General features: G+C 44.1%; 6 protein-coding genes across 10 annotated transcripts; 4 read left to right on the top strand and 2 right to left on the bottom strand.

Annotated features, from left to right (window-relative positions):
- Window positions 1-819: 819 nt before the first annotated feature.
- Window positions 820-19500, top strand: LOC138603793 (rho GTPase-activating protein 20-like). Its single transcript, XM_069675703.1, has 16 exons — window positions 820-867; window positions 4423-4508; window positions 8366-8539; window positions 8697-8846; window positions 9235-9276; window positions 9361-9445; window positions 10410-10487; window positions 10595-10661; window positions 10781-10969; window positions 11049-11215; window positions 11471-11635; window positions 12396-12508; window positions 12608-12800; window positions 13255-13369; window positions 13482-14302; window positions 16210-19500. The coding sequence occupies exons 1-16, from the start codon at window positions 820-822 to the stop codon at window positions 16999-17001; spliced, it is 3285 nt and encodes a 1094-aa protein (XP_069531804.1). The 3' UTR covers window positions 17002-19500.
- Window positions 19501-19623: 123 nt separating this feature from the next.
- fdx1 (ferredoxin 1) lies at window positions 19624-24874 on the bottom strand. The gene is made up of 4 exons (XM_069675308.1): window positions 24370-24874; window positions 21335-21459; window positions 21058-21187; window positions 19624-20641 (listed from the first exon to the last, which is right to left on the bottom strand). The coding sequence occupies exons 1-4, from the start codon at window positions 24501-24503 to the stop codon at window positions 20533-20535; spliced, it is 498 nt and encodes a 165-aa protein (XP_069531409.1). The 5' UTR covers window positions 24504-24874; the 3' UTR covers window positions 19624-20532.
- An 81-nt stretch (window positions 24875-24955) lies between these two features.
- Window positions 24956-35981, top strand: stradb (STE20 related adaptor beta). Its single transcript, XM_069675307.1, has 12 exons — window positions 24956-25185; window positions 25811-26033; window positions 26656-26736; window positions 29741-29843; window positions 29955-30076; window positions 30194-30302; window positions 30450-30573; window positions 30659-30830; window positions 30955-31059; window positions 31131-31387; window positions 31487-31529; window positions 33199-35981. Exons 2-12 carry the CDS (start codon window positions 26022-26024, stop codon window positions 33358-33360), a joined length of 1290 nt encoding a protein of 429 aa, XP_069531408.1. The 5' UTR covers window positions 24956-25185; window positions 25811-26021; the 3' UTR covers window positions 33361-35981.
- A 970-nt stretch (window positions 35982-36951) lies between these two features.
- nbeal1 (neurobeachin-like 1) lies at window positions 36952-87728 on the top strand. 5 transcript variants are annotated; one of them, XM_069675030.1, is made up of 54 exons: window positions 36952-36988; window positions 37504-37847; window positions 48016-48107; window positions 50425-50586; window positions 50765-50846; window positions 50982-51109; window positions 52706-52788; window positions 53897-53982; window positions 55560-55926; window positions 57296-57402; window positions 57897-57983; window positions 61956-62039; window positions 62115-62213; window positions 62578-63149; window positions 63235-63367; window positions 63595-63714; window positions 63796-64105; window positions 64189-64274; window positions 64414-64503; window positions 64589-64766; window positions 64840-64973; window positions 66818-66977; window positions 67062-67164; window positions 67250-67409; window positions 70228-70386; window positions 70516-70675; window positions 71049-71137; window positions 71262-71867; window positions 73286-73461; window positions 73540-73828; window positions 73904-74212; window positions 74301-74450; window positions 74534-74691; window positions 74776-74900; window positions 76824-76950; window positions 77043-77191; window positions 77270-77505; window positions 77865-77960; window positions 78050-78174; window positions 78253-78393; window positions 78476-78606; window positions 78693-78802; window positions 78911-79028; window positions 79821-79918; window positions 80012-80128; window positions 80216-80305; window positions 80422-80531; window positions 80626-80798; window positions 82281-82375; window positions 82554-82670; window positions 83337-83498; window positions 83638-83786; window positions 83867-84002; window positions 84906-87728. In XM_069675030.1, the coding sequence occupies exons 2-54, from the start codon at window positions 37797-37799 to the stop codon at window positions 84978-84980; spliced, it is 8250 nt and encodes a 2749-aa protein (XP_069531131.1). In that variant the 5' UTR covers window positions 36952-36988; window positions 37504-37796; the 3' UTR covers window positions 84981-87728. The 5 variants fall into 5 exon arrangements, with proteins under 5 accessions (XP_069531131.1, XP_069531129.1, XP_069531132.1 ...); XM_069675028.1 differs by having other exon boundaries at window positions 77043-77505; XM_069675031.1 differs by lacking the exon at window positions 57897-57983.
- Window positions 87729-93192: 5464 nt separating this feature from the next.
- trak2 (trafficking protein, kinesin binding 2) lies at window positions 93193-111563 on the top strand. The gene is made up of 17 exons (XM_069675234.1): window positions 93193-93267; window positions 96619-96803; window positions 98468-98653; window positions 101481-101540; window positions 102874-102950; window positions 103047-103163; window positions 103375-103593; window positions 103806-103884; window positions 103967-104097; window positions 105548-105622; window positions 105907-106044; window positions 107206-107285; window positions 107419-107559; window positions 107647-107945; window positions 108036-108566; window positions 108654-108753; window positions 108877-111563. The coding sequence occupies exons 2-17, from the start codon at window positions 96749-96751 to the stop codon at window positions 109670-109672; spliced, it is 3084 nt and encodes a 1027-aa protein (XP_069531335.1). The 5' UTR covers window positions 93193-93267; window positions 96619-96748; the 3' UTR covers window positions 109673-111563.
- A 563-nt stretch (window positions 111564-112126) lies between these two features.
- Window positions 112127-118568, bottom strand: trim25l (tripartite motif containing 25, like). The gene is made up of 16 exons (XM_069675485.1): window positions 117826-118568; window positions 116796-116891; window positions 116428-116661; window positions 115651-115810; window positions 115538-115570; window positions 115407-115439; window positions 115253-115297; window positions 115120-115173; window positions 114997-115029; window positions 114799-114861; window positions 114127-114309; window positions 113896-114006; window positions 113755-113790; window positions 113580-113648; window positions 113412-113477; window positions 112127-113303 (listed from the first exon to the last, which is right to left on the bottom strand). The coding sequence occupies exons 1-16, from the start codon at window positions 118450-118452 to the stop codon at window positions 112729-112731; spliced, it is 2418 nt and encodes an 805-aa protein (XP_069531586.1). The 5' UTR covers window positions 118453-118568; the 3' UTR covers window positions 112127-112728.
- Window positions 118569-119325: the final 757 nt, after the last annotated feature.

Genomic DNA, 119325 nt, shown 5'->3' on the forward strand with positions numbered 1-119325 from the left:
TTTATTGAAGGGGAAAAATGAGGAATGACCAGTAGCTCCTGACTCACGGGAAAGAGGGAAAGAGGGAAAGAAACCTTTTTATTAATTAATTCTTAAACATTTTAAATATAATTTTGACGCTGAAATACAAAATTTGTAAGAGTGGCTTTCTTTTGAAGCCGCCTGTTGCCCTGGTTGAGGAATTAAGAGGAGGAGAACATATTAGCATAAATATTGAAGAGGTTAAGTCAATATTTTACACTTTCATTGAACTTTACATGACATAATAAAGTCTTTTGGTTGGCTTAAAAAACGTCTTATAAACTTGTATAAGTTTGAAAGTTTGAAACAAGCTGTTCCCAACAGCATTCAACTAATTCAACTCAGTAATCTCACCCTTTTTTCTGTTTGCTTTTAGGTTAAATCTGATTGCCTGCTGAATGAATGGAGCAATGTGGTTAAAAATAGGTAGACCTATTTTCTGCTGCGTATTGGCGCCGCCTCCAATCTGTGTGTAAAGACGCATTACCAAGTGGCACCGCAGCTGATAATCCAGACCTGAGTTGCTTTTGGTAACGGCACAGCGTTTCATTGATGGTGGGGGGAGACAGAGTCGGAGAGAGAGCCAAGTTGTAACTTTTTAAACGCAACCAAGTTTCCTCCTCGCAGATTCCTGTTAACCATCACTGGTCGAAGCGTGAAAGTTTTCTAACAAGCTCGTGTTGACATGGTTCATTCCTTCCGGAGGCGGAGGCTATTAATGGGATTCTTGTGTCCGGTGCATCACCTGAGGATTGTCGGGCAGTGAGCCGGAGGGCGTCTGGAGGCTGGATGGACAACATGTCTCCTCAACAGGACAGCTTCGGGGGACTGCAGGACAACAAACGGGTATGACTTTCCAATAGGCTTCTTATAAACGTGTGTTGTTGTGTTTTTTTTAATTGGAAAAATGTTTATTTATTATTTGAGTGAGCAAACAACGCAGTTTAAAAATTAAGAGGCTCTGTTAGCTTTAGCTTCTTTACACTTATTTAAACGGTTAATTGAGAAAAACGGTCGTATTTTCCTTGGAGCTAGCTGACAAATGTTTTGTATACACGCGGTCCAGCAGGTTGAGAGGTGAGTTCAGAGTTCACGGTGTTACCATAGTGACACCCAGGCTCCATAAAGACACACAAACAACCGAAAAAGGCCTTTTAAAATGTAACAACCATAAACAAGAGGAATATTATAGGTTCAGACTGTAATATAGTTAACTCTTAAAATTATTATAATTATTTATGATAAATAGCCAACACTTAAGTTTATTAAGATACATTTTCCCTATAATAACGCTATAATCTAGTTGTAAGCAAACATATTGAAATTTAAAGTCTTTATTAATGCATTTTTGCACAATTAAAATCCATTAAGAATCTCTTACTGGTATAGAGAAACCAATAGAGAATGTTTGGCAACTTAATATAACATAGTTGTACTATATAATGTAATACCTGTCTTTATTAATCAGTTAATACAATTATTTATAGTACACAGTAAGGATTTGTCTAAATTATAATATCTCTTATTAAAAAATATAATGTATTATAACCATTTCAAAGATGCTAAAATGGTTAATTGTTGCCAATTAAAATATTTAATTATATTATTAAGTTAAAGTCAGGTATGGGCGATATCTACAACATTAGAAAGCTACATTTCTTTACTTTCCATCACCATTAATTGATTGTATATCACTCTTTTAAAATAGTGATGTATAGGCGGCAGAATGCACCTCGTCCTTGTTTTCATTAATGATTGCTGCCACATACGCTCCAACTTCTATTCCGTATGCTCAAAAGGACACATTAATAAAGTGTGTCACTGTCATGCTATTGATCTCTGTGGCAACAGTGGTGACGTACAGACCCACCTGTAGTTAACCCAAATCCCTTTACAGGTAATGCTGCTGTTGCTCAGTACCCTACCTGAATTTCAAGCATGAAACCCAGATCTCCATGTTTAGCTTAGTGTATTTTTAGGAGTGAAAGGTAACCTTGTCATGTGTTGGTTCGGAGCGTAAGGAATGTTTCACCACTGTGTGACCCTGCTAAATCAATGATATTACATTGTGAAATGTCAAAAATGTGTGGACAAGGTTGTAGGATGGAGGGGGATTGATCTTTTCTCACTGTGGAGCTGTTGACTGAGTGTTAGCTTGGCGACAGATCCCGAAATTCCTATTTTACTGTCAAAAAAAAAGGATATACAACTACTTAAGGGTGATAAGAGGAATAAAGATGTTGGTTTTTCTGATCCAGCTGCACTTCTTTCCTTTTCCCTTTCTTTAACAGACAAGCTAGCAAGGCTACCAAAAACTAGCCTACTACTTCAAGTCTTCTTTTTATTTAGTGAGTGTGTCTAAGAACGTTTTAGCATGCTAACTAAATTAACCCTGATGGTTATTGTAAATATTTAACCTACCAAACATAAGCATGCTAGCAATGTCATTGTTAGCATCTTAGCTTGCTGTTTCTAGCTTAAATAATATACTTATCATTTAAAACTTTATATAACTTCTTTACTGAAAAAAGTCACAGTGAAAACTCAGCTAAAAGACCCCAGCAGTATTTTTAAAGGCCTTCACACTAAAGTGTTATCATACAAAAGATGCTAAAGAGCATTGCTGTGTAAGAATCCACAACATAGTTTTCAAAAACGTCTGTAAATAACTTTCTAGATAAAAGTGGAAACCTTCAGTCTGTTTTTATCATCATGGTTAAATTGCATCAGGTACTCTATAATTGACCGTATTCACCATTTTCCTATGATGTCATGCTCAGGCTGGGAAGCTAAATGTGGTTAAAATCTCACACTGATGTGTTCTAGATCGTAAGTTTTATGTACATTTAGGCTTTCTAACAATTCATTATCATTTCATGGCCTCACAATTGATCTGCTAGTTAAAACGGCGTATTTGATAACCCATTAGCTCAAGTCAAACAACAGCTAATGCAAGCATTCAGCCACTTGCTAGCTAATACAATCGTTAGCTAGGAAGTGGCTGAAAGCTAATAATACCGCCTCTTAGAGTTACTAATGCAATCGAAAAAGCTAACACAATTGATAGCTAGGAAGTGGCTGAAAGCTAATAGTACCCCTTCGTAGAGTACAATCGTAAAAAGCTAATACAATTGTTAGCTAGGAAGTGGCTGGACGCTAATTACTAACGTTTTGTAATGTTACTTAATACAATTGAAAAGTTGTAAATTCCTAGCTAACGTCATGTTCAAAATTTACTTTTAGCTAACGTGGTAGCGAGGACAACACTGAATGCTTATTTTAGTGTCTAAATGTAGACACTGGATTATCACATTTGTTGCTGTCTCTTTAAATATGTCCCGTTGTCGTCCAGATTTTACTAAATTAATTTTCTTTAAGGTTGCTCATCAACCGAGAAGCTCTAAAATGACCGTTTAGATGACTTACCCACCGGTAATACAGCAGTGCAACATGACAGCAGCATTTGAACTCCCAACCCTGAGCATGATGCAGTGTGAATATTGTAAATGGTTTATCCTGGAGTCACAGTGGTCATACTGTTACTTGCAAATTGTAAAATGTCAGGGTAGATGGCTTCAGTCAGATAGATAGTGTACTGTACACGGACTCCTTCATATTAGACCCTCGAATGGAAGTTAAATCATAACACTTTTAAATTGCTAAAAAATTAACCAGCCGGCCCATCTGGCCACGAATAACCACTTAACACAACTGTAAGGTAAATGAGTGTTTTAATAAGAAACACAGTGAAGAACTGTGGTTATACAATGTTCGTTAGTCACCTTGCTTCACACTCACAAATCCGTCTACAATTAGAATGAATAAAACTTTAATGATCCTCGTGGGGAAATTAGGATAATAGGATCTCAATATGGCTGCAAGCAGCAGCTGGAAGGGTGCAGTACAATGGGAACAGCGGATTATTTACGTAGTACAGTGCCATTGTCTTGTCCTATAATGCGTAAGAGACCGCTGAAATATAAAATAATATATGAAATAAACATCTTTAAAGCTTTAAATAAATTCAGTAATATATATTAATGCGTCTAGCTTTCACTGAGTAAGTGTGGGAGAGGTCAGGAGTGTCACAGACGGTAATACAGACTCCATGTTCACACATTCCTGTGTGTTTAAATCCTCCTGCTTCGATCTATGTTCCCGTCCTTTTGGAGGTCAGTTCCACTCATGTGATGGATGTGTTTTAGATGCTTGTGTAACCAATGAGGAAAGCGTAAACTTCACATACTGTACACTTGAAGTATGCACTGGTCCAACTCTTTTTGTTCAACCATTTAGTTGTGCTGTTACAAGCAAATCGTTTTGTTAAGAATATTGTTCAGGTATTTTTGTTGTATGATTTTTAATGGAGTCATAATAAATTTGTATTTCCCCTCTTTTTAGCGCATGAAGTCTCTGAACTATCGACGCCAGTCCGCCCCGTCCCTCGTCATCACCAAGGCTCTCAACAGGTCCAAGACTCTCTCCAGGTACTGTCAAACACAATTAAGGACTCAGGCGTAGACGTTCGAATTAAGTGACGCAGCACAAATGTGTGCAGTGATCTTGACTAAAACGTTATGTTGCGACTAAATAATGATGAAGTGCCTGAATGATAAGTCTTCTTGACTAAATAATAACTTAGTGATAACAACTTACTGTACTTATTATGAGCTTGACTCCAACATGAAGTGATCTCGACTGAATGATATGAGTGTTTTCTGGATTTAGGATAACTTGGTGATCTTGTCTAATGATAAAAAATGTATCTTGACTAATGATATTATGGTCTGTGTCATTTATATACAGTATGAAGATAGACATAAAACGACACAGCAAAAGAGAGCCTAACATAATAAGAAAAATACTGACAACAACAAACCAGACAGAAAACCACAGAGAGTGTCCAGTCCAAGATGGTGCTAAGGGAGTTGATCCCCTTGATTATGTGTGTCCTTCGGAGTCGGGAATGTTCCCCAGACCTTCCTAAAAATGTCCTCTTTCCCCGTCATTCTATACGTCAACCTTTCATCTGAAATAATTGTTCTACCTATTCATTAAAGGTAATGATGTTGGTCAATTTCCAGTGTCTAAGTGACACCATTCTGCAGCCTGTTATTGTGGCCGGTCCAAACCGAAGTCTCTGATGTTTCGTCACTTTATTAGCCTCTGGTATTAGACCAAGTATACACAGGGCTGGCGTATTAATCAATTGCACTTTTAAGATCATACTTAAAAAAACAACAATTTCATATCACATTCCTTTTGTTTTCTCACAGTTATAAAGATAATTATGATCTTGACTAAATCATAATGTTGTGATTTTGGCTATTTAGTAACATAATGATCTCGACTAAAATTATAACAGTGATTTAGTCGCATTGATAACTGAATGGTTTTCACTTAATAATAACTTAGTGATCTTGAGTAAATGATAAAGAAGAAGAAGAAGAAGACATACTTTATTAATTCCAAAGGAAATTCAATTTTCACTTTATTTTAACAACCACACACAAAGGCCAGAAATACACACATGCACAAGCAGGATCCTGTCGACATGCATTGATGGAGAGATGTCAGAGTGAGGCGGCTGCACGTGTACATGCACAAGGAGCAGTTGCCTTGCTCAAGGACACCTCGACGGAGCCCGGGAAAGGAGCTGGCACCTCTCCAGCTACCAGCCCCAATTCCACGCTTGCTGCTTGGTCCCTACCGAGTCCGTACTCACCCTCCGGTTCCCAAGCCAAGTCCCTACCGACCAGGGGTGGGCAACCCTGCTCCTGGAGGGCCACCTTCTCCGCACTCTAACACACCTGACTCTAATGTTTCGCTCGTTACCAATCCCCTGAGACGCTTCAGTTGGTTGATAACGAGCAGATCATTCAAATCAGGTGTGTTAGAGTGCGGAGAAACCTAAAACATGCAGGAAGGAGGGTTGCCCACCCCTGCTACAGACTGAGCTACCGTCTACCCCCATATACCCCAATAATTTGAAGATCTTAATGACTGACCATGTGACCGCTTTGACGACAATAAATGGCCTTATCAGCCATCCCACTTGTGTTCATGTTGACAGTCTACCTGCAGGTGTTAGTAAACAATCAGGGTCACTCCAGGTGCCAGCAGCGCTCATCACGTCGAGCAGGTTCCCAGAAACAATCATCCTTTACCCAGTTCTGTTACATAGCGGTCATTAAGGTCAGGCAGCTCGAGCAAAACACTGAAACCACACTCGCACACATTCACATGCCCCGGGGACAACCCCGACTGAGGTTGATAGATAATCCTCCTGTAACCAGGCTTTTCAGAGGATCAGGCGTCTACTAATAGCTCTGCCTTTGAACATATGGGCTGGGAAGTGGAGAAGAAATAACCTCATTAAATAGATCCTACAGAGGGGACCCACCTGGACTGCTGACAGTGTTTACGTCCCTGTTTTAAGACCTGACTAACACTCCCAAGTGTATCCAAGTCTAGTGAGTAAGATATATGACTGACACATCAAATCATATCTCAAAAAATCCTTCACAATACGACTTGTTCAATCAGAAATTTAACTTAAGTTCTCATTTCCTGTTTATGAACCCTTGGAAAGATCCTATTCAAAACTTGCCTTAGAGAATAGTTCGTTTAAGGAATGCGACTCATTCCTCAACCTTATTAGTCTCTTTGATCTTTAATCCGTCTATATTCAAACTATTGTTTTCTTTCTCTAACCAGAGAGGGAGAGACACAGATCTTAAGTGAATAATCTGATGAAAGAATCAACGCAGCAACTCCTGTTTACAGCTGGACGTCACCATCTAAATTATCTCCTTATAAGATTGAAAGGTTTCCACCTGATGAGTTAGTCGCTGCTGAGCATCACAGGTCTGTCACGCTTCGTTAAAAGCAACTTTACTGTATGTAATACAACCAGTCTACCCCCTGGGCTTAGAGGGCTGGTAGAAGTAGCAGTGAGAGAGCATGTGTATGTATCTCGGAGAGTCCTGAATATTTAAATTAGAGGGGATGTGCTTGGTCATACTTCAGACAAATTAACCATCCAAAGTTGGGACATTCACCTGGTCTGAGATGCAAAAATTTACCAGTTGAGTCACCAGATAGCATGTCGTTGGATTTTGGGAGGAAGCCAGAATATCCTGAGGGAACCCACGCATGCACCGGGAGAACATGCAAACTCCACACAGAAAGGCCCACTTTGTCTGAACTAGGATTTGAATTAGGACCCAGCTAGTGCTAACAACTGCACCACCATGCAACCTCTAATAATTTTTTTAATAATGGTAAATGAAAAACATTTTTTATTTACAAAAGTTAAGAATAGTGTCTCCTGCCTACCACAGGTATGTACACATCTGATGAGCATCTGCCTGTCCACCAATGGGTCGGGTTCTGCTCGATGTTTTGCCACTGTTTTCAAGCACTTGCTCTATGGTGGATTCATGTTGGGTCTCTAATAATTATAAATATTTCAGTCATACAATGGAGTATTAGGGCCACGTTAAAGGAAATAAATACAACAAAAAAGTCGTAATTTTACGAGAATAAAGTCGTATTTTTAGACTATGGTTCGCCTATATGTTATTTTGAAGGAGATTATCAGAAGAGCAGCCAGCCCCCTTCATAACAACATATAGGCGAACTATAGCGTAAAATTGCGACTTTACTTTCTTACAATTTTTTTCTCGTAAAATTACGACTTTCTTAACGACTTTTTTTCTCGTAAAATTACGACTTTTTTTCTCATAAAATTACGACTTTACTTTCTTACGACTTTTTTTCTCGTAAAATTACGACTTTATTCTATTACAATTTTTTTTTCTTTAATGTGGCCTTAATACCCCTTCTTACCATTATGCTATTTAAAAAAAAATTGTGAATGGTTGTAAAGACATACAAAGAATATGTGTAAAACTGTTTTGCAGGGATTTTGCTATTTTAATGTCAGGGCTTGGCCTCTTCACGTGCAAACAAATGTCCAACCACAACAAGTTCCCTGCCGGCCAAGTCACAGCAGGGCCGCTGGGCTCAGGGCCGCCCAGGATCATTGCAACTGCTTTAAAGATTTAAGAATAACAGACTTACTTTGGGTTTATTTGGACTCATCCATTTTTATCTGGGTGCAGTATCGTTGGAAGCGACTGAAAAATAAGACACTACTTGGGTGGTATGATCTTCAAATGTTAATGTGGCATTCTGGGATACTTACAAGGCTTGAAACTACTGCTAAATACCAGAGAAGTGCTTATGATCCGCTTGACTTTGCATCATGTGTATCAGGAAACACTAGCTTGCTCATTCTGCTTGATGTGGACACATTGGGCTCCTTGTGTTTGCATTCCAGAGACAACTTTGTGATTCCTGTGAGCCCCGAGTCCTGCCCGCTGGTCCAGTCCTTCCTCGCCGGCTCCGACAGGTCGTTTCTCCTCCACGGACACGCTCAGTTGAAAACCGGGATGCAAACTCAGGACAGACACCTCTTCCTGTTCACTGACATACTTGTGATTGCCAAAGCCAAGTAAGAACACGCGTGTATTTTTATCGTCATGTAGGGCAGTTACGGATGTTTTGGCAGCTCCTCCTGTCCTTCAGTGATCCGTCTGCATAATACCTTTGTCTAAGGGGTTAAATTAGCATGTGTGTGTGTTAACTTTGGGGGTGTGCGTCTCTGTCAGGTCAGCCAACCACTTCAAGCAGAAGGCCCAGGTGTGCGTGTGCGAGATGTGGACGGCGGGCTGCTTGGAGGAGGTGTGCGAGGGAAGCACGTTTCCAGAGAGGAGCTTCGTGATGGGCTGGCCCACGTGCAACTGTGTCGCTGTGTTTAGGTATTTAAATGTTATGACTATTGTTCCACTATATTCAGGAGGTCTTTGAGATATTGGTGATGCTGTAAACTTGACCTTAAACGCTACATGAACAGACAGGAAGCACCATAAGCTCTTGTATAGAGAGCCAATTCCAAGTTACACTGAGTGGTTTAATTGGTGAATTCCAATTATCTAACCTGCTAAGCCTGCAATTAAAGTCCTGCTGGGACCCAATGAAAGTTTTTAATTCTGATAAACCCTTTAAAAGATTAAAAATTACCCAAACTAAAAGGTTGCCTCCAAGGTTGAACAAAAAGTAGGTAATACACGCAACTCCCTCCGAGGCAAACTGTGATTTTAGCCGACCTGCGATGATGACGTGTGACCTTCTCCATGTTTCTGACAGCTCAGCAGATCAGAAGGAGAGGTGGCTCCCCCTCCTTAAAAGGTAAACGCTGCCTTTATTAATCAGCATAAATTGTGCTCAGGTGTGAAGAGAAGAAGCATCACACTGTTTCTTCTTTCTTTCCAGTCGGATAAAAGAAGAGAAGGAGAAGGAAGAACCTAAAACCATCCCGCTGAGAGTTTACGGGAAAGGGATCAATACTTTTGCCGTCGTAAGTTGACCTTTTACTTTTGTGCATCTTTAATCTGGTTTCCGTTTGTACTACGCTTGTAGCCCGAGTAGTATTGACCAATCACGAATCAGCAGGATTCAGCATGTGAAGGAAACACAGTCCGTGTGGAGAGCAAATCTGCTGTAATGACATCCCGGCTCCCATCAACGATTTAGCTTCTTATTAATCTCTACAAACAGACATGCTAACAGCTAACAATCTGCTCTAGATCATAGCGTTTAGATTTCCGTGACTTCCTTGAATGCATCATTAATGCGATTCGAACTCCGTTCAGCAAATTTTAAAAGTAGTTTCTTCTCCTCTCGAGGACAGACCTGACAAAGGCCGAGAAATGCCCGGATGTATACGGGAGCTCACTGGTTGTACTCAACTGCCCCAAAATGCATTGCGGCTATTCAGCTTCTACTATGGCAGAGATGGACCGGAGATCAAACCGGACATACGTAAACAATTAAGTCACATGATACAGAGAAGACGGCTCTGAGTATGATGCCAATGGCATCCTAATAGTCCGGTTAGTAGGCAGTATGCAGTACATACTGTTTGAGTATGTAGGCAGTACGTTTGTATGCGGTTTCCGACACAGCAAGAGACTCACCAGAAACAGATGAACGGGCGCTCAGCTGGGGGATTTAATGAACCATGAAATAGCTGCGTTTATTCTGCCGACATATGTGGGGGAGCGAATGTTGCTTTTGATCTGAACACACGGTCGCTTCTCAACTTGCTAACTGGACTGTGAACAATGCAGCACACGGAAAAAAGGAAGTCTTGACTGGTAGTCATTATCCCTGAACGCTGGCTGAACCGGAATGTCTGCGAATTCACCGTCACTTCAGAGATTGGTGCATCAGTAACCTGAACATTATGATTTAACGTACACACACCTTGTGATTGGTGTGTGATGATGTTTCTGTGTCTGCCGCCTCCTCCCCCTGATTAGACCAAGATGCTGCCCGTCAGCAACTGCGATTCCACCAATGAGGTGATCCGACTGGCCCTGCAGCAGTTTGGCATCATAGTGAGTAAAGGAAAAGACACTAGCTTGGTTTAAAGCACGTAGGAATTAGAAAGAGATCACATCTCAGCTCTTGTTTTTTTGACGATCTTTGTCTTTGTTTGTCTCAGGGAAACGTAAAAGACTTCCAGCTGTGGGTCATCTCCAAGAGGGACAACAACCTCTATCCTCTGATTGGTCAGTAATAGTAAAATGCTTCACACCATGTGAGCTATTGCGGCAGACGTGATTTATGTTGCTGTTTATTTTCTAAAGCACCTGTGCAGTGATTGGTGCCTCCCGCTCCTCTGTTTCAGGTCACGAGTTCCCCTTCAGCATCCAGATGAGCCACGTGAGACACACCATGTCTCTGGTGGGCAGCAGGGACGTGCCTTCATCGCCGGCGGACAGACAGCGGGCCATGCAGGTGGAGCAGATGCAGGTGTATAAGCAGTGTCAGTTCATCCTGAAGCCTCGACCCACTGAGACGCCGCACGCATCTGCAGGTCAGACCGCCCAGACAATTCAGCTTAAAGAAGACTGTTGAAAATAGACGATTGAATGTTTATTCTGTTGCACACTCAGATTGGAGTAAGAAGCCGTTTAAAAGGAGGCGTTCCCTCATCACCTGGGCCTTTTGGCGAGGCTCCTCCTACAACCTGAATGAACTGTCCGGGGCAGACACAGGCCGCCTGTTCAGCCGGCCGCTCAGCTCCATTTGCGTAGACAACGCCCTGCCAAAGCCTGTAATGGTGAGCGAGTACACCGACAGTGGTGACTTATGATGATAGCGACAATTTCCTGCTGCTAAATGCTAGCAACGGCATGCTAACATGCTCACAATGACAATAGCTGTCTTAGTTAAGCATATTAGCATGCTAACAGAGGCCTGTTTGACTAGATTAGGTTAGAACCCTCAGGTTACTACAGTTTATCCTAAAGGGGGCATGACAACCAGACATTTCCAGAAACATCCACCCTCACGTCTTCCTTTTTCCCCTCACCAGGACATGCTGGTGTTTTTGTACCACGAGGGTTCGTGCACGCGGGGGATCTTTCGTCGTCCCGCGGGAGCTCGGGCTGTCAGGGAGCTGCGGGACTCTCTGGACACCGGGGTTTTCCAACTTCCTCTTACGAGAGACAACGTCTTCATCATCGCAGGAGTCTTTAAGGTGCGTGTGTTTATGTGTGTGGGCAAATCTATCAGTGCGTTAGCTGACCCACATCTGTAAGCACCCAATTAATCTGCCTCCTTCCTACTCAGCCTTTGTGTGGCATGTTATGCAGCTTTGTAAGCAGGACATGCTCCTCAGACTGGTTTGTTAATGTAATCTGGATTATAATCCCTTATTATCTGGAAGGATAACGGGAGCTTCTGTCCTCAAACTGGGTCAAGTCTTTACACAGCAGCACCACAGATTTCTTATTTCTATTCAGTGATTTTTACAGCTGTTTTCAGGAACAAATTAAGTTGTTTCAGTTGAAAGATTTAGGCTCCATAGGTACCTATTTGCCCGCCCCCTAATTAACATATTTAAAGGGGCGGTATTATGCTAATTTCAAAGCTTCATATTTCACTCTGTGACACCTGTGGAGTAGCTTAGCATAATTTACAGTTAAAAAAACACCTTATTTTTCTCACACTGGTGCTCTGTGCAGGCCCGTCATACAGCCTCTGCCTGAAACGACTCAGTCAGCTCTGTCCCTTTAAGAAGCCCCGCCCCTACAAGCCCACTTTTTTCTGATTGGCCAGCTCTGAAGCCCGCTGAGGCTGCACTTTGTCACTTTGAAACTTCATGCATGGACATCCAACACTGTAAAATGATACATATGTCTTAAAGTGTGCAACAGCATAATACCCCCTCTTTAAATTGTGTGGTATCATCTTAGAGAAAGTGCTGGGGTGATTTACTCGTATGCATTTTTTTTCAGGATTTCCTGCGCAGCATCCCGGGCAGCTTGTTGTGCTGTGAGCTGCATGAGGAATGGATGGACGTGCTGGATGAAGACGATGATGAGGAAGAACAAGTGCAGGACGTACGAAGGTGAGAAGCTCAAACTGTTCCCCTACCTTCTTAGCACAGTAACAGACTCCTCTGTAGACGTACAAACCATCAGTTTAATCTTCCCCCGTCTTCCCGCAGGATGGTCTGTCGCCTGCCGAAAGAAAACGCTCTGCTGCTGCGCTACCTGTTAGCCGTGCTGCACGGTATCCAGAGCAACGCACAGGAGAACCAGATGACCAGCTTCAACCTAGCAGTGTGCATTGCTCCCAGCATGCTTTGGCCCCCTGGAGTGCCTTGTAGCCCTGAGGTGGAGGGAGAAGGAACTAGGAAGGTGAGAGAGGCGGGGAGGAAGTTGCGAAGTGTGCACATGGAGTACAAATATATTAGTGACTCAAGTGTTGAGCTGCCTAAACTGTATAAATGTTTCTTTTTCCTTTGTGCTTGTTAATTCCCGTGTTAATGGGTTTCTTGTTACGCTAAGCTTTTCCCATAGGAATGTCTCAAGCGGCTTTTTAAAAAGGGAGAACAGTGTAATTTTAGAATTTAACTTTTTGAAATGCCGACATTAGAACAGAACAAACGTACCATAAAAGAGCTGAAAGTGTTGAGCATTGTGACACAAGTAGAGCTCCTTAGAAAAGCCAAGTCTCTAGATGCTTCCATGCAGCCTTGAAAAGTTTGAACATTCCAGTAAGTTGGACAGAAAGCTGATAAACACTGAAACAACTGTTACACTGTTGTTGAAATGAATTACGAAAACTTTTTCTTCTTCGTCTCTGGTGCAGGTTTGTGAGATGGTGAAGTTTATGATCGAACACTGTCAGCAGATTCTGGGAGAAAATCCGTCCTCGCTGTTTGGAGGGCTGCCACAGAGAGCCAACGCCGAGGAGATGGGATCAGGTACGGAAACCGTCTCCTCAGTTTATACCTGAACTTCTGATCTTAAAAAGAATCAATTCCCACTTCCTATATTTGTTTAATTTACATCATAATTCCTTCCCTGCACCCTCAGACTCCTGGCTGTACCCTCTCACCGACTCCTCCTACGACAGTCTGGAGAACGATTTGGACAACAGCAGCGGCGGGTCGCCGGGCTTCTGCAGCAGAGGGTACCTTAAACCCAAACAGCTTCAAGGCAGCCTGGATTCTATCCTCACGTTCAGCGATTACGACCAAGAAACAGAGCCGGATACGCAACACAGGTCACACCCGCTGGAGAGAACCACAGGCAGAACACAAGAGCCAGGCGTCTACTGTGAAGGCCAGGCCGAGCCGACCGTCAACACCACCTCCAACCTGGAGTGGCTGTCCCTTGATCCTCGGCACAGACAGCGGCGCCGGCGGTGCTCGGAGCCAGCTATAGCTTACGTGGCTAAGTTTCAGCTGAGCGCAGGTGCTCTCGCTGGTGAGGATGAAGAGGAGGATGAATTTTTCAAGATGCCAACTAGCCACACACTCCCTCCCTGTAGAGGTGAGACCAGCAGGAGCTTAGGTGACTCCGTGTTGAACCTGCACGAGCTGAAGGAAAGCCTGCCCACCTCCCCTGCACCAACCTGCTCCTCCGAGGACTCCCTCAGCAGTGAGCACACCTGGGCGACCAGACGGGTGGAAACAAAGACATCTACAACCTTCACTGCAAGTTCTGCTCTGCCCTCTGGTGGACATCCAGACCGGGGGACTTGTCAAAAAGCCTCCCCACCCAAAGATCCACTCTACTGGGGGACCTTGAAAGGCTCTGGAGGCCTCCACCCAAACTCTTGGCTGAAGAAAAGCCGAAGGCTGTCGATTAGCCAACAAGACAACTTGGACAGGGAAGAAGAGGACGCAACTGGGGTGAGTAAAATAGCCTGGATTATAGCAGACAGAAAATCTAATCTCGTTTATAATTGGTTGCTAATGCAAAAGCTATACCTTCTCCATGTTGACCTGTTAATTACGACATGTATTTCCTCAGCACTAATCCCGTCAGTTATCTCATTCTCTTAGTACTTTCTTGGCTCTTGGTTGATGACCTGTGACCCCCTCCCATTTGACGCTGTCACAGTTTTTTGGACTGGCTCCAAAGACAATTGTTAAATAGAAAGGACCCATTTCGCAATTTATTAAAGTAGTGTTCCTAACAGCCGTCACAGGTTGATTGGTTTATGGTGACCATGTGCCAACTTCCTGACAGCCCAGCCAATGAAACACAACTCCTTCCCCTCGTCCTCCTCTGTGACTGTGGCAAATAATCTCCTCTGTGTTTGCCCTCATTGGTGATCTCATGTGTAATTGGTTATCAGTTGAATTTGGGGCACCTAATTGTGTTAGATTGGTTTACTGCACACCGCTCTTTATCTTGCTGTCACATTTAATACGAGACGGCAGCTTACTGGTCAAGATAATGTTAGTGCTTACAATGTCGGACTAGTAAACAGTGAACTGATATGTAAAGACAGCAGTCAAAGGGAGGGCGCACTTTCAACTCTTCAATCTTGGACCAAATTCTCATTATTTCTGTATTAGTGATTGGTGCACCAATCGACACTGGCAAGGACTTTGGACGAATGGAACTGATACGTCCAACGTCGGTTACCACAGATCTCAGGGGCGTCTTTGTTGCTAGTCCAAAAAAACTTTGGCATGTCCTCTTTTACCGAGAACAACATGTTCCACAGGGCAGGAGATAATGGACTCTTGGTATTGACTCAAGTTTAGTCTTGTATTTCTGTGTTAGAAAAACAGGAAGACCTGATTGAATTTGGCGAGGATGACTCCATTACTATCCCTCGCTGGCACCAAGAAGGGGTTAAAGCCCTTGTGAATAAAATGACGTATGAAACCAAAGGTCGAATGCGATGCCAAAACCTATATTACAATTGAGATTGGAACAAGTTACCGTGTCCAGCATTGGTGGCAGTCGTATGAATTTCTTGCAAATGTCATTGGGCCCTTAATGGCGCGTCCAGAAGCTTTAAAGCTTTGAAACACAACCCTGACCGAGACTTTTATCTCGATGTCAACGTGCAGGGAATCGTTCACTAGTACCCCAACCGAGAGCAGTTACAGCCAATAGACGGCAGCTGAAACAAGTCGTCTGACTGCGTATCAAATATACAAATTAAAGGTAAAGACATCTGCTCATCCATCTGCACTTGGAGGACATGAACAGCTTCCCCTTAAACATTACAAGTTAGAACTCACATAGGGGTTACTGGTTAGCATAACTGGGTGCTAATCGGCCAATCCTGGACATCAGCGTTGAGGTGACATTTAAAAGTAAAGTGAAGATCATTTTGACCAGGAAACTAACCCTGAATAAAAAGTGTGACCACCACTGACCAGACAAGATCAGCGGTAAACCCTTCCTACACAGAGAGGAAGTGCAGCATGTCAGAACTCCAAGCCAATGGGTTGAAAGATTGGATAAGTTTAATCCTGTCTTGCCTAAAGGCAATGACATTGCTGAGGCAACCTAGAGACCTCACTCACATTGCTGGACAGTTAGAACACGTCCTGGGTATCTTTAAGTCACAGGAAGCCAGCACTTAGCATAAACCATTCAACACCTTAAGAGCTCTGCTCTACCTTAAGAAAGTTTGGGAAATATGGGTGAAACTGCACGGGGAACTCAAGACGCAGATAATACCAGACCAAAACTGGTCAAGACAATGACTTAGAAGACGTTGAAGACTTCTAGCATTTTGCAAACTGTCCTTTAACTGCTGAAGTCAATGCAATGTGTATGTTTGTACCAACAGGGAGGACCCACTGAGTCGCTCACCCTTGGGAAACTCTCCCTGGAGAAACCAAAAGCAAGCGAGAGGGGAGGAGGAAAAGTTATCTCCAGCAGCTCAAGCAAGATTAAATCAACATGCGGCGTCTTAAAAGAAGGAGGAGGAGCAGGCCATTCACAAGGGAGACCTGTCCAGGAGTCTCACAAGCCCCCAAGGCAGTTTAAGCAGAACCCATCCAGCCCCCCGGCGCACCATCGCTCAACAGGTAGTCTCCATTTTCCCATATCTCCCTGGCTTCAGGCCTCGGACTCTCCGATAACAGTCCGGCAGTTCAATGACACCCAGGCCAATGAAGAAGGTAGTAGCACCAAACACGGGCACGCAGCGCCATCGCCATCTTTGTTTCACAAGCACAGTAGGCCATCCCTGTCCCTACTCAAAGAAAACAAGTCTCACTCTGTGGACGAGGAATGCAAAACCAGGCTCCACCAGCGCCGGGGGTCAGAACCCGGGCAGCAGGTCGTACGGAGAGCCGCCAGCCTCACAAGAGCGAGGCTGCCCAGCGACCCAGGACTGAGGGTTACAGACGTGGACTGGCAGGGCGAGACGTCAGAGGCCCAGTTCTGCCTCACCCCCTACGCCACCAGAGCAGTGAGGGACTACTTCTCCTCTCACCGGCACAGCAACCCCCAGAGCAGCCAGCAAGTGGCGCTCGCCCTGGTAGAGAGTCGAAGGGAATGGCTGAAGAGATGCAGCGACGCCACAGCAGAACCAGACTTGGATAAGCTTCTGTTTGCTGAAGAATCCTTTGTCTAGTTCTGACTGAACCAGAATACATCGCTAAAAATATTAGTTAGCATACTCGCCAAGTTAAGAATAACTGCTTTTTGGTGTTTTTCAGACCCTAAAATTGTGATACATTTTTGCCTGAGTCTGTCACAAGACTTTAACTTACGACTAGGTACATTTTTGTAACGCAGGAAATAAGTTAGTACTTTATAAACTTTGCCTAGAGCTTATTGCCATTAAGGGAATGTCCAAGTTTTTTGCTTGTATTTCCTCAAGGCTGGATTTACACAACATGTAAAAATGTTGGATCGTCATTTAAACTAGATTGGGCCAAACTTGAACCTGCCAATATAAAACTGCCTGACGTTGCCTTCTTTAATCACGGACGAGTAGAGTCTCAGTTATTATTGATGGTCATTGAACCGCTGATAGCTAACGTGAGCTGTAAAGAAAGTTGCATTATTTTTGGACATTTTAACCCGTTTTGTGCTCGGCGCTGTGAGGTTGGCATAAACAGGCTGTGGACAACATACAATAACTAATCATTATGTAGATTTGTTTTTGTGCTCGGGCTGTAGTTTAAACGCAGCCTGGGTACAAAATGGATTTGCCAAGAACTGCACTTTGCTTTTTACAGTGTGTGTAATTGGATTAGTCGTTTCATAACAAAACAGCTTACACAATCGTGATTATTATAATATTGGTGTCACTGTGAGCTTAGCTTATTCACTTAAACAAACGTGGTCCAAATGTAAACAACTTAAACTTTGTATATAACGGTGTTTTGGCTTTAAGGGAAAATCTGAGGAAGTTTCTCAATAATGCGTGTAGGGCTGTGACGGTACTGAACTTTTCTAACCCACGGCGAAACACTTACGTCCCCTTGGGGTTCCGCGGTTAACCGCTGCCGGAGTATGTTTTGTTTATTTCATTACAGCGTGTCCCCCAGATGGTAAAATATCATCGACATGAGTGAACACAGCATGAGTGGTGGAAACGCGTATCCTTAATTGCTGAAATGAAATCTGTTGTGACCGGCAAGTTGATGTTGTAGGGGCTAAACTAGCGAGACTGAACGTGAGCGTCTGCGCCGATTTAATGCGCAGAGGGTTGAAACAGCAGCGCTCTGACAGCCAGGTTTCTTTAGCTGTGATTTTTAAAACGAGTTACTTGTTCATAATGTATAGTTCTGTATGAGGTGCGTCACTGGGACGCATGGATCGTGAGTTTACTTTAGTTTAATCTAAAGTAGGGATGCACGTTATCGGTAACGGCCGATATTAGCTTAAAAATGAACTATCGGGGTCGCTGTTTAGCTCAGTCGGTAGAGCAGGCGCCCCATATACAGAGGCTACAGTCCTCGTCGCACTGATCGCAGGTTCGACTCCCGGTCTGCCGATCATTTGTGCATGTCATCCCCCACTCTCTACTCCCAACATTTCCTGTCTATCTTCAGCTGTCCTGTAAATAAAGCCAAAAAGGCCAAAAAAATAATCTTAAAAAAAAAAAAATGAACTATCGGATATCGGCCAACACGCCGATATAATTAACCGATATAATTAATTAATGTGATAAGAGTATCACCATTATACTGTACGCTAATTCCAATACAGAAGAGAGTTGATGATCTCTGCAATTAGGTGTGCGGGAAAAAAAATATCGGTATTCGGCTAAATGAGTTGTAAAATATCGGCATATCAGATATCGGCAAAAAATCCAATATCGTGCATCCCTAATCTAAAGTGTACCTTTAGATTTTAATGCGCCAGAGATGCTGCATCTTGCACCATCACTAGGTAAATGGTCTCTACTTATAAAGCGCTGTTCTAGTCTTCCGACCTCTGCAAGCTGCTTTTAACTAAATGTCACATTCACTCACACACACACACTGATAGCAAAGGCCTAAGTGCCCATCTCCAATCAGATCTATGCCCATTCACACACCGATGGCTGCCTTTGGGAGCAATTTGGGGTTCCGTGTCTTGCCCAAGGACACTTCAACATGTGACTGTAGCAGTCCGATTGAGAGATAACCGACACTACCACTGAGGTGGCGTCACGTAACCGTGGTATTGCTGTCATGCGGTTACCGTCACAGCCCTACATGTGAGCATATTTTGGCGTTCGTACTGCTTTTTTGCCAACTGTAGCGTCTATGGAGGTACAAGAATATCAATACACTTACACTTGTAGATGATTAGGCGTGCTGGCCGTAAAAAAAAAATTGCTTTTTAAACATTCTTTCATAAAAGTATAAACTGTTAAGTTACCTACACTTATTAATCATGTGTTATTCCAGCATAGACAGTAGGTGTGACATCTGTAGGTATAAACTGTAGGTGCCAACAATGGTTTTCACAAAAGCCTGTAATAATGTGATTTAATCACATGTTGTGTTTCTATGTAAATATGATCCCTCAGGGGCTGATGGGCACATTCATGTAATTAAAGCTTTATACTTTAGGCAGCTCAAACCTTTGTTTAATTAGGCGACAAAACCTGCTTTGTATTGTCTGCGCCTCGTTTCTATATAAGTTAATGCGCCTAAAATCTATTTGCAAATAAAGTGATTTACAAGTGTGTGAATTGTTGGTTCATATTTTAGGTAAACAACAAACAACATGTAAAAACTGACAGTTCAACACGCCGTTAGAAAGGTGATTTTTATTACATTGTTTCTCACTCTTTACATAGATATATGTGTGTTCTAGCTATGTACAATCACATGATGAAATTATATGGTTACATGAAAGCTTCGATCAAACAATAGTAGGGGTATACATGTTGAGAATAAAATAATATAGGTCGGGGGGGATGTCAGCATCAGCACAATCTTTAAGGCGTCGAGAACTGTTAGTCGGTTCAAACGTTTCAGTCGCTGCGATCGGCTGCGTACCGCTTCGTTGCATTGTTCAGTGGATATGACCGAGTTCACGCGGGAAGGAGGACGGGCTAGTGTTGCATCTCGACCACATCTCAATCGTTTTCAGTGCCGGTTTTTAAATCAGAGCGACAAAAAAAAGATAAAAATGCTTTCTTGATAATCGAAGGCAGCGCCGAAGGAGAGGAGTAAAACAGCGACAGGCTGGCGTCGGCTTTATAAACTGTCACTTGAGGTTCGTTATGAGCTTATTTTCATGTTTCATCCGAGGCGACAAAGGTTTTCTGAGATTGATTCAAATGGAAAAACCTTTAATCAGAGCGGATTGACACAGTTAATATGATGTCATAGGTGTGTGTGTGTAGATCTCATTATGCTTTGATTCCACACCAGGACAGCAAAGTTCTCTACAGGTAACAAAGGCCGCCCTGTGCACCTAAAGTTACAGTTTCATTCTAAAAATCTTGCCTCGTCAATTTTTTTTACCGTCTATAAAAGTACGTTTGAGTCAATGTTCCTGTTTACCCAGAGCTGGAAATGTGTGTCTTTAAAAAAAAGGAGGGACAACATTGTTGCAGACGACATGTGCTGACAGATTCGCACCTACCATCGCGCCCGTGTACCCTCAGTTCTGACGGGGCGCAACCACACTGTCTGCACGCACGGGTTCCCCCCCGTTAAGAGGAGCCGTCTTTGCTCTGTCTGATGTCCGCTACGCTCTCGGGAACCCTGGCCACGACGCCCTCCATGGACTTCGTCAGACAGATCTGGCAACCCAGGCGAGACCTGTAAGCAGATTTCATCAACAGTCTTTAAACGCAGCATGAAAAAGGGATCTCTGCCACTTTAAATACAAACTACTATGAAGAGGTAATAACAATACAGTGCTTACAGAAGGGTGCAGCCGTTTGTAGGTTAATTGTAATGCTGTGAAAGGGGGCGTCGCCCTCCTTTGTTTACCTCTTTGTCCTTCAATGATTAACTGATCAGCTCTGACAAATCTCATTACATCAACAGAACTAGCTCATCAGCATCGTGTAAGGGTGTGAGATCACTTTCTAAAAGGATGAGGATGACATCATCTGTTGTATTTTTATCGGCTTGTTTTATATAGAAAAACTTTACACAACAACAAATAATCAGATTAAAAAGTACCAGTAAATATCACATTTTTTCATCATAGATGTGTTTGTGTCACTTACGTGTCAGTCAGTCCGTAGGCTAAGTCGAGCATGTCCATCTCCTCGTCTGTGACCGGCCCCAGCTGCTTGTAGATGTCCTCATCGAAGATCAGATGGCACGTGGAGCACGCCAGGGTTCCCTCGCACGCTCCTGAAGGCAGCAACACACACACATTTTTATACAACTTCTGATGGCTGAGATTAAGCTCAGTCGCAGCTCAGTGGTTCTATGGTATGATACTCGCAGGATGGTTTGTAACACGGGTGTCATGCAGAGAGAGTGTGAGTGTGTTCGTACCAAAGCCGTCAAAGTCGAGGTCTTCATTAATGACGATATCTAGCAGTGAGTCTCCAGGCGCGCCCTTCACTGTGATCTTCTCCCCGTCTCTGTTGATGAAGTGGACCGTCACCTTATTGTCCGCCCTGAGACACACACACGCAAAGAACACACTTTATGTTAATCATTTGTTTCTGTTTTACATACCTGAAATATTTCTTAAGTCGAGATATTCTTACAGGAGAGGTCAGAACTAATAACTCACCTCACAGGCTTGAAACAGACCTGACTGTCACTTCACTGCCCTCTAGTGGGCAGATATGGTCACATGTCAAAGTGCTTCAAAATGTGGGAAACTAAGAAATGTGTTAACTATATACAGAACATTCATCGTACAGATCATTACTGTCTATATCAGGGGAGGGCAACCCTGCTCCTGGAGGACCACCTTCCCTATACACCTGATTTGAATGATCTGCTCGTTATCAACCAACTGAAGCGTCTCAGGGGATTGGTAACTAGCGACACATTAGAATCAGGTGTGTTAGAGTGCAGAGATATTGGTATACTGGTCTATTTTATATATATAGTGCTGTATAAATGCTACATTTCCACTCGATGGTTTAACTCCAGTAAAGTTGCACCTACGCAAATCGCAGGCATCTGCTAAGGCATATTAATCCTCCCTTAATGTTGGGTGCAAAACATAAATTCTTACAACTTAATATATAGTCAGGTTAGTAAATAAAAAGTATAATTTTGCAACAATTAGACCATATTTAAGTCATTCTTTAATCTAAAATTAAATTCTACTAATATTTGATGAATCCAGCTTCTTAAATATCACAAGTTCCTGAGTTTTCTTGTCTTACATTATAGTATAAGTCAATTTCATATTTTAATTTTGCAATTTTTTTTGACATTTTATGGAACCAAAAAAGTCTGCTTACACGACCATGAAAAATAGTTGGTTGCAACCCTTAAAATCCACGTTGAAAAAGGGCGTTAGAAAAGTCACAACTAAACCCAAATTGTGCTGGAAACCTAACTTGACCTTCTATGGTTAATGCTTGTAAAAAGAAAAGCGTCTCTGCCTATGATGCCTTCAAACGCCTTGGGAAATCCAGAGACTCACTGAAAGTTATTTCTCAGTTTCAGTTAAGAATGGTTCACAATGAAAAAACAAAATGTTGCTCTGGCACCGGAGAATAAATTAATTAATGAGGTCGGTTATAAAACGACATCACACACAAATAAGGGGAGGATTTCGTAGGTGACATGTAGGACATTCAGGATAAACATTCCTCATCTGATTAGTATGGCTGTTAAAGTAACTATTTTGCTGGAGTGAGCTTTTAGATAGGAATCAAGTAAGATGGCAACATTGTCAGTGTATAGGAGGCTGCACACGTCCTCTGGTGCAACTTGTTTTTTTAACTGCACATAAGCATCAACACCAAACGTCCAAGGTCTAAACCTCTCTCACTTCCTCCACCATACATGTTCAATGACCTTTTGGTAATCTCAGGACCGGCAGAGCCCATATGTAATCCGCTTTACGAAATATGTCAATTATAAAACTTTCATCCATACTCGCTCGTGCACTGCGTGACCCTGTAAGACAAAAACAGGCTGAACCCTCGGAAATGTTGATCGCCAGTCAGTGTGGACTTTTGAAAACTGCAGTTACGTGAGGGTCAGGGCCGGTGTTTACACGTTTAAGGCCAAACCTGCTTTGTGCAACAAGGGGGGGGGTTTGACAAGCTGTTTGGCCCTGGGACGCCTAACCTTGATCAAAGCCTTGTAGCTGAACAGAAGGATGGATCACTTCAGCCTCATCCAAGGTTCAACAATCACTGTCCAAGAATGTAACGCTACTTTTGCTACATTGTGGCACACAGGGTTTTTAATTTACCTGGTTGCTAAACAGTTTTATCATACAAAATGGGAGTTGCTAATGCTCGTCATCTTCTCTTTTGTGTTCTTTAAATGTCCCATTTGTGTGTTTGTCTGCAACTATGTGTATATTATGCTGCTGCCTCTCTTTGCCAGGTCCCCCTTGAAAAAGAGATTGTTAATCTCAGTGGGACTATTCCTGGTTAAAGCTGTTGTGAGGAGTTTTTTCACAGGTTATGAAACAGACTGAAGTTAATTCTGTTTACTCTATATGACCTACAAAAGCAAACCAGACCATCAGCGAGAAGACTGATTATTTCTATGTAGTTATTTTTAATGACTGAAACTGCTGGTGGGGGCTAGGTGTCAGATTAAATGATTAACGGCACGCTGCTTTTGTTTACATTTTATGACTTATTATTTCTGCACTGATTTTTCTTTACTCTTCCTTGGGAAACATCTCAGGCCAAACTCTGTTAAAAAATCTGACACTTTAAAAATGCAAAATGCATATGCATCACTCACTTTAAATGTTTGCCCTGGAAACAGTAAACAACCGCAGTGTTCAGTTAACCGCTTCATCTGACAGCTACCCCCCACCAGTGGTTTGAGGCATTAAAAATAACTGTATAGAAATAACCAATCTTGTCGCTGATGGTCTGGTTTGCTTTTGTAGGTCATATAGAGTAAACAGAATTAATTTCAGTCTGTTTCATAACCAGCAAACAACTTCTCACAGGAGCTTTAATAGCCTCTTATGCACAAACGCCACATAGTTCGATTCAATTAGTCCTTTAGGGTTTTGATAGTGGTCGAGCTGATTTCTCCACATTGGCTTAATAATACAGTGATTCCAGAGGAGGATCAGCTGAGGGAACAAAAACACTTTTACGAGGACACACCAGTCCTACGCAGGTGCCTCATATAAGGTGACCCTAGCACCGAAAAGCGTAATGGACATAAGAAAAGAGTCTTCAGTCATTTTCTACCCAAAAAGCTTCCAGGTGTGGGCTCATAAAAAGTTGGATCTAAAACTCTCCGTTTTATGAATGGAGTTTGGCATGCGGCTCTGTGCTTACAAAACCGTGATGGGCATTCGGAGCGTTTGGGTTCAAAGTTTGCTCTGCACTGTAGGGAGCTCTTTACATAAAGTAACCTACCTCAGAGGTTGTGTGGCGGTGGTAAAGCTCCTATGACCCGTCAGCCAGGCACTTGACGTTAAAGCCGCCGTCCTCCGCGTATATTCTCGTAGTCTTACGTGAGCAAGTCTTCTGAATGCTGTTACCAAAGCCATTTGAAGTGCAGACCAGTTGAAAATGAGCACAGAAACTATCCGACCTGCTGATCAAACACGCACTTTGGGTTACACTGCTTACTTCAGTTGAGCTCGTTGCTTCTCCAACGCACGGAGTGAGACCCCAAAGTTGTTTGACTTAGCCGAGCGAGCTAGCTAGCTAGCTAAACTAGCTTGTTTTATGTGCGAGAAGTCACTCTGTCACTGTCACGTTCATTGCGTGACGTGTAACATATGGCAACTGGGCGTTGTCTGAGATAACAAATCAATTAGCTCATTTGCTCGTGATAATAAGCTACAAAACACAGAGCAGGCAGAAAGTATCCGCTGTAATTACACGACTACTCCAGTTTACGGTCAAATTGCAAATGTGACGGTCCTCCCATCAGGGAGGGCGATCCAGCTACGTCATCATCGCGCGACAGTTAGCTCAATGACGTTTAAATCGCGCGTCAATTATCTGTGTCAAATTAAAAGTCCTATATGCAATTTTCGTCTTGGGATGTTATGTTGTTCGATATTGACTCTACAGTTAACTACTTTATGCACACTTAATGTAATTTGGTCCTGCAGTGAAAGAATATGAACTTTGTGGACCAAGCGTCGTTTAGGATATCAGGCTCTCCTTTGTATTTTTAACTTGTTTACGTCGAAGCGCACGAGCTGCTGGAGCGAGGAGAACGTAAGTAGCTTCGTTTTATTACAGCATACTTTAAATTAAAACCATAAATATGAGACATTTTCTTTAAGTGATCTAACGTTATTTCAATGCTTGAGCTTGAACCATGAAAATGTATTTATATAAGTAAGCCTACCGAAATGGTACACCTACAGGGGGTGTTATTGTTGTTATGTTGCTCTTCCAATATTTTCTTTGTTCGTTATTAAAAATCAACGTATAAAACGGTGCTATTCTTAATGCGATAACTAGCTTATTGCAAATTGCTAATTGTCATTAACTGTCAGACGACAGACGCGACATGTTTGAATACAGTCGCCCTTTGATTATTCTAAAATGGCTGCAGTAAATCTTAAATAGAATCCAATTTTTAAAAAATTATTGTGTTGTTACACTTTACATTTTTCTGTAATCAACAAAAGTAGTTTTACGTAGAACTGACAGGATCTCCTTCTAGTGCATTACAAACAAAGCCAACTGGAAAAAAATGTATGAAGGTTGAACGGGAAGATGATACTCTACATCCAAACAATGTTTTCTAGCTTCATTCACAATTTTCCCTCCACTGACTCACACCTGAACGGGGATCCCCGCCGTTGAATTTCATACACTCTCCTCCGATCTCTAGATCAGCTGATGCAGCCAGGTTACCTGCAGACGGATGGATGAATGGCTGAGGTTGGATGGCTGCTTTCTAGTCTAGTGGGGGATTCGCCGTTTGTCTCAAATTTCACTGCTGCGCTGCATCCTCCTTTCTCCCTCCATCGCGATCGGTCCCCTTTGGCCTGTGAGCGGATGAATGACAAAGCCTGTGATTTTAGCATCGCCAAAAGGACTCCATGTCTTTCTTGGTAAGAATATCACGCTGCATGGTTTTTGCTGTGTGCCTCCGTGCGTGCCAATTATGACCTACGAGGTAGTCACGACCTGTGGGCTGATTCTGATGCCTCTGGTGGGATATGGTAAATTCAAAGATTATTTAAAGTGTATAAAATACTATGAGCTTCCAGATATCGATGCATTAATAATAATATATTACATTTGCATTTTCTGTCAAGTGAGCTTCCAAATATTCTTTTGATAGCTTGTCTACAAGGTGTAACCCCTTTGCATCTGCATTTACACATATATTAAGGAAAATATCAATAATTATACATGTTATATGTGCAACCCTTACATCTAATTATGTATGCAGCTATTATCTGGCTCTGTTGGGACACATTAGCTGCCTCTTACTGCCTGTTATCACCCCTCTGATTCCCTCTTCACTCACCACTTCCGATATAATGCTCTGTAAGTGCCCTCGCAGCTCACATTCCTCGATGCTTGCTTCTCTTACCTCATCTCTGACCCTCCCAACCTTCCCCGGAGGCAGTGTATCATCCTCCGCTCCATCCTACCTCCATGTTTCCTCTCCACTCCTATTCCCTTTGGGCATGTCTCACCTGTGTGCTCCTGCCCCCCCTTCACCAGGACTGTTCCTGCATCTCCCACGCTCAGGTCCAGCCCTTGGACATAGAGGAGCGCTATGAGGACACCAGCCACCAGTTCCTGGTCAGTAGCCAAGACTCTGTCAGCATGGAGACAGGCGTCACACTGAAGCTCTCCCATCATTTCATGTCTCTTCATTTATCAGCCGTCTGAAGGTGCTTAACCCTCGCCTTAAAGTTGTAAAAGACAGAAGCTCTTGGAATTATATTGCAGCAGTTAGCGCTGTTAATCACATTTAAAGGGGCACTCAATCAATTTAATATTCCATAGCATAAGCGATTACTAGAGGCAGATTAAAGGGGAGTTATTATGCTGATTTCAAGCTTCATATTTCACTTTATAATACCTGTGGAGTTGCTTAGCATAATTTACAGTTAAAAAAAAAAAATGCAGGCCCTCATACAGCCTCTGCCTGAAACGACTCAGTCAGCTCTGTCCCTTTAAGAAACCCAGCTTTCTTCTGATTGGCCAGCTCTCCGAAGCCAGCTTATAGGAAAAAAACTGTGTGAAACCTGGCGTTCACAGCGGCCTGCAGACTGAGCTGAGACACCTGGGGACTACTCCAACATACTTTTACCTACAGATTTGAAACTTCACCCACGTTTAGTCTGGACATCCAACATTATAAAAATATACATATGTCTTAGAATATGAAACAGCATTATACCCCCTCTTTAAAATAAAATCAGTCAAAATTGGCGGAAAAAGGCAAATATCTCCAGATTTTAAGTTCTCAGTATGTGTCAAGCTCCAAAAACAGTGGATACTACAATTCCCATAATGCAATTCTTTTTCAATAGATCCTTTATGCAAGGTGACATTTGTAATTCATTTTTAATGACGCCCAAAGCTGCATATGAAATTGCATTCTATGCCCTAAACACCCATTAAGGCTACTTTACCCAACATGCTCTAGTATGAATAAACAGTAGTTGGCATGTTTTCAGACAAACAGCTCAGAGCCATCAGCGAATATTATCACTACATGTCCTCAGAACCTCTTTGTCTCTTGGAGATGGTAATTGTGGTACATTAAAGCAACGACAATACGTACAATGATGGTACCAAACAATGAGGTTATTTAGAATATGTACATATTTAAGATTATATTCACACTTAAAGTAAAGTGTTATGGATCCTGTTGTTGTTGTAGTCAGCACTGCATGGCACAGTGTAATAGTTTGCATTTCACATACTACGGTTTCATCTCACTCATTAGCCTCTTAGTACAGAATTTGGACACAGGCACAGACCCTGATCAGACTTAACAAGGCTCCTCCACAGACACACAAGACATTATACAGCAGACTCAACATTGCTATAAAATCAGCAGAGTGCCCCTTTAATGAATCAGTAATATTCCATGTAAAAACTCTATTGCAAAATTGGATGTTGAATACTTATATAACTTATTATCCTAAATGCAGGCATTCATATTAAATACTTATTTTTAACTACTTAAAATATACTGTTTTTAAAGGTCATTTTCCCCCCTTGATAATGCAGACCAACATTTGGGAAAGTATGGTTAAAACCAGTAAAACACAATCAGCTGGTGTGTTTTAAACAAAGGCGCATCAGACACCGGCAGCAGTCTGATGCTGAAACAGAACCATACTCTGTCCCAAATATCTGTCTGCACAACTGCAAGCATCCCCCTTCCTTCCTTCGTCAGCCATTTTTGCCACACATTCCCCCACTACCTCAAAACTGGTTAATGTGTTGAAAGCATAATTAAAGGGGCAGTATGTGAAATTTTTTACAGGCTCAGTTTGGTTATTTTTAATACAAGTAACAATGTAGGTTTACTGTATTTATAGTGGGTTGGTCCGGACTGAAATATCTCAACAACTATTGGATGGATTACAATGAAATATTGTAACTCCCTCTTCCCTCCCCCGGAGCTACCTCTCAGCCATTACACACTACGATGGACACCTCCCTCAATAAACAACTGCAGAACAACAGCAAACAAAAACAGGAACTTACACCCAGTGTTACAATATTTGTCAAAACAGATTTTCCCGCCAATTTGAGTCACCGCATCATTGTTTCATCTCAATTTGTGGCAAATTCTGTGAAAAAGACACCAAATTACAGTTAATGAATGCATTAATTTTACACGTTACCTTTTTTAGGGGCATTTTGTATTCTTCCGTTAGTCAAATATTGTGATGTATCATTATATGATTGTCTTGCAATTTATCAGTTATTGCACAATCACTGTATCGTGATGTTATCATTATCTTGGGCCATGTATTGCATCGCGTATCGTATCGTAATATATCGTAATATATCGTAATATATCGTATGGTAGCGTATCGTACCGTACCGTACCGTACCGTACCGTACCGTATCGTAACGAATCTTATCGTAATGTATCGTATCGCACCGTATCGTATCGTATCGTTTCGTAACGTAACGTAACGTAACGTAACGTACCGCACCGTAACGTATCGTATCGTATCGTATCTTATCGTACCGTACCGTACCGTAACGAATCGTATCGTATCGTATCGTATCGTACCGTACCTTATCGTACCGTATCGTACCGTATCGTACCGTATCGTACCGTACCGTTTCGTATTGTACTGTATTGTACCGTACCTTATTGTATCGTTCTGTACCGCATTGTATTGTATCGTATCTTTTTTTTTCGTATCGTATTGTACCGTACCGTATCGTATCGTACTGTGTTTTACCGTAACGCATTGTATTGCATATCGTACCCTTGATTCCCACCCCTAATTAACATAGTCATTGTATGTAGTCACAGTATGAGCAAGTTGACGTTAGCATTTAGGTGCTCATTGATTTATTATGTTAAAACAGTTATTAAGATCAGAGCTGTTTTTTAATTAGTTTTTACTCCCCATGTTCTGTCAATATCAATTAATGTCCTTCTGGTTATTAGCAGAGGTTGATGAAGGTCATAGAATCTCATTTAAAGTGACCGCTCTTCTTTAAATGTTGAGTTACGTATATAATAAACACTGACACCACATCTACTTTTGATATAAATGCATAATATGTGTGTGCTGGCTGATGTGTGTGTGCGTCCCTGCAGAGCTGTGACGGTTCTGAATACACTCTGCAAGGCCCGGCAGGAGGCGATGACATCACAGGACTCTCAGCTGTGCCGGCCCACTACCAGCTGCTGTCTGAGCTGGGTGAGTGCACAACAACGTTCACTTGAGTCTGACCATTAGAGCAATCAAGACAAAATTTGACAGCTGTATATGCAGTTAGATTTCAGTTCAAGTCAATGCTTTGTATCACAGGGAGGGGCTTCAATAACCTGAGCCAGGTAAACATGGCACGATACATCCCAACCGGCCAGCTAGTGGCCGTCAAACAAACCAACCTGGACGAGTGCACCGAGGAGGAGCTGCTGCAGCTCATGGTGAGCTTTATTAAAAAAATGTTTAAGTGTATCAGACATGCTTCTCTAAACCTATAATCAACTAATAGCTGCTCTCCATGCGGCTTTGTTTCTGTCTGATTGTGTGTAAAACGCCAGAACGAGGTTCTGCTGTCCAGGCTGTTCCGTCACCCCAACCTGCTGACCTCTCGCCTGGTTTTCAGCTCCTGCTGCCAGCTGTGGGTCCTCACACCGCTCATGGCCTATGGTCAGCAACTTTTTCACTTCAATAACTTTGTATTTTTCTTTGTTTTATTCTTAAAACCAAATTTACTACATCTGCAAGATCTGACAATGGATTTAATAGTTGATTAGACATGCTTTTGCGTCCTTTCCCCTCTCCGCCTGTCTGCAGGCTCTGCAGACACCTTACTAAGAACATATTTCCCAGATGGAATGAGTGAATCCCTCATAGCGTACCTGCTGTATGGAGTGCTGAAAGCCTTGGAATACTTGCACCAGATGGGTTACGTACACCGGTGAGTGTGAGACAGGAAACATTATAAGATAGATTGAGTTTAGATATTTTGCCTCTTATTGTCTGTCATATTCCACTTCTTCCAGGGGGGTGAAGGCCAGTCACATCCTGTTGTCAGGAGAGGGGCGTGTCTACCTCTCTGGGCTGCACAGTGTTTACAGTATGATGCGTGAGGGGAAGAGGATGAGAGCGGTGTTCGACATGCCCCACCACAGCCCCGCTCTGCTGCCCTGGCTGAGCCCCGAGCTGCTGCGACAGGTCAGGACTCACTAGATTAAGACGGATACTCCACTTTTCCGGAGCATAAGCTCAATGCCTGCATTATTTCCAGCCTTATTCTAATGTATTCTGTCTCCTCTTTACATGGTGTTGCTCTCAGTAGGACCTGCACGGTTATGGAGTGAAGTCAGATATCTACAGTGTAGGTATCGTGGCCTGTGAGCTGGTCAGCGGCAGGGTGCCTTTCCAGGATATGCCACCCACTCAGGTAACGAAACCTTCAAAGATCAGTTCACCCAAAGTCCGAAATTGCATTGAAGTTTGAATCTTCCTCTTCAGATGCTGCTCCAGAAGCTGCGCGGCTCCCACTGCTGCCTCCTGGACGTGGCTCCCTTCCCGCTGGGTGAGCTGGGGGGGCTGAAGGTGTCACGGTCCGGGGTGGACTCCGGCATCGGGGAGAGCGTGGCTACAGGAAGCCTGACGCACAGCGCTACGGCTCCTCCCACAGATCGACCTCAGAGCCCCGGGCCCAAAAACCACTCTGCCACTCTGCACAACCTGGTCCAGCTGTGTCTGCAGCAGCAGCCTGAGCGCAGGTACTTACAGTAAAGGACCAGTCTGCTTTATTTCACAATTTTTCTCATTGAAAACACAACCCTGGATGAAAATGTTTGTCCTGGTTTTGTCTTCCTTAGACCGTCAGCATCCACACTGTTGACCCACGCCTTCTTCAAGCAGGTGGGTGTTTAGTAGTAATGCCAGCTCCTCTCAGTGGAGCTCCCCTGTAAAATCACTTTATTCTAACACTGTTGTCGTGAGAACGACGAGGCTTCTGTCTGTCCCCACTTGTTATAACTGCTTATTACACGGCTGTGTTAAATACTCGATTCTGATTGGTTAATTACGGCATTCAGAGGTCTGTTAGTTCTCGATAGCAGACTGTTGTTATGAAGAACAGACCGTTGCTAGGGATGCGGCTCTAATCACACAATCCGGAGGACTAACTGTAATCATATCAATCCGCTGAAAGAAGTCCGGTTAATTTGACGAAAATGTCAACAGACTCTGATTCATGCGGTCCAATTCACCTCATCTTACCTCACCATCAGTGAAAAACGTTTCCATTTAATGTGAGTAAAAACAGCTAGGTTGGCTCCTTTTAAGAAGGCTATAGAAATAACCGTTGCTATGGAAGCAGCTCTCACTGTGAGTGTAACGGACTATTTTTTAAACTAGTTTTTTTGTAGAAATTCATGGTCCCAAAAAAATTTATTGGAAATATTATACAGAATTTCCGTCTGGTGTCACCTACAGGCGAACATATCCACTTGTCTGACAAGTTCACCACAGGATACCTTCTAGTTGCTTGATAAATGTTAGCATTAGCTGTTCTTTAACAGGAAACTTCTGAGAAAAAAAACACAATCTTACGCAAACAAATGAAATCTAATATCAATTAAATACATTCTTTTCCAATTCGACACACTTGTAGAGTTTGCTGCTACAACCTTACTTGGTCTGGTACGACCGGAAACATAGCTGGTGGTTAATGTTAGCTTACGTTAGCATATTTTAGAGAGACTTCGTGACTCTTTCTACACTATTTTTTAGCATGTCATGTAAGATAATTATTCATATTTATAAAAAAAATGAAAAACAAGATGTAAAAGAACATTAGACTCAATATTAAGGTTTATTAAAAACAAGTTTTTTGACCAAATGCCTACAGCTCTATTGCTACCAGGCACCGCTGTATTCTTTGTTTAGGGCCAACTAGCTAGTGTTACCCTAATAACCAGCCAAACTAAGAAAGTGAACAAGGTAAACAATATATCTAAAAATGTCAGAAAAGCTGGTTGAAAATAATAGGGAAAGATGTGTGCCTTTTAAATGCTGAATTAACCTGAGAATCCTCAAAGGAATCCAGTGATAGTGCCTGAACCTTCATGAGTACAGTACAACAGAAACGGCTAATAGCTAATTCAGCTAACTTTTAATTCTTGCAATTTACCAAAACAAAATAGGCTAAAAAAATGTTGCAGCAGCTAAATAGCTAGCTGACATAGCAGTATTATATATTTCTTGATACAAATCTGCATATTAGCATTGTCATTGTGCTCGCTAACATTCTGCTAATGTTAGCATTTAACTCAAAGCAACGTTTGCCTACATTAAGCCTCACAGAGCTGCTAACATAGCTTAGTTTTGTTGACTATACTCAGACTTTAACCGACTTTATTAAATAATTATGTTTAATACAATATACTTCAAACACAAGACCATACTATTAACCATAGTATTATAACACAGTAGTTTAGCCAGAATACATACAATATAACAACATATGTGAGTGCTGATACTTTATGTTTTGCCATTGTTTGAGCTGAGTTGTGTTGTTCTGTGACAGGTGAAGAGGCACACCAGAGACTCCTTCCTCAGCCTCATGTACCCAGCAGTGCCCCTCACCAGCCTGGAGGACCCTCCAGTATCTTCCCCCCCCACCCCGTCCTGCCACCCTCTGACGTCCACCCCCACAGACCCCACTGACGGTGTGTGGGACTTCTCCTAACCCCACTTCTCCGTCCACAGACCTCCAAATACTGACTAGCAAGCCAAACACAAGACAATCAAAGCAGAGCAATGAGGCCAAATTCTACTGTGCTTTTATTTTGTATTATTAACTCTCTGAGCCTTTTTAAGTAGTTTTATAGTTTTTTATATGTTTGTCTGATACATATGTGGAGTTTTGGTCAACTGTGAAAGTGCTGGATCAAAAAGCTGCTCTGATCATATATTAAGGATCGATGATAATAATAGTGGACTGTCAACGAGTTCAAGAACAAAAGACTGATCGACTGACTAATAATCACGCACTTCCGAAAAAGTCAACTGCGAGTTAAAGGAAAAGTCCACCAAGAAATACTTTGTTGTTAAAAAACAGCAACTGGCGCTAAACCTTTTTGTTTTCACAGTTTAAGTTTTTACATTTTCATGGATAATGGCCATTTCTTTGGGGGTGCCCATTGAACCTGTTTTACTCATCCTCTTAAACCATTCTGAAGAATTGAGAACCCTAACTTAATCTAAAGAAAAAATTTCAACCTATTCACCTATTATATTGTAATAGTGTAAGTATAAGAGACTAAGTCAGGGTGGATTTTTCCTTTCCAAGTGTTATTTCGTATACTTACTGTGAATAGTGAATACTGAGGTTCATGATAAGATATTTTTAACTAGTATGTGCATATATATTCATCATTATCAAAGGGTTTTTGCATCAAAATACCCACACATTTTCTGACTCATAACTCAGTCAGTTTCAAAAACACAGATGTGCTACACACAATCTACATTAAGTGTGTCTTACACTTTCGGAAGAGATCATTATCTCTGGTGTCCACCCTGAGTAATTGTCCGAATATTGGCCTTATATCTGCAATGCTTATAGCTAATTTGTCATACTTCTAATAGTGCCAATTAGCAAAACATGTAAACAAATAAAGGCTTTAAAAAAGTGGCTCAAGTTGTAGCAGCTAAATAGCAACTAACTAGCTGACATTTTGCATCCTATTTATATCCTTCATATTATGGGAATTGTGGGTTGAAAACTTAGAGCTTTATTAAACTGTAATGGAACTATGGTTCGAAACTTAGAGCCCTATTAAGCTGTAATGGAACTATGGTTTGAAAAACTTAGAGCCCTATTAAACTGTAATGGAACTATGGTTTGAAAACTTAGAGCCCTATTAAGCCATAATAAAACTTAATTTAAAAAACATGGAGCTCTATTAAACTGTAATGGAACTATGGTTCGAAACTTAGAGCTCTATTAGACCGTAATGGCACTATAGTGCAAAAACATAGAGCTCTATTAAAAACTGTAATGGAACTATGGTTCAAAAACTTAGAACTCTATTAAGCCATAATAAAACTTAATTTCAAAAACATGGAGCTCTATTAGACCGTAATGGAACTATGGTTCGAAACTTAGAGCTCTATTAGACCGTAATGGCACTATAGTGCAAAAACATAGAGCTCTATTAAAAACTGTAATGGAACTATGGTTCGAAAACTTAGAGCCCTATTAAGCCATAATAAAACTTAATTTAAAAAAACATGGAGCTCTATTAAACTGTAATGGAACTATGGTTCGAAACTTAGAGCTCTATTAGACCGTAATGGCACTATAGTGCAAAAACATAGAGCTCTATTAAAAACTGTAATGGAACTATGGTTCGAAAACGTAGAGCTCTATTAAGCCATAATAAAACTTTGGTTCAAAAACATGGAGCTCTATTAGACCGTAATGGAACTATGGTTCGAAAACTTAGAGCTCTATTAAACAGTAACGGAACTATGGTTTGAAAAACTTAGAGCTCTATTAAACTGTAATGGAACTATGGTTCGAAAACTTAGCCATAATAAAACTTTGGTTCAAAAACATGGAAGTCTATTAAACTGTAATGGAACTATGGTTCGAAACTTAGAGCTCTATTAGACCGTAATGGAACTATGGTTCAAAAACATAGAGCTCTATTAGACCGTAATGGAACTATGGTTCGAAACTTAGAGCTCTATTAAGCCATAATGGAACTATGGTTTGAAAACATAGAGCTCTATTAAGCCGCAATTTAATATATGTTTTGATGGATATTATTCAGCGTATATTTGATCAGAATTGTACTCAAGTCTACAACTCTCCCTAACGTTAAGCCTTGAGACCATTTTGACACTGTATCAGAAATTGGACTTTATTTGTACAATGTCTAAATGTTTTGAAAACTATCCACAATCATATATGTAATTATACTGTTGCTGTATGTTTGAACATATATGCACATAGTGTTTATGTATAGGCATTTTAAAACATGTTCTCATATCTTTGCCTTTTAACAAATATGAGAACGTGCAAATTGACTATTAAAAAAAAGCACATATGCAATAGAGTAACTTGTACATGTCCCATGTAGGATTTAGAAACCCTCAGTAGATTTAAACCTTCCCTTCCCTGATCATCAATTTTACAACATAAAACAATATTTCTACTGTGCTGTGTGACCACTTATCCAACAATGCCTTTTTGTTTGAATGAACCTGCATTCTGAATATGGTGATCTATCTGTAACTGTGATTAAGTGTACTGTGTATGAGAACTGTGATCCGCAGTTTATGTCAAACATGGTAGCTGTATGAGCCTTATATATATGTAAACACATATTATAAAAGATATATATGTATATACTAAATTTGATTTTAAAAACTTCCTGTTTGCTTTGATTTAATTTTTTATAGATGTCTGTTGATAGAAAAGTGTGTGTGTGTGTGTGTGTATGATATTATTGCATTTTTTAATATTTGAATACACCTTCTTCCTTTGAAATAGATCATTTCGCTCCAGAAACACGTCAGCAATCATTTACTCTGGTTAGGCTATAAAAAGCAGTTTCCTCCTCTTCCACTAGGTGGCAATAAAACATCAAAACGAATCGATTGAGTTCTGCAACCAAGCCCAGCCCTTAGCAACCACGTAGCTCCACATCGACAACGCAAAGTGGATAGACTGTCGCAAACACGTTAAGTATTATGATGAATATTACAAGCCACATATCGTGCGACTGATTTTTCTTATATCAATTTATTAAAGACGCACGTATAGTGTACTGAAAATGCAGCTTAAGCCTTGGTTTGCCACTTGGATGGAAGTATTGTGCGGCCAGTTGCTGCAGTGTATTTTGTATCCGGTTTGCTTACCAAAGTAAAGGTTCACATGCAGCGCAGTGAGGTTGAACTGGATTGTCATTTAAATATTATCTTTTAAACCCTTACTGTAATTATTTCATCTTTTTTTTACTGTTGCCTATTGAGCATTTTATTTTACAGCTTTTAATTGTGTAATTGAAAGGAAAAATAATAAAACAATACACAATCAGAAAAGTCTTCTAAAACATTCCGCTGCACAGTATATCGCTTCAAATTGAAATAAATGTCTTTAGGTTATCATAACGTTAGAGCATCTAAAATGAGCTGCCATATTTCGTCTTTATTATTCGTTTGTTTTCAGTGTTGGCTCTTATTTTGAAATAGAAACCATTGTGCGTTGACAGGAAGTAGCTTTGGTTGCGTTCCGTTGTCTTCAACTTGACGCATTTACAACTCTGGAGACAGCGTCAGTGACAGTTGGTCGTTTCGTTACACAGGTGAGTGGTCTTCAATTTGTCGACGGTTAATACATCTTACAACATATCCTAACGTTTATTGTTTTTTATATGAGGAGTCTGTAACCTGGCAGGCTTGAGAGGACGAGGCGTTTCTGTCACATGAGGAGGAGGAGGAGAGAGGGAGGCTAAAAAAAAACAGAAATAGGGTTTTTTGACAGCTAGCTTTTAGCTAGCTTGGTCAGGTAAGGTCGACTGATACAACCGGAGGCGTTGGAGCTGTCGCGTGACGTCACGAAAGAGCCAGTCGTAAGCTTGTTTTTAGAGCACACAACAGAAACAGACATTATTAATGGTGTGTGTTTTGCCGTGTAGTCAGCCCACCATCGCCTCAGTCTGTCTGCGCTTGGAGCCAGCAAGGCAGCCCAAAGTGCACAGGGAGGGTGACTGGAGCTATTTCGTGGCTGCTAGCTGAGAATAGTTTCCCCATTCTTTGTACCGTGACAAAAACATCCGCCTCTGTGACATCTAATTGTCCGTGTTGTTATCATTGGCAGGCTGGAAATACCCTCCGGTTCTTCGAGGAGAAGCCGACGAAGTGGAAGCGCAGGCCCAGCTGCAGCGAGCCTTCTCCGGGACTGGACAGCCTCCTCTGACATGGAATAATTTTTTGGAAAGTTTCTGCCACATTACGTCCAAGGAGTATTACACCTTTCCCAGAGTTGGACAGTCATCATGTTGGGCATTGAAGGACTGCTGCAGAGGTTTAGCTCATGACTGGAAACCATGAAGCAGCCAGGGAAGTGACCTAGGTGGACACTACAGCCTGAGGGTGCCTCTCACAGGCACCATGGCATCCAAGGAGAGACTGTATGAAGTCTGGATGCTCTACTGCACTAAGGTAAGGTGTAGTCCTGTGAGCACACACACAATGTGGCTGCTTTGTCTCAGGGAAATGTCATCAGGTGAAGTAACGATCAGTATGATGACATTTCCTCCCTGGCTTGGAAAGAGGTTGTTCTCTCTTGACATTTAAACGTAGGAAGTCGAGTGTTAGTGGCGGTTTTTGATAACAGATTGGGCATATCTGCACTGGCAGGCTGTGTAGTGTGAGTAAAATCAACATGGCATTTTAAAGCTTACACAGATTTATATGTAAAAGTCACAGATCGCCATTGTTTTGTGGCAACATTAGCATCTTTTTAATACCAAACATTGCACTTTTGAGGATTCAAAAACCTCTGAAACAGCGAATAAAACACTCCAGTTGCAGCCAGACTAATGAAATTGCTTGCAGATCCTAAAGGATTTATTGGCAGGAGACACATCAGTCTTATTAGTGACTAAGTAATTCTAAAGATAGTTTTGCGTAGCCAGGAACCTCTGTTATATTTGTGGTATATTAATAATATCTATTTTTCAAGAAGTCAACACCTTCCCAGCTAACCAACAGCTATGGATTGAACATGCATAGTTCCAATGCAGCGTGTCAATCATCTCATGCTGAGAATCCATCCTATGTTGCAGTGCATATAAGACACTGCTTTGTTTTTACAGTGGAGATGAATGGATGCAACTCTAGTAGAGGCAGAACCCCTTGAGTCAGCTGTTGGCTACATTTAATTCACTTGGCGATAAAGCATGCGCACGTCCTGGCGTCCAATCAAAACGGCCCGCCTGAGCCGCTTCTCACGTGAGCCTGGCTGCAGTCACACACTTAAGTAATCCCTGGGCAGAAACACACACAGTACACATCCCTCTCTGAAGTATTTACACCATGAAAGCAAAGCTTTCAGGACATGACATCGAATAATCCTCAACCTGAGAAGTAAAGTATAAAGTTGGAGTGCTGACACGAATAGAATGCATGTGGCGTGGGTGTTTGGGGTTCGCAACAGAAGTCAGACACACACTCCTACCCACACACACTTGTCACAATCACTTGTGAAAATGCCAGCAATTGCTGCAAGCGTACACACTGCATCTGCTGAAGAAGGAGTGTTTGCATTAACTAAGCAATGCACTGCGAGGAAGGATCGTTTCATTTCATGCTGGCTGTGTGCCAGGGTCCACTGGGCCAATATTTCCCTCTGCATGAGGCAGAAGAGAAGAGGAAGCATTTGAATATATATGTGCAGAGTCCTGCCTCTCTCCCCGAGCAGCTGAAATGTCAGGTATGCACGGCTGGCGGATTGTCTCTGCAATATGTATGTGTGTGCATGCGAGGGTTGCCGGGGTATGTTGTGTGTAAGGAGAACCTGCAGTCACGTGGCTGGAATCGGACGAGGAATGCTGGCGTGAAAGACCCCCTGAGTCCCATCGAAGGGTTAATTTTCTCACAAGCAACCTCAGTCCTTACCTCCCCTTCCCAGCCTCTTATTGTCTCAACACAGCACACCGATTTTCTTATCTAGCTCTGTGTGAGGAAGGAGTGTGGGTTAGATACCATACGTGTGGCAGATAGTATGCTGTCACTGTAGAATCACTCACTACTACACTGGTGGTCTAGTTGCATAACGTAACATCCTAGCGATACTACAAATAGGGAGGCAAATGGTTGATTATTTATCGATTCCTCCTCATATCAGCTCCTTGTCTCGATTCTATCCATCCATCCATTTTCTTCCGCTTTTCCAGGACCAGGTCGCAAGTTAGCCCCAACGTCCCTCTCCCTAGCAACATTTACCAGCTCCTCCTGGGGGATCCTGAGGCATTCCCAGGCCAAGTGGGATATATAATCCCTCCAGCGGGCTTTGGGTCTGCCTGGGAGTCTCCTCCCAGTTGGACATGCACGGGAAACCTCCACAGAGAGGTGCCCAGGGGCATCCTAATCAGATGCCCTAACCACATCAACTGGAGGAAGCTCCCTCCAGATGTCTGAGCTCCTATCTCTCATACCCCTTTCCCACCCATATTAGCTCGTTGACACAGGTTTTTCAGACCTGGGATGACCCGCTAATTAATCCCCATCACCAGTGGAGTATACTTCTTTCTGTCTCTTATCCGCTGTGTCACCTTCTGACATCACAAACGCGCCAGAAACCTGTCGCCTAATTCTTCTTCCCCCTCGGATCAGAAGGAGCTCTCTCACCCTCGCTGTCTTGCCAGTGTCGCTGCATCTTGCACGAAAGAAAGAACAAATTCGCCGTCGTATGTTGTTCTTCTGTGTTATAGTGACAGAGGCCGGAAACTTAAGTGCGCGTCATAGCGTCGCGCGGGAAAGGGTGCGACAGTCCGCTGCACCACAGACGGGTTGTCTGATTCCATGATAGTTAAAGAATGTGAGAAATGTGAGCAGCAGTAGAGAAAACACTGACACCTAACTGCATTTAGTACACAACACCAAGCTGCCGCTAATGCTCAACATCAAGAATGCTTTTACTGCTCTGACACTCGTCAGGTTTCTCTTCGATCAACGCCAACGCGAACAGTGTGTTGCAGCTGTGGCTGGCTCTGCTGAAGGTGTACAGTCTTTAATGTCAATGCCACGCTGTCATAAATGTTTGGCAATGTTTGATGTTGAGATTGCACTTTGACTTGTCGTCTTTACTGAAGCCCATCTTTCACACTATTGCTAGTGCTAGCTCGTGTTCAAACAAGCAGACACGCTTATATTTAGTCACATAGAATGATCTTGAAAGAAAGCTAATTTTGCAGATATATTGTTGGCATTTAAGTAGTTAAAATTGGCACCACAGTATATCCAGGTTATACTGTTCCCTTAGATGACTTGGAATGTGTTTGTTTGATTCCTCAGCTCATCACAGTGTGCTCCTCCTGCCATCTGTGCGTGTAATGATTGACAAAACAGCCCGAGACATCTCTGCCTGTAGTGTCAGAGGTTAACGCTCTCTCTGCTCTCAGCGGAGGAGTCAGTCCGCTGTGTGTTGTTGACAGTAGAGGCTTTTACAATTGAAGCAGCCGATTAAGAGAACCAGCTCTTCCTGATCTGTCAGCTACACTTCAGCTGTCTGGCCTTATCTCTGCGTGTCATTACCATCCACCTGACCGTCACCTACTTCCTGGTGCTAAAAAGGAAAGGGGTTAATATTTAAGCAGAAGTGTGATGCTTTAATTCAGAACTTTTACATGTGACATTATAATGTTAATGTCAGTGTTTCAAGGCAGCTGTTCACATATTGATAATGAGGTCACAAATTGCTGGGTGAGCAGCTGTGGCATCAAAGTCAGTGTTGAGGAAAGTGTAGGAGTTTGTGTGCTGATGTGATATTGTAGGGGAAGTAACTGCAGTTTGAAGTCGTTGTTTTTTATGTTGACTTTGGTTTACTGTGTTTCCTTTTGTAACCAGACGTTGACATGTTTGGCTTTCAACTTGACCTTCAAGGATGAGGCGTATGTTTTTTCAACTCGAGGCACTCGGAGCGTTTCCTCAAAAACGCGAGGCGCACAGAGCGGAAAAAAGCGAGGCGCTCTGCAAAGCAAAAGCAGCACACAAAAAGCCTCTCATTGAAAACATTGACAAAAAAGCCGCCCCCAGCTGCTAAAATGCGTCCTGTCTGATCGGGCCCTAAGGCAGCGGTTAGGGCTGTCGCCTCACAGCTAGAAGGTTCCTAGTTCGAATCCGGCTTTAGATGAAGTGGGCCTTCCTGTGTGGAGTCTCCCTGTGCATGCGTGGGTTCCCTCCGTGTACCCTGGCTTCCTCACACGGTCCAAAGACATGCTTGTCAGGTTAATTTGTGACTCTGAAATCAGCCCTGTGATTGACTGGCGACCAGTCCAGGGTGTACCCCGCCTCTCGCCCTATGACAGCTGGGATAGGCCCCGCCCTGCAAGAGGATAAACAGTATAGAGATATACCATTAAAACAAGTTTTCACGGGTCTGTTTGTTTTGGACAGCTCTGCGGATTATCCGTGTCCCAGGCTGAGCTCGTAGAAACACTCTGAGCTAATGTTAGCGGCAGCGGCTACATTTCCCCCCGCCCCCTTCATGCTACCATGTATCTTTATTTTTTGAAATGACAATCTGCAGCAGCCCCAGAGGCCGACTCCAGCTCGCTCCTCAGAGCTGCAGAGACCCGAGAGGTCACAGACGACACTAAGACTGTTATGTAACCAACAATCCTTTTAGCTGCCTGTCATTGGTCCGTGCCAGAGTGTTGTCCCTGAGCCGCTGGTGGCCGCTGCTACAACACATCGTTGCAGCGGAGCTCCTCTTTCACAAGTATAATATCCAGAAGGCCTTGTCAGGGGGAAAGTGGAGGGTTTAGCAGACTTCTGAATAATTCCAGTTACTCTCTTAAAGCTTTTGTCTGCTGCAGAAAAGCCCCTTTAATTCCCCAACCACAGGGAACATGCCTCAACAGCCAGGGGCATCATTTCACCCGTCAGTGGCTTTAAAGCTCAGTCCAGCATCTTAATTCTAGAGCAGAAATCCTCACTTCCTTTTGATGCTTTTTGATTGGAAATAAATCGACAGTCATTTGCATAAACCCCTGCACTAACGGGATGCACTGAGAGGCTTGGAAGGAGAGGGCGAAAGAGAGAGAGAGAAACGAGGAGGAAAATAAAAGAAGAGTCGAGCTGGGAGCGACGGAGGAGGAGAAAGTGCCGCGGTTTCACATATTTCCTCAAGTAGATTACCCAGGTCTTTTTCACGGCTTTGCTGCATGTTTGCCTGTGGCAATCTAATCTCCGTTGTCACACACACACACACACACACACACTCAAACAAGCTCACACACCCAGGCTTTAGTTTACGTGCCGGTATGCAAAGTCTGTTCCCTCAGGCTAGCTTTCAGTCTCAGCGCTGCTTATTTTATTCTGCGTCCCTGTCTCGCTCTTCATTCTTCCTCTGTGCTATGAATATCTCTGGAATAACACTGATGTCACTGACGGTGTCTATCAGACAAGCGGTTTAACCCCTCTTTAAATACACACGTGGATGTGACGTCACTGCCAGAGGTGTCACGGACTGATGGGGAGTGATGTTGCAGGAGCAGAGCGACCACAGCCTTCTTGTAAACCTACAGGGAGGGGACCCTTTGTGGTTTCAGTGACTGCACGCCACTTCCACCAAACCGGGTCATCCACCCAAACTAAGCAAGCAGCCACCCTTGGGCGACTGCTGCAGCTGGCAGGCCGCGCCTGTCTGGAGGGGCGGGGACTTGCTGAGCTGCACATCATGCAGTTCATTTTAATGTATTAGTGTCCTTTAAATAATGCAATAAAACTCACCACAGACATAATGACATCATCAGCTTTAGGTTGAGTTTGCCATAATTGTTTTATTAAGTCGTAACTTACAATCGTGGCTCGTAACTTATTTTGTGTTTAAAACTTCACTTTACTTTAAGTATTTTGACTTCCTGTAGTTTACGCTGTTTAATATGTGGCTATTTTGTCTTTTTAGCAGTTTATTTTTTTATTTGTTTTACCAACCTTAAAGAAAACTTTCTTGTACTTTCTATTTACGCCCGCAAACACCCGGCTTTTTTGCTTAGTGGGAAAGGTGACAACCGGCATTCAGACCCGGGGCAAATGACTCTGCTGTAGACCCGGGTAATTATCGGCTCGGCTCCGATCGGCATTGATGGGAACACAAAACCCAGATCGACATGCTAATCTTCTACCCCATTCCGGCGCGATGCTATCTTCCGTCGGTAACTTCAGCGACAAATTTGTCGGTGCCAAGTTTGTTAAACAGGCTGAATGAGTAATAGATACAATAAAGACCTTTAACCACCGTAACGTCTTCACTGTTTACTAACCCTGTTTCTGGCACGTTTGTGATGTCATGAAAGGAGATCGACAGGTGTATACTCCACTGGCAGTGGGAAACAAGACAATCGGCATCTATAAGCGGTCCGGGTCTGAAAAAGCTGCGTCGACTCGCTAATTTCTGCAGGAAAAGGGTTTGATTTGTGCAGCTCTACTAGCCAGTGATATAGGCCAAAGGTCATTTATATGATTTGCACTACAGTCAGGTCGACTATCTCTATTATAACTATTCTAAGTGTTGAGATTGCCTGAAAATCCTATCCCTTATTATCTGTTTATCAGCTGCTATGAAGCATCAAACACTTGGAACACGAGCCTGATCTGTCAACACATAGCTCATGCTTTCCCAAGCATGCCATCTCTACTATCGAATGAATGAGCGCGATCAATGGATCCAGACATCGATCCCTAACCAGCACTCCAATTGATCCGGTCCCCTTTGTCGCTCAATGGGACTCAATTTCAAGAATTAAATGCATCGACCTGTGTTGCTGCCGGTGACCTTGTTAGCTTAACAGAGGTCAGCTGCAACAGATCATTAGGAATAGCATGCAGTAACGTGGCACAGGACCTAATATGATAATGGATACCTAGAAGAGGAACGTGAACCTCTCGTGGGAAGTGTTTTATACGTATCAGGACACAAGGTGGTTGTTAAGAGTTGTTGAGTCAGGATTCCTACATGCAAGTCTAGATCATTATATGTGTGTGTGTGTGTGTGTGTGTGTGTCAGGCCAGTGATGAAGGGCAAGGATAAACAGAGCCACGGAGAGCAGGGTGTGTCCCCGCCTGCCACAGTCCAAACCCTCAATGGGCATCTGTGCTCCCAAGCTGCTGCCTAAAAGAGGACATTCTTTCACACACACACACACACACACACACAGTCATTCAGTCGCTGCGACTAGCAAGCTCAGTCACTTGAGACTGAAGCTGCTTGCTTTAAACATCATCTTATTCTCTGACATGCATGTAAAGACCGGGACACACCATGCCATGTTTTCCCCCCAACAGAACAAATGATTCACACGTGCCTGTCGCTGACTCAATTCAAATGTCTCTCCCCCTCTTTTCCGCTCTCTCTCTTCCATGCACACACACACACACACACAGAGGCCAGCATCGCAGGATCACCCTGATGACTTCATAGGAGTTGCAGCGAGCATGCTTCCTGCTCCGTTCTGGCCGATTCCCACTCTGACACGCAGACAGAAGCCTCTCAGCCCCCTCTCCCGCTCTCTAGCCAGATGGCATCGCTATCCTCAGAAAACCCAATATTTTCCAGTTGTGCTTTTTTTTTACCTTCGGTTTCAAGCTGCAGATTCTTCCGCATTAAAGTAATAGCTTCAGAGGAAATAGCATGAATTGTTGCGTGAATCGTCTGTGGCTTCCTGTTTGTCGGAAAGTAGCATCATGGGATATTTTGAGTGATTAAAGACAGTGTTAGTCGCCGTACGTATTACAAAGTATTTTATTCTCATTCTACATCTGTTTGTTTCCATGGTAACTTAGTAGATTTACAATCTTACCCTCTCAAACTGTCAATCATATCCAAGTGTCTTCAACATGAGTGACAAATGTAGGACACAAATCTCAAGTGTGACAGAGGATGTGTGATTTTTGTCTTTCCACCACTGCCTATTTGCACACACACGGATAATAACAACACTTCAGAGACAACACAGCGCAGCTTACAGGTAGCCTGCAGCTACTCTTTTGCAGACGTCATGGTCACTGCCAGAGTTGTAAATAAACAACAGAAGTGAGAGAAACAGGAACAAGCTTTAGACATAGCAATGCTGGTCTGTCAGTTAGTTCAGCACTTTGTTCCAAACTTATGTTAGTTCTTTAATCATGTCTCCAATACTTTGCTTTATGACCTACAGAGCTAATGACTTTCCCATCAGCTCAGCTTTAATGTTAGCATGCTAACACTCGAAACACAGACGGATAACATAATAAATAGGGCTGCACGATAAATCGTTTAACCATCGCAATTGCTATGTGTGCATTTGCAATAGTTACATGGCAGGACGGGATAGACAGTTCGATACTTTATTCATCCCGAGGGAAATTTAGGGCGATTGTAGGGATGCACGATATTATCGGTATCGGCAAATATTAAAAATGAACTATCGGATATAATTAACCGATAAAATAACGGGCTGCTGCATACTTGATTAAATGCCCGACCTCGGCGCAATGTCCCCGGCGCGAAGAAGACCTGCGCGGCGCAGCGTGATGACGTCACGTGTGTCTACATGCAGCATGAGAGAGTTAGAAGCCAAAATGTCCGTGGTGTGGAAGTTTTTCAAAGTGTCCGAAATAGAAAGCAAAGCTTCTATTTGCAATGACTGCTCAGCTTCGGTGATGCGAGGAGGAGCCAAGGCAAAGTCTGTCAACACTACAAACTTGATTAACCATCTCAAGACCCGTCACCCCGACCGTTGTAACAAATGTGATAAGAGTATCACCATTATACTGTACGCTAATTAAAATACAGAAGAGAGTTGATGATCTCTGCAATTAGGTGTGCGGGAAAAAAGTATCGGTAATCGGCTACATGAGTCGTTAAATATCGGCATATCGGCAAAAAATCCACTATCCTGCATCCCTAGGCGATTGTAAGGCAAATTAACTGCAACACATCAAGCGAACCACTTTATTGTTGCGTGGTGCAGAAGGAGTACACACCATCGTCTCGTTTTCCATCACTAATCTACAACAAAAATCTGCGGCTCTCCGTGAGAGCACAGAGCGAACTGACCGCCGTGCAAATAGACTCTGTGTGTCACCTGCCTGTAAACTGAAAACATGCACCCAATGCTGCTGCTGTCACAGATCAGGGTAGCGGGATGATCGGGGCAGGAATTTTGTTATGAGTGGCAGCTTTTCAGCGTGTGTGTTGCCGTTATTAGCCGCCCCCTCGTCCTGGTGTTTGTTAATAAGATAAGAAAGGAAGGAGACGTGCGTTGTCAAACGTCTGTTTGTCGTTATTTTATAAAGAAACATGTCTCCTGCTCTCTCTACTTTCTCGTGCCGGTGTCAGACTCAATGAACTCAGAGTGATTAAAGTAGGAGGGTTTTGTTTTGTTTGAAAATTGACTTAATAAAAGTGTGATTGATCTGTCGGTCCAACACTTCAGTCCGCCATATTGGATTTACTGCTTTGTAATTTACTACTGACTATTTTTCCCTTTTGGAGCGAATCCAAATGGCTGCAACTTTCTGTTTACCTCCTTCAACAAGTCAAAGTTTCCAATTATCTAACATAAATAATTCTAAACACATGATCTGTTGGGCCCATACTACCAAATGCACAACATGCTGCGTTATAATAATCTGCCCCCATCACCTCTTCAACCCTCCTTGACCTAGATTGCTCATTCGCACCCTCCAGATGGCCCAAAGTCCTTATGACAGGATGTTCTGGGGGGTGATTACTTCTGTCTGATGTATTAATGACTCTATCCAAGCTGCATGCGGCCATCCGTGTGTCCTGCAACCTGCATTTATGTAGTGTAAGGCTGACACATTAAGTCTATAATCGTTCTGTTGATCCACAGAAAATTAAGAGATCTATTTTGAGCATACGTGAATTGTTTTAATTTGCTGTGTGGATCCCTGTGTTCGATAATCTGTTCCTGTAAGCTTGTACCAGGAACTCTACTGTGTCCGAGCAGGCCCAGCCTTCCTCCGCGACTGATGTTGCCACCACATCCTTCGCTGGGCACTGTTTCAGGAATTTAGGAAATGTTGATCAGCCGGCTGTTAGAAACTCCCCCTCAGAATGCGACCCGGCCTGTTTTCCACTCGGTCAGGTGCATGTTTTAGCTTTAGATAAAAAAAAACACACACCCACCTGAATCATTCCTGCTGTCACATGTTTGACATGCTGTAATAGTAGCTTCATAATCCACTGTACAGCCTTCTTACACTCCTTGTTACGTTCTTGTTTCTTTAGTGTTGCTTGACATAACCAGAACTTTTTGAGAGTGAGTTCTCTGACAAACAGAAAGTGAAACCATCTTATTTAATAGATTTATTATGTTTGGATCCTCGACGAAATACAAAATAGCCATGAGCGTTTAAAAGGGTGTGTTAATCTTTCATACCCATTGTCATGTTTTATGAATTAGGAGCACACAAAAGCGGCCTATTGTTGTCTGACTGTTGAAGTCAAAGATTTACGCACAAAATAAATTGAGTTAAATTACAGACACAACCTGTCAGCAGCCACTCATTTCTGTATTTTAGCCATGGCAGCTTTTGTCAGATAAGGCCACTTACTGTATTCCTCCTCCTCACTCTTCTTTCTGTTTTCATTCCTCAGAGGGATCCAGACTACTTGAAGCTATGGCTGGAGATCTTCATCAGCTCCTATGAGCGATGCCTGGATGTGGACTTTGAAAAGCCACCTTCAAGGTAACATGTTTATCCATTAAATAGTTGAAGTAGTAGTACGAACAACATAAACATACTCTACACCAGAAGTTCCAAAGTGTTTAGTTAGACGTACACCCACAGGTTTATTGAAAGTGTTTCACCAGCACCACCCTAATGTGCCAAATATGTTTTGCAGTATGCGTTTAAAGTGCCATTCATACACTAGAATGGTCTGTGATTAGGTTGTTTTGATCTTTTTTTACATTTCTAGTATTACCTCTTGATTTTAACCATACATCATAACTAGTAACCCACTACGTCAACCATTTATTCATTTTACTCAGTTAACTCATTTAATTCTTATCTATTATTCTAAGCTAACTATTTTTAATGTTATCCAATGCTTTTAGCTAACCATTTTAACTGTTTATCCAATAGTCTTAGCCTAGAGCAATGGATAAACAGTTAGCTAACTATTTTAACTATTTATCCATTGCTCTAGGCTAACTTTTTTAATTGTTTATCCAATGCCTTTAGCTTACTATTTTAACTGTTTATCCATTAGTCTTAGCTAACTATTTTTACTGCTATCCATTGTGCTAAGCTAACTATATTTAGTGTTGTCCATTGCTCTTGGCTAACTATTTTAACTGTTATACATTGTTCGTGGCTAACTATTTAAACTGTTATCCATTGCGCTAAGCTAACTATTTTTTGTGTTGTCCATTGCTCTTGGCTAACTATTTTAACTGTTCATCCAATGCTTTTAGCTTACTATTTTAACTGTTTATCCATTAGTCTTAGCTAACTATTTTTACTGCTATCCATTGCGCTAAGCTAACTATATTTAGTGTTGTCCATTGCTCTTGGCTAACTACGTTAACTGTTTATCCATTACTCTTAGCTATCTATTTTTACTGTTATCCTTTGCTCTCAGCTAACTATTTTTTTCTGTTATCCATTTCTTTTAGCTAACAATTTTTACTGTTATCCAATGCTTTTTGCTAACTATTTTTACTGTTATCTATTGCTCTTAGCTAACGAGTGTTTATCCATAAAATTCAGCTAAATATTTCAGCCGCTAATTCATTACTTCTAGCTATCTGTTTAAGCTATTACTTTTAGCTAACTATTGTTAAATGTCACCCCTAGCTGTCTTTACTCACTGTATACATATTACTTCTAGCTAACTCTTTTAACCTTTTGTCCATTACTTGTAGTTTGTTTTACTATGTGACTATTTAACTGTTAATACATTACTTTATGCCAACTGTTTAAACAGTTTTTGTGAATTCACAGTTCATTTTTTTAGTTTAGTTGGGTTAGGTCAGCCTAGTAGACTTTTTCATGAACTCCAAGACGACTGCCCTACACCCCAACAAGGTGTCATCTAAAGTCAACCTTCTTCTGTCTACAGTATATCACATACTGTAATTACACTGTTACATTTAACCATACAGTAATGCAGTTGTCTGCATTAGGTCATCATGAGTGGGATCACATCCCTCATATCCCGTCCCTTCTTGTATGCGTCATCCACAGCATGACCACATACCGTGTAGCTTTCCACAGCAAAACCCAAAATAGCACCGTCACACCAGATGCTTTTGTGCGCAGCGGTCACATATTTTTGCAAGTGATGCTCAGATTGGTGTCGCCAAGTGAACATATGATGCAGGTTAATGTGGGAAAACATGAACATCAGATAAAGCTCTCGGAGGTCAGGCAGTCTGTCACATTTTATAACAGAGGGAGAGCTGTATGAAAAGGCTGGTGGCTAAATCGTATTCTGTTGAGCTCTTCATGCCTCCCTCTCTCCATCATTTCCTTGTTCTCCTCTTCCCTTGACTAATTCTCTCCCATCCTCTCCTGTTTTTTCTCTTTCATCATCCTCTCCGCTGTCTCCTTGCCTTTTGTCCTCTGTCTGCTCTCCATTTTCTTCCCTCCACTCCTCCTTTCCTTCCCCTGCAGCTGTCACATCTGTGCTGCTTTCCCACTGACACTTATTGCATTGGCTTTGCTGCACTCTCTCCCCGTCTCTCTCTCTCTCTCTTTCGGTCATATGAGCAGTGCAGCACACATGCTGTGTTTCCAAGGAACTAATTCCTCAATGCATCAGGCATGTCTGTGTCTGTGTGTGATTGAGGGAAAGCAGAACAGCGGCTGGCTCCTTCAAGTTGCCCTTGTGAATATGCACCATGATAAACCTCCATGATAAAGGCCTACATTTAAAGTGTCTCTCTCCGCTTTGCACCGCACCTCCTTAGCCTGAAACATCAGCAAGATTTCGTCATATTTAATGGAGATTTCTGTTCATAAATATATCCTTACGGTGGTGATGTTTCTGTGTCTCCAGGCCAGAGGAGGTCCCCCCGGTGTTGACACTCCTCCCAGACAACATCCTGCAGGTGTTGCGCCACCAGCTGCTGCAGTGCGTCCAGAAAGCCTCTGACGGCTTGGAGCCCGAGCAGCAGAACCTGGCTCTGCTGCTGCTCAAGTTCCTTATCATCATCTGCAGGTCTGGACAGATAACACACAGAAATAGCAAAGATACTTTGCAGGACAAAAGAAAACATCATGACCTATGAGTTGTGTGTTTTTTATAGTTATGTGCTGTATTGTATTTTAGTGGTGATAATAAGCTGCATATGTGGAGTAGCTAATAGTCAACTTGTTTCTGTGCGTGTTTCTGACAGGAACCTGTCCAACGTGGAGGAGATTGGCACTTGCTCTTACATCAATCACATCATCACCATGACAACACTCTATATACAGCAGGTCTGGCTCCTTCCTTTCTCTTTGCTCAGATCTTCCTGTGAGCGAGTCCCAACTTGGATGTATTATGTAGAAATAATCTGTCACATAATAGCAGGACTGAACTGGATCTGTGTGTGTGTGTATGTTGTGTTACAGCTGAAGAGCAAGACCAAAGAGAAGGAGATGGTAGACCAGAGCCAGGCGGAGGAGTTTGTCCGTCACGCGCTGGCTTTCTGCGAGAGCCTCTATGACCCGTACCGCAACTGGAGGCATCGAACATGCGGGTAACAACATCCAGCACCTACACATAAACTAGACAACAATAAAGCTTATGACGCATTTATGTTCGCAGTCAAAGTGTGTTCTTAATATTAAATAATAATCATTTCGACTTCTTCAATGAGTCTTTTTTTGTGGGGTTTATTTTGTGAACCTGATTCTTAGTGCGTGTTCTTCCTATCTGTCTAAAAAAAACAAGCTAAAGGAGTAAAAGCTTAGAGGGTTATTTGTTGTAACACTCTTGGTTTAAACACCCACTCATGAATAATCAACATCCTGGCCTTAGAATGATGTTGATTTGAGCTGCTAAAAAAGTGCTACTACAAGTAATATAGAGTAGCAAATACTGTACATCACCGGGGCTTCATAAAACATGCTGTGCTTGCCCAGCAGCATACCATGGTTGCAAAATTGATGACTTAATTTCCGGTTTCAAGGCTTTTAAAAAACATGTTTAGTAGGGATGGGACTGAATATCAATATAGCAATATGTCATCGTCCTGACTCGTGCAATACAATTTTCGTTAGGCTGGTGCCAAATATCGATTACGCTGCGATTTTGACTCGCGGCGTCACTACTTTCTGACTCCTCATGGTGCCGCTTATGACATGAATGAGGTTAATGTGAACGGAAATTAATTTGCCGAAGGAGAGTCAATCAGATATTGTGATCATTATATGATTGTCTTGCAATATCAATTATCGTCGAATTGCTGTATCATGATATTATCAGTATCCTATCCTATCGTATCATACCATATCCTACCGTACCGTACCGCACCATATCATATCGTATTGTACCATACCGTATCATACTGCATCATACCATACCGTATTGTATCAAATCGTACCGTCTTGTACCGTACTGTATTGTATCGTATTGTACCGTACCGTACTGTTCCGTATCGTACCGCATTGTACCGCATTGTACCGTATCGTACCGTATTGTATCGTACCGTTTTGTATCGTACCGTATTGTACCGTATTGTATCGTACCGTATTGTACCGTATTGTATCGTACCGTATTGTATCGTACTGTATTGTACCGTACCGTATTGTACCGTATTGTATCGTACCGTATTGTACCGTATTGTATCGTACCGTATTGTATCGTACTGTATTGTACCGTACCGTATTGTACCGTATTGTATCGTACCGTATTGTTTCATACCGCATTGTATCGTACCATATTGTACCATCCATATTGTACCGTATGTATTGTATCGCATCGCATCGCATCACATCACATCACATCGCATCGCGCCGCACCGTATCGTATTGCATCGTATCGTATCGTATCGTACGCATCGCATCGCATCGCATCGTATCGTATCGTATCGTACGCATCGCATCGTATCGTACTGTATTGTACCGTACGTATTGCACTGTATCGCACCGTATCGCACCGTATCGCACCGTATCGCATCGTATGGTACTGTACCGTAACGTATCGTATCATATTGTGTCGTATCGTATCGTGAGTTACCCTGCGATTCCCACCCCTAATGTTTAGTGTACAATTTTTAAGTATTGATCATACTGGGAGTACTACTTTCTTGCATGGTTTCATTTTGTGCTTTACCTGTTTTTTTTGTCCCCAGGGAGCAGCTGGGCACAGTGGAGAGAAGCAGACAGAAGTACAAGGCAGCTCCGCTCACTGTTGAGTTTGTTCCCTTCTTTTACCGTAAGTCTCTTATTCTGTGTAGAAACATTACAGAGCTTGTTGTGTACGACCCATACTTTGCATCTCCTCCTGCTTTAGGGCATTTGTGGGTGTGGATGAGGAAGCAATCATGTAAATGATAAAAAAGCCGGCATGTGATCACAGAACATTCCTCGCTTCTCTTCTACCATCTTTCTCCCATGCCGTCACTCTCTCTCTCTCCCGCTGCCTCCTCTTCTTTCCTCTCCGGGTCCGCTTGAATCCACTCTTTGTGTGCTTGTTCTGTTTGCCAGGCGCTGAGATGAGCCGATAGTGAATGGTGTCTGTCAGGCCACTTCAGCTACGCTGGCGGCCATTTTGAACAAATCCTCCTTTCTGTCCTGTGTCTGGTGTGTGGCTGCTGCGGTTTGGCACTAGAGATAATGTCTAAGCCTAACCTGACAGACTGTATGTGTGTGTTATGTGCAAAGCAAAGTTTATTCTTCCCATTTATTAAGCTCTCTTATATAGTCAGATACAGTAGGAATTATTTTAGTTGTTAGGATGAAGGAATCAGACATCACGGAGCCAAGACGTCACATTTCTTCCCCCACAATCAGACGTGTTGACAGTTGAGTTAATGGATGACCGGGACCACCATGACCCAGAGGTTACTGACAGGGCCGCCACATGCCTGTCTGTGTTTGCGCACTGTGTGTTCTAACTGAGCTCCTATCTTATCTGGTTTGCAGATTTCATTTAGCTTTCTTGCGTGAGAGTGTGTGTATGAAAGCATCTGCGAAGATAAAGGTGTGTCTGTGTGTGCATCTAACGGTGTTTGGTGCTGTATTTGCATAGCTGACATCACGCCTAACGGTCAAACTTAGTGGTGTGTGCCCTTATTAGGAGAAACTGACAACCTGACTGTTTGACCTGTTTAAAGAACCAGTCCACTGTTCTTTTCCCCGATGTTTTCGACGCCTTTTTTTTCCTTATTAAGAAACACAGCCGTCCCAATCATTCATTTGGTTCCAATCAGGAGGTTGGTGGTTTGATCCCCATAGCAGCCTCTGCCGTCAGTGTATACATGTGTGTGAAAAAAGAGCGCCATATAAGTACAGCCCATTTACCGTTGACCTTTTTTCCCCAGAGTGCTTCCAGGAAAGCGAGCACCTAAAGGAGAGTCTGAAATGCTGCCTGCTGCACCTGTTCGGAGCCATTGTAGCTGGTGACCAGGTGAGCATCTGTATGAGCTGGAGGTCAAAGGTTTGATCCCCTTGATGTGTCCTTATTGCCCCTTTCTGGCCTTTGATGTGTTAGTGAGTGTTTCAAAATGCTACCACAAAGGGCTGCACAATTAATCGAATATTAATCTCTGTCAAGATTTTGGGTTCTTGACGATTAAATAATTGATTGCGGATATTGATGTTTAAAATGCGTGCTCCGCTTGTAGAGAACTTGTATCAAAATCAAGCACTCCCTAAACTAACGGCCGCTCCCCCGGGGGGCGATAGAGAGGTTTTGCTTCACTTTTGTGGGCCTGGCGTGTAATGTCATGAGCGCCTACCTTGCAGCGGTAGTTTAGAGTGGAAGAGTGCGGAGTTGCATCGTATCGTATCGTACCGTACGCATCGCATCGTATCGTACTGTACGTATCGCACTGTATTGCACCGTATCGCACTGTATTGCACCGTATCGCACTGTATCGCATCGTATCGCACCGTATCACGTCGTATGGTACTGTACCGTAACGTATCGTATCATATTGTGTCGTATCGTATCGTGAGTTACCCTGCGATTCCCACCCCTAATGTTTAGTGTACAATAATAAAGTATTGGTCATACTGGGAGTACTGGGAAGAGTGCGGTGTTTCGGTTCAACGAGTGACCATGTTAACTGGCGACTTTCAGCCGAATGCGTCTGTGGTTGTCTTGGTTACAGCAGCTATTGAAAACAGGAAGAGAATACGTAGCTGTCCTCTTGAATGGCTCTTTGTTGTATGAGCTCAGCATATACTTATCTGTTTGAAGTGTTTGTGCAAACGTGTCATGGAGGCTACTAACGCTCTGTTGCATTTTGAACGCTGCTTCCGGTCATTGTCAGGATTTCAACTTACCATTCCGATACCTCCTGGCGATTCTGGCTCGTACATATAAGGCCGAATAAGCGATCCTAGAGCAGCCATGTTTTCTACAACTTGTGTGACAGTGCAGTGTGGCCGCTGCGTGGTCACTCCAAATACTGTCAGCCAATCGTGGCTAAGGTCTGACCTTTGAATGGCAAAATGACTTGTTCGTTTCAGGAGGAAGGAGAGGCTCTGAAAATTGATTGCATTGCTAAAACATGTCCCCTTTAAAATAATCGTAATTATCATTTTTGTTATAATCGAGCAGCCCTACTGCCAAATACATTCAGTCCAACTGCTCATCCAGGCTTCCACTTTTTTTCTGCGCCACAAGACACAGCATCAAGCAACAATAAATGTTAACACGTGTTTTGGTGGCTTTTTATGTAATGGACCTCATGAGTATTTGGAGTGAGCTGTAGAAGTCTGTTTGCAGCTGTTTTATAGGGCAGAATGTCTTTCTTTTAGTTTTTATGTGTGCGCACAATTAAACAATCATTGTTAAAGTCGGAGCATCAGGGGATGTGAATGACTTTCCAGGCACAAAAGCAGCACGCGGTCTACAGCTCAGACTGAACACTAGACACAACCCAGCTCTCTTCCTTCGGGGCTTGTTTTTGCCTCTTGTTTCTAACCCCTATGCTTCCTCTTTATCTCTCCAACCTCACTTTATGTGCCTTTCTTCAGAGGAACGCTCTGCTCGCCATCTCCCCAGCCACCATGGAAGTGCTGATGCGGGTGCTGGCCGACTGCTCCATGGGCAGCTGCCCCTCAGACGAGGGCGAGGACTGGGACAGCGAGGCCCCCGACCGTAAGGCTCTGCTGACTCTGGGCTGCCTGCGGGAGGTGGTGCAACGCCTGCTCGCTGCGAGCTCCGACCAGCGGCAGGTGGAGATCGCCTCCGTGCTGGAAAACTACTTCAAGCTGCTGAACTCGGATCCGGCGGCTGTCGTTGCTGCAAAACAGCAGCAGCAGCAGCAAGCAAAGGGCCGAGTGCCGACTTTGGGGCGACACTGGGAGAGCAGATTTGTGGCGCTGCAAGTAAATATGCTAGGTAAAGCCTCAAACAACACTATATTCTATTATTACACCTCCACGCCGGCGGCAGCCGTTGCCGGAGGCATTATGTTTCCAGGTTGTCCGTCCCTCCGTCCTATTCTTGTGAATACAATATATCAGAAACACCTTTAGGAAATATCTCACTATAATATCTCAAAATTTGGCACAATTGTCCACTTGGACTCAAGGATGAACTGATTACATTTGGTGGTCAAAGGTCAAAGGTCAATGTCACTGTGACCTTATGTCCATTCTTTTCTTGTGAACACGATATCTTAGGAACACCTGGAGGGAATTTCTTTGCATTTTGCACGACTGTTCTCTTGGAGTCAAGGATGATCGGATTAGATTTTGGTGGTCAAAGGTCAAAGGTCAAAGTCGCTGTGACCTCACACAACACGTTTCTGGTTATAACTCCAGAATTCCTACGCTAATAATCATAGAAATTGGCACAAACGTCCCCTTGGACTCAAGAATGATCTGATTAGATTTTGGTGGTCAAAGGTCAAAGGTCAAAGTCGCTGTGACCTCACACGACACGTTTCTGGTTATAACTCCAGAATTCCTACGCTAATTATGATAGAAATGGGCACAAACGTCCCCTTGGACTCAAGGATCATCTGATTAGATTTTGGTGGTCAGAGGTCAAAGGTCAAGATCACCGTGATCTCACGTCCATCCTGTTCTTGTGAACACGATATCTCAGGAATGCCTCGAAGGAATTTCTTAAAATATGGCACAAACATCTACTTGGACTCAAGGATGAACTGAGTAGATTTTGGTGGTCAAAGGTCAAGGTCACTGTGACCTAACAAAACACATTTGTGGCCATAACTCAAGAATTCATACGCTAATTCTGACCAAATTTCACACAGATTTCTAATAGGTTCAAAATGATGAAGCGATGACGCTTTATACCCAAAAGATGAAAGTCAACTTCACTGTGACAGCATCATGCTTCATATTGTCACTCCAATCCATGATATAGACCCCAAGGTACTTTTCACTTCCTCTCACTGGATGACACCAGGACAGGGGGCCTCCTGTTCCTCTGGTCATCCACAACAAGCTCTTTGATCTTGCTAATATTACTATATTACTATATCGTCGCTATAGTATTGACTTCCATTTTGCCATATCATACACTTAATACCTTTTGTTTAATAACTCCAACGTCTAGAGTGTACACAGACTGAAATGTAACTTCTACTTGACTAGTTGGCGGAGGCATACAACCGCAAGTTATATGGTTTATTTATAACCTCCATTGATTGATGTCTTTTCCCAATTCTTTCTTTCTGCCTTTCGCTTTCTCTCTCCCTCTTATCCTTCTCTTTGTCTGCCTGTCTGTGTCCGTCTCTCAGATACTATCAGGGACATGTTCCTGTGCTCAGACAGGCCAGTTCTACAAGCCATCTTCCTCAATAGTAACTGTTTCGAGCATCTGACGAGGCTGCTGCAGAACAGCAAGGTAACAGTACCTTCTATCTACAGTACCATATATCTTAATATAACCTGAAGACACACCTGAGTTATGAGTGTGAGTGGCTTCACGCTAATGTTTCAAGCTCAGAACTGTGAACATTATTCCTTCTGTTATAACTCCTTTATCATATCTTTTATGTGATACAAAGATCCAAAGGCTGATTCATCTTGTAGTCGGTTTTCTAATCTTAGACGGACAGATGATATGTTTAGTCCTTAAAGTTTCAGTGTGATAAAGAGCATTTTGCCCACCTCGCATGTTAACCTCCCCACAGCAAGGCTGGATCACCACACGCCTCCTCACTATGACGCCCGCTGAGGGTCCTTGCTTTTAACCTCTCACCCTCTCCTCCCACTTACAAACATCTCTCCTCCCTGGCACCATCCTCTGCCTCTCCCTTTTCTCTCCATTTTTCTCTCTCTCTCTCTCTCCACCTTCCCCACATGCTATGTTGACATGTTGCCTGTTGTGTGTGTCAGCTGGTTAACGCTAGGTGCACGGCGGCAGACAAGGACCAGAAAGATATAACCAACAACAGGTTACTGACAGGAGAGAGGGACATTCAGGTACCGCCGAGAAAAAAGCCCCACCTCACCAGACCCGAACCCTCTCACCATCCACCCACCTGCCCCCCTCCTTTGCCCTCACCTGCTGCTAAGTCGCCTCACCAGAGCCACGGGGCCACTCCACAGCAAGACTCTTACAAATATAATTATTTGTAATTGGATCAAGTCGAAACAGAAAGCACACACAGTCACTGAGCTGTCAGACTGCTGGCAGGAACACTAGAAGTCCTGCGTGCATCATTACCTCTTTAAGATGTGTTCAAGTTACTGTAGGTTTCATTGTCTTTAAGGAGTAGTTCAACATTTTGAAATATACACGTATTATCTTTCTTGCCAAGAGTTGCACAAACAGATCAATACCATTCTCATATCTGTTTGTTATATTTGAAGCTGCAGCAGAAAGAGCCTGTTTCAACCCTCGAGCCCGCGTGCAGTCTCGTGACACGCTAGTTTAGCCGCTACGACAACAACTAGCCACTCGCCACGGATTTCATTTCAACAATTAAGCATACGAACTTAGTAGTGCTTCATAAACGTGCATTTTCACCGCTCATGCTGTGCTCACTCGTGACGATGATGTTTTACCATCTGGGGGATGCGTTGTAGTTAATAAACAAAACATACTCCAGCAGCAGGCTGGGGCGGCACTTAACTGCCGAAGCGCAAGGAGGCAAGTAGTGTTTCAGCGCGGTTAGAAAAATTCAGTACTGTGACAGCCCTAGTCTGGATTTCAATGTTGAAATTTGGTTGAAAACAGGTCTGAATGTCTAAGACCTAATTTCACGGTTATGACATCACCGTGTCGGAAACACGTCTTGTTCAATAGTTTTGATAGTTTGTTCATTTTAGCAATGAAAGGGTGACGCTGCATTTCTCCAAAATCACTTTGCAGCGGCTGGTGAAATCCGGTCTACACAAAGACGGAATTTCAACGCATTTTAGTTCACATACAAAAATCATAAATATGGCGCTTTATGGGCTGCGTGGCGTTAACAAGAAGGTTCAGAGACATCATAAAGGGAGCAGTTTTCCCACAGAAGAAGAAAAAAGTGTGTGTAAGAAGACGCTGGTGGGGTAATGGATAAGAGTGCTTGACCCGAGTGCAGCGATCTTGGGATCTAATCCAATATCATCCATGGATTCAATTTTTTTCCCCGCATGGTGCAATCATTTTAGCCGCTATGTGACTTAAAAATTGTCGTTAACATGTGATGAATCTTGTGACAGAAGCAGCTGGTCTAAACATAAACGTTTAAACGTCTCTAAATAGTCGGTGAAAAAACTTTCAAGGCCTGTCTCCGTACACAGAAGATATCCTAATCTAAAAACAAGCTAAGCTAACGTTAGCTGCAGCGTGCTAGCGTATTCATCTTCTCATATAACTGATAATATCAAAATTATCACAATGCTTTAAACCCACCTATCTGGTCCTTCAAGAAGATTTTCAAGGCTAGTCAGCTAGTTGCTTGAAAAGTATCGAATATAAATGTCACATAGTTCTGTTTAGCTAAAAGCTCACAGACATGAAGCTGTCATCTAAATGGTGCAGCGTCACCTGTCAACACCATCAACCAGACCTCGTTGCTCGAATCATCTTCTGTGCACATAAAAGGTCCCTCGTCTCCCTCAGAGTACACCCGCTTTCATTCTCCTCTTTGTACTCGCCGAGCCGCCTTTTATAAGGTATAATCACACCATTGATCGGGATACTGTGTACACAGGTGGATTGTGAAGGTGCTTTTGTTGTACGGCTGTAACCCGATGCAGCTGCAGATGCCTGAGCCTGCTTGGCGGGTTTTAAGTCACCTGTTGAACCCCAGCTTCTTGTTTAAAGCAGCTTTTTAGTTAACGATTCAAAAGCAATCAATATCTAAGGATGAATATGAACACAAAGACTTCAATTCCGAATCCAGAATTGTTGTAAACTTTGCCGTCTTGCTGTGGAGTGACCACTTTGCCTCTTTCACGGCTACATCAACTCATTTATTCCTCACATCTCCCCGGCCCTCACCCCCTCACTCCCCTTCCCTCCATGTTGTCCTGGTTTCTGCGGTAAACTATGGGTTCCCCCTGGAATGCTATCAACATTGGCCTGCCTGGTGTGTGTTCTCACAGAGTTCAGTGGTTTGAGGTGATCTGGACTCGGTGACGATGATCAAAGTGTTTTAATTTCTTTGCAACAATCCCTCTCCAGCTGGTCCGAGGCTCTGTGGGTGTTGTTATAATAGCATAAGAACATGTTGGACATGAGCAGGACAGAGCTGGACGGAGATGTGTTTGTGTTCCATGGTTTGGCTCTTGTTTTATGGGTTGCATGCTTTATGTGAATGTTTGTCTGTGTGAGGAAAAACACTGGTTTTTATATTTGTGGAGGTGGGTGTTTCTTTTTTTTCTCTTTTACCAAGCCCTGAGAGCTTCCTGCTCCAGTCAGATCTATTAAAAGGATTGTTTTCTTCACCTGGAGCAGAAAGACAACACTTTTCTTATCTGCACTGTAACGTCTGCAGTACAAGCTCTGATGCCAGCCTCTACTGCAGAGACAAACAGTGTTATTACCCGTATCACCAGCACACACTTACTGAATCAAACCCAGAGGCATCGACTTAAGTCTCCCTTTTATTCCTCCAAGTTTGATGCATGATGTAATCAAAGCCTTAAGTAATAATAATAAGAGCATTTCAATCCTTAAAGGTGGGGTATTATGCTAATTTTCAAGCGTCATATTTCACTCTGTGACACCTGTGGAGTAGCTTAGCATAATTTATAGTTTAAAAAAAAATCATCACTTTTCTCACACCGGTGCTCTGTGCAGGCCCTCATACAGCCTCTGCCTGAAACGACTCAGTCAGCTCTGTCTCTTTAAGAAACCCCGCCCCTACAAGCCCGCTTTCTTCTGATTGGCCAGCTCTCCGAAGCCCGACTGCGTAGACCGTTAAAGTCCAACTGAAGTGAGGCGGTCTGGTCTAGGGAGGATTTCCTGTTTGCGTCACCAGTTGTTCCTGCCCTTACCCTTGCGTCGCCAAAGGCCTAGCAACAGGTAGCTAGCAGGCTAACTAGCTAGCATAACTAACGTCATGTAACTTAACCTATTAATTATTTGAAGATAATTTGTTTCAAGGGCTCTTTCGTTTTTTAAAACATGTGTAACGCTAGCTATTCGATTGAGTTGAAACCAAAAACGTTTACATTTAAGAGTGTATTCCTCGGCCGTGTAAGAGTCCGCCATCTTGTTTGAATTATCGAATGATGCACCAAATAGATCCTTCATGGCCCAGGAAAAGGAGGACGCATTTGTCGGCCGCATCTGAAGTAGCCTTCGAATTAAGACAGCCTTCAACGCGCCGCTGTGACGCAATCGGCCTACACATACGCTCTTCAAAGGCTACAGCTCCTGGATTGGGACACAGCTAGTGTTTGAAGCGTCTCCTACCTTGTGGCCGTGTCACAGAGTTGTCGCCAATAAGTAAACTTTGCGCCGTCGAGGGGAGTGGTGGGGTGAAACAAATTTCCGAGGCAGACTGAGCTGCTGGGTGGGCGTGTCCTTGAGCTGTGCCAGGGGCAGGAAGTTCTGCTGTGTCTCGGGCAGATGCCCAAATATAGAGTTCCTCCACTTTGTGACATCACAAAGTGAAGCGTTTGGAGAAGTCTGGCGGTCACAGTAGCCTGCAGACCGAGCTTAGAAGCCTGGGGATTACTCCAACATACTTTTACCTACAGATTTGAAACTTCACCCACGTTTAGTCTGAACATCCAACATTGTAAAATCATATATGTCTTAGAATGTGAAACAGCATAATACCCCCTCTTTAAACATAAATGCAGCTTTAAGTTGTATGCATGCTCGTAACCCCATAAAATCTGGAATAAGAGGAGATTTGACTTGTGTCCAATCATCTGTTACTACATCCCGCCTGCCTAAAGAACAACTAATGTCTGTAGTGAGTAACTGATGAGTCAGATTTTTTCCATCAGGTGTTTCAAGGGCGACTCGACTCCCTCGCCGTAGCAACCATCAAAGCCCTGACAACAGTGATGCACAAATCACCAGCTGCGAAGGTAACACAAATACATACACTGAGCTTATTGTTTGCACTCTGATGCCATGTATAAATTATATGTATTTTTCTGTAGGAGGTGTTCAAGGAAAGGATCGGTTACAATCACCTGTATGAAGTTCTCATCTCGCTCGGCCAGCCGTCGCGGCACCTCCTCAAAGAGCTGATGAACATGGTGAGAGGGAGACTGTCATGGTGTTCATTTAACCGCCCTGCTATAGACATGTCAAACTTTTTTATTTGCTAGTCGGGTTAAATGTAATCGCACATACAGGACAAGAGATCGGGGGTATGACTTTGTCCACAGGGGGCGCCAAATCAATCTCTTTTCCGTATATCTGCTGGCTGCACCAGAAGCCCCGAAATGTTTGCTATCACTCGCAGAGGCTAAATTGTTAGAAGATAGCAGATAGGTTCCAAGATTGGGTTAGGGATGTCCTGCTTCCTTTCTTGGTAACCTGATTAGCTGCTCCCTGCTCCACTGCGCCTGCACAGTATCCGTGTTAATCATCCTTGTATGTGTGTTTCCCCGTGTGCAGGCAGTGGAGGGTGAGCACACCTCAGTGGGGCTCCTGGGCATCAGTAACGTGGAGCCCTTGCTGCTGCTGGCCCAGTGGCTCCCTGAGCTGGACTCATCGGAGCGCCAGCTCTTCACCGCCGACTGGCTCCGCCGCCTCAGCTGCCTCAACCGCCAGACCCGAGCGACCTGCGTCAACGCCGCCATGGTCATGCGAGCGCTGGCCGCCTTGGACCGCCACGAACGGCTACACCGCTCTTGCGCCGAAAGCCTTTTAGGGCTTGTGGGCTCGCTGGGCTCCCAGTCCATGAGCGCAAGGGAACTGTTGGGACTCCTGCGCCTTCTGAGGCCTCCTGAGTCCACTCAAGCACACCCCTATGTAGGTCCCGCGCTGAGAGGCCTCCTGGCCATGGTGCGGAAGCAGGGGCTTGAGAGCGCAATGCAGTACTTTGACCTGTCGCCTAGCATGGCGGGGATTGTAGTTCCAACAGTGCAGCGCTGGCCGGGCTCTGCTTTCAGCTTTGTCGCCTGGTTGTCGTTAGATCAGGACCAGCTGGGACCAACCAGCAAGGACAAGAGGAAGCAGCTCTACAGGTGGGAGGAAAAGAGAGAGTACAGATAGAAACTTCATGCATATTAACACCTGCTCTAACTCTTGAACTACACTTTATATTGGCAGCTTTTTCACCCCAGGAGGGACGGGGTTCGAGGCCTTCATCAGCTCAGCAGGCGTGCTGGTGGTGGCCGTTTGCACAAAGAAGGAGTACGTCACAGTCATGCTGCCCGACTACTGCTTTTGTGACTCTCTCTGGGTGAGTCAGATTAAATGACACGAACATTTTTCACTTTTCCAGCTCTTCCTGATTAGTTTCTGTGTTCACCTTTCCCAGGGACAGTAAAGCTAAAAAAACATGTATATCCTTAAGTCTGGAAACACCCTATATTTAAGAGATTTGCACCTTTTAATCAAATGTCTTGTAGACTAATTAAAGACAGAAATACAAAGGATTAAAGGGACTGTCTGAATTTCTGCTTACAGCACAGCATCGGTGTGGTGCACGTACCAGGGAAGAGGCCATTTGGACAGAGCCTCGTGTACATATATGTGGATGGACAGCAGAAACTGTCTGCCCCCCTCAAGTATCCCACCATGACTGAGGTGAGACCTGCACTTTGACAGATGTTTATGAAAAGTCACCAAATTCTTTGCAACTTGGTCAAACAACCTCTTCCCCCACAGCCGTTCACTTCCTGTTGCATCGGCTCAGCGGGCCACCGAACCACCACTCCCCCGCCCTCCCAGATCCCAGACCCTCCCTTCTCCTCCGCCACCACACCAACCACTCGCTCCTCATTAGGAGGCATCCTGTCGCCACAGACCTGGGGAGGCCTGCTGGGGGGGAAACCGGAGTCTGTGACTAAGCTCATCTCTGCAGGGACGCAGGACAGCGAGTGGGGAAGCCCGACCTCCTTGCAGGGCCAGCTGGGGAGCGTCATGGTCTTCCATGAACCGCTGCAGCCCAACCACATGAAAGCCATCTGTAGCGCTGGTAAGAGGAGGGGGGATGTGAGGCATTGTGTTTGTCACAAGTAATGATGACTAAAAGTCTTTCTTGCTCCGTCTTGTACGCAGGTCCAAACTGTATCTCCCCATTCAAAGCCCAGGAGTCAGAACTCGGCGACTTTTCAACCAAAATGCTGCTGCACTACTCGCCAAAGGTGATTGGATCACTGTAGTTTCATCCCTCCTTATAGCTTTAACATCAGCCACACGCTCGCACACAGGGAGAAGTCGGGTGATTTGGGGCCGATGATGAGGACGTCCAATAGTTACATTCTTTGTTCTTTTTGTCATCAGGCGTGTAGGAACCCCATCTGTCTAGATCTGTCCCCAAACATGCTGCACGGACGCCTGACAGGGAATAAAGTCGTCAACTGGGACATCAAGGTGGGAGGAATGTCCACCTTTTGCTGTCATAGAGCAGCTTAAGTTGCACGCCTGTATATCTGAATATGTGTTGTATCCGTTGCAGGATATGATCAACTGTGTGGGCGGCCTGCCAGTGCTCATCCCTGTACTGGAGCAGTTGGCTCTGGTGACCCCTGATCAACAGGCCAGCGATCCTGCGGCGGGCTCGGATTTCATCACCCCTGATGTGACGACGCCGGCCGACGGAGACTGGGTCATTCTCCCGTCCAACAGGGCTTCAGGTCTGTAATTTTCTCTCATTTTCCCTTGCTTTCAATTTAACTGTGAAACAAACGTGTTATTTTTGTGTTGCAGAGGCACGCCTGGAGAAGAATCTGGTGGCCACCTTCCTGTTGGTGCTGAAGCATTTCCTGCAGAGACACCTGATCAACCAGGAGAATCTGCTCCACTCGCACGGTGTCGCGACACTGGGAGCTCTGCTGCAGAAGGTCTGTGTTTGATCCTTATTTTGCATAAGTTAAATATTAACATTTTCATTATTTGGATATTGAAGTGATGACAAGATGTCACCCTACTTCCGTGACTTTCATTTGTTAAAATATGTTAGCAGGAAGCAGTTTTGGCTCGGCTATAGTCGATATAGCCTCCGGGAGCAACGCTGAACATGTCTGGGCATGTCCGGTTTAGCCAGCCGCTAGCGATAAGGACTTCCAGTCAAGACTTCCTTTTCCGTGCGCTGCATTGTTTACAGTCCAGTTAGCAGCTTTAATTCACTTTAATCAACGGGACTTAAGTTTGCCGAAATCAGGATGCAGATTAGTAAGAAGTAAAAATGAAGCTTTGTCAGGTCTGTCCTCAGGAGGAGAAGAAAAAAAAAAGACTTTTAAAATGCTCGTTTGTTGAACGATCATTTCTGATGCATTATTGGAAGGCGGGAAATCTAAACGCTCAATGGCTTTCATGACTCAGCTTCAAGGGAATTAGTCTCAAGTTGAATTTTTCATCTATACCGGATTGTTAGCTGAACTAGCCGAAATAAGATAAATTGTCGACAGGTGTTACAGACTGTTTTTCCTGCATACGCCGCAGCCTGCTGATACGTGATTGGTCAATTCTACTCGGACTACAAACGTACCACAAACGGAAACCAGAGCACTTCCCGTACTAAATCAAGTTGCATGTAAATGGATTAAACAAGTTAAAAATAGGAAATTAAAAATGTGTGTGTGAGGGGGGTTATATTGAAGTGCATATTACAAAATGCATTAATTATACACATCGCAACATAATATTAATCCATGCAAAAAGGACATAAGCCTCTTTTGTATCTCTCCCTATTTAAACGGGATTAGTTTGGTACTCACTTTAAAGAGGGGGTATTATGCTGGTTCACATTTAAAGACATACATAATGTTACAGTGTTGGATGTCCAGACTAAACGTGGGTGGAGTTTCAAATCTGTAGGTAAAAGTATGTCGGAATAATCTCCAGGCTTCTCGGCTCAGTCTGCAGGCTGCTGCGAACGCCAGGTTTCACGCAGTTTTTTTCTTCACACTGCACAAGACCTGACCAATCAGGAGAAAGCGGACTTGTAGGGGGCGGGGTTTCTTAAAGGGACAGAGCTGACTTGAGTCGTTTAAGGCAGAGGCTGTGCGAGGGCCTGCACAGAGCACCGGTGTGAGAAAAATTAGGTGTTTTTTTAACTGTAAATGATGCTAAGCTACTCCACAGGTGCTACAGAGTGACATATGAAGCTTGAAATTAGCATAATACCCCCCTTTAAATGTATTATTAAAGTCTATTTCCAGCCTTTATTGCATTGCGCTTACTGTATAAGACTCACATGGATGCTGCTGGATCACCTCCAGTGAAAACAACACACCTCAGACTGCTTTATGTCTGGTTCTTGTGTTTTCTTTTGTGTCTCCCTGTTTCATTCCTCATTCTTTTTCTTCAGCCTTTAGCCCGGTGCATGCAAATCACTATTTATTTTCTTTATATGGGGGGGTTGGAAATACCTCCGATTCAGCTATTTACACTATGGGAAAATAAAAGCCTCCGCAGAGACGCAGATAAAAGAAAACATCATAGATGTGGCGATTGTTGCTGCGGGGAAAGTAACCGCACCCTGTAAATGGTGAATGTCCAATTAAACCACTAATGTGTTTCCCCATTCCATCTTTCTTATCTGTTTTGTTGAGACCAATTATGCTTTCAGACACAGCTGTTTACTTGTTTGCTAACAAGCCTGAACAGAGGGAAACATAACACCTACATATACATATTCAATCACTGTTTTAATATCTCTCTCTATTGCTTTGTGTGTGTTTAGCTGCCAGCAGGCCACGTAGACGTCAGCGTGCTGGTCGCCATGCAGCTTCTGATCGAGCAGGTGACGTACGAGAAGAACCAGGCTCTGCTGCAGCAGCTCCACACGCATCTGCTGTTCAACTTCAACATCTGGAACAAAGGCGACTTCCCTCTACGCATAGGTTAGACCTTTATGTGTGGCAAAAAGTGTGCGTGTGTTTCTCCTAGTTCGATGAGTTGGTTAAAACTTGTTTCTTCTTCTTCAGGTCATATCCAGTACATGTCCACTGTCATCAAAGACAACAGGAAGCAGTTCAGAAAAAAATACGGGGTTCAGTTCCTTTTGGACACCGTACGCCTTTATTACGGGTGAGATCATAATTTCCCAAGTTCTTAAAAAACATTTAGTCTCTCTTTCCCTTCACATCATCGTCTCCTGCTCTGTACTCTGTAGGAAGAACAGCAATAAAGAGGGCGACCTCAGTGAGGACGACGTTCGAACCATCCGAGCGTCACTCTGCGGCCTTATTAAGTACTACATCAGCAAGGGGATGTCACAGGACGAGATGCACAGCATTCTGGGATACGTCGCTGCCATCGGGGATGAGGAGCAGGTAAGGGGGTGGAGTCAGATATTATAGAATGCACTTAGAAGCCTTGCACTGTCGACAGCAAGACCAGAGTCTTTATGATTTCAGGGTTGTCCATCCTTTTGTACGTCCACAAGGCCGTCCCAATCTTATACAGGTGATGCCTCAGAAACACCTGGAGGAATTAGCTTCATAAACTGATTAGATATCATGGGTTAAAGGTCATAGATCAAGGTCACTCAACGATCGTTTTGGCCCTAATTTAAGAATTCATACGCTTTTTATCCCACTATTTCACACACATGTCTTACAGGGTAAATTAAGGAAGTGATGGCATTTTTTTTACCCAAAAGCAGACGTTCACAGATGTGGAAACTTCAATGACCGTAGTGATTGTTTTAGTTACGTCTCCTCTCGCCGTTCCTCCTCTACTCTGCTAATCAGGAACAGATCGGCTGCAGGAGCCGGATTTGTCAACAGAGCTGTCAATCATCATTTTTACAGCATCAAATAACCAATTGAAACTAAACTTGTCAGAAAAACATTATAACTATAATGACAGAAGCCATGTTTGAGAAAAATTTATTTGGCATGTATTTTGATTTTATAGTTTGACTCATGTCCCATCTGTTAACATGGAGGAGGCGGGCTTTATGACCTATACTGCAGCCAGTCAGCAGGGGGGCGATAGAGAGGGTTTGGCTTCACTTTTAGGGAGCTGTCATGTCGTCCATCTTGTTATACAGCCTATGGTCTGAACTGATTATATTTTAGTGGTCAAAGGTCAAGGTCAACATGACCTCATGTCCATCCCATTCTAGCAAACATGATTTCTCAGCAACGCCTGAATTTGTTTTTACATCGGGTTAATTTTTAATTTGTCTGAGAGAACATCATCTCCAACTTCATCTTTTAATAAACTCTGCTGCTGATTTTGTTCCTACTGATAAAAAAGATAAATAAAAGGAGGAAGAAGATGTGAAGGAGAGAAAAAGATGAAATGTTGAGGCGAGGGACTCTTGAGTTAAATGTCACAATTGATGTTTAAAAGAGGGATGTGTCAGGTTCTTTCAGCTCCATCTGTAGAGAACCTTTGCTCGATGAGAAGCTAATCATCTTATCTTGGAGGGTCTGCATCATCCACATGCCTTTTCTTCAAATGCCCGCACATTAGCGACGTGCAAAAGCAAAGTCCACTTTACAAGTCTTGCAGGCGATCCTTTTCTTTGCAGTTGAGGCTGAAATGCTCTCAGACTTTAGAAGTTTCAAGAAGCGATGGTGCATCAGTTGCCGCCATGTTGCTATGTTTGTCTAGCTGTCGCTTCCCGGTCGCTGTTTTGCATGCGCAACTCTCAGCAGAGATAGTAAGGACGCGAGATGGCTCACTCCTCAGCAAACTCCAGAAAACGAACACAGGATGAAAAACACGTGCGATGATGTAACCAACTATTATCAGCGATTAAATTAGTAATGAAAAAAATTGAAATGAATATCAAAGGTTATCTTGTTACTCTAATAATATTGTCACTAGCAAGCAACAGAAAACTCCTAAAGTCAGATCAAAAGAGCAAAACATTCATTAAGAACAAAAGGTGAATTTACTCTCAGCCTTGTTATCAGCAGCTGGAGAATAAAGACAGAGGCGTGTCGAGCAACAGCCAAAAGATTTGGAGTAGGTCGCGTTATAATGAGCACATTCCTGCCAGATGACCCATATATATCGTGAAACTCCTTTGCCAACCTCTCTTGCCATTCGAGGATTTCACTGTGTAATAAGATGACCTTTGCTTCCCTCTGAGATGCCTGTGCAGGAAGCCGTCGGCTCGTTTCCCACCTGGCAGCCTCTCTGCATTATTGTTAAACATTTTCCTCTCTGTAAGCATCTATCAGCGCCCCTCGGCGGAAACGAACCACTTAATTTCCCGACTGTTTTCCCTCTGTGAATGTAACAGTCCAACACATCGCTGGTTTTCACAGGACTCTGTATCTGTCAGCTATTTTGTGAAACCCATTTCCTCTTCTTGTCACACCTCCTCTCTGCCTCTTTTAGCCCTGTCTCGTTTTTCATTTTGTCTGTCGCTTTGAATATCCTCTTACACGGCCGCGCTATATGTGGACGCTTACATCACACTTGATGAGCATCTGGTCAATGTAGTCCTCCTGCATCTGCTGTCTCTCTGCTCATATTTACCCATTCATCAAGCTGGACGGTCTTCAACTTAATCAATGAAAAATGCCAATCATGATTTTGGGTTCCACTCGATGATTGACAACAATACTGGTGTTTAAAATGCTCCACCCGTCGAAAACTCTGCTGCGTATCAAATCAAGCGCCTCCTAAACTCGGGCGATCAGAGCTTTTGGCTTCACTTTGGAAGAGCTGCCATGTTGTAAGAGCACCCACCTTGCAGCAGCAGTTAAGAGTGGAAGCGTAAAACAACAGACCGGTGTTTCAGTTCAACGAGTGACCATGTTAGCTGGTGACTTTGCAGCCGAATGTGGCTGTCGTGGTTACAGCAGCTGCTGGAAAAAAAAGAGTGCCTCTTTGTTGATTTGGCCCCCCCGAAATGGCTCGTCATCGGTTGTTTGGAGGTGTTTCGGGTTTAGAGAAAGTGATGTAAAGCAAGAAAAAATAATACGCAAAGAGTGCATGAAACCTGCGCCGCAAAGCAACACAACTAACTTGTTCAAGCAGCTGAAAAAACACAAAGTGCAGCATGATCAGTGTGTCCTTTTCCAGCGACACCCTATCCACCCAACTCCCATCGTAAGGCTAATGATTTCTTCTCGACCACGACGATGTAAAAGTCACTAAATGCTTATGTGATTCTGTGTGTTGCAGTTGTGTGGGCTGCTGGAGTTGTTACTCAGCCTTCTTCAGAGCAGCCCGGCCAGGGACCAAATCTTCCTCCTCCTCTTCGAGCCCGGGGCGGCCGACTCCTGCTACGCCCTGCTGCTCAACAACAAGCACTCGGACCGCCTCCGAGAGCTCGTCTTCAAGGTGGGTTCCACCAACCACACCTGACCGAACATGCTGGCCATTTTATTCCTCAGAAGTTTATTCCTTTAAATGTGAAATGAATCATACAGTTGGTTATATAATGCCTTCTCTCTCTCGCCTTCTGTGCAGCTGTTTGAACGTATGCTGCGCTGCGATCGCGTCTATGAGAGGAATAAGCAGCGCTTGCGGCTGAGGGAGGCGGGCTACTCCGGCTTGTCGCTGCTCTTCTCCGAACTTCACATCACTCCAACCCTGATCCGCTGTCTCCTCAACCAGGTCCTCCACACAGGTGCGCTTTTCTTTACAGTATCACTGCTCGCTCTACTATAAATCTGTCATACATTACAGCCTGTGCACTCACACGTGCATCCTCAAGGAGGGTTTAGCCACTACTCATTATATCTGTTGTTTAACAGAGAAGCAGTGTGGATTTACTTTCATTGAACTCCGTAAATAACCTCATATAGACGCCACATTTTATTTGAAGGCTGAAAAAATCTCTAATACTTTGTGCAGATCAATGCAGCTGAGGCTTTTTGTCAGAGGCAGCGGACAGAATTGCTCCCCAGAGAGCAAAACAGACGATCGCATTAGCGCATTGAAGCGCCAATCAATGCCATAAAGCTGATGAATAAATGCAAATTGTGTCTGTGTGTCTCCAGATCACGTGGTGAACTACAAAGACCTCATGTCCCTGGTCCAGCTGACTCACCGGGCCGGACCGAGCGTGCGCCTCATCGTCTGCAAGAGGGTGAGGGGAACACCTGCACTTTATTGCACTCTAATTATATCAACTAACAAAAATCCTATCCTCTCCCTCTGCTGCTTCCTGCAGGTGTCATTAAGCTTTAATCTCCTTCCTCCTCTGTCTCCAGGTGTGCCAGCTGCTGCAATCCCAACAGGACGCCGCCGTCCAGATTTCCAGGCAGCAGTGTTGGCAGGACACTTTGATGCGCCTGTACCTGCGGGGTGAAGGCTCCTTACCGCTGCGTAGCGCCGACACCGTCAGCGCATGCAGCCTGGACCTGAACCGGCCAAGCAGCAGCGGCACCAACCGCCTGGAGCTGCCGCTGGAGAGGCGAGGGCGAGCGAGCAGCGCGGGCCGCCTGGACCGGCTGGAGGACGACCGGCTCAGCATAGGCGACACCCGCTCCGTGGACAGCCTGGAGAACGGGGACGTCATCTCGCTGCTGGACACGCCGTCTTCGTCCGCCTCCGCCGAGCCGCAGCTGCACGTCAAGCCCTGGGTGGTGGGGAAGTCCGGGGGGTTGACGCTGGATCTGTCCCATCTGCAGGCGTACGAGGGAGCGGAGAGCGGCAGCCAAACGCCGGGCAGCATGCCCAGCACGCCGTCGCCGCTGGAGACCTCTAAGCCTTTCCCAGGAGGCTCTGGGGATCGAGACGCGTCTTCCTCCCTGACTGAAGACAGCTTCCTCTTTAGTGACAACATCTCGCTGGGGGAGTCCTTCAACAATGCGGAGGTGAGATGGGAAATAGGGCCGCCGGTTTAGACACTATCCACTATCCTCTCTCTCTCAGTTAAGGCATCAAAGGCTAAAAAAAGCCTCTTCAGCATTACTCAAACAGAAATAAAATGCTATTTTTAGCTGCACATTTGGTGCTCTAATGCAGTGTTTCTCAAATGGGGCTACTTGTTACCCCGGGGTACTTTGGAAAACTGCAGGGAGGGAGATTTTTTTCCCAGTAGTTACATACTTTTGCGTAATTCCTTAAAGATATAATAAGTAGGAGTTTTTTCTTGCAAAACAGGGCCCCTCCTCCCTGGGGTCTTTCATCACCAGAAGCTCACTCTCACTCTCTCGTGCGAGAACACGCCAAACCCCCGACAGCATCACGGTTACCGTTGCGCTAGCGTGCTAACTGCCGGTTAGCTTGTCCTGAGGCACCTACCTGTCCAACAGAAAGAAGGCCAACTCTGCGTCGCTCTTTCGCCACGTTCGCCGCTCTGATTGGGCCCAGTTGCTAATTTGAACCACTCCCACTCTCACCTGTACGCTGTGATTGGCTCAGGGAACCACAACAGCGCCCCCTCCTGTAAACGTCCCGTGCAAAGCAAAACAACAGAACAGATGCAGAGGGAAGGGTCTCACAAGGTTCTGCACACTGTGGGGAACGGCGAGCAGGCCTGTGTCTGAGGACTGCAGATTCCAGGATGGGGTGCAGGGGTGGAGGAAGTCAGAAAGGTGGGACCTAAGCGGGAGCGAGTGAAGGTGGAGGATCTCTGCCTGTCAGGTAGTGATGATCGGAGTCTGGAAATGTTTTAGAGGTGGCCGTCCACACGGACGAGGAGCAGTGCCTTGAGTGCCACAACTATGAGCTCTGTTGTATTGCTGATTAGCTTGAGAAAATAAGACACCCAGGTTTTTATGGTGTGCATGCAGGCGTGGGTGACAGAGGATCCATTTACTGTTCACCTTACCAAAGCTGTAAAAACAGCTTCACCTGCAGCAGTAAGCAGCTGATAATAAACCTCCTGGTGTTTTTATCCCATATCATATAAGTGCTTCCGACTCAGTGGGTGAAATGTCACAGCCGCCCTCTGGGAGCCCTGCGCTGCCTTCACTGTCATCTAATGGGCTCTGTTTTTTTGTCATTTCAGTGTGACTGGAGGGCAGAGGTAGACGAGAGACAGCCTGCCTCCTCCTCGCAGGAGGCTGTCAGATGTTTCATTTTACAAGCACTAGCTGGCGGATGTGACGAAGCTTTTAGGATTAGAGGGGAGGGATTCAACTTAAACTTTGGCTTTCATAAGGCGTATTAGAATGCATTAAAGTCTGACTTAAGGAAGAGTATCCACACATATAGGAGATAACATGACTGTCATGAACCTCCTCCTGATGATCTGCTTTCCCTTCTTTGGTGCGGTGTCGCCCCCTAGCGTGCGGAGGAGGAGCTTTGCAACATGCTGCAGGAGATCATCCTGTGTGTGATGTGGCGCGGCGTGGAAGGATCCGACGATTCGGCGTGGCTGGAGCGCGGCCAGGTCTTCTCCGCTCTCACCAAACTGGGAACGGCCAACGAGCTGCTCCTTCCTGTCGACCAAATCAAACTCAGGTTAGCTCTCTTTTTCCTCTCCTAGGAAACGACATAGGAGCTGGAAGAGGTTGAATGACTCTCTCTTTTTTATTCCAGTCTAATGGAGCGGATGTTGGAGTGGGCCGTGAGCGATAACCGCGAGGCGTCGGCCGCCACGTTGCCTCAGCACACGGAGAACGCAGTGCGGCTGCTTCACATGGTGCAGGACTTCCTGCAGGCGGAGGGCCTCGTCAACCCGGCTCTGTGGACGGAGAAGGTGCTGGAGGAGACCGTGACGCTGATGGACAGCCTCATGGTGTGGTACACATCCGGCACGCAGTGGTTCCAGCTCTCACAAGTCGGGCTGAGGCTGCTGCTCGGCTTCATGGCTCAGGAGGACCCTGAGGTGAGCTTTTTATCCCATCAATTTCTGCTTTTTATGTTAAAAAGAAAGCACAACATTAAGTCCTTTCTGTCGCAGGTGTGTGCGATGGCTACTGCAAAGCTCAACGGCATCCTCCAGACCAAAGAGGTGTCCAGCCAGGATGAAGCCTGCTACCTGCTAGGCAAGGTTGAGGGCATTTTACGGCGCTCCATCCAGGAGCAAACCGAGGAGACGTACTCCTTCCTGGTTCCTCTGCTGCGAACGCTGCTCTCCAAAGTCCACCGCCTCCTCTACATGGAGCTGCACCTCCCCCAGCTCCCCGACACCAACGGCAGCCCGTCCTTCTTCGAGGACTTCCAGCTGTACTGCAACTCGCCCGAGTGGCGCGTCTACCTCGACAAATATGTACGAGATGAGATTCAGCAATTAAAATTCGTTCTTTTAAATCATGCAACCTTAAAAAAAATAAGTGTTTACTTCCTTTTATCTTCAGATTATTCCGTACATGAAGCAGTATGAAATCGAAACATTCAGCCAGGGCCACGAGACCATGGCGCTCTACTGGAAGGAGTGCTACGAGGCTTTCATGGTCAGCCTGCACAAGAGAGAGAGGGAGAGAGGGGAGAGCAAGATCCGCTTCCAGGTATCAGTAATAGACGCATCTTTCCCTCCACTTCCGTCCTGTTTGAGTCCAAACTTTCACTCACACAACCTCTTTCCTTTCAGGAGCAGTTTGTGGAGCCGTTCTCCCGCCGAGGCCGCCAGGAGAACCTGCGCTACAACAGCATGCTGAAGCAGCAGCACAGCCAGAACAGTGCCACCCTCAGGCAGTGGAAGGCGGCACGCCGGGGTCTGGTGTGCGAGAGGGGGCCGTGGGCTGAACGGTACAGACGTCACCGTCTCTTTATCGCTGCTTTCTTGTTTTTCTCCACTTCGTTATATCGACTGTGATATCTTGCTTCTAACAGGCAGCAGGATGAGATGCACTGGCGGGTGTCCAGCGCAGAGAACTTCTCGCGCATGAGGCTGAAGCTGGTCAGAAACTACAACTACGACTCTCATCGAGAAGCCAGCGCTCTGAGAGACAACCTCGGTGAGACGAAAGATCCCTTTAATCTGGTTTTTGTTGTGGTGCAGTTTTATTCTCTTTCAAATATACGCTTTGATATTTGGGTCTAAATATTGAGCTGTAATTGAAGTAAATCAACCTGCTCCAGAAGATGTATTCGGTAGATGAAGAGGGAGATGTGTGCGCTCAGTGTGACACTTATCCAGCCTGCCCTTGATAAACAGATTAGAATGGACTGACTTTGAAAATCCTCTTTAAGCCGAACTTATGTCCCACCCTTCTATTTACCTAATGAGGAGGATGATCCACTGTGCTTTGTGTTTTTTGTGTACTCTGAATTCATCCCAAAGTTATAAAGTAGTCCTGTCTTTTCTAGCGCACCATGGTCCAGTGGTTTGGTCCACACTTGCGTGTTCTCACCTGTCCGAACGAACCGGACGTTCGCACTTAACTCCGGTTAGTCCGGTTCATAAGGACCAAAGCAGGTCTGAAAGCACCCATAAGATACGATGAGATAACATAAACCTTTATTGATCCCACAGCAGGGACATTTTTGGAAGAGATAGACCGATATGGTTTTTTCAGGGCCGATACCCATACCGATTATTAGTACTCAAGGAGGCCAATAACCGATATTTGGAGCCGATATTCATTTGCAGTAAAAATATTGGCGTCAAAATTTTGAATAATACAAACTCCAACACTTAACTTTGTTTAAATGCCTTTAAGCATATGTTTATTAAACAAACAAACAAAAAGCGCAGGGAGTTCCCAGGCTCAGCAGCATCTCTTATAAAGTTAACTGAAAATTTAAATTTAAATAAATATATAAATAACTTCCTGAAGTTTTATAAAGTAAATAAAACAAAGTCAAATAACATTTGCAAAGAAATGAACTAATATCGGCCGTCGGATAAACATTTTAAAAAAATAAAAAATTCAATTTTAAAAATTTTAAAAAATTTAAAAAAAAAATTAATTAAAAAAAAAAAAAAAAAAAAAAAATTGCCGATATGCGCCAAAATACCGAATATCGGCGCCGATAATCGGTCCGGCCGATAATCGGTCTATCCCTAATTTTTGGTGTTTAACAGCAACATAGAAACGACAGAAAGCACACATATAATCAAACAGCTACAGCATAAGTGAGAGACTTTTTACTATCTTCAGTTAGGATGTGTGCTTTTATGTTGTACTGGGAGCGTCTGACTGCAGCAGGAAGGGAAGGATTTGCGGTATCTCTCCTTCACACACCGCGGGTGACGCAGCCTGTCACTGAAGGAGCTCCCCAGTGCTGTTACTGTGTGCTGTACTTTGAGGGGATAGCTTTGCCATCGTCCATTGCCACTGGGCCTCCAGAACAGAGCTGGCCTTCCTAACCAGTTTGTTAAGTCTCGACCTGAGACCTGACCGGAGTGTTTTTAGCAGATGGAGTCTGCTCTGGCCTTTCTTGTAGAGTGCATTGATGTGATCTGTCCAGTTCAGTTTGTTGCTCAGGTGAACACCCAGGTACTTGTAAGAGTCCACATCAGTTCAACAATCAGTTCCAGTTCCTGGATGTTCCCCCTTTGTTCCCCCGCTTGAAACAGTGACAGGAATCTGAAACCTCCTGGCAAATATGATTGATTTGAGGGGATTCTCCGAGAGCTGTTGAGTCCCTAAACTTTGACATTCTGAAAGTGTCACCGCTGACTTTGACTGACTTTCCTGCCTGAGTTCATTAGGCGATAAACTGATTGCCCAGACTCCCACCGGTCTGGCAGCCTGCTGTGTGTTCACCCTGTAAATTTAATATGTAACTTTTTCAATTAAAACAAGCCAGCAGGAGTTTTGCCGGCGCTAAAATAACACCTGGCATCTGTCACGTTCAAAGTTAGTGAAGAAAATCAGCTAAGGTTTTGAACAGAGGAGTCTAAAATCCTCTCCTGTCTCCCTTGCTTTGCTCAGGTGTCCATCAGCAGCGTGTAAACCCAGAGCCTCTGCTGCTGGAGGCTGTGAAGCAGGTCAAAGTCAGCGACCTGGAAGACGACATCCTGGAGCTGCCGGAGGACGACCCTGCTGCCGCCAACAACCAGTGAGTCATCAAATAACGATCACTGAATACAATCACATGTTGGATAGCAAGTCAGGAATTGCAGCTGCAAATTTGTGGTCGATGTGCTGCAGAGTGGAAGCAGAGGAGGCCGGCCAGAAGGAGAAGCTGGTGCTGTGGGAGGACTGCGAGCTGGTGACCGTTGTGGACGTGGTGCCCGGCCGCCTGGAGCTCACAACCCAACACATCTACTTCTACGACAGCAGCCAGGAGAAAGAGGAAGGTGAGGTGGCAGCGAGAGTGAGAACGAGTGACAAAATATGGGGATCAATGCTTTTAACTGTCTACCTGCTTCCTGAAGGTGTAGGCCACGACTTCAAATGGCCCCTGTCTCAGATCCGAGAGGTCCACCTGCGGCGGTACAACCTCCGCCGCTCTGCTCTGGAGATCTTCCTCATCGACCAGACTAATTACTTCCTCAACTTCAAGAAGGAGGCGAGGAACAAGGTGTACAGCCGCATGCTGCTGCTGCGATCCCTCAGCCTGTATGGAACCCGCTCGCCGCAGGAGCTCCTCAAAGCGTCTGGACTCACTCAGGTTAGAAGAGGAAACAATGACGCAGAGCTTTCAATGATAAGTACACAAACAGATTCAATGAGAGATAAAGCTACATTGTGGAGGCGTCTAGTTTGGCATTATGGGGTCGCAGAGTCACATAAAGTGCAATTCGTAAAGTGCAATTCGTAAAGTGCAATTCGTAAAGTGCAATTCATAAAGTGCAATTCATATCCGATAAGTGTAGATCCGACAGGAAAGAAAAACGGCGCCTGGAGGGGGCTGATGTAAAGCTACCTAAAAAACAACATTTTGAATGTCCGAGAAGTCATAAAAGTCATGTAGCATTGGCGTGTGTTTTATCTTAAAGTGACAAAAATAAGAACTTGTTCTCTGCGCAGAAATGGGTGAACCGAGAGATCTCCAATTTTGACTACTTGATGCAACTCAACACGATCGCAGGCAGAACGTACAACAACCTGGCTCAGTATCCGGTGGTAGGTTCCTCACTTTACACCGCTGTACAACTTAATCCAGCAAGGTTTAATGTTGATATATGAGCTCACATGTTGCGTGTGTGTTCCAGTTTCCCTGGATTTTAGCCGACTACACCTCCGAGGAGCTGGACCTGTCTGATCCTCGGGTGTTCAGGGATCTGTCGAAGCCGGTGGCGGTTCTTAACGAACGCAACGCCAAGGCTGTTAGAGAGAAGTACGTACCATCCGTCCGTAATCATTACTTAAAAGTAAAAAAAAAGAATAGAAATGCATAACTGTTTGTGTCTTTTAGGTATGAAAGTTTCGAGGACCCGACAGGAACCATCGACAGGTTCCACTACGGCACCCACTACTCAAACGCTGCCGGTGTGATGCACTACCTGATCCGAGTGGAGCCCTTCACCTCCCTGCACATCCAGCTGCAGAGCGGACGGTAAGGGTAAACCGCTCTGCTGTCCCCACTGGAGAAAGTGTTTATTCTGGATGCTCATGTGTACAATCCTGCTCCGCTTCAGGTTCGACTGTGCCGACCGCCAGTTCCACTCCATCCCTGCGACGTGGCAGACCCTCATGGACAACCCCAACGACGTCAAGGAGCTCATCCCCGAGTTCTTCTACTTCCCAGAATTCCTTGAGAACCAAAATGGTGAGGTTTGAGCCTCGCACACAAAACTCTACCTTTACTTTCAATCAGTGAGAATCAGTGTGCAATGTCTTCTTACTGTCACTCAGGCTTCGATCTGGGCCGCCTGCAGATCTCCAAGGAACGAGTAAATGATGTTGTTTTGCCCAAATGGGCCAAATCCCCCGAAGACTTCATCTACAAGCACCGCAAAGCCCTGGTGAGACGCAGCTTCACTTCTAATAATGTAGCTGCTCCTAAGGGATCATTCTCGGAAGATGTTGTGCAATATAACATTTCTGACCACTCTGCGTGCGTTCGTTTTCAGGAGTCGGAGTACGTCTCCGCCCACCTTCATGAGTGGATCGATCTGATCTTTGGTTACAAGCAGAAGGGCCCCGCAGCCGTGGAGGCCCTCAACGTCTTCTACTACTGCACATATGAAGGTAAAACATCCAGAGCAGCTGTGACACAAATGAGGCGACATTCCTTGCAAAATGACGGACGTGACAAAAACAGTGATGCTTCTAACCTCGCTAACAGGACTTTTTACATGTTTACACATATATGTACAGATACCTGCCACTATATTGAGGAACAGAGGCGTCGCAATGTACTATTTCCGGCAATAGATTTTTTTCAGGCTTTTGATTGGCCGTGATTTTATTTTCTTCTTTGCATGACCGGGTTATATCGCCGCCTGTTGGTGTGGCATTCTCATGACAGCGTTTCTGTTGTGTTTTTTTGTGTGATTTTTTTTATAACCGTGAGTGTACGGGGGTTGTCATGGAAACCAAGGAGGGAAAAACTCCATGGCCTGAATCCGACCCAGGTGATGATGTCCCAAAGCTTGACAACAACGCGCGCATAACGAACAACGAAGGGACGTTTTTTTTTTACGCGTCATTTGATGCTTCTTCCGCACAAAAAGCGTGCGACTGCGTAACATTACGTTCTAGAAGTTTCCATATAACCTCAGCTGAGGATCTATAGTGTATTACCCGTGGAGAACATCGTCAGGACATAAATAATGAGATGGCACTACAGCAGATTGAACCTGTATACGGCTTAGTGAACTGAATGTGACTAAAAAAGACTATGAATGAATCTAAAATAGCTGCCAAAATTAACTGCCATAAAGTCTACTGAGTGATATACAGACTGCTTATGGAAGTGTAACAATCCAGAACACATTACCTTTTGTAATTTGCAGCATGTTTCCCTCTTTGTCGCTGCAGGAGCGGTGGACCTGGACGCCATCACCGATGAGAAGGAGCGTAAAGCTCTGGAAGGCATGATCAGCAACTTTGGACAGACGCCGTGCCAGTTACTGAAGGTGCACACACCAGATGCATGACTTTATTATAAGAAATGATAGTGTGTGCATCAGTTGATCAGATTGAGACTTTTTTATGTGTGTGATGTGCAGGAGCCGCACCCAGTGCGTCTGTCTCAGGAGGAAGTGGAGAAGAGGAAGGCTCAGCTGGACTCGTGTCCCCTCAGCATGTTCGAACACCTCAGCGACCTCAAGTCCTTCTTTGTTGAGGTTCGATCTTTTGATCCCTTATTTACTCACTAATTATTAGCACACGTTTTATGAAAGTATAACAACTCTCTTCCTGTCATGCTGCAGGGCATCAGTGACAACGTGCCGCTGGTTAAGGCTGTGGTGCCAAAGAATCAGTCCCATTCCTTCATCACCCAGGGGAGCCCCGACACCATGGTGAGCCCTGCTGCTGCTGCCACTCAAAATCAATACAATCATCGTTACAGAGTTGTTTTCTATTGACCTTCAAATGTGTAGAAATTGTAGACACAATGAATGATTGATGTCTGCAGGTGACGGTTAGTAAGAACTGCCTGGTTGGGACCCATGGGTGGCTGCCTTACAACAAGAACATCTCCAACTACTTCACCTTTATAAAGGACCCCACTGTGTCCAACACTAAGTGAGAACCTCTGCCCTGACAACACTGCATTTATCGCCATCAAGTCTTTCTTATCACCTGCGTCACTCATCTTCCTCTCATCATCTTCTCCCAGGACCCAGCGCTTCCTGTCCGGACCCTTCGCCCCCGGCGTGGAGGTCACAGCGGGGCTGTTTGTCGTCTCCCACGACGGCAAGCTGCTCTTCAGCGGCGGCCACTGGGACAACAGCTTACGGGTCACCTCGCTGGTTAAGGGCAAGACTGTGGGGCAGCACATCCGACACATGGGTAAACACACACACTGTTTATGCATCAGTGAAGAACAGTCTGCATCTGAAAGAAACAGGCCTGGTGTGGCTAAGTTTAAGAGGTATATACAACCTATTTACAAGTAGGAGTAAGTTAAAGTGAGAGTTATGGGATAAAGTGACATGTATGGGTAATAGCAGCAGCATTTAAAAAGTATGCGATAACACAGTATGACATGAGGTATAACATATAGTACAATATGAGGTGCAATATAAAAGCGGCATTAAATCCTCTATGGTATATTACAGTGTGTTTATGTATATAATGTATGATATTGATTATTAAGTGAATAGTAAAATGCAAAATAAAAGTAGGATACTTGCAATAATATTATAATATAATATAATACACAGGATGTGGTATCAGTAGTAATAGTAATGTATCAATAAAGACAGAATATCAGATGTAATATGGTGTTGTACAGTACAGTATGTAAAGTGTATGCTAGAATATAATATATTATAATAATAATAATAATTGTAATAATAATAATATGGAGATAAATAGTAAGTGACAGACAGAATGTTGGATGTAATATGGTTGTACAGTACAGTCTGGTACAGCCTAGTATAATATGAATATATATGTATAGAATACTAGTATATAATAATAATAATGTAGCGCAGTATAACATGGAGATAAATAGTAAGTACAGTATAGTATATAGACAGAATATGAGATGCAATATGGTGTTGTACGGTACAGTCTGGTAATGTATGAATAGTATAATATGAATATATACTATAATAATAATAATAACAGTAATGATAATAATAGAATATAGTGCAGTACAATATGGAAATAAATAGTAAGTATAGTATATGAAGGTATAACAGTACATACAGACAGAATATTATAATAATATATAATATATATATACTGTATATGTATATAGCACTAGAATATAACATACTGTAATGATAATAATAACAGTAATAATAATGTCGTATGCAGTATAATATGGAGATAACAAGTAAGTACAGTATAGTATATGAAGGTATAACAGTATACAGACAGATGTAATATAGTGTTGTATGGTACAGTCTGGTACAGTATATTATAAATATATATGTATTGACTACTAGAATATAATAATATTAACAATAACATAATATAGTGCAGTATAATATGGATTAAACAAGTAAGTAAAATCTCATAGTATATGAAGTATATAACGAGTATGTATGTATGATGACAGTCCTGAGTGTGAGACCAATAGAAGAAAGTCCATTATAAGAAACAGTGGTTCAGACCTCTCAGCACCTGCATGTATTTTAATGGCAGCATCTGCTGTCGGCATTTGACCACCAGGTGGCTGCAAGATTCACTCTCTAGACTGGTGATGAGCACAAGGCTGTCAGTAGGAAGATGCAGCCACCTGTGAGCATGTTTCAATGAGTGTTTTGTCACTTTTTATCTGTATGTGTCCTGTAATAATCTTGTTTTTTTCACCTCTCGCAGACATTGTGACCTGCTTGTCAACAGACCACTGCGGCATCCACCTGATCTCCGGCTCCAGAGACACGACCTGCATGGTGTGGCAGGTTCTGCAGCAGGTTAGGACAAATGTGATTGATTATTTACAAAGCCCTTTTAGCTATCGACCCGCAAATCAACCCCACCTAAAGTCATTCGGGAGCCATGAATCATTTCTTTGTATCATTGTTCTCAAATTAAAGGACCAGTTCTGACTCCTAATGAACTGCAGTCTAAATGTGTTGTTCTCTTTCCCAGGGAGGAGCTCCTGTCGGTCTCTACCCCAAGCCGGTTCAGGTGTTGTATGGACACACGGATGAAGTGGTCAGTGTCAGCATCAGCACAGAGCTGGACATGGCTGTGTCTGGATCACGGGTAAACGCACACACACACACACACACACCACTGATTGTCTGTCATCTGTAATAGCTTCAACTCTGAGAGCCAAAAAAAATGGTGGTGCCACTCCGCCGATTAAATCTTGTGTGTCCTTAAAACTATTCGGTCACATGCTTTGTTTATGAGCTGGAAAAACCGGTTGAGACACAGTCCTGCGTGTGAAGAGATTTGCACATTGCGATCTACATATGGATGTAGAATGTGTAGGCAGGGACGTGGATTATTAGTACAGGGAGTGTTCTGGTTTCTGTTTGTAGTTGAACAATCACGTATCAGCAAAAGCAGCCCGGCTCCCATCAGCGTGATCTGACGACAATTTAGCTTCTTATTCATCTCTACAAACAGACATCTGCATGCTAACGGCTAACAATCCATTCTAGGAAAAAAATTCAACTTGAGACAAATTCGCTTAACGCTGCGTCACGAAAGCTGTTCGGCGTTCAGATTTCCTGACTTCCTCGAATGCATCATAAAAGATCAATCTGCCCTCCGTTCAACAGACGAGCATTTTAAATGCAGTTTGTTTTCATACCGCTGAAGTAAGCCAGAGTGCAGCCTCTGTACATTTAACAGTTAAAGTGAGACCCAGCAGAAACAGATGAACAGGCTGATTAATGTGCGTTTCCACTCTGTGTACGGCAGGACGGGACGGTGATCATCCACACGGTGCGCCGGGGTCAGTACATGCGTTGCCTGCGACCTCCGTGCGACAGCTCCCTGCCGCTCTCCATCCTCCACCTGGCCGTGTCCTGGGAGGGTCACCTGCTGGTCCACACGTGCCTGGAGGGCAAAGCCACACTCAAGGTCCACTTTTTTTTTTTACACGTGTTTTGTGGGCTTAGGCAGAGTTTCTTTGAAAGTATCAACAGTCTGCTCAATGCTGGCTGGATATTATGGCCAATTAGAGTATCATCATTGTGTGTTTTTTCTTTCTTTATCGCAGGATAAAAACGCTCTACATCTTTACTCTGTAAATGGGAAGCACCTCTGCAGTGAGCCTCTGAAGGAGCAGGTGACTGACATGTGTGTTTCAGGGGAGTATGTAGTCATCGGCAGCGAGCAGGGATACCTCTCCATCCGAGACCTCTACAGGTAACATTTTAAAACGTATCATGCTTAAAGCTGTCCAGTGTTGTTAGATTAATGTTATTAAGAATGTCCCCTCTCCGCAGTCTGTCTCTGAGCACGGAGCCCATGGCCATGCGAGTGCCGGTGCGCTGCGTCTCGGTCACGAAGGAGCAGAGCCACGTCCTGGTGGGCCTCGAGGACGGCAAGCTGATCATCGTGGGCGTGGGCAAGCCGGCGGAGGTAAAGAACTCACTGAGGAACTACATCGCTCAGAGCCTGGAGGGATCGCCGCTCATGGCCTCCCCTCTGCTGGCGCCGCTTCGAGCTCGCTCGCCGACCCGCCTGCTGCACCAGCGCGACCAGCTGGTGTTCGCCCCCTCCTCCAGCTCCCTTAAACCCTAAATGGCCCGCCTCCCGCTTTCATCAGATAAACCTGCTGCGCACGTCACTCGTGTTGCAATGGTCAAAGTCCTCAAAGACCTTTTTGCATCACAGTCACCTCTCCTTCTCAGGGATGGTTGTCGCCCCCCACAGTCACACATTTGGCTTCACCCCCACCTGAAAACGCACACTTACACGGACAGATTGAACACATTCCTTCAGCGCACAGCTGAGCAGACGACTGTGATACGAAAACAACTCGTGCTTACCTCATTCTGTTTTTCACAACATTTGGCACATGTGCAATATTTGACTTGATTTGGCCGTTGACCTGGGATAAACTCCATCCCCTGCTGTTTACCTGAAGTGTCATTATGTTCCGTGTCTGAGTGTACTCTACCAATATAACAAATATGCTGTGAAACAAACGTATTAACGCTTCTGCAAACAAAGCCATACTAACGATGTAGCTGCGATCTAATAATGCAAACTAATAACCCCGCGCCAAGGTAGACTTTAATGTTTTCTAATGTAAATAAAAGTTAGCGTAGATGTCGGAGGATTTCACAGGTAGAAGAGTTGAATCATTCTCACCTTTTTTCCGTTCAGATCGAATGAATCACAAAAGCTCCAATTATCTAATCACTCATGAATCATATCCCTCCTTTTTTTCCCCCCCTCGTTTCCTTTGACTTCACGCTTTTCTTTTGCCTCCTCTCCCCCCGCCTCTCCTTCCTCCTCCTCTTCCTCGACTCTCCTCAGATCACACGGAAGCTGTGGGGCTCCAGGAGGGGACTGACGCAGATCTCCTCGGGGGAGACCGTGTACAACACCTAGCTGATCCCATCTGACCCGCCTCCCCTCCCCTTCATCCCACATTCCCGTCGCCTCCATACCTGTCAATCACCGATTTGAGAAATATCCTCTCCACAGCTACATGTTCTGCGGTGCTTGAACCACTAAGCATCACAAAGTCTGCACGTTTGTGTCTGTCGTGTGCGTGTTCCTGCTTTGGATTGACCTTTTAAAGCGCCGGCGCTGTGGTTCAAATCCAGAAGCAGCACCATCAGCACAGCTACACCACTACCGAGCACCCTCTGCAAGTCATTTTTACATCACAGTCAGCTTAACGTCTCGGTGTGTTCTCAGACCTGATCAGCTTAAACCTGACGGGATCGGTCAGCTAACTGCTCTCCAGTATGTTTGTGTGTTTGTGTCTAAAAGTATAGTTTCAAGTGGCCTTTTTGCCCCCCTTAGTTTGCCTTCGACGCAGACAGGCGGGCCTGCGCCCTGAAGGTCGCCTCAAAGCTGCCACTCAGCAGCCTTATGCAGTAAGACAGCTCCATCACTCACAAGACCAAACTCTCTGCCTTTCCTGTGCGTTTTATACGTGTGTGTGTACGTTTGTGTGTGATTTGATTTGTTTTTTATGGATTTCTTTGTGTGTTTTTGTCAGATTTATGCATGTGCCAAGCGACTTGGCATCAGTTCGTACGCATGGCTCATTCTGAGATGAGGTAGCAGACGCGGTGATGGAGAACTTTTTACACGTGAATACAGTTTTGTTTTAGAAACATCTTACACACAGCAGATGATCGCATCTGTAGCAGCTGGCGTAGGGATGCACGATGTTATCGGCACGTTATCAGTATCCGCCAATAAAACAGCGCTTTAATTCCGCCTAAATGCTCGATGATTCCCTCAAGAAGATTAACATGATGCACGAGTGTGCGTGCCAACTGCCTGCGCAAAGTAATCAACAATATACAAATAAAGACTAAAAAGTCACGAGCCGATGAATAGAAGTTAAACAACTTTCACAACTCTTAACTAGCTAACAGTTAGCTCACATTCATCGCCATTTTACCGGACTTAACAACGTCAAACACGCCGAAAATACACTCGAGGCCAAAGCCGACGCTAACAGTGTAACATCAGTGCAAAACTAACAAACACATTCATGGACGCACACACGATAACAACAAGAGTCCGTCGGCGATCGCTGACGTCTCCGTAGTAGGTGCAGTAAACAAGTCCGGGCATGTCTCCCTCACTCGCCAGGAGGGATGCTGCATTCAGGTGCGCTTAGAAATGTGACCATTTGTACAACGCCTCTTCCCTGAAGCGTGAAGAAGGGTGCAAGATCTCTGCGGTATGGCAGTTTTTGGCCACGACAATAAGAGTAGGCGTGATATCAATTCCACTACAGAGGAGACTTGATGTTCTCTACAATTAGGCGGGGGAAAAAATGTGCCTAATATATCGGTATAAAAAACAGCAATTGGCAAAAATGGTTGGAAAATATCAGCAAAAACTCCATAATCGTGCATCCCTAATCTGGCTTTTTATTTAAGATGTAGTTTGTTGAATATTTTCACTACAGGAGCAACACTACAGAAGCTTCCACAAAGCAGTAAAGAAAAGAAGTTTTTAAGTTACTTGAATCCATATTTATTTGTATGTAAAAGTAGCAGTTTTTTAACTCAGACACAATATATTTAAATCTGTTCCGACTGTTCAGACACCTGTAAAAGAAGGAGAAATAATCCTCAAGGGCTTTATGAGATGTCAGTGTTAACAGCAATACAGCTCCGCCGCCGGGCGGCTGTCGATGCTTCCTTCCTGTCCTTCTGTAAGCCATGCCTCTTATCTCCAGTCTTCCTATAGCTTAACTAGCACAGCTCCCTCCTCCCTCTAATGCAGTTAGCTCTCATCGTCATCCTTTCGTGCATCTCATTCTCCTTCCTGCTCATCGACTGATTTTAAGAGATTTACGGGGCATCAGAACGGCCGCACGCCTCGTGTCCGTCTTCGCTCATGTGTGAATGTAAAAAAGGAAACGCAGTATGAAGCTCCTGTGGATGAGCGTGTGGTTTATATTTTTGCACCATACCTGCGTGTGTGATTGTGTGTGCGTGGTATTTTTTATAGCCAAATTCTTGATTTGATCGTACGTTTCTGATTCTGTGAACCGAGAAGCCCTTGATTATTTTGGCATTGGACGCACGGTTGCTCTAATGGTTCCCCTTTCTTTTAATGTGATTTTGTAATTAGTTTTTATTTAAAATGTCACAGCAAAGTGGAGCGCAACGACCAATCTGTGTCCTTCTTTACGAGATTTCTGTACAAAATGCAGCTTTTTTTTCTTTTTTCGTTCATCCAGACAAAAGACCACTGTTTGAGTTTCACGACTGCAACAAACGGAGTGCCTTTATCCCAGTGTGGTGTTAACATAGAGCTAGGTTTATTCTCTCATTTCTGACGCTAATGTACTCGACTTTAAATCAAATGAAAGCAGCATTCCAGAAAAAACTCCACCGGTTCAAGAGGAGCCGAGAATATAGGACTGTCTTAGCAACATTCTCTGTGACTGTCACCAAATGGATGTGTGTATATCTGTGATTATTTATGAATACGGTATATAATGTACAGCATGATTTTTATTTCAGCGTATTTGAAAATGTACTTTTGCACTTTCCAGGTACTAAATTGTAACAAATTGTTTTAACTTGGCTCCCTAATCTGTACAAACTGCTTTGTATACACAAGTGGAAACCGATCATTAAAGTCTTGTCTAAATTTACATTTGCATGTTGTGTCTTTACCGTAAAACACCTAAAAGAAGAACGAAGAGTGGCCTGGAAAAAGGTAAATTTCTTCTGCTTACAGTTGTAAAAACACACACAAACACGGATGCATCATGCCAGGTTTTATTCAAGGACACACAGACAGATGCAGAATCAATACCGCCACACACTCATGTTGTGTTTCTTTATGGTTTTCATGCAACGATGGGGTATGAGCAGATGGACGCTCTCTTCAGTTCACAGTCGACTGCCGTCCACCAGCTCTGATCTGCAGGAAGTGGTAGGGAAAAGACGCATTAGCTCACATCTAATACATATATAATTGTGTCAAAGGGACAGAACAAAGGAGTCGTATCTTGGGGGATTTCCAGGTTCGTGCCACAGGGCGGGTTAATATTTTGATATCTTATCAATTTTCTGTGACACAGTCGGACTTAATTGCGCCTATCTGATCTATAACCCTTTCATTAAAAGTGCAACGTAAGCAATATTGTTTAATGTGTAACACAATCGTTTGATAAAGGATACATGGAAGCACAGACTAGTAAGTGTTCCATTAAGTCAGCTAAATTAACAGATAAATGTTATTGCTGTAACATTAGTGCCATGAGATATTGGTCATACCAGGGGGGGTATAATACGAAGCAGGGTTATCGTTATAACTTCAGGGTTAACTCCGGGTATCAGTACTACGAAGGTGGTTCACTTCTTACCGGGGTAGATCACCATGGTAACTTATGCTGAGTACCTAACCTGCTCCAGAGCGGGTTATGTTCGAGATAAGACATCCGGTGTGTCGATTCAGGAGCTTTGAGAGCTGATCGTGAAAGCGTTGGTTCTTACCGATCTTGAACATCTCCACACAAACAGGTTTGTCAGTGTGAATGTTTGGGTGACCCGGCATCCAGTCGCTGTAACTCCACTCTGACCCGTCAACCCACGATGCCTTCTGGTTCTGAGTTGGGCAAAACCAACACATATACAGTATATCAAAAAACTGCAACATATATAAACTTGAAAATATTCTTATTACAAGTGACAGGTAACATAAATAGCAAAAGAAGCACTATAAAACTCTGGACTCTTACTAAAGTATTATGGAAAAATAAGAACTCATGTTTATCGGCAGTGTACTTGAAGTACAGGAACAGATTGAACAGCAAAAGTTCATAGGTCAATGCTCTACCAAGGTAAGGATAACATTATCTGTCCTTTTGATACCATATCTGATCAAACTCTCCTTGGCCTCAATGCTGTGCCACAGTACAGCACTAAACTGCTGGCGTCACAGTCCGTTAGCACGTTCAGAAAAACAGTTGGGTGAATAGTTCATTCTGTCTTTCTAATGGCACTCTTAAAAGAGAATACACTATAGATTAACTTTTAAAGGTTGGAGAAAGCGCCTGGGATTTGGTGTTGATAGAATGGTTTCATTACCACAGCAGAAAAACATTGGTCACTGTTGACAAGAGGAACTTGCCTTGACCATGCCTCCCAGCCAGGTCAGCTTTGGGTTGCTCTCGCCACCCTTGGTCACCAGGGAGACCAGGCGAGAATGCAGATCGCCATTTGTTATGGATGCAAGCTCAGCATTTGGCGCAAGAGCTCTGCATAAGTCCTGGGACAAAGGACAAAGAAAAGAGAGAATTATTTTGTAGAGCCAGAGAGTCATAACTCAAGGATCAGGGTTAAGGTTGGGGAGGTGAAACAAAACAGAACTGGTGACATTTGCTCACCAATGACAGTTAGTAATGTGGCTAACCTGTGCATCTTGAAAGGCCAGTGGCGTGGGGTTGAACTCATAGCAGTTTCCATTGATGACCTCCCCTTTACATGCTACTGCCTGTGTTTGGACCCTGGAGGTGGAGGGTTCAGTCCCCTGTCTAAAGCCCTCTGGGATTGTACGAATGGGCTCAGTTCCCTGTCTGAAACCATCTGGGATAGACATGACGGGTTCGGCTCCCTGCCTTAAGCTCTCTGGGATGGGAAGTGATGGTTCTGTTCCTTGTCTAAAGCCCTCTGGGATGTTACGAACAGGTTCGGTTCCCTGTCTAAAACCATCTGGGAGCGACTTGCTGGGTTCGGTTCCCTGTCTAAAACCATCTGGGAGCGACTTGCTGGGTTCGGTTCCCTGTCTAAAACCATGTGGGATTGACTTGCTGGGTTCGGTTCCCTGTCTAAAACCATCTGGGAGTGACTTGCTGGGTTCGGTTCCCTGTCTAAAACCATCTGGGAGTGACTTGCTGGGTTCGGTTCCCTGTCTGAAACCATCTGGGAGTGACTTGCTGGGTTCGGTTCCCTGTCTAAAACCATCTGGGAGTGACTTGCTGGGCTCGGTTCCCTGTCTAAAACCATCTGGGAGTGACTTGCTGGGTTCGGTTCCCTGTCTAAAACCATCTGGGAGTGACTTGCTGGGTTCGGTTCCCTGTCTAAAACCATCTGGGAGTGACTTGCTGGGTTCGGTTCCCTGTCTAAAACCATCTGGGAGTGACTTGCTGGGTTCGGTTCCCTGTCTAAAACCATCTGGGAGTGACTTGCTGGGTTCGGTTCCCTGTCTAAAACCATGTGGGATTGACTTGCTGGGTTCGGTTCCCTGTCTAAAACCATCTGGGAGTGACTTGCTGGGTTCGGTTCCCTGTCTGAAACCATCTGGGAGCGACTTGATGGGCTCGGTTCCCTGCCTGAAACCTTCTGGGAGCAACTTGATGGGCTCGGTTCCCTGCCTGAAACCTTCTGGGATCGACTTGATGAGCTCGGTTCCCTGCCTGAAACCATCAGGAAGACGAGGAGCAGAAGGTTCCTCCACCCGGACCCAACCACCACCATTCCTCTGGGCTGGAACATCAGCAGGGACTGAAAGACAGATGGCCTTTAGGTTACAGAGGCTTGACAAGAAGACCAAAACTCTAGCGCCATGCTAGCAGCTATGTGAGGCTGTAATTTTGCCTAATGTTCACATTAGCGTGCAAATATGCTCACAGTGAGAGTTCATGCTTACATGCAAATGTTTGTTCATTAATGTTCACCATCTTACTTTTACATGCTAGCATGCTAACATCATTGGAATGTCATTATTGGGAGAAATTGAATGTCTAATGTGATGATGGTGCTCGCTAATGATTCTTGGTCATATTTTGTGAATTGAAACTGATAGTAATGGAGACAATTTCTACAAATTGTGACAATTTTTGGCGTCCTCACCCTCCTCAGAGATCTGGTGTCTTCTCTTCATCTCTCCAAATCCATTTCCCTGAGAAGGACGGATGAAATCTAGAAGAGGAAAACGAAATGCTTTGACGCAATTCACTCAAATGGATACCTACATCTGTGTACCACCATTTAATAAGCCGCTCAGAAGAAACAAATAACCTCAAAGGAACCCAAATTGATTCAAGTAAGTTCTTAATTGGCGTTAGTTATATTCTTACCCACTCTCCTTTCCATCTCACTGATGTAATCCTGCACTAGGCCGGTTTTGAGGTTAACGATGAATCTCCTGGAGGGCTCGGTTCCTTGTCGGAAGTCGTCGGGAACGGGCTTACGGATGTCGGAGTGTTCAGTGCCCTGTCGGAAGCCATCAGGCAGCCGGTAGGTTAAAGATGTCTTCTGCAAACTTTTAGGGCCTGCGAGAGGGGCAGCCTGGAGGCCTGGGAAGAGATCGGTGTTTATTTATAGAAAAATTCACTTGACAGAAACAGAAGCCTTTTATATCAATTATTAACCATTGAGCCAGGATGATATGTAGGGCGACGTTTTTCGGTTACAGTGTCATCAATCAACGGTCAAAGTCTAATTTCTGTACAGATCAGTTGCTCTGATAACACTGCTGTTTCTCCACAATTAACACGACTGCTGCCAAGGAAATCAAGCCACAATTGGTTATGACGTTGACATTGATTGAATAGGTAACTAGTATTAAATAGTGAAATAAACTTGCTCTCAAATGTACGCTTCATTTGTAAGGTGAAGCTCGTGCTTTTTGCGTTTAATTGACAAGTAAATTCAATACGTCGATAGATTAAAAAAATGTAGTTTTGTCAACAAGAAACACATTTTGTTTTCCGGATAAAAAACATCAATCAATAGAAGTTAAGTATTGCGATAAAGTGTTGAATAAAAATATCAAAAATGAAACATTAAGAGATCTTACCTGACAGAGTCAGGAGCAGCAGCACTAGCTTGAGCATCCTGTAAACACCAGAATAAACAGAGTCAAAGTCGCCTTATTTGTGTCAGAGCTGCTGTGTGTTTCTCTCCCTGCGCTCTATAGGAGACTGTACATCTAGAGCAAGTTGCACTGTATAGAAGGTGTGTCGTTTTGTGCGTTGCTTACCTGAGATGGCACCAATGAACACTGAGCCACTCTGGAACAAAAGGCTGCCCATTAATATGTCACTGTCACGGCCATAAAGCCATAATGAGATTATTGATTAATTTGATTAAAGTATTCGATGCACTTTGCCCTCAGGTCTAGCCTGATAAAGGTTAAAACAGCAGCTAATAAACTCAGTTGACCTCTGACTGATGTGAAGAAGTCATCATACAAGTTGGCCAGCTTTCCTTTGACATGCCATACTGCACACATCCTTTTTTTCCAGGTCTTGTACATACGGTGGAGGTTAATGGCCGTTGCCAGAGATTGGGGATGACAACACATGAACGCATGTTTGACTGTAGTGGTCACCAAAGGTTTGTTTGAGCCTGGGTGAAAAGGAATTTTTACTTAATATTACTGGAATATATGAATGCAATTTCCAGAATTATGACCTTAAAGTCTAGAGTAAAGATAACACATTTTGCCGTATGGATTTTCATGAAAGCTCAGATGAACCGTATATCTCTGGCTCCACCTGGTGTCTTTGCAGTAACATACCCCCTGATGATGGAATAAACATGAATAGGTTGTGGTTGTATTTGCCAGTACATAACTATTTCATCAACCGTTAATATCATGACTAAATGTTTTTAAATATTTTAAGGGTTCAAGGTGGTGTTTGGCATCGTATTTATTTTTTCTTCCATCCATTTGTCAGGAGAGAAGAATCCAAACAGTGACCTTTATTAAGCAACACTTTGGAGTTTCGGTTTTAATGCTCAGTTACGCGGCGGGGCGGTTACTCTGCTGAACGCTGCTATAGTGGGAAAGGTTCTTATAACACTCTATCGGCTAACGCTGTGACACAAAACAAGCATACGAACTCACTGACATCCGAGTTGGCAAACTTCCGCCAGCACGTGTACAAGCAGTACAAGCGCAGTTCATTTTCTATTAGTTTTCTATTAGTTTTTTTTTGTTTTATTTGTAGATATATTTGGTAGAACTCTATGTTTCCCACGTAAAGTTGTGACAAAGCTTTTATTTTGAAATCTTGACCGGATGTCGTCTTCCATGCCTACTCTGACGTCGTTTTCCCTGTCCGGAAATACATGCTTGCTCCCTTCCCCGCTATTGTTTGTTAGAGGTTTTGTTGAAGCGTTTGACAGACACCGTGTGCTGCACTGGAATTGCCCATGTTGTGGATTTACATTGACATAGGGTAAGTTATACGATAATTAACATCTTCTTTAATAGCTTAAACGCTTCAATGCTCCCCGCGTGAGGGATGCTGCCAGTTTGAGCTCGCGCTGGCATTGTTAGCCAACGGAATGTAAAGCAACAGTGAAGCTGTCATCATCGCCCAGCATAGGAAAACATGTGAAACATTACGTGAGCTAATGCTAAATAACCTTGTGAATATAATATAATACAACGATATTTTGTAAAATGACAAACAATTGACTCACACACTGATATGTGACGTTAGTTATAGCGCATGTAAAGGTACATGTTAGCTGGCCTTCTGCACATTTCTGTTTAATGGTTAGCTAACATAACGTAACACAATTTAATATCATCAGTTGCTCGCGTTTCCATTCATCCAATCTGGCAGCCTGTATACCTAACTATTAAAATGATGAATAGTAAATGTAGCTAATTGCTATTTTTATTGTTAACCATAAAGCTTGCCCCGTCTGCTCGTCTGTTTGCTATAAAGCGTTACCCAGCGAGCGACAAATAAACAACATTATACATATATCTATATAAACCTATTCTGTAAAATCATCATTATTGAACCAGAAGACATTTTAGATAAACATGTAGACATCTTGTAAATTCGGCACGTGAACTGTCTACGAAGAGGCACAGGATAACTGTAAAACCTCAAATTATAGATTTCCCACAGGGCACCAGGGTGGATTGTGACTCTTTGGGTTCCACGCTAGCAACTTCTGTAATTGTGAAATTGTATCCCCAAAACGTTTATTTTTGTGTATTAAAGTCATGCCGAATTGAAGATTACTTCCTGAGGATTAATTGAGATGTTTTAAATAGTGTTATATTATTTGTACGTGTATTGAGAAATCAATAATCTTTTAAATATAGATTTTTCAAACGGAGATTTGAAAGTGACGCATACGGATGTTCGATGTTATGGACATGAGCAGCATTAAACTGCACTGTTTGACTCTCTTAGGTGAGCCATGGCAAGGAATGTCTTCTGATGTTACAGACATACATTTTTGGTGATGCATTTAATGTCATTGGGTACAGTCAGCAGCACATGCTGTTTCCACTGTCCTATTTCTTTTGAAGCAAGCCCTCAGACTCTGTCCAGCTTGTCTAATCTAAGATGGGCTGAGTGCAGATGCTGTGATGCAGCGCAAATTAAGAAGGTGGAGCCATATAAATAAGTGGCAAATGAAAACAAATCAAAGCCAAGGACATCTTCCCACACTTTGAGGTATTCAGGTTAGAGGGAAATGATCTCATAGTTCCTGGCTTTGTGTTTGATCTTAGCACCAGAATACAGTTTTTACATGCTGACATTTCTACAGCTGCACTTGTTGTATGTCACCCTGGATGAGGGCATTAACTAAAGGCTTAGATCCGTCATGAAGTCTGCAAAAAGCTGATGTAAGCAGACAAAGCCTTTGGGACAGCTGTGACAGACTAGCCTTGTGTGTAATGCTGCTGTGTTATCTGCCCCAGTTACTGTCAGGAGTGCTAACATGCTGTTGTGCTGTCTTTTTACACCTTTTATAATGTGCAATAATCTACGTTAAGTGGTGGTTTCCAAAACGCGGTCAGGATTCTGTCAGGCTTTTTCAAGCCAAAAGAAAATCGTGTTTATTTTGTTTAACCTTGTCAGGAAGTTGAAGGACACCGGGGACTAGAAGTCCAGCTTCGACAAATCAGAGGAACAAGTAGCTGTCTGGCGATGACTTATTCTAGATGACTCACAGGCACTTGGTCAACAACATCCTTGGCATTTTGAATCAGGGGAAAAGAAGACGCTTGAAGCTGAAGGATGCTGCTACGATGAGCATGAATATAACAGATGCAGAAATTCTCTTCCTGCTTCAAACTGATGTCAGCAGCTATTAGATCCAGCCCTGATGTGAATTGGACTATTATAATTCCAATATCGGTCAGCCAATGCCAGAGGTATTAATGGTCAGGCCTCTTATTGTAAAATCCACATTCAAGCTGTAGCATTGCGTGCATTAAAGTAATCTCCTGCGTGGAGCGAACAGCCTCAGCATTAGTGTTATGTAAGCAGCAGAGGATGAAAGTTGCCCAAGGACTGTCTCTCTACAGGCATGCACACATAAACCCACACACACACACATTAATATGCATATGATATGTCTGCATGCACAGGCTTAGCGGTGAGGTCAGTGATGCAGATGGCACTGGGGTTGTTTGGATGTAAGACCTTGCTCTGTATTCTCTCTGTAATGAAGCGCTACATTACTTTATAATAAAAGTAGCTAAAGGAACACTGCAGATTTTACACATCAGGATCAGCTTCCTAGTCATGTGACGTCCGGTAATCAGCCTATGGGAACAGCTGTGTTTTGTGAGTACATAAACCCGATGATGTCATCAAGGTTGTCTTGGATACGGCATGGAGACTTACAAACTTAAGTGTGGAGTAAGAAGGATGTGTGTGTTCATCAGGCAAGCAGCATCCAAAAAAAGATGCTATCACATTGCATTCTGGGAGTTGTAGGATTAAGTGTAATTGGGGTATTAATGATAATAATATACGAGCCTCTTCAGCTTTGATTTTGAGCGTTCTCTTTTAAATCTGTGCCCGTGAGGCCTCCCAACTTTAAGGAAGTTTATGCAGTTCCTCTTTATTAAATGTTTCCAGAAGCAGCAGATTACAATGAGCGGAAACTTGGCACGGCTGACACGCAAAAGTGAAACTGACAGTATCATACCGCTCAGGAGCTGTGACCTTGTCCGCACGGGTCATTTTCCCAAATCTCTACTCCGCCCTTTAAGAGAGGGCTTCCTGTCTCCTTCCTCCAGAGATAGGCAACAGGATGTAGGAGGAGCTCTGTATCACCCCTCGGGCCTCCCTTAAGACAGTGTGGAACACATAAAGGAACCTGCATAAGACTTATAGCCGCTAGCCTCTTTTTGCTAGCCTATAAATTTACTGTGAATTCTTAAGGCATGACTCAAGGATGCCTTTTTTTATCACATGCTACAAATGTGTAGCTTCTTGAGATTTAAAGGCTGGACATGTCAGATAATAAGCTAACAGTAACCGTCCAGCAAACACTGTGGGATGGATGTTTATTCATCTGGCTCCAAATAGCATCAACCAAGTGGGAAGTAGGCAAGCGGAAGGGCAACAGAAGGAAATGATGAGTGTTGCCAGCAGCCCGGAGTCAGAGCTGCTCTCTGCACACACGCTGATGATTGGCAACAAAGCTAACCCACCCCTGAACTGATATTAGCTGAAGGTGTTCCTTTAATTGGCTTGTAAACATGACCAAAGTCAATAAGAAATGATGATTGACTGATTGCTTATTTAACACTTCTCTCCTCACAGGTAAAGGTGTGTGTGGGCACCACCCATCAGCGCAGGAACAGGATGTGATGGCACAACGATAGCCCTTTTCTGTCCAGCTTTGTGTTTGCGAGCGGGGACCCGCCCTCCCCTCCCGCTCCGAGGACAGGACATGTACGAGGCCAAACCCCGGGCGGTGGAGAAGAAGGAGTCCAGCACTGAGACAGGTAGTGTGTTGATGCTGGCGTCATAATTTATCAGTGATATACCTCTACTGTACATTTGAGATGATGCTAGGCCAATGTCACACTGCCCTGTTGTACAGTATGCTCTCCCTGTAGGCCTGATGCTATACTTAGCCCCATCTGTCCCAGTAAACCACATATCTGCTCAAGTGGAAGGACATTGCCTTGCACAGTGTCTGAGCCAAGATTACACACAACATACATATTTAAATGCTTTCACAGAGCGCATCCACAGCAGTCTGACATTCAGCATATCACCAGGCCTGCACGGGTTTACAAAATAAAAGCGTCCGTTATTATCCTTTCCTTAATTTTCCTTAGGTTTCATTGTTTTTGAATATTTTGAAGGTAATCTCTCACACAGCTTAACAGCCTAAGCACCTTCTTTTGTGTTTAAAACTGCTCCATTTACGATGTCTCTGAACCTTCTTGTTTACATCCATAGACTGTATAAAAAGATGGCCGACATGACAGCTCCCTAAAAGTGAAGCCAAACCCTCTCTATCGCCCCGTGCTGGCTGGCTGCAGTACAGCTCATAAAGCCCGCCTCCTCCATGTTAACAGATGGGACATGAGTCAAACTATAAAATCAAAATACACGCCAAATAAATTTTTCTCAAACATGATTTCTGTCATTATAGCTAGTTCGTATCATGCTGATTTACATCCAAGTGTTCATTTGTCTGACAAAATAATTTTTAATGAGTTATTTGATGCTGTAAAAAGGATGATTGACAGCTTTGTCGACAAATACGGCTCCTGCAGCCGATCTATTCCAGATTAGCAGAGTAGTGGAGGAACAGTGAGAGGAAATGTATCTAAAACAATCACTGAAGTTTCCATATCTGTAAACGTCTGCTTCAGACCAACACAAGAAGCTGCTCTGCCGATCTCTACTGCGCAGACTCCGCCTCCAAATGATGTCACCATCACAAGATGGCAGCGCCTATCACGGGGGGTATTTTGGCTTGTACAAGAGTATATGGAGACGTGTCATCCATCTATATATAGTCATTAGCCCTTTTTACACTGCCATTTCAAGGCGGGAGTATTACACCTCTGTTAAGTACGGTCTTCTATGTAGAATGGTGGACTGTAGTCGTTCTGCCTCTGAGCCAGCATCAGAGGCATAACAGAGGCGTAACAGAGTCTGTGTAAACTGCAGAGCCGGCAGGGCTGAACAGCACCGTGTGTGTGTATTTGAAGTTTGTTTACACCTCATGCACGTCTTGCTTCCGCAACGCTGGAACGCTATGTAAAAACAAACACTGGGGCGGCTTTATGCCGGCTTTGCTTGGTCCAATGTAAAATGACAAAGGTGGCACGAGGACGGAGCTTCGTATTGTTAACATCCCACAGCCCATAAAGCAACCAAATATTGATGAATCCTTCTTATTACAGCCTCTGTGCTCTTATTTTGGGTGTTCATAGCGTAGTTTGTTGCTGTCCTGCAAGACAAGCAAAGGTGGAAATGACAGGCTGAAACAGCCTGCAGTTTCTGGGCCATGAACTATGTAAACTGACCGTGCTGGTGGATAGAAATAGGATAGAAAGAGATTATAATAAACCATCTTTCTAGTACAAAAGAATTTATATGAAATAAGCTGGTCCCTTGATTATATATTTTATGCCTTCTTTCCCCGCAGATGAGGGGCTGGGCAGCAGCGGGAGGCACTATGGCTCCGGCTCGCTGGGCTCTAGCTCGGCCTGCTCCGTCTACCTGTCCGACAGCCAGGACTGGGTGGTCTCCCCGAGCTGCTCTCCGGACGAACCCCCCGGCCAGCACAACGCCATCTCCCCTCTGCTGGCTGAGGAGACTTTCCGCTACATGAGTAAGCACTACACTTCTTTTCAATCACTTTAAAAAAAATGCTATCTATTTCTAGCTTTTCTCTTTGAGTCTGCTCTCTTGTGATTGGTCAAGCCGGTGGCGACATCACTGAGCAGATGGTGCGCTTTGTCTCACACGTGAGGGATTCATTTTATACAGCGCACATCCCCTTCAATTAAATTCACAGGGATTTAGCATTGATATTATTTGGCACAGGGTTGTCATTGTGTCGGTCTGTCTAGCGCTGAATGTGTGTGTGTGAGGGAAAGAGAGAGAGAGAGAGAGAGGGACAGACAGTGAGCAAGAGGAATCCGGTGATCCAGCCAGAGTTTAAGTGTGGCTGATTTCAAAGCCAGGGAGTCACGGGACAGAAAGTGATGAGGGCGAGGAGGAGGAGGCGGGGCGGGCAGAGTGAGCTGACAGACGATGAAGACAGCAGAGTGAAGAGAAGAGTCAGATCATGCCGGTGTTAAACATCCGCAATGAGGAGGTTTACGATAACTTCGCAATGGAAGGTGAGAGAAGGAGTTAGTTGTGTGTGTGTGTGTGTGTGTGACCGAGAGAGAGACATGTGAGCCAGTGTGGCTGTCTGCAAGGTCAGGCAGAATGTGAGAGAGGAAAGCGTGTATTCTGTATTTCCTGTGTGTGTGCCTTGAGAGACAGGAAGTGGGACAGTCTGAATGAACACTTGTTTATATTCAAACAAGTTGTGGTATGCAGGAGCGGGATTAACAGCTTACAGACGGGACTTCCTGTCTATGTTCTCTTCTTTTGCATAATTTGCACTGCATATTTCGTCTTTGTGTTTGAGTTCTTTTGTTTCATTTAAAGCATTAAAAGCTTTTGTTTGCATTATTTGCATACGTTGTGTTTAGGTAGTTTTAACTGCACGTGTGAGTAGGGGGTACAGTGAGGGAGTCTCGGTTTCATGTTCCTTCTAGGTGACACATTTGCTCCACTTATGCAGTGATAAATACATGCAGCCTATTAATAGATAGAACCTGGTGCACTTGCAGAGGCCTGGCATGTTGGTATTGCAGTGCCTGCTAGTTGTCTTAAAGCGTGCTTGTATACAGTATACGAAGAGATTTTGATGTATTGAGACACTGTTTAAAAAGCCTTATATTACAATACCATATAATGATACAAAAATCTACAGCATCCTATTTTGTGTCATGTTGTGAAATTGGAAGAGCGAGCTGTCTAATGCTGACACACTTGGCAAAAATGCTGCTTAAACAGCAGAAATGTTATACATGGTTTTGTCAGTGTAAAGCGATGAGTCGGAGAGAACTAAGAGGATCAGCTGATTTGTAATACTTTTCAGTGTTGGACAATCTGACCTCACACAAAGTGTATCCTGCCTGATCCAGGCTTCTTTTATTGGATAGTGATAGCTGTAGATAGTGATAAAAAAAATGCAGGGGGAGAGAGGGAGATTTCACTTCTCCCTCACCGACCAATCAAAATCAAGAAGGGGCGGGGCTTACGCTATCATCTTTGTCAACAACAATGGCGGAGGTGAAGCTAACCCTCTCGTTTTTTCGAGTGTACAGCGTTGCTGCTAATGCCAGGACACGACTCCTTGACGTTTCTTAGTAAAATTTCCTTGAATAAAGTCAAATATTAAGCATACAGAGCAATTTAAAACAGACTTAACGGTCACTACCGAAATGCCGCGAGTCAACTTTCGTAACCTAGCAACAGTTAGCGCTGATGAGAAGCGCTCTGAAATTGAGCTCGTGGGCGCTGCCAGCACAAAAAACGCCGAAGAAGTCGAAAACAGTTTTAAAAACAGTTGTTACAGTGTGCCGTTAAACACATTTTGTGCTTGTAGTTTGTGTAACTACTTTATTAGGCTAAGGTCCATAGTTTTTCAGGCTAAGATTTAATTCCAAATAAAAGTTATATTTTTATAACTCATTGGACTTTGCTTGTGGAACAGTTTATTGCCGCTAGAGTTCAGACATAGTCACAATTCAAAACAACCCAGTCTTGTTTATAACTGCATTTAGAGTTATATCATGCGCTTCTTTATGTAATCTTAGGTAAATCATTATCAAACAGTGACACCACAATCTTCCCAGCAGGTAAAGAGATATGTGTCAGTGTGTGCTGACTCAAGCAAACCTGCCGTTAAACGTACAGTAGCATGAGGGATCATATGCATTGTGTATGCACATATCTGTTTTCCCAGTGTATGACAAAGATAGCTCTGTCGCGCAGAGGGTATTTATAGATGACTGTTGTTGGAGGGGAGTGCAGTGTCCAGATCCAGAGGTCAGAGTGGGCCTCAGATTACTGGACGACTGCTCTCATCCATTAGAGCAGCTGCTTCACTTGAGGCTTTCAAGCACCGCCTTTTACATTTAATTCCTGCTGAAAAGTAGATTGTTTACCATACTTAATCTACATAGGAACAGAAAGATGAGAGAAAAATGTGCAATATTGTGCAAGAACACTGTACAAAAGGCTACATTTCGGTACAATTCTTAGTAGAAGGCAATGTTTCAATGATTAGAGATGCTATTTTCTTTGAACAGGTGGAAGTGGGAGCAGTGCAGCGCTGGTGACACCCACTCAGGTGCTAAAAGCGGACCCAAACTAATTGTTGTGTAGATTCTCTGATTCTCAACAAACTAATGTCTAAATTAATTCAATGTATTGAAGCTTCTGCTTTCCTCCTCAGCTTCTTCTTCTCTGTGTCTTGCCCTCTGAGCCGCCCCTTTTCCTCCTTTCTCTTTCTGTCCCATTCATTTTTACAACAAGCTAATCGCTTGTTCGCCCTTTGAACTCTCCCTTCTTTTCTCTCTCATCCCTCTCACTAGCGTATTTTGCTTTGGAGCCCTCCTCTTATTCCCACCCCGGCTCTCAGAGCCTCTCCAAAGGTATCTTTTTTTCTCTCTACTTCCTTGTTCCGCTCTGCAACTTTCTCATTTAGCTTGCGTGTGGGAGAGGGGCTGTAGTCTGCACTTTAACTTGGACGTGGAAACACTCCACTCCAGCGCCACAGACCTCCTCTTTGCTTATTGCATGTAGATGACGGCAGACAAGGAGTGTGTGTAGTTTAGGTCTGCTGTCTGTCACTATAGACAACTTGTAGTTCTGTAGCACTCGTGTGTGTAGTCTCTTTAGGCTTGTACATGGCTATTGTGGCTTTATTACATTGAGACCACTAGCAACCACATTGCCACTTTGTGGAGCTACATCATTAAATTGTAGTGGTTAAGTAATATGCCATACATACTGTACTATTATACTGTACTACTGCACTATTTCATGACTGCTGATGCCAGAGAGTAATATAAAAATTGATGCTTCACTGTGGTCAAATGTAGCTACAGTTCAAAAGTAGATTTTAAGCAAGTGGCTGCTCCTGTTGTTAGTGGTCAGAATTTCTTATTAGGTAATAAGTAAATGTGGCATGCTAGAGAGTAGTGTCCATTAATTTGGAGTGGTATGGTGGTTGTCTTTTTTTTTTTTTACTGTGAAGGGTTTTATTGTGTGTGAGTGAAGTTCATTGGATGCACATTTTGCATGTGCATGTGTGTGTGTATACTTATGTGTCTCCTGAAATTCTAAGCGTAATCCAAAAGGCAACTGGACTTGGTTAAAGTCCTTGAAGACGTTTCACCTCTCATCCGAAAGGATTTGAACCTTGCTCTCTTCAAAGGAGTGTACTTTGGATGTAGGTGGACAGCTGAGTCCTGACCTGAGGAGCTGGCTCTCCTATGCTGGGCCATGCGTTTGTGGAGGGGTTGTTTTTTTTCCCAGAGGGCCAAAGGACACTCCTTTGAAGACGGTAAGGTTCAAATCCTGGCCAGAGAAGACCACTGGTTTGAAAGAGGTGACAAGAAAGCCATCTATGTTAAGTGTTGAATTCTCTGCTCAAACAGCTGAAATCACACTCAGGATCATGTGAGACCAACACCAGAGGGTGCTAACGAGTCCCGGCGCTATTAGGTAAACAGCCCAGGTTAAGGACTCTCCCCTGATTACACATCTATAGACACAGCGATGACCTACAGAGGCTTACATTTCTAGCTCCGTCCACCAGTCACTTTAGAACTGAAGAAGCCTTTCGGATGAGAGGTGAAACATCTTCAAGAACTTCAACCAAGTCCAGTTGCCTTTTGGATTAAGCTTAGAATTACCATGACCTGCATGACTGAGAACCTTCACAGACACATCTCCTGAAAGTAAAATGTTCTCTCTCACCAGTCCTCGGTGCTGACCGTGTGGAGCAGATGACCAAAACTTACAATGATGTGGAAGTGGTCACGCACCTTTTGGCTGAGGTAGGTGTCCGGTCACTTGTAACAGTTTGTTTTTTATAACAAAGCAGCATCTAATTGGGTGATCGACTCTGAATGCTCTGTGTTCTTATTGGGCAGCGGGACAGAGACTTGGAGCTGGCAGCTCGGATCGGTCAGTCACTCCTGCAGAGGAACCACCTGCTGCAGGAACGCAATGAGGCCCTGGAAGAGCAGCTAGCACAGGCCCTTGACCAGGTACTTAATAGTTCAGTAATTTATGATTGCAGAGAGATTTATGTTCTAGTTACTTTCGAATTAGTAGTATATAATAATGTCATCTGCATATAATCAAACACAGACCCAAAAAAGTAGTGGCCCCAAACTTGAGCCTTGTGGAGCACCATAATCCTTCAAACAGCTCTTTCTCATACAGCCATCTTTCTCTAATATTCTCCCCACTTGCCAGGTTCACCAGGTGCAGCATGACCTCAGTAAGAAGGACGAGTTGCTGCGGATGGTGGCCAGCGCCTCGGAGGAGAGCGAGACCGACTCCAGCGTGTCCACGCCACTGAGGCAGCCTCTGCCGCCGGGGGCGACCACCGCCGCGACGGCACTTAGCCAGCTGGAGTGCCTGCAGAGCAAGCTGCAGGACCTGGAGGAGGAGAACCTTGTGCTGAGGTCTGAGGTAGGTGATGATTCTTCCTCTGCAAAAACAGAAGTGTAAATGCCACAGAATAAGAGGAAGTTGGAGGATTTACCCTTCAGGCTCGTCTTTATGCGCTTATGTAGGCTTATATTGTCATTGCGCTGAAAAATAAGCTCATTAGAGGAGGTCAGAGTATGAGGATAACTGTGAATATGATGTCAGAGGTGCTGACTGGTTCATCATCACTCCAGGCTTGTCAACTGAAAAGAGACACCATCACATATGAGGAGAAGGAGCAGCAGCTAGTGAGCGACTGCGTCAAGGAGCTTCGTGAGTGCACACGCAGTTACACTCTAAAAAAACAGCCTCATGGTGAGTTGGGAAATGTCATTTTTTTGTGTGTTGTTTTCAGGCGAGTCAAACAGCCAGATGGTGTCTCTGACGGATGAACTGTCTCATAAGAACGAGGAGCTGCTCCGACATCAGGAGGAAATCGCTCAGCTGCTCTCCCAGATAGTAGAGCTGCAGCACAGAGTGAAGGAGGTGAGGAAAGAAGCCCGAACTACTGTAACAGATTACCTACTGTATCTACTGGAGGGGCTCACTTGAGTCACATAACTTGGACTAGAGTCGGATTGGAGTGGGGAACTAGATGACTGTAGTCTGGACTGGACGGAATTAAACTTTGACTCGTGGCTTCAGCCAGACTTCAGCTTTTTGACTTGATAACGTCTCTAATTATGAAGATTATAATGTTCTAGAATGTTCAATGGACACTTCGATATGTGGACTGTAGCAGTCAGGGATCGAACCACCAACCTTCCGATTGAGCTGACTCTACCCCTGAGCCCCAGCCGCTGTAGGCTTGGGTATAGTAGTTTAATTGTTTGATGTTTATGTGTTGTAAAATCAGGAATATAAGTCCCACCGGCAAAAAGGGTTTTCTATAGCTACCTATTAATAAAATTGTGTATATGGGTTATGTCAACACTGTTATTACTAGGTATTATTTATAGGTTTACTATTATCGAGTCGAGTTTGCAATCCTGCTAGCTACCAGTGCGGTAGTTGAGCTCAGCCTAATGTAACGTTGATTGTTGTGAGGGTGGCGGCTGCACTTGCGATCACAACGCCGCATGTCCATGACGAAGCTTAAAATACCGTAACACATTAAAACACCTCTCTGTATTTTATACTGGTATGTTAGTCGCACTGATATCGAGGGCGCAGCACACATTTTACATAAAAAAAAAAAAGTATTAAAAGCGAGTCTCATGCACTGAATCTTATGGTAAATAGTTTAATGTTTATTGTTTGTGTTATCGCTCAAGAAGTTCAGAGTTAGTTTTCATCTCCTGCTCCGCTTCTACACAGCCATCGTCGAAAGCATCCTCACTTCATCCATTACGGTCTGGTTCGGCAGTCTCCACACACTCTCCCGGAAGTAATTACAGCGCATCATTAACAGAGCATCCAAAATTACTGGCTCACCCCTACCATCCCTTGAATCACTCCACCGCAAACGGACACTGCGCAGAGCCCGCAAGATCACCTCTGATCCCACTCACCCTGCACACACTATGTCTTCCAGCTACTGCCCTCTGGGAGGCGCTACAGGACAATTGCCTCCAAAACAACCCGCTTCAAAAACAGTTTCATCCCCACTGCAATAAACATTCTGAACTCTGAACGCTGAGGATTAAGCATGGCCCTTATGCATGAAATGTGTTTGTCTGTATGTATATCTATGTTATATGTTTAATGATTTAATGAATCAATCAATCAATCTTATTAAGCTTGACTTGCAAAACAACGAACAGGAAAAATTTTCCATAATCAGTGCACTGGATTGTATTTACACTTTGTACTATAAGAATTGTCCTGCAGTGCTGTTTCATTAGATTCAGGTATAAAGAAGTTAATGTTGTCGCACCTGACATTTGCTTTGGTTATCACAGTGTTTAATTGCTTTTGTTGTGTTTTTTCTATGCAGCTGGCTTTGGAGAAAGAGGAGCTGAGGATCCACCTGCAGGCTTCCAAAGATGCTCAGAGACAGCTCACAGCAGAGGTATGTTTGTTATTGCATGTTGCACATACTGTGGAGTCGCATTATTATTTCTGCTTCATTTACATTGCGGCAAATCCTGTTTTCTTTCAATTGATCTTTTAGCTGATAATTACTTAATTTTGCAAACCTATTAATAGGTTTAGCAGTTTAGTTAAATTAATTGATGCTTTTACAGTCTTAATACTAATTTAAATGCATATTAAAATCTTGCCTTTGCTTGATTAATTTCTGCATACAGAAACAAAGTCATTCAGATAATTACTTGCTGTGTGTGTGTGTTGCAGCTGGACGAGTTGGCAGACCGGAATGCAGAGTGTGTTGAAATGCTCCATGAATCCCAGGAGGAGATCAAAGAGCTTCGCAATAAAAACACTCCCTCCGCCGGGATGCGAAGGCACCTCTCCTACGGCCTCTACCCCATGGTGAGAGAAACACACTCTGAAGTTTAATGTAGCAGCACCGAGAAGGAGGTGGCAGGAGAGCTACTATAGTCGATATAAGCTGGGAGAGTTTGGATAGAGCAGTAACTGTATGGGAAGGACTGTTACTTTTTGGGGTCTTTGTTCAATTATAAGCAGATGGCATCATTATAAAGTCGAGAATTTGTTAATTTCATTAAGAGCTGTTTGACGAGGATTGTGGTGTTCCACAAGGATCAAGTTTAGGGCCGTTACTTTTTTGGGTCTTAGTTCGATTATAAGTTAACGAAAATTATGATGATAAATATTCGTCAACGACCTTTTTTCCAGACGTTGACGAGCCAAAAGAGACAAGACGGGACTTAAAATGTTAGTGGTGGTCTGTCAAAATACAAGCAATGCATTCCTGAAACTGGTTGAATTGATTGAGGGGCGACCCAGCCATACGGGCGGCAGTTTGACAACGACATAACGGCATCCATGTAAAACGGGTTTGGTTTGGGGGAAAAAAGAGCAGATGGACACACTTCATTTATTTAACGCAATGCACTTTAAAGAGGGGGTATTATGCTGTTTCGCATTGTAAGCAAATGTATAATTTTACAGTGTTGGATGTCCAAACTAAACGTGGGTGAAGTATCAAATCTGTAGGTAAAAGTATGTTGGAGTAATCCCCAGGCTTCTTACGCCAGGTTTCACACAGTTTTTTCTACACACTTTGTGACATCACAAAGTGCAGCCTCAGCCGGCTTTGGAGAGCTGGACAGTCAGAAGAAAGTGGGCTTGTAGGGGCGGGGTTTTTTTAACTGTAAATAATGCTCAGCTACTCCACAGGTATCTGAGTAAAATATGAAGCTTGAAATTAGCATGATACCCCCCTTTAAACAAGTACAAGTGTTAAGAGAGTAAAATGTTGCTTTACAGATTTACTTGGTTCAACCTGTCACCTTGATACCAATTTCTGATACCTGTATTAGACTAATTGAATTAAAGAGAGAAAACGCTGTTGTCGTCGAGTTGTCAGTAAAGGGTAAAAATGACTAAAATGTGACTAAAGCTAAGAAATATTTTCATCTCAAGACTAAGACTAAATCTAAAATAGCTGCCAAAAATAACTTGTGTTTAATCACCTTTAAATGTGTATGTTTTTGTGTGTATGTGCAGGACTCTCTGGCAGCAGAGATCGAGGGCACCATGAGGAGAGAGCTGAGCGTTGAGGAGGAGACCGCCTTTGAGGACCAAAGGTCCGAAACCCAAAACTACTCTCCTGAATACGAACTTCCATTCCTACTGCTTCACTAGTCTTTTTGACAGATTATAATTAACCTCATGAACATACCAACCTCGTCTCTGACCTCTGACCTCTTCTTCCTCCAGAGTATCCCAGAAGCGAGTTTTCCAAACAGTCCGCTCCATCAACGCCTCAACATCACGGCCCGCCTCAGCCACCCCGCCGATCCCGGGCTCAGGTCAAAGCTCTCTGGTGATGACTGCGCAGCCTTTCCAGTCCAATCAGGGGTACGTAACAGAAAACACTGACTTCCTGTCTTGCACTTTAACTTAAGTTTGGACCATTCCCACTCAATGAATGTGTCCGTGTTGCAGGGAGGAGGTGCGACTAGGTCAGCCCGGCTGCCCAGGAGGGAACGACCTCACCAGAGCGCTCCACCGCCTGTCCCTGCGGCGGCAGAACTTCCTGTGCGAGCGTCAGTTCTTCCAGGCGGAGCGCGAGAAGAAGCTGCAGGCGCTGGCGGGGGCGGAGGCAGACGGGGAGGGCAGCGGCTACAGCACGCCGATGAGCAGCGTGCTCTCCTCGTTCTCCAACCTGTCGGAGCTCTCCTTCGGCTCCAGCATTTTCAAGACCTTCCTGCCTGAGAAGCTTCAGATCGTCAAACCCATGGAAGGTAAAGTTATCCGTCCAGCTGTGCGTAGACGCGTAGCTGCTCAAAACTTCAGTGACATCACACCGTAACATTCTGTCATTTCCTTTCCAGGCTCACTCACCCTCCATCACTGGCAGCAGCTGGCCAAACCACACCTTGCCACTATTCTCGACCCCCATCCCGGCGTGGTCACCAAGGGTTACTGCCAACTGGCCCAAGATGCCGTCTACCGCCTGTCAGACATGGAGGAAGATGAAGAGGATGAAGAGCTCAGGAGGATCGGTGGCCTGGAAAAGGGGGCAGCAGAGCGGGGAAAGGAAGAGGATGAGGACGAGGATGAAGGCGGGATCACCTTCAAGGTTCACTGTTCGTCGACGCCGGAGGAGAGGAGAGACAGGAAGCACACGGTGTCTCCTCGCCCTGTCCCGCTTCTCCCCCCCACCCTGCCAACATCGCCGGGGATACCAGGCTCTTCCTCCTCGGTCAGAGCAGATCTCTATCTCACACCTGCACCTCAAAGCATTCCAGGAGCCTGTACAGCAGTGGTCCAACCACAGAGTCACATTTGCACCTCAACAACAACAACAACAACAATAACAACAACAACAACAACAACAACAACAACAACAACATCTTCCTCTGGTACAAACTGCTTAGAATATTTTGATAGAAATACTACAACTGAATCCAAATGTTTTTTTCTTATGACCTGATTTGTTGTGTCTTCAGTCCAAAATCCAGGGAAGTGTCAGAGCTCCACCTTCTCCACCTACACCTTCACAACCTGTCGCATCCTGCACCCCAGTGACATCACATCGGTCACCCCAAGGTAACTCCTCCTGTCACAGGATGAAGACAACTTTCTGCTCTGTCTTGAAAAATCAAAGTGAACTTAAAAAAATGGATTGCACAGTAAATGAAACCTCACCTTGTCTCTGTCCTCTTGTTTCAGTTCTCAGTCGTCCATCATGGCCAACACACCCAGCTCCATGAGGACAGGTCCCTGCACCCCCGTGACTCCTTGCAGACTGAGTCTGGGCGACTCCTTCCCCCCTCGGCGCCCCCTTGCGCCCCCGAGCGGCCTCGCCAAGCTGGTCCTTGAGAGGGGCATTTCTGCACAAATCTCCACTGACACCCCGCCTCCCTCCCCTAAACCCGCACCCCGCCAGCCCCTCTTCCGCCTCCTCCCAAGCACACCCCCTAACTCACCCTCCCACTCACCCGCTCCCTCCCCGGTCCCCATGGAGTCTCGCCAGCACGCCGCAGACAATTTCCTTGCCTCGCGACCGGCTGAGCTTTTCCTCCAGGACGTTTACGGGTTGAATCTGGGCCGCGCCCCTCATCCCGACCTTCCGAGCCCTTCCCAGGAAAACCCAGGCCTGGTCCCGTCCCCTAAACCAGGCCGAGTCAGGCCAGACCCTGTCAATGTCGGCTTGGTGGAGAGGCTGCGGCGAATTGGATTCACAAAGGTCCTCCAGGGTGCCGAGTCAGACGCTTCAGCGTCACGCCAGGATTCTGCCACTTTTGTGTCAGCAGGTGGCGGAAGCCTATTGGACGGCTTAAGGCGCAACCAAAGCCTCCCTGCCATGATTGGTGCCCGAGCAGGAAAGTCAACCATTGCCCCGACACTACCTCCTCCTCACCCGACCTCCCTTGCCCTCCCACCACCATCCTGGGGGAACCTCAAAGAACGGCGCCGGCATCTCGGCTCTGTCTCCAATGCCCCATCAAGTTCAACCAAACGCTGAGGGAAGAGATGTAGGGACCGGGAGGGCTTCTTCCTCCTCTCTCCTTTTATCTGCCTTTTGGAGAGATGAGTCAGGGCATCTGGTGGGCGGAACGATCCCTCCTTTTTATGACTTTATTTTAAAGCACAATTGAACTAAACTGACTTTTTTTAGCGACGCCGCAGTGTCTATGTGTAGATGTTTGCTATGATGCTAGTTGTTGAGGCCTTAGTTTTGCCTCTAAGCGGGTTATTCAGCTCTCAATACCTTCTGAGTCATGTATGAATCTTAAGTTTAATTGTTTCCTGTGAGACTCTGGATGCTCTGGTAAAGGTCGAGGAGTTTCGGAAGGGACAACATGTAAGTGGACAAAGGTTTGAGGATGTGGTTGAGGAAAGGAAAAGGAGTTAATAAAGGTATAAAAGGGATCAGTAGGTTTATTCATGACAGAAGAGAGAAAGTGAAAGGCAAGGAGCGACTGAGCATCCAGAGTCTTGCATTCCAAGGGCTTGTTCTGTAGTGGGTTGGAAAAGCTTTAGACTGGAATAACACGGCATCATCTGCAAAGAAGCACACTTTCAGTCAAGAGAAGGGATGCTTTTATTACTTTAAAGACTAGAAGTGCTAGCTGGCTGAACAGCGTCCTGCCAGGCGAACCTTGTAGTGCTATTAACATGCCAGTTTTCATAACGATTATACAGTAGTGAATCATAACAAGGATGTCCGGTGACCGTCCATGCCCCCGTGCCGTGCCCCCTTTTTTTCCCGCCTTTGCAACGCGTGTGCATGACACGTCAAAAGCAACCTCGCCTACAGGTCCCAGCATGCACCTGTGAGCAGACGGGTGGGGTCAAACTGAAGGTAGAAGAAAGAACGGGTCTGTCTTTCCCTTCAGGTCTGAGTGTGTTGTGTGTTTTTAATTGTACGAGGCCTTAAGTAGAAGCCAGCACTGTTATGATTTAAGCTCCTGTAAAGCCATGTTTGTATATATTAGTTGCACTCAGCGGGATCAGTTGAAGATCACTCCTCGGTTGAAGACATTTCACCACGGCCTCTGGCCTTTAAGGGAATTTTTATTTTGCCACTACTATTTTTCAAGCCAGTGGGGCGTTCAGGTTCATTCTATTAGGAAGGAAAAACCATTGACACATAATTTTATTCGCGTATCTCACATGCAAGTTTTTATATGTGGTTGCTTTTGTCTTCTCAAGGACGTATGTGCTTCACACATCGGCCAATAGGGGGAGTATTCATCCTACAAACGACTGTATTAAGTGTTAAGATACAAGGAAGCATTATGCGCAAGCCCTGTGACCTTTTAACCTTTAGTGCTACCATACCTTAACATAAACATTCACCACTCCAACTCTCCCACTCAGCTACTGCACTTTTATTTTTTATCTAACTTTGTTTTACTGAAACTAGTTTGTTTGAAGTACTTTATATCTATTCTAACGTATTAATGAGAACATTTAGCATAACGTGTGCCTGTTCTAACAATGTCCGCTAACATTTTGACATAGGATTTTAATATATGTAGCGCATTAATTTAGCTTCTTGCTTCACACATGTAGAAGGGAACTCAAATCAAGCCAAACATTTATTTAAAAAAGTGGAATACTTTGGTTTACACGTGTATGTGTGATGCATTTTGTGCTATTAGTGATGATTTTTTTATCAAAGGACATGTCAGAATTGGAGAGAAAAGGAAAAAAAAAAGGCGCATCCAGACTGTTCATGATTTCTTGTAGTTGTCATATCAGCTGCTGTCCAGTACAGCAGGAGGTTTCAGGTTTGTCTTTCTTTCCTGTGATTTCTTCGTGCCTCCCCCTCCAAGAACACGATCCTCTGTAAACTATTCATGGCTATTATTCGGTTGCCTCTTTTTTAAAATAAAGCAATGGAAGCAAAACCACTGATTCATCGACTGGTTTGTTATATCTCACACTTGAAGAAAGACCTCGCCCTAAAAATGGCACCGCTTAAAATAAAATAAAAGAACAAGAGTATTGTAACAAAAAAAGTAAGTCTACAGCTAATATTTGCTAATTAGGACCACAGACTGTATAAAAAGATGGACGACATGAAAGCTCCCTATAAGTGAAGCCAAACCCTCTCTATCTCCCCCTGCTGACTGGCTGCAGTATAGGTCATAAAGCCCGCCTCCTCCATGTTAACAGATGGGACATGAGTCAAAATATAAAATCAAAATACACGTCAAATAAATTTTTCTCGAACATGGTTTCTGTCATTATAGTTAGATCTTATCCTACGTTTAAGCGTTCATTTTTCTGCCAACTTAAGTTTTCATCAGTTATTTGCTGCTGTAAAAAGGATGATTGACAGCTCTGTTGACAAATCCGGCTCCTGCAGCCGATCTGTTCCTGATTAGCAGATCAGAGGAGGAACGGCGAGAGGAGACGCAACTAAAACAATCACTATAAGTAAGTTAAGTGTTTGTTTAGGTTAGTGGAAGTGGCTACGGCGGCTCCACCCGCCAATCTCTACTGTGCAGCTCTGGCTCCAAATGACGTCACCATCGCAAGATGGCAAAACCCGTCACGGGGGATATTTTGGCTTTAATTTTGTACAATGAGAGTAGATGGAGACGCATCGTCCATCTTTATATACAATTATTGATTAGGACTAAATGGAAAGTATAGCTCAAAATGATGATGTCGATAATTTTACAGATATTTGATCAGAAATCAAATTAACTTTTGACCAGATGAGGTGCTAGACGAAGAGCCAGAGGATCACCAGAGATATAACATTTTATTCATTCAGGAAAAAAAATGAACATCTCCCTAATAGTAAGGTATCTCAGTCCAGACAGAAGTGGTAGACCACCCAACAGAGAAAGCTTACATCCATAGATCAATGCTGCTAGCATAGCTGTGAACAGAGCAGCATTTGCTTTTGTATGGATCAAAAACTTCTTTCAATAAGTGCATTCAAAATATGAAAAAACAGATCAGATGCAACCAATTTTTACAAAAAACTTTGTCATTGTTTTCCAACAGGAGTTTGATCTTCTTGACCACTGTTCGTCACTTATTTCCTCCCATCCTGCGCCCTCACATTGGACAGATCTTTATGCTGTCAGAGCTGGAGCTGAACTGCCCGAGAGCGAAGTCCAGCCCCACCCCGACTCCACTGCCGACCCCGAAGACAGCGTACAGCGGCTGGGTGAAGTTAGCGCGGAATGTGTGAAGATGCGTCATGCTCTCCGCCACGCTGTAGAACTCCAGCGTCCCCACAGACAGGTCCAGGTAGATGCCCAGGCGGGGCGAGTATGTGACCGGTATGTCCTTCTTCTCATTGTCATGCATGGCTGAGCAGCAGGTGTCTGATAGCTCCAAGGTCCAGGACTGAGCGTTGTACCCGAGCCCCGATCTGGCGTCTGAGCCCTTCCTGCTAAGCGCCCCGTAGGCCACGCCCATAGAGGAGCCCCGCCCTCTCCAGTCCACCTCCCAGTAACAGCGCTGGGCGTACAGCGGGGCTGGGGACATCACCTGGGTCCAGCCGTCGAAACGCTGGGGGGTGTCGGGGAAGGGCTGCGCGGCACCCTGCAGGGTGGCTTTAGTGTTGCCCTCGGAGAGAACCAGGCGTCTGTGGGCCGTGTTGGGGTCAAGGGTCAAGGACACAGAGTCTAGAAAAGAAAGGGTGATGGGTTAACAATAATAGGCACTGCAGCAGACATGGTGACAGATGACTCATCCAAAAGAATGTAACATTGTAGTTTAACTTTGAGACTCACATTGTAGGAACTCCTCTCTGGCCCTCGGCTCTGGAGCCTGGATGCTGTCAATGCTTATTTCTCTCACTGGAAAACCAAACCATGCATCAGTTCATGCAAAAATGTTCTGTTGCATCAGGCATTACTTTCATCATGTTTGAAAATGAAGATAAAGTTACTTGAACTCACATAAAGGGAAAGCAGGAGCTTGGATCATGGTGTTGGGACTGGGCGAGTCCAAGAAGAGGCTGGGGTTAACTGTCCGGTGAGAAAACGGTGTGAGTTATATTCGTCTTACATGCACTTCCTGTTCAAGTTACAGGACGGAATGTGGCTATGAAACAAAAAAGAAGAGCTTCCTTACCAACTGTTGGCGTTTCAGGCAAAGCAGTCATCCCCCCTGTTGAATGTGTAAGTCGTACATTTAGACAGTTTGAAACACAGTATTCAAACATTCTATATGACTATATTGAGGTACAGAAGTTGTTTTGAAGTCCAGTCTTACATTGGTTTGCTCCAGCAGATGGTGTGTTATTAGCAGGGGTAGCTGGGGTGGCACCACGTCGGTGGGAGCGGAAGAGGCTGCTGATAGACGCCATCCGACTGAAACCTGATCCTACAGATTAAGAAATTGAAAATAAAAGCTTCTCGTAGTAAGCATTTGTTTGTCAAAGATGACGACGGCGACAACAGCAACAACTTTGAGTACTTTTTTGTCTAATGTCTGATACTGTACCTCCACTTGATGCCGGTGCAGCAGCTGGAGCTGGAGCCGGTGCAGGCGTTGGGATAGGAGTTGGGGTCGGGGCCGGGGCTGCAGCAGGGGCAGCCTGGCTCTGACTGGACCTGCTCCAAAGAGACTCGCTGCGGCTTGGAGTGGGACTGGGTCTGGGGCTGGGTCTGTGGTTGCTCTCCCTCGCTGTTTTGAAAGACATTTTAGTGTTTGATTGGCACGTACAAGGTCAACTAGAAAGGACCCAGATTAGAGCCTTGGGGTACACCAACACGTTAAAGGTTTAGAAGCACAGTTACCAGCAACAACAGAACAATCTACATTCATGCTAGCGGTCATATTGGCAGTGTTAACATGGTGATGTTTAGCTGGTACAACGTATTTCATTTTTACAAGTTAGCTTAGAGTGTTAGCATGCTAATATTTCCCATAGGATGCATAGAAAGCAAAGTTACCAATAGCTATTATAAAACTTTTGTCAGAGCAGTACTTAGGAGGAGAACCACTCAAGGCTTGACTGATGAGATACCCATCCACTGCCTTAGGTTACATCATCTAATGCAAATCAGGCAGTTAAGTAAAAATGTACAGCTGAAAATGCACATGCTAATTTTTAGCGGCCACATTAGTACCAGGAAGCCAGAGCAAGTGTTACCTCCTGCCAGGAAAACCTACCTGTCTCTCTTTCTTCTCTCCTCAGTCGGTCTCGAAGTCTAGGTGAGTTTGTGTTTCCTCTGTCTGCAACGAGGAAGAAGCATAGTTTTAAACAAGAACACTGACATTTTTTACTTCTCCATTCATGGCAATGCCTCACACACTGCAGGTAAGAGGTTCATTTCTGGGTTTTTCAACAGCAAACACAAACATTCTTACCTCTTGGTGTGTCTCTACTCCTCACATCTTGACCTGAATAAATAAATTTCATGTTTAATAAGTGCTGCATATTAATTTACAATTCTATCTATAGGTATCATAATAAATGCTAGTGAACAGTACCAAGTCCTCGTCTGTCTGCGCTTCGCGTTCCCACCAAGATACTGGGTATGGAAGCTGTGAGACATAAAATAAGTCATGTATAAAATGCAATTATATCTACAAGAAAAAGAAGACTTAAAAACGCTGGGCATACCTGGAGAACGGCTGTTTGTGTTGCGAGACCCGAGACTAGAAAGGACTACAGAAAAGAGGGAAATCCGAAATTAGTTATTTGACTGGTGAGTGTCAGGATCATGGAACTTGTAGTCCTCTATATATTTTATTTTAAAAATGTAATCCAAACTCACATTTAAAAATTCCTTTGTGTCCTGTCCGATTTGCTAAATAAGACAAGAGCAAGTCAATGTTAATCAAGACGGCTCAATACAAGCTCAACTTTTTTAAGCTGGTGCTGAACAAAAAGATGTTTGAAACTTACCGTCTCCCAAAGTGAACAGTGTTGTGTCATTGACTGGAAGAGAAGAGACAATCAGTTAAAGACACGAAAAGATAACACAATACAAATAGTGATAGACGATTCCTGTGCCAGACCTTGTTTGGTGATCTTGCCCAGCTCCTGGTTGCATATGTCCTCGACTTTATCCCTAAGGTCCAAGATGGCGTCTCGCACAGGCTCAAACGAAGCTTCAGGATTGACCACTACAGCAGGAAGGTCCCCAGACTCAAGGGGACTGGACATGGACTCACAAGTCTGAAGGAGAATAAACGTTTAAGTTCTTTTAATTTACACTTCTTTTATAAGTTTTATCGTCTGTAGCCATCAATTAGAAAACATAGATTAACCCCAAAACTCAAGATCAAGGAGCAGTGGATCCTCACTGCTTACATGCATTCTGCAGGTATGTGTGTTAACGTTAGCATGTCGCTTGGCTAACATGGCTACCCTGAGATTCCATGCAAAGCAAATTCAGAAGCTGCCTTTGTTGTCATATAGACTCATTGTTAGCATGTTGCTTAGCTAACATGGCTAGCTTGACATTCCATGCAAAGCAAATTCAGTAGCTGACTTTGTTGTCATATAGGCTCATTGTTAGCATGTTGCTTGGCTAACATGGCTAGCTTAGTTTTAGAGCATCATTTTGTGATGGGGAATTTTGGCTAACGTACCATGCAAAGCAAATTCAGTAGCTGACTACTAAGTTTGGGACTCACAATAGTCAATAGTAAGAAACAATAGTGCAGAGGTTAAGATTTCTGTCCCTTCTATGGGTCAAGTTCTAGGCATTTCCCAGAATGCAACTTTTTCAGTCTAAAGTAAGGCCTTTCCTGTTTTCTAAATGCCCTCACCCCAAGCTGAGATAACCCTACCTCCAGGTAGTAGATGTGGTCCTCGCAGCTGGCCAGGTCCTTCATCTCCGTGTCCCTCCTCTTCAACTCCTTGATCTCAGCCTGCAGGGTGTCAGAGACCTCCTGAGCCTGGCCCATCTTATCCTGGTTGGCCTGATCCAGCACCTCTTCCAGGAGCTCCTGCAGACGCTCCACTGAGCGCTGCAGCTCCGACAGAGCCTGCTCCATGTCGTCATGCACCCTGTGTGTAGAATTCTGTGCAGACGGGATGAGAGAGGATAAGGTGGTCATGTCTTATTATGCTTAAATACATATACAAGGCCTACTTGCATGTATCTGAAATATGGTTCAGAATTGTTGCATATTAACCTTAAATTCTGTTGACTAACCTTCATCACATCCATCACTTTTTTCAGGTCTTTCAGCTCCTGCTCTCTGTTTTTCAGCCTCTGGTGATTCTCTGCCTGCATCTCTGACAGCACTTTCTATCAAGAGAAAACACAAAGACATCATCAACATCTTTTTTGGGCAAGCAGATAAACACAAGCACAGGGAAACAGCTGCACATGTGACAAAGAAGACAACATGAGCGGGTGGAGCGATATGAATGGACAGGAATGTAGTTTGGAATGTACTCAGCCTGGGTGAAGCCACAGTGAGACACAAAAGGAGAGAGGACGACTTGAATAGAAACCCATCACACAGAACAATGGACAGTTAGCAGGAAGGGTGACTGTACCTACATCAGAGAGGCCAATGTACTAACTGTCTGTTAGCTAGCTAGCCTGCTATGGACGCACAACCCTGTTGGAGAGCTTCTATGCCCAGACCTCGCCGGAAACTTCTGTGCTCTGTTTTGTTTATTTGCTGTATCATTGCAGCTATTTTTAGCTTAAGTCAAAAAATCTTGTCAACTGGTTTGGTCGCTTCTAAGTGGAATCAAAAGAAAATAAATAGTCTGTCTTGCATGAAATTTAACGGAACATCTTTGGGTTATGAAGTGTTTGTTAGGCAAAACAAGCATTTGAAGATGCCAGCTCTTGGAACTTGAAATTGTACAATCATTGAACAAAAGCTAACGTTAGCTTTCAGCCATTTTCCAGCTACCATTACCATAAGATACTATACTATAAGATAAGAAAGGCTAAATCAATTCAGAACACAGATTTGGACAAATTAATTTCAGGCTAAAAGTTGAACACAGTGCATGTAATACAGTCTTTCTCTCTTTTCACCAAACCTCAGACATTTTTTGTCATTAATGTAAAAGCTACATCCAAGTGTGTTCCCAGCACTTTAGCACTGAGTGTTTTGTGTGGTCAGAAGAGGCTAGCAGGTCATGCTAGCTTCCAAGTAGAGGGCCCCTAATCACTCCCATCGTTTGGTGCCAGAGGCCAAGCAGCATCCATTCTTGCCTACCTGTTTCTCCAAGCGCTCAGCCTTGGTGGAGACACACTCATGGCCTTTGTGCATGTCGCTGGTGCACAACCAGCAGACAAAGATCTTGCACTGGCGACAGTAGAACTCCTGCAGGTACTTGTGCTGGGTGCAGATCTTCTCAGCCAGATTGCTTGTAGGTGCGATGAGCTCGTGCTGCTTGAGGCTCTTCTTGGTCTGGTGGGGCTTCAGGTGGGCTTGGCAGAAAGAGCTCATGCATGCCAGGCAGCTCTTGACCGCTGCTCGTTCTTCACCTTTGCACATGTCACATAACACTGCCGCAGTGGAGAGCTTAGCTTTGGATTTAGATGAAGAGGCAGCCCGACGGGCATTTCGCATTGACTCACGCACAGCAGCTTTGCTGGCCCCTTTGCGGAGCTGTTCTACAGCCTCAGCCAGCATGGTGTTCCTGGACAAGGGGGGCTTTGGACAGAAGGTCTGGCGACATTGTGGGCAGCTGTAGATCCCCTTTGGGTCGTCCTTGCTCCAGTAGTCCTTGATGCAGCCCATGCAGTAGCTGTGCCCACAGGGGATGGTGACTGGATCCTTTGGGAGATCCAAACACACCGGGCAGTTGAACTGCTCCTCTGTCCACAGTTTAGAACTCATGCTGGAACTGTCAAACGCAATGTCAAGAGGAAACCGAAAGAGTAAAGAGATGGTAAGCAGGTATCCAAATCCAAAGCAGAGCAGTGGAAAAGAAAGATCCTGTGAAAAAAAAAGGAAGGTTTGTCCTGGGCTCACAAGAGGAAAATGCTGTCTGTCTCAGGTGAGAGCAGGGAGAGGTGAGTGGGGTGGGGCCAGAGCCACCAGGCAGGTCTAGCGGGGAAAACGGGTGTCGGTGGAAAACTGCTAAATGCCAGGTGAGAATAGGTGTGAGTGGACTGATCATTTTGTCATTTCACCAAACCAGTGGTGAAAGTATCTAGATCCTTTGAAAACATACCAATACTGCAAATAAAAATTACAAGTAACCCAGCCTTTAAAATCATACTTACGTGAACGTACAATAGTATTATTAGCTGAAGTATATCCAATATGACTCAATTGTAGGTACATTTGCATCAATGCAAAGTGGTGTTGCATTCATGGTTTTGAGCTATAAATCTTTAATGTCTTTGGGCCTTAAAAAGTTATCTACATTAATGTATTATTTTATTTATTTTTAAACCTAATTTTATTGCAATTTTTACAGAAACAAAGTCTGGACATTTCCAATGAGGAGTCCTCTGTGGGTGTTATTACTAACCCAGTTTTGCTCATTGGCAACATCAAGCTACAAATGATGTAGGAAATAACATTTCCAGTAGGTCTTTCAACTACACATTAAACACACCTTGCCCCCAGGTTGCACTGTTGAACCCCTGTTATGTTAGTAGCTTTTGAGTTTATTTTGTCCATTGTATTACATTATAGTAAATACATAATTTAAAAAGGCTTCGGCCTAGAACATTCGAAACTTCTAAAGCGCGATGTAATCAA

This window comes from Semicossyphus pulcher, unplaced genomic scaffold (assembly GCF_022749685.1).
Source record: "Semicossyphus pulcher isolate SPU_LCO1_2020_fin unplaced genomic scaffold, fSemPul1.0.p SCAF_24, whole genome shotgun sequence".
NCBI lineage: Eukaryota > Metazoa > Chordata > Actinopteri > Labriformes > Labridae > Semicossyphus > Semicossyphus pulcher.

What these genes read in the sequence shown, in the direction of transcription:
- stradb (XM_069675307.1), top strand. An exon ending in CAGATGGGTTACGTACACCG is followed by an intron (nt 30,574 to 30,658) that starts GTGAGTGTGAGA and finishes CACTTCTTCCAG; the next exon opens with GGGGGTGAAGGCCAGTCACA. An exon ending in GCCCCGAGCTGCTGCGACAG is followed by an intron (nt 30,831 to 30,954) that starts GTCAGGACTCAC and finishes TGCTCTCAGTAG; the next exon opens with GACCTGCACGGTTATGGAGT.
- trak2 (XM_069675234.1), top strand. Translation starts at nt 96,749, where the DNA reads ATGTACGAGGCCAAACCCCGGGCGGTGGAGAAGAAGGAGTCCAGCACT. An exon ending in CGACTGCGTCAAGGAGCTTC is followed by an intron (nt 103,885 to 103,966) that starts GTGAGTGCACAC and finishes TGTTGTTTTCAG; the next exon opens with GCGAGTCAAACAGCCAGATG. An exon ending in ATCACATCGGTCACCCCAAG is followed by an intron (nt 108,754 to 108,876) that starts GTAACTCCTCCT and finishes CTCTTGTTTCAG; the next exon opens with TTCTCAGTCGTCCATCATGG.
- LOC138603793 (XM_069675703.1), top strand. Translation starts at nt 820, where the DNA reads ATGTCTCCTCAACAGGACAGCTTCGGGGGACTGCAGGACAACAAACGG. An exon ending in CAACCTCTATCCTCTGATTG is followed by an intron (nt 10,662 to 10,780) that starts GTCAGTAATAGT and finishes CCTCTGTTTCAG; the next exon opens with GTCACGAGTTCCCCTTCAGC. An exon ending in CGCCGAGGAGATGGGATCAG is followed by an intron (nt 13,370 to 13,481) that starts GTACGGAAACCG and finishes CTGCACCCTCAG; the next exon opens with ACTCCTGGCTGTACCCTCTC.
- trim25l (XM_069675485.1), bottom strand. Translation starts at nt 118,452, where the DNA reads ATGAGTTCTAAACTGTGGACAGAGGAGCAGTTCAACTGCCCGGTGTGT. An exon ending in TGCACCGGCATCAAGTGGAG is followed by an intron (nt 114,007 to 114,126) that starts GTACAGTATCAG and finishes CTTAATCTGTAG; the next exon opens with GATCAGGTTTCAGTCGGATG. An exon ending in AGCTCCTGCTTTCCCTTTAT is followed by an intron (nt 113,478 to 113,579) that starts GTGAGTTCAAGT and finishes TTGGTTTTCCAG; the next exon opens with TGAGAGAAATAAGCATTGAC.
- fdx1 (XM_069675308.1), bottom strand. Translation starts at nt 24,503, where the DNA reads ATGGCTTTGGTAACAGCATTCAGAAGACTTGCTCACGTAAGACTACGA. An exon ending in ACCGCCACACAACCTCTGAG is followed by an intron (nt 21,460 to 24,369) that starts GTAGGTTACTTT and finishes TGTGTGTCTCAG; the next exon opens with GGCGGACAATAAGGTGACGG. An exon ending in CCTCGACTTTGACGGCTTTG is followed by an intron (nt 21,188 to 21,334) that starts GTACGAACACAC and finishes TGCTGCCTTCAG; the next exon opens with GAGCGTGCGAGGGAACCCTG.
- nbeal1 (XM_069675027.1), top strand. Translation starts at nt 37,797, where the DNA reads ATGGCATCCAAGGAGAGACTGTATGAAGTCTGGATGCTCTACTGCACT. An exon ending in GCTGCAAGTAAATATGCTAG is followed by an intron (nt 55,927 to 57,295) that starts GTAAAGCCTCAA and finishes TCCGTCTCTCAG; the next exon opens with ATACTATCAGGGACATGTTC. An exon ending in TCAAGTCCTTCTTTGTTGAG is followed by an intron (nt 80,129 to 80,215) that starts GTTCGATCTTTT and finishes GTCATGCTGCAG; the next exon opens with GGCATCAGTGACAACGTGCC.